Raw genomic sequence first — 144,179 nt, forward strand, 5'->3', positions numbered from 1 at the left:
AAATGCAAGCATTCTTTCGTGCTTGGGGCATTGAGCATTCAACAGGCATTCCACATGTCCCCATGGGCCAAGCAATTATTGAAAGAGCTCACGGACTTCTTAAACGTCAGGTTCAAAAACAAAAAGGGAGAATGCAACAGGAGTCACCTCAAGTGAGATTAGATAAAGCTGTTTATGTGTTAAGCTTTTTGCGTCCCCTACCTGACTCACAGTTATCTCCAATCTTTTACCATTTTTCTTCTTTGAATTCTAAGCAACCAGATTTCCGTAGAAATGTTAAGGTATGGGTCAAGGATTTAATTGCTGGTATGTGGTCTGGCCCAGTGGAACTAATAACCTGGGGGAGGGGTTATGATTGTGTTTTGACAGATAATGGTCCTCAATGGATTCCTGCTCGCTGTGTTAAACCTTACCTAGAACGTGCAGGAAAGGACAGGATGGATGGTTCTGCAGCTGAAGCAGAACGTGCGGATGACACTGGCTAAGGCCATATATCAGTACTTAAAGATGGATGAAGGACAGGAACGATTGTATTAAGAATGGGAATTTTGTTGATGGTTGTGATTGTGGTTTTGTGTGTCCCCTCTCTGCTGGGATTTTTGCAAAGGCCCCTGCAAAAATCCATAGCAGCTGTATTTACAGTTCAAAAACAAAAAGGGGGAATTGTGGGAGGGGCTAACAGTGGGCCTGTTAGCTAAAGGAGCGAGAAGAAGCTGAGAAGTAAGAAGAAGCTGATAAGGAGCTCTCTCCAAGGCTGTAACCAAGGAGACCGAGAGAAGAAAGATAAGAGAACTTTGCAGCTGGACAAAGCATTTTTAGAAAGTTAGTTGAAGTCACTATAACTTCTCACCAATAGTATTATGTTGACTTATTGTGGCCAATAGTAAAGGTAGAAGACGCATAAACAATTGGAAAGTGTATAAAAGTCAACCATGTTCAATAATAAAGTGTTGCCAACTGAGACTGCTTGTGGTCTCTGCTTTGTGTCGTGACCACCTCGACAGCAACAATATGGGACATTCTTCTCTCTCAATTGTTGCCCTTATGGGGTCAATATCCAATCCTCCCCTATTTCCTTCTCAAGACCAAACTTCTTTGTTAATCCTTCCCTCATCATTTTCACAGAGTTTTAGCACTTTAGCTGTCATTTTCCCTTCTTCAGGTATAACCCCTATTCCTAATTGTACCTGCATGTCTCTCCCCAGTAAGTTGCAACCTGCTCCAGGGACTAATAAGACATCTTCCTCCCCCCCCCCTTTTCTAGTTTCCCCTTCAATTAATAGGTTTTTGATTACAGGAACCTTAAAACCTTCTCCTTTAGCTCCCGTTACTTTTATAATGTCATTACTTACATTACACCCCTTTGGAATAGTAGCTACACAAGTTCTCTCTACCCTGGTATCAACTATAAATTCTAATACCTCCCTCTGGGGGGCTACTTTTAAAGTTATCAAAGGTTCTAGATCCTATTTATCCCCCAGGAAATAGAGCCCCTGACATCCCTAGTCTGCTGATTCTTCTGAGTATCTCTTGGAATCCTTTCAGGTTCTTCTTTAGGCAAGGGAAATCTCTCTTATAGTGTCCCTCTTCTCCACAATAGAAACAGACATTTCTGGTTTGCTCCTGAGATTTTAATCCTGCCAGGGTTCTGTTTCCTCCCTTTTCCTTATCACTAAAGCCTGAATATCTGGAAATGGTACCTGGGGGTTTCAGATCCCTTGGGGAGTTAGTCTCTTGCATGGTGGCTATAATAATTATAGCTTTTACCTCAGTTTTTTCTTCATCCCTCCGTACATAAACTTTTTGGGCTTCTTTCAGTAATTCATTTAACAGCTTATCTTGCCATTCCTCAATGTTTTCCAACTTTTTCCTAATATACGGCCAGGCATGGGTGACAAAGCTAACCCTTAACAGGGCTTGTCCAGCTATACTATCGCAGTCTATCCTGGAGTACTGCCGTGTGTTTTTCCAGAGCCTCTCTAGCCATTCAGTTGGAGTTTCTTCCTTTCCTTGCTGCCCATCAAAAGCTTTGCTTACATTTTGCCCTCATGGTGCTGCCTCTTTTATCCCTTTGATTACCAGATTATGATAATCATTCATATTTCCTCATCCTGCTGCATTGTTGTGATTCCAATTAGGAAATGCTATTGGCATTTTCTGGTCCCCTGGTGGGCCCTGTTGATTTTCTCTTTCTCAAATTCTCATTCTGGCAGCCCTAATCACCTGCCTCTCCTCTTGGGAAAATATAATGACTATTATTGACTGCATTTCTTCCCAAGTAAAAATGTTGGGGCCTAAAAATTGGTCTAATTGTTAAGCTAAACCTATCGGATCTTCTAATAATCCTTTAATTTCCCTTTTAAAATTTCTGACTTCTGAAGAGGTCAAAGGAGCATTCACAAATCCTATTCCCCCTTGAGCCCCTTCCATAGGCACTTCCCTTAAAGGAAATAAGCCAACTTCTTGATCTCTTTCCAAATCAAAACAGCCTTTCTGTTCCTCAGTCATCATAATCTTAGGAAGGACCTTTCTCCCTTGCTGTGGAGTGGTGGCAGGTGTCAGGAAAATTAATTCACAAACACCAGAGGTTTATGTCCAAAAAAGAGACAGAGGAGTCCTGTAACTTTATTCGAATAAAGGGAGAGGTCATGGGGGCATTTCCCATGGGGTCTCTCAAATTTTTAGAGGATCCAGCCTCCTTTTTATCCTAATTTCCTGGCCACATTTCCCTCTCTCTTCCCCCATTGACTGAGGTACTTGAGAGGTACAGGCTTCCCGTAACACCTAATATCCTCTTCTAATGTATACCCCCCGCCCCCCATTTTTCTTTTTCTTTGTGCCTCTGTTCTTTTTTCTCTAAATCCAGAGATGTAGCACAGTCTTGAGTGAGTAACAGTCTGTGTCAATTAGTGGAATTCCTATGGAATTTATGGTTCCCCCATTGCTTCTTTCACCTCTCCATATCTGGCCTTATCTACCATCAGGCCCACAGTTTGTTTGTAAAGATACCTCCTTCTCATTCCTTTCACAGAGAAGGAATTATTGAGCAGCCCTCAAGTTTTTGCTGAACTTCCCCTAGTGTTTTGATATGGTCCCCCACTGGTGGGAAGGTGAGCTGGTAGAGCAGACGGAGCCACCAGAGGGGTGGGGGCCGCCAGAGGGGCAGGAGACACTAGAGGGAAAGGGTACAGGAGGGAGGCAATGCCTCCAGTGGTTCCCACTTCTTTTCCTTCTTTTCCTCTGCTGTGTCTGTCTCTGAGATTTCTGATACCTTAAAAATGTTTACCCCCAGGGGCCAAATTTCTCCTGTCCAGCAGGAGGCATATTTGTTTTCTTCAGGATCAAAAGATTCTGTTGCGTTTACAAATATGTTTAAAGCTTGACAAATCCTACCCTCAAAAGATCCATACCTAGGCCAATAAAGATGATCTGGTCTTATTTCTTTTTTCGTCCACTCTGCCATACAATACTGAATAATTTTGACTTTATTGTTAGGAAGGATGAAAGTTTGACAAGAAAGTCTCACAGATATTTATGCTTAGCAGAAAGATTTTTAAATGTAGAGTCTGATGAAGGAATAGAGATGGAAGCAAGTTTTGATATAGAAGAAAAGAATTGCTGAGCCAGTCTTACTGGCTAACCAAGGAGGCAAAGGGTATGTTAGTTAGAAGGGGTTTTTATGGCTTAGAGCAACCCACCTCAAACAAGAAGATGTTTTTACCAAGCAGAAAGATAGCACAGGCAAACAAGTCTGCCAATGTTGCAAGTAGAAAAAAGGTCTCAGAATTTTCCACTGCAAGAAAACTGAAAAACAACTTCTAGCTTAAACTGGAACATACTAACTTTTAGTGATTGGAGAATAGTAACGTGAATATGGTAATTATAGTAGTTATGATAGGCTATAGATAATAGTTAAGGTATAGATTGGTTCTACTGTATTAAGATGCTAAGCAAAGAAAAGTATATAATGCATTGTAACCAAAACCAAAGGGTCTCCAGGCCTGCCTGCAGCTGGAGCTGACAGCTGTAGGCACAGGCTCTGTCGCCCACAACCCGGGACTGCTGTAACCTCTTTGATGGAATAAACTGCATTTTGGAGAGCCACCTGGAGTCCCGCATCTCTCATTTAGGCTCTTACACTTTATCTTTTCCTTTTGTACATGGATTAATAGCTGTCCTAGGGTGACTTTATGATGCTTGTGTCCCTTATTGTCTGTTCTGTTTCTGCTGGATATTAAGTTCTGCACCTTTAAGACTGGTTCCAAGAGTGAAGGGGGAGAAAAGAAGCGCACAGTTTGTTTTCAGAAACTGCACTTGCTCCCCCACATTCCTTCTTATGGAGTGTGTTGTCTGCAGCATGGACAGCACAGACAGCAGGACAGCTCTCCTTTGCTTTTTAGTTAGTTTGTCTTAGCTAGCTGAGGCAGAGAAGTACCCCAGACTGTGGCTTTTCTTTTTCTTTTTTGGAAATGATTGGCCCTGCTCTGGACTGAAAACCCCAAAGAACACCGGGGCCCAGGACGTGGCATTTTCCAGCACAGGAGGGACTGATAAGAGACTGAGCAAGCTGAGCTACACCCCACAAAAAAGACTTTCTGAATTTGACATTTCTTCAGAACAGCCCACAAACCGCGCTCACAGCCCCGCCCCCGCAAACCACACCTGCCTGCCACACTGCAACACAGGGGTGGAACCCGAGATGACATTGCTACAAATGCCTGGATGTTGCCTCTATGTCACACCTGGAAGCACACTGGAACCATGAAGCTCCAACATCACGATACAGAGCCCTGTTCCCGGCACCAGCCCTGGACATGCATCTGTCACTGCCGCAGCACCATGGCATCTACAGTCAAGGTCCCAACAAGACAAGGAAGCCCCTACAACCCTGCTGACACCAGCTCCAGCCCCTTTGATGTTCTGAGCAGGAAATACCCCCACCCAAGACCCGGTAATCTTCTGGACAGTGGTAAAACAAAAGGCTATAGATTGTGGAGATATAGAAGGGGCTGAACTAATTCCTGTACCCATGGGCTCACCATCATCAGAAAACTGGCAACAGGGTGAGACAACAATTACAGCATTCCCAGTGGTGCGAGGTAATGGGACAACACCTGACAAATACATACCCTTTAATCGGCAAATCCGCTCAGAGCTACGCCAGCTAGCTGCTAAACATGGGCTAGGGTCACCTGCTGTTGTAAATATGCTTCGATTAATAACTGCTAGTGAATTAACCCCATATGATATGAAGCAAATTGCAAAACTGCTCAGTACTCCAGTGCAATATATAATGCTTGAATCCAGCCGGAGAGCTTATGCAGATCAGGGACTAAAAAACTCAAGAGCTTCGCAGCAGGACCCATGTTTTAGGGCAGGGATCTCTCAACTTATGGGACTGTCCCCCATGGAAGACACACAAACCCAAGCACATTTGAACCTGTTTATTCTAGCCCAAACAGAGGATTTAGCAATGAAGAAGCAAACAAAAAATCCTAACAGCTCCAGCCCAGACAGGAAGCTTCTACCCATCAAACCCCAATAAAACTTCATAGACACCCTGCCTTCTGATACTTCGACAATAGGAAAGGTTCCATATTCCAAAAACTCTAACAAACTGATAACATATGGTAAAGGTAAAAATATTGAAAAGGTACCACAAAAGAATTACAAAATTGTAAAACTGTTTGTTAAATATGCCTTAGAGTTCATAGTACAATATCTGTCATTGCTGTTTACATTTATTAAAATCAAAATCGTTAAGCCTATGGTAGCTGATTTTACTAAAGTTATTAAGAAAGTTTTACATTCCTCTCTCAGGCATGAGTTCCTGTGTATCAAAGAGATCATAGGATATATATTAATAATTTGTCTCTCAGCATTCTTAATAGCCCTGCTTGCATTATTTCTAGATCAAACCTGAAGTTTCAAAGAATATAATCATCTTAACATTCTAGGTACATTGACGCATACACAGAATATTAATTTACTAACTTCATAGGCAGATTTCAACTACAAAGTCTTTAACCAAGAATTTACCACCTATCATCATTTTAAAACCTAAAGTCACCTGTTAAAGTCAATAACAAAATTTCTAACTCCTAACAAAAGGAAAAAAGTAGATTGCTTGCACTGTTATTCATGTTAACAAAATTTTCTTGCACTAGAATACTGTTCAAAACCAATGCTTTGTTCCTATTCTTATTTACTATACAAAGAAAAAAGGGGAAAAAAGGTTGGAGTGAATGCATATCCACTTTTGACTCTTAAGTAATATCATGTTCTCATGTATTACAATGAATCATGTAACAGTACAATGATCCTATGATAATTCAGTTGCCTAAAACCAAGATAAATGCATTACAATGAACACTGGAAACCACAGACACCAGCCCGACGTCCCTTCATCAGACATCATGAAGCCATGTAACCAAAACTACTGATAACTGCCTCATAGAAATCTGTGACTTTTGAAATAACAGTTCATGTAAGGACTCTGTTCATTTACGAATTGCCTTATCTGTTAAGCTTGTTTTTTATTACAGTACTAAAGTTAAAAGTGTTTCGAGGTTTTCTAATTTCAGTTCAGAGTTAAGATATAACTTACAGCTTTGTTAACAAACTATTTTTCATCTTTACAGACTGTTTTCTGTTTACAAATTTTTTTGTCTAGTAGTTAGACTTTCTTCAACAGTTTTAGGAGTTAAGTAGCTTGTTCCTGTTAAAATAAGCTGTTTTTTAACCTAAACATTAAGAAATTCTCACCTACAGAGACTAAACCAATATACTGCACCTTTACTAATATATGTCATACAAATTAAAACCATGCTGTTTCTGTCACCCTGTTTGCTAAGGACTCCTACAAATAGATGACAGAGAACAGATCACAATTTTTAGTAAAGGCAAACGGTGAGATGTTGCATTAGAATTAATCTCGTTATAACAAGCAGCCTGTGGAGCTTTCCTGTTCTGAGGAGGCTGTAATCTGGTATTGACTCCTCCCATGGGACACCTGATAAAACCTCCCGCCGCGGGTCTGCTTTGCTCTCTTTTCTCTCTGCTCTCGGCTCTCCGGGGCTCTGCTTGGGCTCCCGGGCCTCCACCTCCTGCCCCCCCCCCCCCCCCCTCCCGACACGGGGTGGGGGGGGGGAATAAAATGGACTCCCATGCTAAACAACAAAGAAACTTGTCTCATCTGTTTCTCCTGCTGTCGGCTGTGGCCTCCCTGGACACGATCTCATCATTGTAGCCACACACTGCTACAAATGGTGGAGAATCGGGGCAACCAGTGAGGACAAGCCGACCGGCACCCCTGTGAATCACCACAGATTGAGCTACAAGCACCTAGTCTGCCTACAAAAAGGAGCATGCTCGGGACTCTTACCAGCTCTACTGACTCGTCTGCTGCACTTTATGGACGGTAAAGTGCGAGTGGCTATTTATGGACGGTTATGGACGATTTGCATGCAGAGTGTCGGTGCGCTAAATCAGTGGTCCTCCCTTCTGTGAACTCCCACGTTTTTCACTTTCTGTGAAACTGCCTGTATCTTTCCTTACCCTTTATTCCTAAGAGTGCGGCAAGGAGGGAAAACTGCCAGGATGGCTCGAAATTGCTACCGTCTTCTCCATCACTTTCTGCTTGCCTGCTACCCCATCCCCCTGTCCTAGGTTGACTATATGATGCTTTTATCCCCAATCGTCTTGTTCTGTTTATGCTGAATAATAAGTTTCACATCTTTAAGACTTGTTCCAGAGAGTGGAGGGGGGAGACAAGAAGCACGCAATTTGTTTTCATACACTGCACTCACTTCTCCACATTCCTGCTCCTGGACTCTGTTGTCTGCAGATGGACCTGCAGCGGGACAGAGCTCTCCTTTGCTTTTAGTTAGTTTAGCTAGCTGAGGCAAAGAAGTTCCCTGGACTGTGTTTTTTTTTTTTCCTTTTTCCCTTTTCTTTGGACCTCTTCAATCCTGCGCTAGACTGAACACCCAGAAGAGCACTGGCAGCTCGCACCTGTGGCCCACCTGGCCGGGCCTGGCCCGCGACATTTCCAGCACCGGAGGCACTGATAAGAGACTGAGTGAGCTGAACTGCAACCCGGGGAGGGGACTTTCTGAGTTTGTCATCTCTTTTGGACCAACAAGGGGTTTTATTGATTAATATTGTTTAGGTTTTATTGTTTAATAAACAGTTTTTTCCACTTTTCTCCAAGGAGGTATTTTCTCCCGGACCAGTTGGGGGGAGGGGCTGATTGAATCTGCTTTCCTAGAGGAGCCCTTTGGGGGTCCTCTCCCAAATTTGCCCTGAACCAGGACAAATACATCTATTGCCACCCAACGCATGGCTCGAGAAAGTGGAAAAAAGCTTTATTGATTGCATGTTGGTTGTGCTCACTCTGTAGTGAGTTAAAGCAGTCAGTAGCCATGTTGCTTGCATTCGTAATGTCTCTTGGGGTGGAAGCCTTCATGTGGTTCTGGTCTCTAGACCTTTTTGAGGTTTCAGTACCTTTCTGGTCACTAGGATTATTGCCCCTAACACATAATTTTTACAGTAGAGGGACATGGATTGGAATAGCTATTGTGCTGGCCTTGGTGATAATGATTTATAGGGCCTTTACAAAGATACTGGAGTCTGTTTATGATATTTATGGTTTCTTTGTCCTACCCTGTATCCCAGTTCCAGTAGTATGTTTTGGGAATTTATTAGAAATTGCACCCAGTTTGTTAGAGGAGGAGCAGGGAATGAGGCTTTCCAGCCTTTCCTTTCCTTCTTCTCCTTTGAATCTGTTATGTCACTTTTTGAGAATGTTCAGTTTCCCCTGAATGCTAAAGAGACCATCTTTCTGGTATTTAATCTGGTAAGCTTCCTATATATGGTCTGCAGCTTCTCTAGAATGAGGGCTGAGATGTCCAGAGGAGCTGATGGGCCCCCCTGACCCAGAAGTAGACGCAGGCGTGGAAAATCCTGAGTGGTGTGGAGAATGGGAAAATATAGGCCAAACCCTGAAGGAGTTTTCTGATCCTGTAGACTGGGATTTTCCACATGAACAAATCCAGAACCCAGCTGAGGTGGGGAAATACCTGAAAGAGAAGTGCCATGATGACTCTAAAGAGAAAACGCTCATTGCAATAGGCTGGGCCCTGGCCTATGCTTATCGCATTCTGTTAGATACTGTAGAGCAGCAGACAGAGGCAAGGGTGCATGGTGATAAAGCAGCAGCTACCCCAGTCACTCAGGCTGCAGCCAACACCCCAGGCTCAAAGCCAGCAGCTAAACCAGATGGTGAGCCTAAGCCACTGGCAGTTGCTGCAGGAAAGAAGCACACAAGCAAAACCAATCAGCCAGTGATCGACGATGATGATACAGGGGAAGGACCCTCAACACCAATTACTGATACAAAAGCCAAAGTTAAAGCAACTGACACAGCATCAGAAGCCACTATTGAGTCCTATTCCCCGAAGGACCTTCATGGCCTAAGAAAGGATTACACTCGAAGACCTGATGAATCCATAATTAGTTGGTTAGTCCATCTCTGGGATGCTGCAGGTGAGGCTACAGTTTTGGACGGTAGTGAAGCGAGGCATTTTGGATCCCTGTCACATGATCCTGTCATTGACCAAGGAATGGTGAGGGGGGAAAGCCCTCACAGCCTCTGGGTACGGGTCCTGGGAAGTGTAGCACAAAGTTACCTGTGCACAGATGATCTCTATATACAGCAAACCCAGTGGAAGACCATAGAACAAGGGATTCAATGCTTGAGGGAAATGGCAGTGGCAGAGATTGTCTTCTCAGATGACGAAAACACTGTAAATTCAGACTTGGTACCATGCACCTCTGTGATGTGGAGAAAAATTGTACGACTTGGGCCACAAGAATATGCTTCTGCTTTAGCAATAATGAAGTGTGATTACGGTGAGGAGACTGTGCTTGATATGGCAAAGAAGCTGCAAGCATATGCAGATGCTGTACATGGCCCAACATGTCGCAGACATCTTTTCATTAAAATCCTTCTTTGGGATTTTTCCTTCTAAGAAGCTGAGAGGCCTCAGAAACAAAATGTAAACAATGGTTATCTGCTGCTGTGGAATGCAACAGGTGGATCCGTGATTGGTCTCGTGTGGATGTTTGGAATTAATGACCAGTCACGGTAAAGCTGGGTCTCTCTGTCCGAGGCACGGACCTTTGTTTTCATTCTTTCTTTTCTATTCTTACCTTAGCTAGCCTTCTGAGATGAAACTTTTTCTTCTATTCTTTTTAGTATAGTTTTATTGTAATATATATAATAAAATAATAAATCAAGCCTTCTGAACATGGAGTCAACATTCTCGTCTCTTCCCTCACCTGAAAACCCCTGTGAACACCATCACACCAACACATGCCAGAATTGCAGTGGTGGAAACATGCCTGCAGAAATTAGAAGACAAGATAGAGGAGAATCACAAGAAACTGAGGGAGGAGATTAAAGGGGGCTTTCTCCAAATCTCGGCAGTACAGATCAGAGGTTCTGGTACCCAACGCAGACATTCCCCAGATGGGGAGAGAAGGTACACCCCACGAGCTGAGCTGTGGTTCTTCCTGCATGATTGTGGAGAAAACATGAGGAGATGGGATGGAAAATCTACTGCTGGTCTGGCACAACTGGTGTGTGAACTGAAGATTCAGAGTGGAAGTTCCAAAAGGGAAGCAGCTCCAGTGGCCAGTAACTGAACTGTCATATATGATGATAATGACAATATTTTCGATCCCCTTGAAGGAACCTCCCAGACATATGCCCAGGGAAAGAAGGATAACCAGGCTTAGAGGGGCCCTGCCTCTTAGCCAGGTAGAGGCTAGGGAAAAACGTGTTTTCTGGACTGTGTGGATTCATTGGCCTGGCACATCTGAACCACAAGAATACAAAGCTTTGGTCAACACCGGTGCGCAGTGCACATTAATCCCATCAAGACATGTGGGGACAGAATCTGTTTCTATTGCTGGTGTGACAGGGGGATCACAGGATTTTACTTTGGTGGAAGCTGAGGTGAGCCTGACTGAAAATGAGTGGAAGAAACACCCTATTGTGACTGGCACAGAGGCCCCATGCATTTTGGGCATAGACTTCCTCCAAAGTGGGTATTTCAAAGATCCAAAGGGACTCAGGTGGGCATTTGGAATAGCTGCTGTAGAGACAGAGGGCGTCAAGCAATTGAACACCTTGCCTGGACTGTTAGAAAACCCATCTGCAGTAGGACTCCTGAAGGTGGAAGAGCAACGAGTGCCGATTGCCACCTCGACAGTGCACTGCTGACGGTACCGAATAAATCGAGATGCTGTGATCCCCATCCACAAAATGATCCGTGAGCTGGAGAGCCAAGGGGTGGTCAGCAAGACCCACTCACCCTTCAACAGCCCCATTTGGCCTGGGTGTAAATCTGAAGGAGAATGGAGATTGACTGTGGACTACTGTGCATTGAATGAAGTGACTCCACCGCTGAGCGCCGCCGTGCTGGACATGCTGGAACTGCAGTATGAGCTTGAGTCCAAGGCAGCGAAATGGTACACCACAATTGACATTGCCAATGCATTTTTCTCTATTCCTCTGGCAGCAGAATGCAGGCCTCAGTTTGCCTTCACCTGGAGAGGCATCCAGTACAGCTGGAACCAACTGCCCCAGGGGTGGAAGCACAGTCCTACCATATGCCATGGACTGATCCAGAGTGCACTAGAAAAGGGTGAGGCTCCAGAACACCTGCAGTATATTGATGACATCATTTTGTGGGGGAAGACAGACACAGAAGTGTTTGAGAAAGGAGGCAAAATCATCCAGATTCTCCTGAAAGCCGGCTTCGCCATCAAGAAGAGTAAAGTCAAGGGACCTGCCCAGGAGATCCAGTTTCTGGGAGTGAAGTGGCCAGATGGATGGTGTCAGATTCCCACCAATGTCATCAACAAGATCACAGCAATGTCTCCACCATCCAGCAAGAAGGAAACACAAGCTTTCCTAGGCGCCATAGGTTTTTGGAGGATGCATATTCCCGAATACAGTCATATTGTAAGCCCTCTCTACCTGGTCACCCGTAAGAAGAACACTTTCCACTGGGGCCCTGAGCAGCAGCAAGCCTTCACCCAGATCAAGCAGGAGATCGCTCATGCAGTAGCCCTTGGCCCAGTCAGGACGGGACCAGAGGTGAAGAACATGCTCTACTCTGCAGCCGGGAACCATGGTTTGTCCTGGAGACTTTGGCAGAAGGTGCCTGGGGAGACTCGGGGTCGATCACTAGGATTTTGGAGTCCAAGCTACAGAGGGTCTGAAGCCAACTATACTCCAACAGAGAAGGAAATTTTAGCAGCCTATGAAGGAGTACAAGCCACCTCAGTGGTAATAGGCACTGAAGCACAACTCCTCCTGGCACCCCGACTACAAGTACTGGGGTAGATGTTCAAAGCAAAGGTTCCCTCTATGCACCATGCCACCAGTGCTACATGGAGCAAATGGATTGCTCTCATCACACAGCATGCCTGTATTGGAAAACTGAATCGCCCTGGGATTCTGGAAATAATTACAAACTGGCCAGAAGGTGAAAACTTTGGTCTTGCTGATGAAGAGGAACAAGAAGTGACATGTGCTGAAGAATCTCCACCATACAACCAACTACCAGCGGAAGATAGACGATACTCTCTTTTTGCTGATGGTTCTTGCCGCACTGTGGGAATGAAACGAAAGTGGAAAGCAGCCGTATGGAGCCCCACACGACAGGTCGCAGAGGCCACTGAAGGAGAAGGTGGATCAAGTCAACTTGCTGAACTCAAAGCTGTTCAACTGGCCCTGGACATTGCTGAGAGAGAGAAGGGGCCAAAGCTCTACCTCTACACTGATTCATGGATGGTAGCCAACTCTCTGTGGGGATGGCTGGAGAGGTGGAAAGAGGCTAACTGGCAGCGTAGGGGAAAACCAATTTGGGCTTCTGATGAGTGCAAAGACATTGCTACCAGGGTAGGGAGGCTACCTGTGAAAGTTCGCCGTGTAGATAGATGCCCATGTCCCCAAGAGTAGAGCCAATGAGGAGCACCAAAACAATGAGCAGGTAGACCAGGCTGTAAAGATAGAGGTGTCCAAGATAGACTTAGATTGGCAACATAAAGGAGAGTTATTCCTAGCTTGATGGGCCCATGATGCCTCAGGCCATCAGGGTAGAGATGCCACCTATAAATGGGCATGAGACTGAGGGGTGGATTTAACCATGGACAGTATTTCTCAGGTTATCCATGACTGTGAGATGTGTGCTGCCATCAAGCCGGCCAAACGGTTGAAGCCCCTGTGGTATGGTGGGTGGTGGTCCAAGTACAAGTATGGGGAGGCCTGGCAGATTGACTACATCACACTACCCCAGACATGCCAAGGCAAGCACTATGTGCTGACTATGGTAGAAGCCACCACAGGATGGTTGGAAACCTACCCTCTGCCTCATGCTACGGCCCGGAACACCATCCTGGGCCTTGAAAAGCAAGTCCTGTGGAGACATGGTACCCCTGAGAGGATTGAGTCAGACAACAGGACTCATTTCAAGAACAGCCTTATCAATACCTGGGCTAGGGAACATGGCATTGAGTGGGTGTACCATATCCCCTACCATGCACCAGCTGCAAGCAAAGTGGAGAGGTACAACGGACTGTTAAAAACCACCTTGAAAGGATTAGGTGGGGGATCTTTCAAAAACTGGGAGCAGCATCTGGCAAAAACCACCTGGTTAGTTAGCACCTGAGGCTCTACTAACCGAGTGGGCCCTGTGCAATCTGAGCCTTTGCATAGAGTAGATGGAGACAAAGTCCCAGTGGTACATGTCAGAGGTTTGATAGGGAAGACAGTTTGGATCAATTCTGCCTCGAATACAGACAAACCCATTTGTGGGGTTGTTTTTGCTCGGGGACCAGGTTGCACATGGTGGATAATGCAAAAAGATGGAAGAACATGATGTGTACCTCAGGGAGATTTGATTGTTGGGTGAGACCTATGTGTAAATATCTCTGCTGAATGTTACTACCAATGTCTGTGTATAGCTGTATATTGGATGTATAATGTATGTGTTTGTAGAGTTAGAATATATATTAGTTTTAGTAGTAAGCTGACAATATGGGGATAAGGGGTGGAATGTCCTGGGTTGACTATATGATGTTTGTATCCCAAATTGTCTTGTTCTGTTTATGCTGAATAATAAGTTTCACATCTTTAAGACTTGTTCCAGAGAGTGAAGGGGGGAGAGAAGAAGCACGCAATTTGTTTTCATACACTGCACTCACTCCTCCACATTCCTGCTCCTGGACTCTGTTGTCTGCAGATGGACCTGCAGCGGGACAGAGCTCTCCTTTGCTTTTAGTTAGTTTAGCTAGCTGAGGCAAAGAAGTTCCCCGGACTGTGGGTTTTTTTTTTTCCTTTTTCCCTTTTCTTTGGACCTCTTCAATCCTGCGCTAGACTGAACACCCAGAAGAGCACCAGCAGCTCGCACCTGTGGCCCACCTGGCTGGGCCTGTGCGGTGGCATTTCCAGCACCGGAGGGACTGATAAGAGCCTGAGTGAGCTGAACTGCAACCCGGGGAGGGGACTTTCTGAGTTTGTCATCTCTTTTGGACCAGCAAGGAGTTTTACTGATTAATATTTGTCGCAGACATCTTTTCACTAAAAATCCTTTCTTTAGGATTTTTCCTTCTGAGAAGCTGAGGCCTCAGAGACAGAATGTAAACAATGGTTATCTGCTGCTGTGGAATGCAACAGGTCCACCTGTGATTGGCCCATCTTGGATGTTTATAATTACTGGCCAATCAAGACGGAGCTATCTCAGAGTCCAAGAGAGCTGCCTTTTATTATCATTCTTTTCTTTTCTATTCTTAGCGTAGCAAGTTTCTGAGAAAACCTGTCCTTCTTTTTCTTTTTAGTATAGTTATAATGTAATATATATATATAATAAAATAATAAATCAAACCTTCTGAACATGGAGTCAACATTCTCGTCTCTTCCCTCATCCAAGAACCCCTGTGAACACGATCACAAATATTGTTTAGGTTTTATTGTTTAATAAACAGGATTTTTCCACTTTTCTCCAAGGAGGTATTTTCTCCTGGACCAGTTGGGGGGAGGGGCCGATTGAATCTGCTTTCCTAGAGGAGCCCTTTGGGGGTCCTCTCCCAAATTTGCCCTGAACCAGGACACCCCCATTTTTCCCTGAAGCAGGACAAGGTCAGAAACTGTCCAGAGCTGACGCTGGAGTGCTACCATCCTCTCGCCACCCTGTGTCCTCTTTCACCCCCATCTCTTTCCATATCCCCCGTTCCCTGCTTAGAAAGGCATTGGCCATGCCGTTCCGGGTGTTCCTTCTCAAAATGGTGCAACCACGTGGTTTTGAGATCCCTGTTTCTCGCCATGTCCGTCTTTTCCAGTCCTGTGCCTGCCCTTTCCCCTCCATACCTTCCCCCTTCCTGCTGCGCGACCGCAGCTGGCTCTGCCCTGGCCCACGGGGATGTGTGAGGCGAGGCTGAGCTGCTGAGCCCTGAGAGGGCTGGGCCCCGCTGCACCTGCAGGAGATGCGAGGCAGAGGTGGCATGGCAAAGCAGGGCAGCCTTGAAAAGGGCAGACCCCTGCCATGTGCTGCAAGCTGCCCTACTGCTGCTCTCACCCTTCCTTGCTTCACAGTCTGCATCATCAGAATCCAACAGAGAAACACCTACAACACCAGTACTAAAGAACACTAAGGACTGTGCCCCTCGTGAAAGAAAAGACCAAGAACAGCACCCCTTCTGGTGAGAAGATCAAAAGCCAAAGGAGAATAGACTATTAACCCACTAAGCAAAATGTATTCATTTAATTCAGTATCATAATTTCTGTTACTTTATCCTCTGTATTTAAGTCTCAAATGCTTTTCTGTTACTGTTAATTCAGCTTAATAATGTTCATTTTAGTTTTGTAAGCCATTAAGTCATATTCCCAAGAATCCCCTTGTTTTAACCAATTTATAAATGAAGGAATTGTGGAGCTTTCCTGTTCTGAGGAGGCTGTAATCTGATATTAAGACTCCTCCCATGGGACACCTGATTAAACCCCTGCTGCCGGTCATCAGCTTTGCTCTCTTTTCTCTCTGCTCTCGGCTCTCTGGGGCTCTGCACCTCCTGCCCCCCCCCCCCCCCCCACCCAACCCGACACGGGGTGGGGGGGGGGAAATAAAATGGACTCCCGTGCTAAACAACAAAGAAACTTGTCTCGTCTGTTTCTTCTGCCATCAGCTGTGGCCTCCCTGGACACGATCTCGTCATTGTAGCCACATGCTGCTACACAGCCCAGCTCAGCTCCATGAACCAGCCTCTGGGCTGACTGACAGAAGTTCACAGCCAATGGGAGCTCTCCTAGGGTGCAGGCCTCTTATTGGTTCAGGGTCTGGGGGCACATGGATGCACCAATGACCTGTCTCGACCTGGGAGTTTTGAATGGGCTATATAAGAAAGCCATGGACAATAAATCGTGCTGTTTGCTGATGACCAATGGGAGTTTGTCGTGTGTTGTGCCTCAGCCATACAAACATCAGGGGTTACTAATGTAATATTAAAGGGTATAAAGAAAACTTTATTAACAGAATTAAAGGAAAAAATTATAAGAATCAAAATAAACCTTTAAAACACTTTTCCTCCCCCCCAACTCCTCTTTCCTTTCCCACTGACAATGTAGAGACAAAACCTGGGATTTTCAGTCAGTTTACCATCTCTAAAATAATCTTTCTTCAGTTCACTTAGGGAGAGGAGTCTCTCTTGTCATGTGTGGTGGTTTGACAGGAAATGTGTTTTTTGGGATGCTATGGTTGGGCCAATGGATATTCAGATTTTAATATTGGCATCTAACCTGGCCATTAGGACATGGATCCGCCTCTGAGAACACGGGGTTAAAAGCAGAGCTCTCCCCTGGGAGGCTCTCTTGGGCCATGTGGCCGGGAGAGGTAGGCCTGAGCCCAGGGGTGGAAGGGTGGAAGAGAGAGAGAGAGAGACACTGGGAGCCATGGGGCAGTCCCCCTGAGAGACACAGAGAGAGAGAGAGAGAAAGCCGGTGCCTGAGACTGTAACCTTGAAACTTGATAAACATGAGCCTGTGCCGGCAGCACGGCTGGGAAGGAGAAGAAGGGGAGGGGGTGCAGCTGGCTGCTTGTAGGAGCTTTTAACCCCTTTTCGGAGAATGAGAACTTTACAGAACATTGACCTTTCCTAGAAGAGAGATAGAGTGGAAGATGAGGAAGGAAATGTGCAAGTGTGAGAGAGGTCTGGGCGAGTGAGAGATAGTGGAAGAATAGAGAAGAATCCTAGTGGGAAGAGATGATGGAGTGGCTTTTGCTGGACTCTTTTTGTACAGCCATGGACAGAACCATGTTCCTTGTGATACAGAGACTGCGTCTAGGGGGAGGCAATGCCTCAGAACCAAGAGGGTTCAGTGTTGGTGCCCCTCGGCCCCAGGGGGTGAAAAAATATGTGGGGGACAGGTGTCCCAAAGGAGAGACTGTGGGGACAGGTGTCCCAAAGGTGAGACTGTGCCCTTTTTGGATCGGGACAAAGCATCCTTAAAAAGACAACCCTAGAAGCAGCTCTGGTCCGTGTTCAGTGGTGAGAGCACTGGACATGAAAGGAAGAGGTCACGACGGCAGATGTACTCCGGGCGGTGCCACGAGTGACACGGAAACACACGAGGCTTCAGCTGTGTTTCCAGGGGAAGCCCATGGTACAAGAAGGACTCCTCTCCTCTTGATGAACTGAGGATTGATTGTCTGAAGGGTGGTGCTGGACCAAGAGTTGGTGATTTGGGGAATAGATGTATTGTATTGGAAATTTGGTGGGGGGAGGAGGAAATGTATTTGTAAGGTTTTCATTTTTCCTGTGTGTGTCCCTTTTTATATATAGTTGTAGTGTAGTTAATAAAGTTTTGTTTTCTTTATTTTTAAGTGGAAGCCTGCTTTGCTTATTCCTGGTCACATGTCACAGCAGAAACCAGGGAGAGGGTATCCTCATGGGGGCACTGGCATTGTGCCAGTGTCAAACCATGACATCATGCCACGGAGACTTCTCCACAAGAAACAGTTCTCTCATGGCTTCAACATCACAGCGAATCAGCCGCCTGGGAAAAATGGAAATCTGATCACTGTATGAAAGTTCCTCCCCTCGACTTACAGCTTTCCCCACAACTGTTTTCAAGGGCTCAGTCTTCAGCTAATGGGGTACACTTTTAAAGATGAGCTGTTCAAAAGCAAAGGGTCTCTTAATCTATCTCTGAGATCATCTTCATCTCTGGGAACAGAGGTTTTCTTCTTCCCTGGGAGCTAAGAGTCTTCGTCACTTTTGTCTCTCTGTTCAAAATTCTCATTCGGATCACAACTACTTCATCATCTGTTTGCTTCAGCATGGATGCCTTTGCTCATGTCTACAGTTTGAATGCTCCATCCCCCCATGCTTTTTCATGAATTACCGGGATATTTTAGTGTATCATAGTCCATCACCATGGCCTCACAAAAGAATTTCAGCCCAAGACTAAGGCGTCTCCTCATTCTCCTCCCATCTGAGATTCAACTCCTTCTTTATTGACCTTGGTGTCTTCATTTTGTCTTCTATGTGTCTTCACTCTCCTTTTCTTTCACTTGAGAGATGATTGATGTTTGCAAGTTTCATCTGTGCAGTGAAAGAGTTAATAGCTTGCCCAGGCGTGTGGATGGTCATGTGAACTCTGCTGGGCTGCAGCTGGAGCTCTCATGGTGTTGTATTTCAGGCCATGCTGGGGGCTGTGCCAGAATCTCAGGGGCCCAGGCCAGAATGGCAGCAGCCACTCTGGCCACATGGGTGATCTCTGGCCCCTGCTGCGTTCAATTCCAGTTGCGGCAGCCACTCTCTGCATGGGCTGCAGAGCTGCCCCTGGTCTCAGCTGCATGGTCTCCTCTGGTGCCGAGAGAGCCCCTTAGTAGCTTGCAGCCAAAGCTGTTTACGATGGAGGTTTCTTCGGCGACAGCGCTGGGAGGGAGGGGAGGGAGGGGAAGGTGAGCGGCTAGGATCTCAACAGCCAGGCTAGGGCTTAGCTGCAGCATGCTGGGGGCAGATGGGCTCCCCTCCCCCTGCCCAGCAGCCTCTGGGGCCCAGTCTTGGGGCTTTAGCTGGTCAGAGTGACCCTGAGATGCATTAGAAAGTCTCTTTTCCCAGCCCGGTGGTCGAAGAAGGAGTCAGGACTCTTCAGTTCTCATTTTCAAGGTTGTTTATTGTTTCTTATCTATAACATTCTTTCTCTGGCCTGCCGAGGTCCGTTCAGCAGGTCAGACAGAGGCACTCTGGCCGCCCCCGGGGTGGTGTTATCTTTTTATACTAAAAACTACATGTACGTTATTTACCATAACTTTCCAATACCTGTCACCTGTGTTAGACAGTGAGCTTCTACTCTAAACCAGTCTAAAAGTGCCAACATCACAGCAGAAGATGGAGGCCAAGAAGAAGGAGAAAAGCTAGACACGCCCAGATTCCTCCATCTTGCCCCCTGAACCCCCATTCTAAAAACCCTAAAAATCTATTTTTCACCCCGTGACAAACGAATTATTATTCTACTTAGATTTCTGTGGCTTGCAGATCCTCATATTAGGTTGGTAATTTTTTCCATGGGTCATAATCAAAGTCACAGGCATCTTGGGCTCTGTGCCAGGGTCTCTGAGCCCCCTGGCAGGGGTTCTGGCAATCCAGGACAGCCAGAGGGATGTCCTGAATTCTGACAGCCCAGCTCGGCCCTGTCAGGTCACGTGGACCATGGCGGAGCGGGGCCTGGTGGGGCCTGCATCTAGTTACCTGTCCAAGGCCGGAAGCAAGAGAGCCTTTCCCGGGCTTGCCTGTCTTTAAAATGTGTTTCACGGAGGCGGATTTAACTTTTTTAAAGTGGTTTAACTGGGTGTCAATCCTGAAAACTAGTCACTGATTGGTTTTGTCAGGCATAGAGGAAGCTCTTAGCAGCTCCTCTCAGAAAATCACTTCCATAGGTGGCTTCTTCCCTCCTCACCAAAAATCAATTTCTGCAAAACCAGCACAGTACTAAGGGAGCTGACTAGGAAAGATGCCCTCCTTGATTAGTTGCTTGTTAACAGAGGGGTCTCCTGAATGAGGTTATGATTGGTGGCTGCCTTAGCCACTGCAACCATGAAGCAGTCAAGTTTAGACTCTCTGTTGACAGAAGGAAAACTGCCAGCAAAACTTCAACCCTGGACATGAGGAGAGCAGACTTCAGGCTGCTCAGGGAACTAGTTAGTAAGGTCCCCTGGGAAAATGCTTCTGAAGGTGCTGATGCTTTAAAGACCTAGAAATGAAACAACACACTTTCGAGACAATATTAATATAGGAGGTAATATAAAGGCTGGTCTTTATTGGAGGCCTCCAGGGGCAGATATGGAAAAATGCCCACCCCCGCATGGGGTGAATACAGTTTTATAAGTTTAGCAAATTAGCAAAATTGACAAGAATCCCCAATTAGAAGCACAAGTGATGAAGTAATTCTCCCCCCTTTGGTTCCACCTCATTGGTAGCCCCCCTTTAGATAGGAACTAAATTTTGTTTATGAAAACATGTCTGAGGAAAGTATTTCATCCTTGGCTCCCAGTAAGAACCAAGATAGGATAGGAGCCTGGGATCCCCAGGGTTTGGAGCCTCTGGAATGTGTTTTGACTTTCTGAATATCAGGGTAGGGAAAAGTATTGGAGCTAGCTAGGAGCTATACAACTATACCACAGTAGTCATGTCCTGGGGTGACTCTATGGTCCAGTATCTCCACTGTCTGTTTTTCCACTCAGAAATGAGTCCTGTAGCTTTAAGCTAGGCCCAGAGAAAGGTGGGGGGGGGGGGAAGGGAAGCAGTGGAAATTCTCCCCACTTGTATTCAAAACACAGAGAGATAAGGAGTGCAGTGCTCCCCAAGTTCTTGGCTTTTGCAGAGAGAGACAGGGAGTTTTTCTTTGCTTTTTTTTCCACTGGTTTTCCTCATTAGCTATGGCAAGAAAGGTTTTCCCAGGACTGTGTCTTTCTTCTTGGAATGTTTGGCTTCTCTCTGGTCCAGAACACCAGGATCATCGCCCGGGGGCACCCCCAAGCTGCTCTGCAGCCTGAACTCCGGGTTCCTTCTCCAGAGGGATTGAGAGAGACTGAGCAAGGCCGAGACACACCCACGGAGGACTCGCTGAACTACAGAAGGACTTTCTGAATTTGCCATCTCTTCAAAACAGCAAGAGGTTTCATCGTTTATTACTATTCATTTTTTTCATGCTTGTGAGTACTTTGCTTGTTAAATAAACAGTTTTTTCCACTTTTCTCCAAGGAGATTATCTCCCAAACTGGTTGGGGGAGGGGCTGCTGAATTCTGCCCTTTAGAAGAAAGAACCTTTGGGAAGTGTCCAAATCTGTCCCAAACCAGGACAAGTCTACAGAGCTATGAATATATATGAAGGAAATATAAAAGCAAAAATCATTCTGGCCTCAGTGCAGTGCTGGGGTCCATCAGTTTTGGTCACTTTTTAAGCACCACCTCCTAAGAGCAGAGGAGCAGTGTCCTGGGGTGATGTTATGATACTGTATCTCCTATCATCTGCTTTCTTCTTGTTTGTTAGCTGAGGCAAGAAGTTTTCCTGGGACTGTGGCTGCTTCCTCTGGAACTGTTCAGCTTTGCCCCAGTCTGAACACCAGAAAATTGCTGGGAGCCCCATGCCATGGCCCAGAGGGGAGGCCCTGGGACTCTGCATCCCAGCTCCAGACCTCGGGAGGAGCTCAGGCACACCTACAGAAAGAACTCTGAATCCACCAGCTTTTTTTCAATATCTAACATTATGTATTCTTTTTCCTGTGCCTGTGTGCACTCTGCTTGTTAAAGAAACAAGTTTTTTCTCTTTCCTCCAAGAAATTCCTTTCAAACTGGTGGGGGAAGGGAGTACCGAAACCTGCCTTTTTAGAGGAGACTCCTTTCAGGATGTTTCCTTATAATTTGTCTCAAATCGAGACAAGCAGGCAATTCCAAAATGTCAGAAGTTAAGCAGGTGAGGCAGAAGGCCAGCTTGGCTGATCAGGAATCTTCTTTTGATGCTAAGGTAAAATGTGGAAGCAAGGTCAGGTGACATGAGATGAATACAGGGATATGGCTTGCCACTCTAGGGAGAAAATTTGTGTGGCCAAAGCTTGATTGAAGTTGGTCAGTACTGTAGAGGACAATATAAAAATGCTTTATTAAATATGTTAATAGCAAAAGGCAGTGCAGAAATAATACCAACCTATTAGATAATGAGGATGGTCACCTCAAAAACAGGGACATAGATATCATAGCAGCGGGCCCTGCTGGGTAATAATGAGCATTGACTCCATGATTGCAGAAGGCTAATCAATCGCTTTATTATACTATATTATACTACTCTACTATTAAGAAGAAAACATTGGCCTTGCAGACAGTCCAATACAGACAGATCCAATTGGTCAATTGAAATCCAAACACCATCACCAGTGTCCAATTAAGAAATCACCCTTTGGTAAACAAATCTCCATAACACATTCCACATGTGCACAACAACAGGTGCAGCAAGTGGAGATAAGAATTGTTTCTCATTCTTTTCTCTGAGCTTTCTCAAAGCTTCTCACAGCTTCCCAGGAAAATCATGGGAGAGAGCTATGTCTCTCTCCGTTCAGAGGATATATGATTACCGCACATAGACAAGGCAGAGATCTTTAATATTTTCTTTCCTGCTGTCTTCAACACTGATGATGGGTTCTGGAGCTCCCAGTACCTAAGCTGAATGACCATGTCTATGAGAATAATAAAATCCAAATTGAGTCTGAACTTGTGCAGGATCTGCTGCTCCAGCTGGATCCCTATAAGTCTATGAGGACTGATGGGATTGATCTGAGAATACTCAAAGAGTTGGCTGATGTCATCGCGAGAACCCTTTCAATGATTTTTGAATGTCTTGGGAATCTGGAGAGGTCCCAGTTAATTAGAAGCTCACTTCAGTGCCTGGTAAAAATATGGAAAAGATTATTCTGGGAGTGTTGTGGGTTTACCTGGGCCAGATGCCAGGCACTCACAAAAGCTGCTCACTCATTTCCATCTGCAGCTGAACAGAGGAGAGAAAATATAACAAAGGTTCATGGGTTGAGATAAGGACCGGGAGAAATCACTCATCAAATACCATCATGGGCAAAACAGGCTCAAATTAGAGATATGAATTTATTACTAACAAAATCAGAGCAGGATAATGAGAAGCAAAATAAGCCTTTAAAAACATCTTCCCCCTGCCCACCCTCCTTCTATCTCTACCTCCTACCCCAATGGCCCAAGGAGACAGGGAATGGGGGGTATGGTCAGTGCATCATCTGTAGCCTCTCCCACTGCTCAGGGAGAGGAGTAGTTTCCCTGCTGCACTGTGGGGTCCCTCTCACAGGAGACAGTTTTCAATGAACTTCTCCAACATGAGTCCATTCCATGGGCAATAGTCCCCCTCAAACTGCTGTGACATGGGTCACTCTTCCACAGGGTGCAGTTCTTCAAAGACAGGGTGTTTCAGCATGGGAGCAGGGCCCCTCTCTCCATGGGTCTCCCACAGGATCATAGCATCCTCCCAGGCATCCATCCACTCCAGCATGGGGCTCCTCCACGGGCTGCAGGTGGATCTCTGCTTCCCCATGGACCTCCATGGGCTGCAAGGGGACAGCCTCCTTCACCATGGTCTTCACCACAGGCTGCAGAGGAATCTCAGCTCTGGTGCCTGGAACACCTCCTCTCCCATGTTCTTCACCAACCTTGGTGTTTCCATAGTTGTTTGTTTCACACGTTCTCACTCTTCTCTGGATGGAATTAAAACTGTGCAACAACTTTTTGTTTTGGTTTCTTCTTAAATATGTTATCACAGAGGCATTACTGCCATTTCTAATTGGCCCAGGCATGGCCAGCAGCATATCCATCTTTGGATCCACCTGGGATTGGCTCTGCTGGACATGGTGGAAGCTTCTAGCAACTTCTCACAGAAGCCACCTCTGTCGCCCACCCTGCTACCAAAACTCAGGCCATGCAAACCCAATACTGAAAAACACCTGAAAAACAATGCAGTCTCTGGTCACAGCCAGCATAGTTTCATGCAGGAGAAAGTCCTGCTTGCCAAATCTGATTTCCTTTTATGACACGGTAGTCCACCTAGTTGATCGAGGTAAGCCAGTTGATAGAATCTTTTTGGATTTCAGTAAAACTTTTCATACTGTCTCTCACAGTATCCTTCTGGATAAAATGTCCAGCATGCAGCTGGATAAACATGTCATGCAGTGGGTGAGCAACTAGCTCATGGGTTGGGCACAAAGTGTTTTAAGTGAATGGGGTTACATAAGGCTGGCTGGTCACTAGTGGGGTTCCACAGGGCTCCAGTGCTCTTCAACATCTTCATAGATGACTTGGATGCAGGACTCGAAGGGATACTAAGTTTGCAGATGATAATAAGTTAGGAGGAGTTCTTGACTACCTTGAAGGCAGAGAGGCTGTCATGGTTTGACACTGGCCTAATGGCAGGCACCCATGAGAGTTGCTCGCTCACCCTCCCCTGCTACAGCTGAGCAGAGGACAGGGAAAAAAAATTAATGAAGGGTTCATGAGTGAGATAAGGACCAGGAGAAAACAATTCAGGGCAAAACAGTCTCCACTTAAGTTGCAAAGTAAATTTATTACTAACGGAATCAGAGGAGGATAATGAGAACTAAAATAACCCCTTAAAACCCCTTCTCCCCCCCAGCCCCTCCCTCCTTCCCATTGACTGTGCAGGGAGACAGGGTATGGGGGTTTTTTGGGTCAGTTCATCACCTAGATTTTCTTCTGCTGCTGTGGGGGAGGAGTCCTTCCCCTGTGAGACTGTGGGGTCCCTCCCATGTGAGACAGTTCTCCGTGAACTTCTCCGATGTGGGTGCACTCTCACGAACAGCAGCCAGACCGCACCTGCTGCAACACGAGTCTCTCCCATGGGCAGACAGTCCTCCCAAAACTGCTGCGATGTGGGTCTCTCATTTCATGGGGTGCAGTTCTCCGAGGACAGGCTGCTCCAGCCTGGAAGCAGGGGCCTTCTCTCCACCAGGTCTCCCACTGGACCACAGACTCCTCAAGGCATCCACCTGCTCCAGCATGGGCACCTGCCCCACAGGCTGCGGGTGGATGTCTGCAACCCCCATGGACCCATGGGCTGCAGGGGGACAGCCTGCTTCACCATGGTCTTCACCACAGCCTGCAGAGGAATCTCAGCTCCAGTGCCTGGAGCATCTCCTTATCCCTCTTTTTCTACTGACCTTGGTGTCACCATGTTGTTTTCTCTCACATGTTCTCACGTCCTCCTCTTCTCTGACTAGAAGCAAAAACTCACGACTTTGTTTTGATTTCCTTCTTAAATATGTCATTGTAGAGGCATTACCAATCTCTCTCATTAGCCCAGTTTTGGCCAGCAGCATGTCCATCTTCAAAGCCATCAAAGATTGGCTCTGCTGGACATGGTGGAAGCTTCCAGCAGCTTTTCACGGGAGGCATCTTTGTGGTCCCCTGCTGCCAAAAACCAGGCCATGCAAAACCAATACAGAGCCCCTGCAGAGAGACCTAGACAAATTAGAGGATTGGGCAATTACCAACCGTATGAAGTTCAACAAAGAAAAGTGCCAGATTCTGTACCAGTGACAGAGCAACTCTGGATATATGCACAGACTGAGGAATGAGAGGCTGGAGAGCAGCACCACAAAAGGGGACCTGGGGATCCAAGTCGATGACAAGTTTAAGTCAGCAGTTTGCCCTGGCATCCAGGAGGACTAACTGTGTCCTAAAGTACATCAGGCACAGCATCGCCAGCCAGTTGGGGCAGGTGATGTGCCTAGAGGGGAAGCCATACAAGAAGTGTCTGAGGTCACTTGGCTTGTTCAACCTGGAGAAGAAGAGACTGAGGGGAGACCTTATTGCAGCCTACAGCTTCCTCACAAGGGGAAATGGAGAGGCAGGCACTGATCTCATCTCTGGTTACCAGTGATAGGACATGAGGCAATGGCATGAAGCTGTGGCAGGATGGAGTTGAGAATTGGAGGCACAAAAGGTGAAGATCATGGGCTGAGCTAAGAAAAATTTACTGGAAACAGCAACGAGAAAAGAAAATTAACAGTAACAGCAACAATATCTGCTCGTTTTAGTGGGGTACCTTCTCAGGATGGCCAGAGGCTTTCCCATGTCGTAACAGTCAAGCTAGAGAGGTTGCTAAAAATCTGCTAAAGGAAATAATTTCTTGGTTTGGGATCCCCGAAGGTCTATCCTGAGATAATGGTCTGCATTTTATTTCAGAGGTAGTTCAGCACGTATAAAATTTTCACTGAATGAAATGGGATTTGCACACTCCCTGGAGACTGCAATCAAGTGGAAAAATAGAATGAATCAGACTCTTTTGAGCTAAGGGGATAGAAATTTTGCAGAAAATAAACCCCGTTGTGTTCCATCTAGTCCTCATAGGTCAGAGGGGCTGGGTGCAGCTGTGTTTTTAATTTCTGATTAGAACCAATTCAGCACCATAAGTCTGGTCACATTCAATAAGATCCCAAACACACAAATAGTGTGGTTTACACTGTAAGTCTGGTCTTATTCTTGATCACAGATTCACCAGTAGTGCAGTATACCAGTTTAACACTACAAATTTGGTTGTGTTCAGTAAGAACAACTACAATCACAGATTCACAAGTAGTGTGGTTTATTGAAGCAACAGATTATAGATTCTTCTTAGACTGATGGTGATACATTCACTAGAGCTACAAAATATAAGTGTATAGCACTATATTAAAGTGCTCCCAGGTATACTCCGACAGAGTCAGATGCACAAATCTTACCCAAGAGGTGCCCCTGCTTTGAGGAGGAGAGAGGAGAAAGCCCATCAACTTGTCTGCAAGGTGGTCATATTCTCATTCTTGGGAGAAGTGGAGATGAGACTGCAGTCAAATGGGGGAGGGAAGCCACTTTATATGTAAATTAGGGATATTAAGAGTAACAAAGAGAGACATTACAAAGGCTCTGGATCTTGTGGAAGGGTGGAACAGAACTGTGATGCCTTAGTATCACTTCCTCTTTCACCTGGTCAATTGCAGGGATAAGGGTCATCCAGCATCTGCCCGACAAACTATCAGCCCCATCAGTAGGCTATCATGCTCACATTGATCCCTTCAACACATATTTTATGGCATATCTTATGGCTGTAGGCCTTATTCTTACAGACTTTCAAGAGGCAAATCACAAAATTATGTCAGGAAACACATCCTAAACGGGTGGAGGTTTTATCTGTTTTATTGTTGAGAATCAAGATAACTCTATGGGTTAGAGAGGGAGAAAGTCCCTTCAAAGTATTATATGGAAAACCATATCCTGCCAGGAAATCAAACTGACCAAATGCACTTAGATGGGGAGGGGATTGTGAGAAATTATTTGCTGTCTCTTTCTCAGGCATTACCCTCCCTGTATGGGTATCTCAACCAGTGGGCTCCACTTCTGGACTCTCCAGTGCATTATTTCTCCCTCTCCCCCCTGTATAAGCTAACCCCCACAACAAACAAACAAACAAACAAAAAGACCCCAAACCCCACCTCAACTCTGTTCCATCAGGAAACTTTTGTCCATCAAAACTGATTTATCATACCAATAAAATTTACTTTAAATAAAGCTATACATACTGTACACTTCTGTCAGAAACTCTCTTCAACTATCAGATACTGAGACAAAATAACCAAGGTTCCCTTAATGCATGATTGCCAAAAAACATAAAAATTAAAAGATATTTGCACCTTGACACCTTGCACTTGTGGTCAGCATTACAAATTTGCAAAACAGGACCAGATACCATTTACAAATATTTAGCTTAACATACACAGAGACCCTTTCAGTGATTCCAAACCAATTCCAGATGAGAAATTGCTGCAATTTAAAAAAACCAAAAACCCTCTGCATTTGTTATATTGTACAATATTTACCAACTTCAAAATAAAAGGGGAACAAAAATGAGTACACTGATTTATTTAGTACATCAGATTAATTTCTTACAAGGCTTAAAAAGACCCCACATAACACAAACCCCCACTTTAGTAGGATTAGAAACTGGTCTCATGTTGACATCTCAATCTCAGGAGTTTAAACCCAAAGCATTAAGAGAAATCTTCCACTTTGAGATACAGTAATACAACCTTGCATTATGGGGACAGTGTGTGACACTTGAGGATAAAGAACCGGTTGTAACATGTACCTACGTATTAGGCAGACTACACCATTTCCCAGTTCAGAACACAGTTACGGCAGCTCCAGGGCTTAAGCAGCTTTACGTTTGTTCAAATTCTGTGCTGTACATATTCATAACTGGAACCAGTTGGCCTGGATTAGACTATTCTTATAGGTGTAGCTAGCATTTTTCAGTTAGACAATGACAACAACTCGCATTCATTTTCAGGGTCAAGACTTTACTGTTCATAGTAATGCCTTGTTTCCAGTCTCTAATCAGGAGAGCAATCTTTGAAAGAAAGTAGGTAATGAAGTTGACTTTGAAGAGAATGCTCATTGTTGAAAGCAAATATTTTATGACATAGTTTATTGTGCAATGTTTACATCTATTAGTGTTAGATGAAAATGGAACTGTGGATAATTACATCCAGTTTACAAGAGAGTACATAGTTTTGTGCAAGTATTAGCTGAGATTTTAACATTTAAGGTTCAATTTTGTTCTGAAAACATTGCAAAAACCATAACTGTGGTAGGATTTATGACATTGGTAACAGAAGTCTACTGTTAAAAACTTTTTGAATCCCAAGCACAAGTAAAGGCTAGGCGTAAAATCAATCAAGAATTAGCCCTGGGAGGACTGAGGATGGTTGTGGATGAGAAGCTTGATGAAGAATCACAGAATGGCTGGGGTCAGAAGGGACCTTAAAGATCATCTACTTCCAACCCACTTGCCATGGGCAGGGACACCTTCCACTAGACCAGATTGCTCCACGCCCCATCCAACCTGGCCTTGAACACTTCCAGGGATGGGGAATCCACAACCTGTGGGCAACCTGTGCCAGTGCCTCACCACCCTTATAATAAAGAATTTCTTCCTAAGATCTAATCTAAACCTTCTCTCCTTCAGCTCAAGTCCACTCCTCCTTGTTGAAACCTCCCTCATGGGTCCCCCTGATGGGGAGACCCCTAAAAAGTTCTGTGTCAGGAATGAGAAACAGACAGGACTCTTGGTTTTTTGGGTCTTCAGGTTGTTGGTTATTTTTTCTTATCAAAAGTTCTGCATGCCATCTACATCTCAGACTTAGCATACAAAGAAAAGGCACCAAAAGCTACAAGACACACAGATTCAAGGTCTTTTAAAGCTATTTTGTCCAATTAACTCTTAAAATAAACTTTATTTCTATCTTTCTACCAATAACTAATTATTTTTCTGTCCATGCAACATCTGCATTGCAGTTCTTTCTAACCAATCACCCTGTGCTCCCAACACTGCAGAAAATGGAGTAAATGAAGAACAAGGAGATCGGACAACGCCCAAAATCCTCCATCTTGTCTCCGATCTACCTCCATACTAAAACGCCAAAACTTTAAGTTTTTCACCCTGTGATAAACTATACTACTATCTATTTCACACACTCATAGATTCCAATTAATCCCAAAGTCTTGGAAGCTTTCTCCATGGACGAAGGTTAAAAGCAGTGTTCTCCTGGGGATCAGGACTTCTCAGGACAGGCAGAGAAATATTCCCTGTGCCCTGGGTTCCAACACTCCTTATCCTATCACTGCATACCCAGCTGATTCAGGGAGGTGATTCTGCCCCTATACTCCCTTCTTGTGAGATCCCACCTGGAGTCCTGCATCCAGCTCTGGGGCCCCCAACACAAGAAAAGACATTGACCTTTTAGAACAAGTCCAGAGGAGGCCACAAAGAGGATCGGAGGGCCGGAACACCTCCCTATGAAGACAGGCTGAGAGACTTAGGGCTGTTCAGCCTGGAGAAGAGAATACTCTGGGGTGACCTTATTGCAGCCTTACAGTACATAAAGGGGGCCTACAAGGTACATGGAGAGGGACTTTTCACAAGGGCATTGTCTTGGTTTGGAAAGACAGGTGCCTGCTAAGGAAGGCAGGAGCCTCCCCTGAAATGGAAAAATGTAAACCCCCTCCCTTTGAATTGTTATAAATTTGAAATTAAGGGGGGCTCTCAGGCAAAAATATGGTAGCAGGAATAACAATTCTTTATTAGGGAAGAAAATAAAAAGATAAAATAAACAATGCAGTAAACTAAAACAACACTGACAGAGTCAGAACACAACCTGACACCCTGTTGGTCAGGGTGTTGGTAGCAGTCCAATTGGAATTGTGGCTGCAGTCCTCCTGGAGTGTCAGATGTGGTTCTGTTGGAACAGTGATCTTGTAGAAAGGTGTAGTCTTCCTCTGAGGATCCAGTGGAAGAGGCAACTGTTCCTCTGGGAAATCCAGTGGAGAAGCCCTGCTGGTGTTCCAGAATCTTAAGATTATATCTGGGTAGGAATGCTTGGCTCTTCCCTCTGGGCGGAGCATCTCACAATGGGATGCTATAGTTCTTATCAGTCATGCAGTGACACTCAATAGCCTGTTATCAGCAGATGTCTCCCCAGAGGGAGGATTGGTTGTGGAAGAGATAAGGAAAACTGCCCACTTAACAGAAGACAGCTGCCATACAGATGGCAAATAGAATACAATTTGCTTGGAAATCCAGGACAGGCATGCAGTGACAGGAGAAGGGGGAATTGCCTTAAGCTTAAGGAGAGGAAGTTTAGGTTAGATATTAGGAAGAGATTCTTTACTGTGCGTGTGGTGAGGCCCCAGCACAGGTTGCCCAGAGAGGTTGTGGACACTCCATCCCTGGAAGTGTTCAAGGCCAGGTTGGATAGGGTTACAAGTAACCTGGTCTAGTGGAAGGTGTCCCTGCCCATGGCAGGGAGTTAGAAGCAGGTAATCTTTAAGGTCCCTTCCAACCCAAACCATTCTATGATTATATGATAAGCTGTCGTGATCAGTTTTAAATGTTCAAATGAAAAGTTGGACTATTAACGCCACAATTTAAATGGCAGAGTTCACTATAAAAGCTGCTTTGAAAAACCTAAACCTATATATGTATTTTCAACTGCAATGTGAATTCTATAAAATATATGGCAAGGTAGCATATGATATAAAACAGCTGTATCAAAGCATGAACATATTTTTAAAAGTGAAAATTTTAGATTCTGGAATAGCATGCAAGAGGCCATTAAGCTGTGCTTTTAACTACATGCATGTGTTTATAAGTAACAGGATTCTCAGCCTGCAGTAGCAATGGGGAACTGCTGTGCTGCTACCACACTAAGATATGAGTTACTAAATCTGCACAGATCAGGAACCTTCTGACAGTTCTCCTTCACAGAACCACATTTTGTTTCAGCCCACAGGGTGCCAAGTCTTCTCAGCATTAAACCTCTCACCACTGCTGTGACCTGAATTGTTCTACTTACAGCCCACAGAATTTCACCCTTAGTGCATTACAAACCCCCTACATATATTTTCACCTGGCTGGATTTGCATGAATTTAATCGTATTTATCTGTTATTAAAAGTAGAATATTATAATGCATTAAACTATTCTTTATCATTTAATGTCAAATAAGAGGGAAGAAACAGCAGTTTTAATATATTACTGTTAGATGTTGACAATTCTGATCAACTAAGGCACAACTATAGATGCTGATCAAGCCATACTTAAGTCATTGAACTACATTTACTTACAGTGCATTAGATGTATGTATTATCAGTGAAAAAAGCGAGAAGGCCAGCATAACTTAAATATTTGAATTCTAATGTGCAATCAGTGTAAAGTGTTATGAACACTGCCCCAAGGGCACAACTTCCTATACCTGTATTATGCTATTGGACAGTGGACAATCAGAATTCACTCCAGCTTCAAAATAATATACATAATGGACTATAATCATTCCAATCCCCCTGAAAATTGCATTCTGTGGCTAGTTTTTTCAGCACCTTAGTTAATTTAACTTGATTATAACTGGAAGCATCTGACTATGATTTAGGCATGCTTATTGCTGTAAAAAAAATAAGCCCACTTTTGAACTTATTGTGCAAGTATTTTAATAAGATTTGCACACATCTCAAAGAATTCTATTGTATGACTCCCTGGTCTTGGAATTAATTCAGCCTTAGAAGAATCAATCAAAGAGGTTGCTGATGGTGTAAGGGACATATCTTCAGATTTTCCCTGTGCATCGCCATCTGAATCTTTTTGACAGGATCTACAGTTGCTCGCAGAACCTGATCTCTGTGGAGTTGCAGTCCCAGATTTTGCTTCAGCAATTTCATCTGGGGGACAATTGGAGAGAAGAGGAAAATTAATCATAAGAACAGCAAACTTCCCTTTTTCACACTTCCAGTCTTGATTTTCTTAAATGTTGATTAATACATAAACAGCTTTTGCAACTGTATGTAGTCAATACAAAATTAAAGCTTACACATCTATCAACAGAATTAAATGTCCTTATGCAAATTATTCTTGTGCTTTGAACTGTGCTCCAGGACTATCTCATCTAGTTTAGACCAGCACTCACCACATTTTTCATGAAGTAGTTTCAGCAGCTAATAGTCAAATAGATTTAGCTTAAACTTAAAACAGAAACGTGACAGCATCAAAAGGTTAAATTAAATAACAATTTGAACATTATGTAGATGCTTTTTGATAGTATTTTATTTGCTTTCTTTCTATTTGGTTATTCATACTTTGTATTTCCTTATAATTCATTGATACATTAAATGCTAGCATCTACATCCTTCATTTTTGGAAGTTTTTCTCTTTAATATGCATTTGGGCTGCAACAGTTTACTTCTAAGATGGAAGCATTTCTACCTCATACTGAAGGTAATTTTCTGCTGAAGTATCTCTATTCTTACTTTAAATACTCAACATTAGTTTTGACCTGCACCTGTCACCAGAAAAAGTTATTTCTAAGAGAAGTTAGTGAACACAGAAGACATTGAGTGTTCACATCAAAGCTATGTTAAACTACAGTTTGCAAGAGGGATAGAGAATGGCTAGCTGTGGTGGAGGCCAAGTCAGATCAGCTTTACTGTTGGAAGAGAGATGCCAAATCCATGCCCTCGGCTTGTATTTCCTCAAGAGTTGAGGCCAGGACTGCAGCTGCCCCAGCTGCATGGCTCTAAGCAGTCATCTCCCCTTCAGCAGAAATGGCATTTGTCTTATGCTACAGTAGAGGTCAGTGCAGGAAAGGGATTAATGCCCTGTATCAAATACTACTAGATCTGAGCAAGCACTTGTATGGTTAGAAGGGACAAGGCAAGAATTGCATTGCCAAGTCAGATCAGGTTAAACTGCCATGAGACTCAGCCGTAGCCATCCTGTACTGTAATCCAGCCATGTTCCAGTAAATCCTTTTTCCATTACAGGTTTTCCTAGGCATATCATGTACACTATTGGCTATAAATTGCTTTAGTCTACTATGCTCTTAAACAAGCATTACGGCCAGTCTATACTTGCTCCTCCATTTTCAGGAAGGTATGACTTGCAGTTTGGGCTGGTTTTCACTGGAATGGGTAATTTTTTTCCTAGTAACTAGCACAGGACTATGGTTTGGATTTGTGCTGAAACAGTGTGTGAAAATACAGGGATGTTTTTGTTATTGCTAAGCAGAGCTTACACAGCATCAAGGACTTTTCTGCTTCTCATACCGCCCTGCCAGTAAGTAGGCTGGGGATGCACGAGAAGTTGGGAGGGAACACAGCTGGGACATCTGACTCCAACTGATGAAAGGGATATTCCAGACCATATGACATCATGCTCAGCATATAAAGCTGAGGGAAGAAGGAAGTGGGGGATGTTTGGAGTGATGGCATTTGTCTTCCCAAGTAACTGTTATGCATGATGGAAATGGCTGAACACCTGCCTGCCCATGGGAAGGAGCGACCAAATTTCTTGTTTTGATTTGCTTGCACATGTGGCTTTTGCTTTCTGTATTAAACTGTCTCTATCTAAACCCATGAGTTTTCTCAGTTTTACCCTTTTGATTGTCTCCCCCATTCTACCAGGGGAAAGTGAAGGAGCAGCTGTGTAAGGCTTAGTTCCCAGCTGGGCTTAAACCACAACAGAGTTGTATGCTGTGATATTGTCACTCTATAAAAGTTTTTTCTACAGATCTGTCCAACTGCTTTCAAGACTTCACTTACTGAAAGTGTATGCCCATCTTAAATTTTGTCTACTCCTAGCATTGTTGGGTTGGACTTTGTTGACAGCTAAATCCCCAGCCAGCCCTTCATTCACTCTACCCTACCCTTAGTGCAATGGAGGAGGAGAATTGGAAAGACAAAAGTAAGAAAACTCATAGATAAAGAGCTTACTAAGATGAAGGAAGAAACAAAAAAAAGTCATGCAAAGGCAACCACATGCCACCTCCTATAAGCATCCTAACACCCAGCCAGTCTCCGAACAATAGCTACCTTCCCCAAACTCCCATCTACTCAGATTTTTTGCTAAGCATGACATCATATAGCATGACATCACTTTGATCAAGCCAGGTCAGCAGTTTAGGTTATGTCCCCATAAAACTTCTTATTCACCCCCAGCCTACTCATTGGGTGCACCACAGTGAGAAAACAGAAAGACTAGATACTATGCAAGTACTGTTCAGCAATAGCCAGAACACTGTTTTAGTCAGATCAAAACCACAGCACCATACCAGCTACAATGAAGAAAGTTAAATCCATCTCAGCCAGATGCAGTACAGCAATGCACAGCTAAAGTTAAATTTGCATGCCTAAATGCCAAACTTTATCTTCACTAGGAAAATATGTTCCCATACTTACTTCAGATCTAAATTAAAGTTTAAATTTGGGGGTGAGGCCACAAAACCAGTTTAGGTTGATTCAAAACTCACCTTCAACAATCCTTCCCCTTTTGCACCAGCAATATTAGTGCTGGTGCAGACACAAAATGGAGCAGTTTGAGAGTTGATATAGCTAAAAAGTGATTATTTAAGGAATGAAACAGCTAACCATCTGATCATAGGAACACTAGACAAGGAAGGAATAAAGAAACATTAATGCAGATCTAGCTTGGCTTAAACTAATAAAGGACAACACATCACTTATAAACAAGTAAGTTAAGACATGTTTGCATTTAATACTATTCCCGTTACAAGTCCATTGACTTATATAAGTCTTTACATACCATCAATGCTACGGAAGTCCAGTAAGTACGTCCTGCTATCCACCTGATACAACTGTAGACTCATTTTGGAATATGCACTTGTCACTGGATTCTTGCTTCGAACACGCAGATAATATGGATTTACAACCTAGTACACAAGAGATTTGACTTAGTAACTAGAACTGTTTTAGAAGCACTGCACATAGTTTTTCTTATTTCAAGTCACTGATGTTATTAAGTGATTTCAGGTTTACCTGATGGAGTTTTTATTACCAACAAAAACACACCAAAAAACCCTCAAACAAAACACCCTACTCAACGTATTTCCAGAGCCCCAGTAGAAAGATTAAACACGTTAGCAAGATTATTCCTGCCAGCATAAATAGCCTTCCTCCCCAAACCGTTCCTGCACAGCAAACACAAGTAGTCAGTACAGGCATAGAAGACTATTTTCCACAGCACAGGAGAAGACAGTTTCATACTTCAAGGCCATGTTATTACACAGCTCAAAAAAAATGTACTGTTGTCTGCTGTAAAGACCCTTTATTCTTTACCTTCCATTCATAATCCAGTTGTTTGATTGCTCGACAAACTTCAGACATGATATCATTTGGTCTACTCTGACTCCGTATTCCCAAGTGCCACTTGGCTCTTCTTACACCTTGGTGTTTTGACTTCTGTGGATTCAGCTCATCAAGAGTATGGCGGGGACGTGGTGCTTCAGCTTCTAAGAATGGCACTCTTTCAGGATGAGGTCGAGACAGATTGTGATCATCAAGAAAAAAATCCGGTGGGCTCGTAGCCAAGTAGAAGTCTTTGGCCTCATTCATTATTCTCCTATTATCTATAATGAGGTGATAAGCAACCACTAAAGGATCCTGATGATTTTGGCTGTACAGAAAACTTAGCACTTCTTCTTCAGCGCATTCAAACTTCTCACACACTTCTTTTAAGGCTTCATCATCAATCATGGTAGAACTATATGACGGGTCTTCAGGAAACAGGTACTTGGGAAGGTCCTGCTTAAACCATTCATGTTGTCTAGATTTAAAAATAAAATCTGAGTATATATATGCAAAGTAAGCATTTTTATTATTAAATTATTTTTAAAATAAAATTATTCTTAGTCTATACAAAAAAGATCAACAGTTGTCAATACAAGTCCCCTTCTGTGCAACACAACAGTACATAGTGAAAAGTAATCATCTCCTTCACAAGATTTTGCTAGACATTTTGCAGGAGACTGAAAAATGCCTCTTTCTTCTAAGGGTTTCAACTACCTGATTTTGAATAATATCTTTGTATAAGTCAACCAGCTTTTTATATAAATAGATGTGGTTTTGGCCTTGGGTTTGTAGTTAGAGGTAGTAAAAAGAAAAATAATTTTAGTTTTGAGATATTTTCAACTGAAATATATATGCCACCCAATCAAAGTTGTCCCTCCCCAAGTACATACATAAGAATACTTAACAAATTAAAGAAATCTTGATACTGAATATTTTTTTTTAGTAGATGTTTGAACACTGAAGTCACATGCTCCCCACCCCCAACAAGCTGCCTATGAGTTTTCCATTCAGAAAACCCCTGCTGTCTCTTCAAGCCTTAAAGAGTTGAGGGAAGGCTACAGAAGAGTTGATCTGTACCTCTTTACTAGTGTATCCATAGGCTAAGAGTGAAAAGGAAATATATAGAAGGAACCAAATACTTAGGTTGCCCAATCATACAAAAATAAATAATTTTGTGTGCCTAGAGTAAGCTGTTTAACTAGTCATAGGATACGATATGATGCTAATTTTATAAGTATTCTATTCTAGAGCATAAAGAATTGCTACAGATTTAAGAGCAGTTATATTGATCAAGCTCTAGTCAGTATGAGCCTGAGAACATGCCTCAGCACAACTGAATTGAGCAAAATGTACTTGCATCATATGAAAGCAATTAACTTAGAAGTAGAAAAAGTTTTTCCTATATGATTATAAAGCACAGCTCTAGCTGAATAACTGAATATTTTGTCACTATTTGTTACAGTGGGCCTCTTTCTTTGCATGCACATACCACTAGAAAAATTAAGGGAGTCAATTAAAGTCAAAATTTTATCTTTTAAACTGAGATGATGTTTCATAGCTAACAAGACAAAATTGTTTAGGATTCAAAAATCCATCCATGCTCTGTAGTCAACAATTTTCAACATCTTTTTTCATATCACTTCTCTTTTGGACTTATTTAACATGACTTAGATGAAGGGATAGGAACTTAGCTTAAGTTTTACAATGTTCAGTTCTCAGTGCTTTGATTTCTGCAAGGCTTCTCAATGACTTCTATGCCTCAGTCTTCAACAGCAAGTGCTCCAGCCACACCCCCCCAAGTTAAGCAAGGGAGTGGGAGAATGAAGACCCTAAGCCTACTGTAGAAAAATATCAGGTTCAAGACTATGTAAAGAACCTGAATGTGCACAAGTCCATGGGACCCAATGAGATTCATTCATGGGTCCTGAGGGAGCTGGCAGAGAAAGTTGCTAAGCCACTATCCATCATTTTTGAAAAATCGTGGCAGTCAGGTGAACTTCCCAAGGACTGGAAAAAAGGAAATGCAATTCCCATTTTTAAAAAGGGGAAAGCAGAAGACCCAGGGTACTACAGCCCAGTCAGTCTCACCTCTGTGCCAGGCAAGATCATGGAGCAGATTCTCCTGGAAATTATGCTAAGGCACATGGAAAACAGAGGTGATTGTTAACAGCCAAAATGGCTTTATAAAAGGGAAATCATGCCTGACAAATTTGGTGACCTTCTGTGACAGGGCTACAGCATTGGTAGATAGGGAAGAGCAACTGGCATCATCTGCCTGGACTTGTGCAAAGTGTTTGACACTGTCCCGCATGACATCCTTGTCTCCAAATTGGAGAGACATGGATTTGATGGATGGCCCACTCGGTGGATAAAGAGCTGGCTGGTTGCATGCAAAGAGTTGGGGTCAACAGCTCATTGTCCACATGGAGACCAGTGATGAGTGGTGTCCCTCAGGGGTGGGTACTGGGGCCAATACTGTTCAACATCTTTGTCGACAACATGGACAGTGGGATTGAGGGCACCCCCAGCAAATTTGCTGACACCATCGAGCTGTGTGGTGCAGTTGACACAATGGAGAGAAAGGATGCCATCTAGAGGGACTTTGACACGCTTGAGAAGTGGGCCTGTGTAAACCTCATCAAGTTCAACAAAACAAAGTGCCAAGTCCTACACCTGGGTCAAAGAAATACCAGGTACACCTACAGGTTGGGCAGAGAAGTGATTGAGAGCAGCTCTGCAGAGAAGGACTTGGGGGTGATAACTAATGAAAAATTCACCATGAGCTGGCAGTCAGCACTCACAGCCCAGAAAGCCAATGGAATCCTGGGCTTCATCCAAAGGAGCATGGCCAGCAGGGTGAGGGAGGTGATTCTCCCCCTCTGTTCTGCTCTTGTGAGACCCTACCTGGAGTACTGCATTCAGGTCTGGTGTCCCCAACATAAGGACATGGATTTGTTGGAGCAAGTCCAGAGAAGGGAGACTAACTTGATAAGAGGATTGGAGCACCTTCTCTATGAAGACAGGCTGAGAAAGTTTGGGCTGTTCAGCCTGGAGAACTCATAGCACCTTCCCCTATCTGAAGGAGCCTACAGGGAAGCCAGAGAGGGACTCTTTGTTCAGAACTGTAGTGATAGGACAAGGAGTAATGGGTACAAATTGAAAGAGGGGAAACTTAGGTTAGATATTAGGAAGAAATTCTTTATTGTGTGGGTGGTCAGGCACTGGGACAGGTTGCCCAGGAGGTTGTGGATGCCCCATCCCTGGAAGTGTTCAAGGCCAGGTTGGATAAGGCCTTGAGCTATAGAGAGTAAGACAGAGAGTACAGTGGAACTGATAAAGGAGCCTGATATCTTAGGCCTGATTGAGCAGAAACCATAGGAGAGACAGACACAGATCTCTGGTGTAGAAGTGACCAAGAGACATGTTGTGAAACTTTGTGATAAGATAATGATTACCAGGTAACGGATGTCATGTGTAACCAACAGGAAATTGTTACCAAAAATAGAACCCTATATAAGTGTCATACAAGTCAACCCTATATAAATACTTTGTATTCTCAATAAAAATCGGCTTCTGATTCAAGTTCAGATGTCCCTGTCTCTCCATCGCCAATAATTGGTAGCCCCGTGTGAGGAGCAAGAACCAGCCTATCTGGCTGCAGTCAGCGAGCCCCTCAGAACTGGAAGTGCTAGTGCAAGAACCAGGAGCGGGCCCAAAATAATCTCTCCACGAAGAAGGAGGTGAGCCAGGGGGAACATGGGACAAAGCATGTCTAAAGAAAGAGGCGTTTTTAAACTAATGCTTGCTTTGCTTGTAAAACATGTCAAGTCCTTGCCAAAGCTGACTTGAAACTCATTCTAAAATGGGTGGCTGTTAAACGTTCTGACATCGCTGACTCCACTATTTTTACAAGTGCTGTTTGGGATGATGTGGGAGTTAAGCTCTATGATTTAGCCACTACAGGACACAAGCTGGCAATGTGTATGCTCCCATCCTGGAGAATGATTTTTGAGACATTGAAAAAGCAAGAGCAGTCTCAGGCTGTATCCTCTGCAGATACCGCTGGCCTCCTACCCCACTCTGACTCTCCCTACCCACTTGAAACTGGTGCCCCTCATACTGAAGAGTGGCTGCAGCCATCAACCTCCCCTCTGCCCAGATAAAGGAGGGGAAGGCATCCTGTCTCACGGTTGTTAACAGCCTAGATTGCTACTTGCGGCTCTAGCAGTGAGGAGGACAGGGACCCCATCGATCTGGGACCTTCAGATTATGAGACTGATCTATTCCCTCTTGACCCTCATGATAACTGGATGCGGTTAAAGAAAAAGGCTCTTAAGGAGGGAGATTTTGATATCGCAGCAAAAATAGTCACGCCGGTCAGGCTTTGCGGCACCAGGGGAAACAACCCACAGTGGGAACCCCTCGCTATTCGGAAATTAAGGGACTACGCCACACGGCTACAGAACACGGGCTAGGGTCTCTCTATTTTGTTAATCTTTAACAGTCTACATTGTCAACTCATCCTATGACCCCCTCATGATTTAAAGGGACTGGCGAAAGTATTATTAACCCCAACTCAGTATGCTATTTTTGATGCTTAGTGGAAGAAGGGGTTAGAAGTTTTGCTTGTAAGGTATGTAGGGCATACAAACCAGAATATCACAGCCCTCATGATTGACCACCTGGCTGGGGAAGGGGCTCACTCAGACCCTGTGGGGCAAGCCCGCATTCCTAGAGAAGCCCTTGAGGGCATTACTGAAGCTGCGTGTATCACATTTTTAAAGGTTCCCAATGCTGCGACCCCCCAAAAAGTATTTACTACTGTAAAGCAAGGACCAGATGAATCTTATATGCAATTTATTGACGGCTTAAAACAAGCTTGTGAAAGACAAATTGAGAATGACATTGTCAGAGAGGTGTTGCTTTTAAAATTAGCTGTTGAAAATGCTAATGAGGACTGTAAAAAACTGCTTAAGTCCTTGCCTAAGGAGGAACCCACCCTGCTGGAAATGATTGAGGCATGTAATTGCCTCGGCACACTTCAGCATACAGCAACAGTTACTTATGAGGCTGTGGGGGCTGGTATAGCTAATGCCTTTGCAGCTTTGAAGATTATGCCAGGGGACCCACAAACATGCTTCGGGTGCAAAAAATCTGGGCATTTGAAAAAGGACTGTTTCCAAAAGGGGGAGGCCAGATCCAAAGCTCACAGTATTTGCCCTCAGTGCCATAAAGGAAGGCATTATGCTAATCAATGTCATTCCAAGTATGATTTTGAAGGGCATCCGATATCAGGAAACTGGAGCTGAAGAACGGGGTGGCACCGCGCACAGACACAAATGCCCCAGTGGATGCCTCAGAGCAGAACACAGCAAGCCTCAGCCCAGCCACTGCCACAAGCAGCCTTTGCCGGACCGTTGCCGATTTACAACCCGCCACACCAGGAAGCACTGGACTGGACCTGGCAACCTCCATCACAGTAACGTTACTTGATTCATCTGTTCATTTGCTTCCCACAGGAGTTTTTGGACCACCAGGGCAGCGTATGCATGCATTGCTTTTAGGTTAGTCATCCACCTCTTTGATGGGGCTGTTTGTTCTCTCTGGGGTTATAGACTCTGACTCTGACTATGAAATTATGATTATGGCCTGGACACCTCAACCACCTTGCACCATTCCCCAAGGAACTCGAATAGTTCAATTGATTTTACTTCCCCAAACCATGAGCATACCATTCACAGACATAATGCTATAAGGGGAATTTGAGTCTACTGGGACACCCAAGTATGCTGGGTACAACCTATATTAGAACAATGCCCCACATGCCGATGTACCCTGACATTAAATGGACAAGAGATAACACTTGTCAGTCTCATAGACACAGGGGCTGATGTTACAGTTATCTCTCAAGCTAAATGGCCCTCACAATGGTCCCTTGCTGAAGTGCCTCAGGCACTTTCAGGCATTGGAGGGAGCAGCTACAGGTATCAAAGCTGGCACTTGATATAGATCAAAGGCCCTGAGGGACACCTCACCTCAGTCAAATCATTTGTGTTACCAGTGCCGATGGTGCTATGGGGGAGGGATGTTCTCTACCAATGGAACTTTAGAATTCAATCAGATTTTTAATGGGGGCCATTGAAGCACAAAACACTTTAAAACCAACCTGAAAAACAGAAAATCCAGTTTGGGTGGATCAATGGTCCCTACCATTGCAAAAACTGTGTGCATTAATGGAGTTGGTCCAACAACAACTCCAGAAAGGACATATTGTCCCTTCTACCAGTCCTTGGAATTCTTCTGTGTTTGTTATCAAAAAACAAACTGGCAAGTGGCGTTTACTCCATGATCTTCAAAAAATTAACGCAGCTATGGAGGACATGGGGGCATTACAGCCTGGTCTCCCACCTCCTACCACGATCCCCCAAAACTGGCACTTGACTGTTATTGATTTAAAAGATTGATTTTTTTATATTCCTTTACATCCTGATGATGCTCCTAAATTTGCCTTTTCAGTTTTAACCACAAACATGCAGGTTCCCTTACAGTGATAGCACTGGGTTGTTTTACTTAAAGGCATGAAAAACTCCTGTACTATTTGCCAGTGATATGTTGCTAAGGTCCTCAAACATGTTCGTCAACAAATGCCTAATATTCTTTTTTATCATCATATGTTCTTGTAGCAGCTGAAGAACAGGAAGTCATGGAGAAAACCTTAGCCCTTGTCACATAAGCTGTAAATCAGGCAGGGCTTTGCATAGCTCCCGAAAAGGTACAAAAACACCTCCCATGGAGGTATTTGCGGTGGCACATTGGAGTCCATTCAATTTCCCCCCAAGCTCTGCAAATTCAGATAAACATTCGCACCTTACATGATGTGCAAAAACTTTTGGGAGCAATCAACTGGGTGCGCTCCTTGTTAGGAATTTCAAATGCAGAGCTGTCCTTTGAATTGCTAAAATAAGACTCAGACCTTTTATCACCTAGGTAACTTTACAAAACTTTACAAGCTCAGCAGGTGCTGCAATGCATATCTGATGCCTTAGTACGCCAACAAGCTGAACACTGGGCATCTGAACTGCCTTTCTTTTTAATAATTTTGCGTCCAGCAAAAAGGCCCCACACTTTGATTTATCAATGAGACTCCAAGGCACCAGACCCTTTGCTTATCATTGAATGGATTTTTTTTACCAGACCAAATGACCAAAACCATCAGTACTCAACATGAAATGATGGCCCAATTAGTTGTTAAGGTCTGACAAAGACTCACTTCTCTTGAGGGAGTGGAATTTTCCACTATTTTCCTACCTCTTACCACCTTTAATTAGAATTGGATATTTCAGGAATCAGAGGATGTTCGGATGGCCTTTGCCGAATTCAGTGGACAAATCTCAATACATCCTCCAAAACATAAGCTTTTAATACCTCTGTTTCAATTGATAGAAAAACCAAAGAAGAGTGAGGTTCCACTTCAAGCTTTAACAGTATTCATAGATGGTTCTGGTCGCTCTCATAAATCAGTGGTAATATGGAGAGATCCCTCTTCTAGTGACTGGAGAGCAGATGTATCCACAATTGAGGGGTCCCCCCAAATTGTTGAACTTGCTGCTGTTGTCAGAGCTTTTCAAAAATTTTCTGTTCCTTTTAATGTGGTTACAGATTCAGCTTATGGTGCAGGAATCGTGATGAGAGCAGAGGCATCAGAGAGGTTGAAAATTCACAACTTTTTAATTGGTTGCAGCTCCTTGTTTTTTTCTTATAAAATAGAACGTCTCCTTACTTTGTTATGCATATTCGATTGCATATAGACCTTCCTGGATTTTTGGCTGAAGGGAACAGGCAAGCTGACCTTTGAACAATGCCTGTACTACAAACTGTTCTACCTAATAAGATAGAACAGGCTAAATTGAGCCATTCTTTTTTTCACCAAAATGCTGCTGCTTTGCTTTGACACATTGTCATTACCAAAGCCCAAGCTTCAGCAATTATTGCTGTTTGTCCCAATCGCCAAAGGTGTTCTTTTCCCTCTGTTGCAGGAGGTCCTAATCCCAGAGGGCTTCAGAGCCTTCAAATCTGGCAGTCCGACTTTACCCATTTTTCTGAATTTGGTCGCTTAAAATACATTCATTCTTCTATTGATATCTTTTTTGGTGCTCTTTTTGCATCAGCCCATTCAAGGGCAACAGCTAAAGATGTCTGTAGACACTTCACTGCTGTTTTTGCATCTCTTGGTATACCATCTGAAGTAAGGACAGACAATGGACCAGCTTATACTTCCCATCAAGTTACTACCATTTCTGCCTTGTGGGGAATTATGCACAAAACAAGTATTCCTCATTCCCCAACAGGCCAATCTATCATTGAACAGGCTTATGGCTCCCTCAAGCATCTCTTAAGTCAACAGAAGGGGGAACCGGAGATGGCATCCCTGCCGAGAGACTACAGAAAGCCCTTTATGTTTTCAACTCTTTGCATTGTTCTTTGATGGACCCCAACCCACCGATTTTTCGACATTTTAATTGTAATTTACAATTGCAACAAAAGGAAAAACCCCCTGTTTTAGTGAAGGATCCAGAATCCAGTAAAATATTGGGGCCTTATCCTTTGGTCACCTGGGGTAGAGGTTTTGCTTGTGTCTCCACAGAGAATGGTCCCAAGTGGATTCCAGCAAAGAATGTGAAGCTGTTTACAGAACCTTTGACTGCATCACCAGAAGATTCACCTTTAACACCAACATCAGAGGAGAATCCTTGTGAACAGGACCTCGCCACATCAGCACCTGTTTGACCTATGCAAATGTGTTGAATATGGGATACTGTGGTACTGCACATCTCATAAAAGGCAAGGTGCTTGCTGTCAATGTGATCCAACGAGAAGCAGCAGAAATAACACACAAATTCAATGATTAGTGTGTGGGTATAAGTTTGATCTACCTGAACAATTGGAAATTACTCCAAACCAGTGGCTTATTCCTACTGAGAATAAGGATAAATTATGACTTCCTGAATACTATGGTATTTACTGGGAATTGTTTCTAGTGCTCAGACATGGCCTGTTAACCAACCTAAAACAGATGTTTGGGTAACCTTGGTGAATGTTACAGGACAAGATATGTTGTGTTTGGCCACTGCATCCCCTGATAATCCTTTTTCAACGTGCCTTGCTGCTCTGCCCTTAGACAATTGGCCTTGCCTGAGTCAGGCAAATACAATGTTGCAAAACAGCAATCATGCCTGGGATCAATGGACCCCTTATTTTCCCTGGTGTCCCTTGAGCCTCAAGAGTTAGAACTTCTGGGCTCAGTGAAAATGGATCTTTGTAAAAGGTTTAATTATTCTGGGAAAAATCAGTCTAAGGCTTGGGCTGTTTCCCCTCATGAACCTGTGTATAAAAATGCGAGCGCATGGTGTAATTATACATCCAGGATTATTTCTTGCTCAACCAATGCTCCATTACTTTTACCTCCTGGAGTATTTTTAATTTGTGGGGATTTGGCTTGGCCTGCCATCCCATTGCATAATAAAAGGAAGACCATGTAGCCTTGGGCAATTATCCCTTTTAACCCCAAACACGTCTGTGATTTTTTTGTCACGGTACGGTACGATAGGTTGGATTCAAACCTATATAGAGGACCCTCAGCCAACCCTGTTCAAGCTTAGATGCAGGCACACCACTGGCCAGAGATCTAAGCGGGGAGAGATCTCAACCCATCAGCTGTTTTAACACGGGACTTTCAAACCCCCGTATAAAGAGTCTTCCATAATAAACCACTGCTGTTTGTCTCATGATCTTCCGAGAGTTCATGTCATTTGTCTGTCTCTGACCATGACCTCACGTAACACGTGGTGCTCCTGTGTGAGGACACAGCCATCTCTGTGTACTGTGCAGGGGAGACAAAAGCAGCATAGGAGCCAGAGAAGCTGGAAGAGCTGAAAAAAAAACCCCAAATGGCATAGGAGCCAGAGAAGCTGAAAAAGCTGAAAAATAGAAGAAAAACCCCACCGAAGAAATCGTGGCTTTGTCTCTGTGCAGGATCATCCAGTTATGAAGGTATGGAAACTTCTTGAGGAATGGGACATCGATTATGATGAAGAGGCATCATTAGCTTTAATAACGTGGGCTAAGAACCACGGATTGGACACAACTAAAGAGGCTGCCCTTGATTTGAATACTTGGGCGCAAACTGGCCAATTTATAATTCAAGCAGCTTCCAGAGGTGATGAAAGCCCAATAAAACTTATAAAGCCCCGGAAACTTATTTTAGATTTGATGAGCATTGCAGTAAAGTGGAAAAATTATAAGAAAAAGGCCTCATAATATCAGGCCTGCTCTGTTAGCCTGTCATTTCTTCTAAGGGAAGCTAGCACTTTGCAAGTTCCCATGTGAAAGCAATCCTGGTGTGAGCAGTTCGTTAGCATAACAATCTATTCCTTCGTGAAAAAACAACTAGCCACCTCTATGAATTGTTTTTACACCGTTAGAAAAATGAAAACTATCTCTCACAAACAACTTTTCCTGCATGTACACACTGGGGGTTTGAGTGACCAGTCAATACAGGATAACAACTTGTTACTAACCAATAAAAGTAATTGGCAAGAAAGCTACCAACCAATTGGAGTCACACATGAGGTCTGTAAAACTGTATAAAACCGAGTTACGTGAATTTAGAAGGGGCTTTTTTCCACCATGAAGAAAATGGAATTGGCATGATTAATTCCCATAGATGAGACTGTTAAATACCGGGGCACATGGTGAGGAGTGGGCACCAGAGGCGTTAGTGGGGGAGTTGGGCACCCTTCCAAGCCCACAGATGATGTGGCTGGATGAAATGGTCACCCTGTGGGGCTCTGCCATCCTGTGCGGCTGCGTCACCCTGAATGTGCCCCCTGCACCAGCACCGTACCCTGGCAAGCCACTTTCCACAACCCCCACATGTGGCAGTGCTCCGGTGCACGGACAAACTGCGTCAGGCAACAACGAGCCAGATTGTGCGATCGCTCCACGTGGCAGGGCCTCAGCGTGTTTCCACTGTGCAACAGAGGGGGGCGGCAGAGCTCAGAGTGGCAGCAATTCTGCGGTGGCCAGTGGGGCCCCAGCAGCAGGCGGAACCACAGCAAGCAGCGAAGGTGCGCCCGTGCAAGATGCTGGGCAGTGCTGGAACACCCTGTGCCCGCGCCACGGGGATGCAGTGTGGTGCCAGAACGCCCTGTGCCCACGCTGTGGGGGTGCTGTGCAGCACTAGAGCACCCAGTGTCCACGCCATGGGGCTGATGTGCTGGGTCAGACCACACCGCCATCTTGGCTGAGCATCCTGTGACCATGACGCAGCTCCATGCGGCTCCCGGGATCACTCCCTCACCACCGGAGCTGCCCACGCCCATCATCACCATGGAAATGCCTGGACCGTCCCTGCCTGGAGCTGATTGGCTCAGCCCACAAACTGCGCTCACAGTCCCAGCTCTGCTGGTCATGCCTGCTGCTGCAACACAGGGATGGGGCCCGAGATGATGTCACTAGAAATGCCTGGATGTTGGCACTACATCACACCCGGAAATGCACCGAAACCAGGAAGTCCCAGCACTACGATGCTCCTAGCCCAGCACGTGTCGCTGCCATTGCACCATCACACCTACAGCCAAAGTTCTAACAACCCGAAGAAGCCCTTGCAACCCTGCCGACAACAGCTCCAGCCTCTCTGATGTTCCGAGCAGAAACCATCCCCACTCGTGACCTGGTAATCTTCTGGATGGAGGTAAAACAAAAAGCGATAGAATGTGGGGATATAGAGGGGGCTGAACTAATTTTTGTACCCATGTATTCACCATCATCAGAGGACTAGCAGTGAGAGGGGGAGCAATTGCAGCATTCCCAGTTGTATTAGGTAATGGGACAACACCCGACAAATACGTGCCCTTTAATTGGCAAATCCTTTCAGAGCTATGCCAACTGGCTGTTAAACACAGGTTAGGGTCACCTGCTGTTGCAAATAGGCTTTGATTTATAACTGCTAGTGAATTAACCCCCTATGATACGAAGCAAATTGCAAAATTACTCTGTACTGCAGTGCAATATATGATGTTTGAATCAGCCTGGATGTCTTATGCAGAAGACCAGGGACTGCAAAATTCAAGAGCTTCGCAGCAGGACCCATGTTTTGGGTCAGGGATTTCTCAACTTATGGGACTGCCCCCCATGGAAGACCCACAAACCCAAGCACGCCTGGACCCCTTAATCCTAGCCCAAGCAAAGGACTTAGCAATGCGAGCTCTAACAAAAAGTACAAATATGTCTGTGTCTACCCAAAGTTATTCAAGTATAAGATAAAACCCCAACAAACTATATATGCGGTTCATAGAACAATTGCAAGATGCTATGAAAAAACAGATAGCAAACAGAAAAGCAAGGAGCCAATTAATACTACAGTTAGCACAAGATAATGCAAATGAAGACTGTAGAAAGATAATAGATGCATTACCTAAAGAGAATCCATCCCTAGAGGATATGATAAATGCATGTCCTAAGGTTGTGACTGGATCTCACAACATGGATATGTTAGCTAATACTATTACAGCTGCTGTTAAACAAACTCCCCATTGCTACAGATGTGGACAACAAGGCCGTGTGAAGGTAAACTGGTCGCACCAGTCCATACCACAGGGGACATTTCAAAGACAGCCCCAAATGTACTGGACTCAGGTAGTAAGTGATCAAAGACCTAATATGGTCTGTCCTGCCCTACGTCCTGCCTGAGCCCACAAGCAGCATCCTCCCGACGGCCTGTGTAAGAGATGGTCCGAAGTTTCCCTCTTTTGCCCCACGACTGTCACAAGGACAGAGACTAAGACCCTGAAGACCGTGACTGGAGTTCTGGCCTGGTTGAGGTAGATGCTCACCAAGCGATTGTTTGCAGGTGTGCTTGCTGTGTCACCACAGTCTTACACCTGCTTCACGCTACCCGCTCATCACAATAGCCCATGAATTTCCCCACCTCTTGGCCAGATGCCACCCGCTTTGGAGAAAGTCTGACTTTCTAGGGTAACTTTGGTGATCCCCCACAGAAAATCCCTCATCTGCCTGACGACCACCATGATGGATGGAGGATTGAAGGCCCCTCCCAAGGACTGAGACTGAGACCCTTATAATTCCAACACAGGGGCACTGGCCTGACTGAAGTGGGATGTTTGCAAAGTGTTGCCTGCAGATGTGTTCTCTGGACCAAGAACAATGGGTCCCGCTCACTGCTGAAATTGACTTGCCCTGCTTCGGAACATGGACTGTCTGTACCCGTTTTTCAATAGACTTATTTCTCCATTGTCTTTTACCTATTCCCCCCCTTGTCAGAGGACTATAATAGACCCCTGAGTTAACCAAGACTTTGAGATTCTCCCCAACGCAACAAGACGGATCTGTTGGCTGGACCACGAGGATTTCGTCTCTCTGTTGGTAGCTATTCCTCCCCTCTTTCTCTCTCTCTCTCTATCCTTTATCTCCTTTCTAATCCTTCTATTGCATTTGCTGTGGGTACTCAATAAAAGGTGCATTTGTTTTGATTAATACTGAAATCCCCTCTGTGTTGTTTTTGCACTCTGAGATCAGTTAACGAACCATCACGACCCCTGCTTGTACTAGTGGATCGTGACAGCCTGTCAACAAACATTGTGGAGCCATGTGTGGAACAGTGATGGAAACAACTTGTTTATCTACCTCATGGAAATCTGGGACTATTGAAGTGACAGTTCATTTAAGGACTTTCTTTGTTTACAGATTGTTTTTCTGTTTACAAACTGTTTTTCTGATAATTGGGTTTTTCTAATGGTTCTATGGGTTAAATGGTTTCTTAGTGTTAGAGTTAAGTTGTAACTTGTACCTATAAGTAGTTAACCTTTGGCATGTTAGCCTGAAGGATTGTGATCTCGCCTAACAGCTCCTGGAAGTGAGTGCTACAACTCCAGTGGTACGTGGGACAGATCGCTGGCTGAGGGGAGCTAGGTTTGTCAAATCCGGTGGAAAACCTCATTCAAATTAGACCCATGCTGTCTTCTGTCACCCTGTCTGCAAAGGGCCCTTGCAGGTAGGATAACAGACAACATTTTACATTTTTTATTAAAAAGGAAAGGAGTAATTGTCACAGTACAATAGGTTGGATTCAAACCTATACAAGGGACCCTCAGCCAACCCTGTTCAAGCTTAGATGCAGGCACACCACTGGCCAGAGATCTGGGCAGAGAGAGATCTCAGTCAATCAGCTGTTTTAACACGGGACTTTCAAACCCCCCATATAAAGTCTTCCATAATAAACCGCTGCTGTTTGTCTCATGATCTTGGGGGAGTTCGTGTTGTTTGTCTGTCTCCAACCACAACCTCACATACCAATTTTTCAGCATAAATATCCCTCTAAAGTTAAGCGAACCTTACATGCTTTTGACAAAGATTGTGATGACCGGTTTGATTTTTGGTATAAAGGACAGCAATGGGCAGCATCGTTTTTCCCCCTGGTGTAGCAGCAAGAAAAGTTTTAGGATTACTTAACAAATTAGGTTATTGGCTAGCTAGACAAACTAATGCTATGTCCTTAGCATTAACAGGACTTTTAGCTGATGTCGATTCTATTAGACATGCTACATTGCAAATTAGGGCAGCGATAATTTTTTTGCTTTTAGCACAAGGACATGGATGTGAGGAATTCAATGGAATATGTTGCATGAAGCTGTCCGACCACTCTCAATCAATCCATGCAAGCATTCAAGCCCTGAAAGAGGGTGTAAACAAACTGCAAGTAGATGATGGATTTGATTGGCTAGGTAGACTTCTGGGGGATTGGGGACTTGGTGGATGGATAAGAAATTTAGTTAAAATAGGCTTATATGTATTAGGCATTATATTATGTATTGTTATGGTTATTCCTTGTATTTTACAGTGTGTGAAAAAACTAATAGACAAGTCACTTGAGTGTATTTTTAGTTGAAAGGAAAGGGGGAGGTATAGACAGTAAGAGAGAGTACAATGGAACTGATAAAGGAGCCTGATATCTTAGGCCTGATCAAGCAGAAACCATAGGAGAGACAGACACAGATCTCTGGTGTAAAAGTGACCAAGAGATATGTTGTGAAACTTTGCGATAAGATAATGATTACCAGGTAACAGATGTCATGAAGAATGTGTAACCAATAGGAAATTGTTACCAAAAATAGAACCCTATATAAGTGTCATACAAGTCAACCCTATATAAACACTTTTTATTCTCAATAAAAATCGGCTTCTGATCCAAGTTCAGATGTCCCTGTCTCTCCATTGCCAATATTAAGCAACCTGGTCTAGTGGAAGGTATCCCTGCCCATGACAGGGGGGTTGAAATTAGATGATCTTTAAGTCCCTTCCAACCGTTTAACATTCTATGAAACTACTTTCCATTTTAATGAAGTAGTAAGGGATATATGTAACACATTTTTTGTTTTACTGAAAGAACAAAAACATTGCTAACTTAAAAACTTCCATTCCTAAATGAGGAAGCATCTTCACTAAGGTAGTATTTCAGAGCTCTCTCCTTAGAGCTTCTTACAAATAAAACAGGAATACCTAACTCTGCTATTGCATGAAGCTACCTTTTTTTTAATTCTACCCACTGTTCACTTGTCAAAAAGTGGTCACCCTCTCCATAATTCTATCTTGAAATCTGGAGTCCATGATGTCTATCTCTATCTGCAGTCTTAAACTTATCAGTATTCTATGTAGCAATTGTCACTCATATACAGGTTCGTGGCAGGGTTTTCAAGCTAGAATAGTGAGTGCCATCTTATACATGGAATATTCAACCTCAATAGATTATTTTGCTGAGTCTGCAGAAATATTAATAAAAGCAATAGTTATCAGGTTAAAGAGTCATAACTTCCCCTCAGACATTTGCCATACAAAACAGCAGTTCAAATCAGCAAATATTTTTCTTGCCCAGAGAAGTCAATACCGTACAGTTTTTGCAAACCATTCTTCAGGTAAACAGGCTTGATTTAGCACTCTTAAATGTAGAATTTCACAGAATTTTTATATGCAACATATATATTTGTTCTACTCTGACCACCAGTAGATACTTCATTGGCCACAGGAGATCAGAGCCAGAGCTAAAGCCAAAAAAACAGAAGTTGAATTTTTCATCTCAGACTATAAACCAGGGACAAGCTATATAAATTATTTCTTTGTTCTGCATATTTTCATTAAAATTAACATTCCAGCCTCCTCTGATCAGATATCAGTTAACATTTTACCTAATGTTTCTGATTGTTGCTCTCTTCATTGGATCTACTTGCAGCATGTGTTTCAGAAGACTAGATACAGATGGATTCAGGTATTGAGGGGTATAAAAGATACCATCACATATCTTCTTAAAAAGGGTTGGCACATGATCATCATCAAATGGAAGTGTTCCACATAACAAAGCATAGAGAATAACTCCACTGCTCCAAATATCTACTTCTGGACCTGCATATAATCTGGGAAAAAAAGTTAAATATTAGCAATTTGTGCTTAATACATTTAAATAGATTTTTTTTCTACATTCTTAAATTGTATCATGTTAATCAAGAGTATATGAACTTTGGACAACTAATCTGCACTCACTATACCATTCAGTACTATGCCTTGAACTCGTGTCTTTCCTCTTCACATATGTAACAGAAACTAGAAAAGTACTTTGTTTTCCTCTCTATTGCATAAAAATAATCCACAGATACAATTTAAGATAATGGCAAACTGAAAGAAACTTGCAGCTACTACCAAGAAAGCCCATGTTATACATCGCTGTCACTATTTGAGTGCAATCTATGTAGTCATCTAGCCTCCAAGCCTTGGAGGCTAAGAAGTTTAAGACAAGTCCACATAGCAGAACTTGCCACATCTTCTATGCTACTGCATGAATAAAACATACATTTGGCCTCCAGTCAGCAAAAGATATTAGGGTAGTGAGCTGAAAGCAGCATATTTGACAATCACTGAGTAAATTCAGACTGAATATAGATTCTACGGCAGATATTTCACTGCTACTCAACTTCACAGTATACTTTGCCTGTATTTCTATCTGTACCTCTACTTGCAAGATCTGAGCTGTAAATGAGATTTTTTAAACCAATTCAGGGACACTGTACACACTGTATTTGGGACATCAGACATCACCTCCACCTTACAAAAACTGTTCAAAGCTCGGTCAAAGTCTTAAATATTTATAAAAAATTATCAAGGCAATTAAGAGTTCAGCTCACAATTTCTTAGTGTAAAGCTTGTGCATTACACTATTTTGTAGCCTTTAGAATTAAGCAGCAAAATGACTGAAGTACATGCACATATGCACCCAATAGAAAAGAAGCTCATACATGTATCCAGTAGAAAAGAAACTACCTTCCTGAAATTACTTCTGGTGCAGCATAGTTAGGGGAACCACAGCTTGTTCTTAAAAATTCTCCATCTGACATCATATTTGATAGACCTGAAAGTATATAAGAATAACTACTAAAGATTCACAGAGCAAAGTGATTTTACACTAGAAAAGATCACTGGTAATTCAAATTAGAAAGTTAACTAATTTATCTCAGTAAGGAGGCAAAATTGTTTGGAGTGATTGAAATTTTTATATGAGAACAACACACGATCCTGCATTTAGTTTACCAGAAACTTGAGTAACATCAATCCATTATTGCACACAACCTAGGAATGTTCAAAAACATATTAATTCCAAGACAAAAACGAATCCATTCTGGATTACACAAGCATGATAGAGAACAAAGCTGCTCTAAAGGAGAGAGCAACATAGTAATATAGGATTCTGGTCATTAACACAAAAGTGTCTTAAAAACCATATTCTCTTCTAAATGCCAAAGAGGAAGATGCTACCAAAGAATTGCCTAAAATTTTTTAAGAGGTTATATAGAATAAGGGAACTCAGGAGTGCACACAGCCTTGCCACAATTTAGACACCAAGAACTTGCTACCAGTCCTCACAGCAGCTGCGTTAAATAGCTAGTATAAACAATTAAGCTTCTGATTACTTAGGCAGCTGTTATAAATTACGATATAGTATTGGCTTTCGCATTTGTGTGTTAGCTTCTGCATGTTATTATTAATCACAAAGATTTTGATGTGGTACAATTCATAATTTCTTTTAACTGCTTTTTGGTATAGTATAATCTGTCAGTTTATGTATGCACCATATAGCTTATATAAATAGTAGCATGATAAATATATCTCAGGCCTTAGCATAATATTAAAATAAAGACTATGTAATGTTAAAATGCTTTTATTAATGTAACTAACTCAGAGAATGGTGTAAAATAATTATGTTGTTTCTCACATTTGTGGACTATCTTATCTGAATGATAAGATAACAGTGACAAAAACAGGAGCACCAAGAGAAGAATTTACTGAGTCTTCGTTATCAGAGAGTGTAAAAACAACAAGATGGAACCATGAGAAAAAATAAAATATACTGATTTAATCTACAGGATGGCATGCAGACAAGTCAAAGGTTAAAACCAAGCAAAAGAATTCCTGAAACATCTAAACTCACAAGACTGTTTAAATAATGTATAAATGCTCATGAATATACATATAATGCATGTAATGTAACAGTATATAAGAACATTGTTTTAAGCCAGGTATGTTTTTGGCATATTGCCAAACACCCCAGCGCTGGATATTGTCCCTTTTATCCCTTATTAAACTTTTAAAAATTTCAAAGAGTAAGCTCTGTTTCTCACAGCAGTTATATAGCTAAAAGCACAGGAATTTGCAAAAATGTTCTTATTTTACCTTTTATGCTTTAATTACATTTTTCAGTCACATCTGTAGAGCTTTTAAAGTGAAATTAGAGCAGTTTCTTAGAAGTAGTGTATTTTACTAGAGCAATGTAGTTCTTAAATATGATGAACTTTCCCTGCACTGTACTTAAAAGAGAGCTAAGCATCTGCATTTTATAGATAAAGAAACAATCAGAGAGTCAGTTTTGAAGTGGCAAGGTGGGGAACTAAGTCTACTTAGCATTATCAGAGAAAATATTAAGCTGTGTCTTTAAGAACCAGCAGTGCAGCCAGGAACAGAATGGGGGCGGGGGTGTTTTGAGGGAGCTTTTAGAGTCTGTTGGAACAAGCAGTTTGCCCCCTTTTGCCGCATGGTTTTTGCTTTGCTGGCTGTTTGGACTTTGCTTAAGTGGAGGGTTTTTTTGGTTCTCTTTTCATTTGTTTTTCCTTGTCTCAGAGACACTGCAGTTAGCGGTTTTGAGCTGCCTTAGGGTGAATTCCGCAGCCAGGGCATTGCACCAACCTCCCCACTCCAGTCCAAGTCGATGGTGACTTGTCAGCAGCACCCGGCCAAGGAGAAAAAACTATGGAAGTGGAGACTTTAGCAAAAGCTGTGATGAAAGAAAGAGAGGCAAGAGCTCTGCTTCGAAGGTGGTTGTTTTGGGTTTGCAACTGTAGCCACTCGTAAAGACTACATTTAGCAATTAGAAACTGTTTTGACCTGAACTTTGCAAACTGCCAGCAGTGAGAAAAGTGAGAGAGGTCCTGCGGTCGGGCCAGGATCTAAATTAACAGGACCTAAATAACACCAGAAATGTGATCAGATATAAAATAGCAATGCTTACCAAAATCAGCTATCTTGGCATTCATGTGTGCATCAAGCAGCACATTTTCAGGCTTCAGATCTCTATGTACTACCATATGCCTGTGACAGTAATCCACACCAGAAAGGATTTGCTGGAACAGACGTCTACTTTCCTTTTCATCAAGCTAAAACAAACAAAGGTTTTAAACAATTTTGAGACAGTGGAAGGATAACTTGATTTTCCCCTATATGAATTGAAGGAAACTTTCCAATGACCAAAAGCTATCATTTATAGTTTTGATATTTTATACAGCACGTTATATACTCAGTAATTAGAAATATTAGCACCCAAACATTAATTTTGTCTAATTAAAATATCAATTAACTTAGATATTTAAGCATGGTATAAGATTAAAGTTGACAAAAGCTGATGACACTCAGTATATAAGTGATAAACTTCGGATACGGTTTATGCTCCTATTAGCAGCTAGCCCTAAACAGCAGACTTAACTGGATATTTCCTATAAACACACCCTAATCTGTGTCAAAGTTTGCTCAGTCTAACAACTAACTAAACATATCCTGGCTATCTAGATGGTTTGTCAAAAGTGACTTTAGGACTTTCACAGAAACCAGTCTAATAGTAGAAGAGGGTAATAAGGGCACAACAGTAGCTTTTCAACAATAGTTTATACTGAAGAAAGTTTACAGCTACTCCAATTGGGTAGCATATCCATCCAGTTTCTACACAGTAATTGTAAATTAACATATCAGTATCATTTATTCTTCAGTAGAGTGGAAAAATGCTACAAAGTCACATACAAAGATTTGAAACATGTTGATATATAACCATTTTTATTTTCAAAACAAGATATAGTCATAAGGTATATTTTAATTGCTAACCGCAAAATTAATGCTGAATACATAAGAAACAAACCTTCATTTAACAGGAAGATTGCAAAAGCAATAACAGAATGCAAGTCATTGATTTGTGGAGTTAGACTACTTCTTACCCTTCCATTTTTACAGATATAATCAAACAGTTCTCCTCCTGAAACATATTCCATCACCATGAAAATGTCAGTTGGTGTACTGATGACCTGGTACCTGATAAGAATAAGTATCTGTTAGTCTATTCACTCAGTAAAAGCAGCTAGTTACATTTAGTTAAAACCAAAGTTGTGCAAAGAGTCAGATTAAAGGTATACTTGAAAAAAATTACCAGCCCATTTACAGCTACTGGAATGTTAATATTTTTCAGAAGCTATTTCCTCTCCTTTCACTATGTGATACCATCATCGCCAAGATTACCAGGGAATTTGTATTTCCCACGAGGAAGATCAGTCTGTACTTTCAGAGGACTACTCTGAGTCCAAATGTTTTCTATGAAGCCATATACAGTGCTGTCTCACAGACATTTTAGTGTAATCAGGAAGGGATTCGAAAGGACTTTGCTAGTGTCTTAAAAAGCACACACCCTTCAACTTTAACAGGCAAAACCCCCTTGCCTTGTCATAAAGTATACTTCAAGACTTGAAAAAATATTCATGATGATTGAAAGCAATTATCTTTTACAAAGAGACCTAAATTTCTCATTAGTACTTAAGAGTATTAACACCTTGGTTATATTTTTATCACTATACTTTAAAGTTAGCTTTGAGGTTTTGAAAAAACTAGTTTATGGTCAAATTCTCCACTTAGGAGATTGATATGTTTTCTACATATCCTTACCTAAATGTTGTTTAGTTTTTTTTCTTCTTCCAGCAGTCAGAAGTGACCAATTTTTAACATAGCAAGAAAATGCACACCAATAAACCTTCAGTCAAAAAATTCAGATACTATATTAAGAAGACAGGAGATAGCAATTGGATGCAAATGAATGCTTCAAGGTACTACACTTAAGCATACAAATATCCCAATTGTAAAAAAAATAATTGAATTCACCCATACACTATAGAACTGAAATGTTCTTTCAAATGCTGATTCTAAGACAAGGGGGAAAAACAGACATGCTCCAGCTAACAGAGAAGTTTTTCTTGACAGCAGTGAGTTCAGACTATCCAGGTGAATGTATGTGTGCATGTATATATGTGTGCATGTATCTATTTTACCAGCTTAGCATTGTAGTGTAACATTCCGATAATCTGAATACTATTCTGAAGGAGTCATCTTCAAAGTTAACTTACCTAACATCTTATAGTCCAAGATGTTTTACCTTTACTAATTTTCTCTCAAATACCTTGGTTGAAAGTGTCATGTACTTGAACATTCTGAAGTCATAACTAAGACACTCTACAGAAATAACACTGTAATCCTTTTAATCCAAAAGCTACAGTGCAACCTCATTTCTAACACCCCTACTGTTAATGACATTTTCCATAGTTGTGAAATTACTAAGCTCTATGCTTCAGGAAAACATGAGCAAGCTTTTATTTTAGATCTTCACGGTCATTTTCCATCATCTAGATAGTGAGATAGTGAGCAGTGCTGGAAGATAAACCTCTTAGCATCACTGAAAAGAATGAGCCATTCTGCACCTCATATTTTCAGCCTCTTGGAAGATTCAGTCATGTTTCTCTATAGTCAGTTCATTTTTGTAGTTATGGAAAAAGATGTGAAATAGTTACATGTGGGAACTCAGCACATCGTTCCCGATGTCCAGAGATGCTAGGAGAACCCTTGGGGGTCTCGGAAATCCTGGAATGTTGCCAGGAGTGTTTGGTAGCTTGATTTTGATCCATCCACAGAAGTGACAAGAGTTTGAGGACATGAGAATCACTTTAGAGTGAAGGGTGCAAAAGGGACACATTTAAAGGGTGAAATATAAACCTCAAGGTTTTTGGTACAGGGGGGTTATGGAGACAAGATGGAGGGATCAGGGCGTGTCTCGTCCTTCTTCTTTCTTCTTCTTGTCCTCCATCTCCTGTGGTGATGTTGGCACTTGGGGATTGGTTTATGGTGAAGGTGCACTTGCTAACATGGGTGAAAAGTATTGGGAAACAAAGGTAAATATTATGTACGTAGATTTTAGTATAAAAAGATATGACCGCCCCGTGGGTGGTCAGAGTGCCTGTGGCTGCCTTGCAGATCAGACCTCTGTTAGGCAGACAGAAAATTTTGTAGATAAGAAACAATAAACAATCTGAAGACCGAAAAGCTGAAGAGTCCAGACTCATCCTTTGAAACACGTGCCACCCAAGAACCACTCTACCCGTGTCGGGGCAGAGACAGACAGCCAGACCCGACATTTGGCGTCCCTGGGTGGGCACCCGGTGGGCGATCCGGGGGGCTACCCGGCAGCAACCGCCGATCCAGCAGCATCCGGCAGCACTTGCTGAGCCACGGTGAGCTCTGGTGTGCACCTCTTGCACAGGGTCAGCCTTGAAGCACTGAGTGGGCAGCTCCCGAGCTGGACTCATTCCCAGGAGAGCACTGATAACTCCTTGGGAAAACAGCCAGAAAGCAGCCAGGAGAGTCTGAAGACGCAGCAGCCACAGAGAACATCGCACTCCACTTCGGCCGAAGAAAGTTCGTAGCAGGACAGCCCGAATCGGAATCGGAAAGGCGCCTCCGAATCCATCTCCTGTGACCTGCAGGCAGAGACCAGGAGCCTTCGGACTGCTCTGACGACAGATTTTCGGTGAGAAGGTCAAGAATTAAGAACATGGGGGGTACACTTTCCCAGGAACAAATAGAGATTCTGTCCGACCTACAGGGCGTGGCAGACACACACACTAAGGGGATCCCAAAGAAAAAGCTTAAAGAATTATTGTTGTGGGTGCGGTGTAATTACCCGTACTCAGAGACACGGTTGTTATTTGAAGTAGGCTTTTGGCAAGAAGTTAATAGACACCTATATTTTCTAGCCATCAATGAGGATAAGACAGCCTTGAAATTGCTGTCTTCAGCAAGAATTATGTTAGAGGCGACCTCGACTCAATTTAGAGGGTCAGCCAGGCAACAACTTGTTGCGAGTCCCACCGGGGCAGAGGGAGCAGAGCAAGGCTCAAAGCAGAGATTGGCTCTGATCCCGATTGGCCCAGGGGAAAAAGTGCCCGAGAAAAGGGGACAAGGAGAAATGTCATTGCCTTCAGTCCCACCATCCCGAAGACCCAAGGGAACCCTAAAGCACCCTGAGACCCCAGAGAGTGCAGGGGTTTCAGACTCCGACTCAGACACAGATGATACTATTCCACTCCCTGATGAAATGAGGTTTTCTCCCAGCGATATCGAGGAGGCAGGTCACTCTTTACGAGCGTACCGTCCCGATTCGCAGGAGTCAGAGGGAGAGGAGGTGGAAAAAGTGGCAGAGTCGGGGAGGGGGGTTCAAAGGGAACAAGAGGGGAGGGGGGATGCGCTCTCTCGCGGCAGGCGCGGCGGCGGCGGCGGCTGGCGGGGGGGCCGTGGAGGCGATGGGGAACACGGGTTCTGGTGCGGCTTTTGCGAGCGCAATGCCGAAAGCGGCGGCAGCCTCAGCTGGCGTGGTGCCAAAAGTGCGCGTGATGAGCAAGGCTCGCGAGACGGCCGGGGAGGGCTCTCAAACCGACGCGGCAGCATCAGACACGGGCAGCAAGGGCGGAGCAGCTGCAGGGCTCCGGCGGGCTACCGTGGGGGGACGCAGGAGATGCGCGGTGGTGACGTCAGACCCGGAAATCTGGACCCGGAGATCGGCTCGAATTGTGGCGCGAAAGGGGACACCCGCGGGGGGAGGGCTGCGCGCTTCGGCGCGGGGTGTGGATACAGCATCAGAGGAGGAGGAGAGAGGGACAGGAACAGACAATAGGGAGGAGACTTCGGAGGTGGAGCGGGACGGAGACAGTGACGTCAGTACAGGGGAGGCAGGGGGCGTCCCCGAAGGCACGCATGCGCGGGGAGTGCCTATGGAGCGAGGACGGGGGCAGGTCCGATCCTCTGTGATGTCTCGGGCGAAGAGGAGGGGCCACGTTCAGGGTTCAACATCCCGGGGCTCCACCCCCTCTCCGGTCTCGATGCCTTTAGTCTCAATCCCTATGGTTCAAACCCCTTTCACTCAAAAGAAACATTCAAGTATTCAACCCTCAATGCCAGCTCAGTCAACAGCCATGCAAACTCGGTCTCAAACACAGTTGCTAGCGTTTCAGTCTGCTGAGCAGGAACCGATCGAGTTCGTGTCGTCATCAAGGTTGTCCAGGCAGGCGACAGCGCCACCTCGTGGAGGGACGACCACATTGCAGGACATGTCAGACCTGCTCGACAGCGCCACCACATCACCTGCTGGCCAAACTGCAACAATGCAACAATTTTTTCCAACAATTTATAAAAAGAAAGCCACATTAAAGAAAATAAAAACAACAACAACAACACAACAAAAGGATAATATTCCATCAACTTCAGGATTATATGAAGTTGAAGACAGCTCAGATGAAACACAGCCTCAAGGAGAAGAAATGATACACATTACAGCAAGAGAGGGAATTCCAGCATGGATGCTTTCAGCAGCAGAAGCAGCAAGAAATCTTCTGCAGTCTTTTGATGCAGCAAAAAGAACGCGTTCAAGAGAGCCTCAAGTTTCTTTTTCAGATTTAGGAGCAAGACTGAGGACCTCAAGTCAAAGAACATGGAGTGAAGGATCACCAAGAGCCTCCATGATTCCATTGTGCAGGCAATGGCCAATGGAGTTTCCAGAGGAGGAAGAAGAACAACCGATAGAACCAATAGACTGGAAGGAAATTAGAAATGAATTATCAAAAGAAAAGGGTTTGATCAGAAGATCAGGAGACATAATAATGCCAGTGACATATGATGCACAAGGTCAAAATCCAAGGTGGGAAAGGTTGGGTCATGAAGTGATCAAAGACTTATCAAAGGCCATTCAGAACAATGGTCTGAATTCACAGTTCTTCAAACAGCTCCTGAAGGGGACATTCAATACGTATGATTTCACGCCATTTGACATTCGATGTCTTGTGTCAATGAGTCTCACTGACACACAAAGTCTTATCTGGGACAGAAGATGGAGAAGATATCTCACAGAGTTGAGAGCCAGCTATCAAGGTGGGCCAAACGCAAACCTCACAGAAGCACAGTTGGCAGGAGATCCTCCAGATGACAATCCAGTGGAGCAAGCAGCACGGCTTCCACGACGGGTGCTGAATGATATCAAAGAAGCAGCACGCAAAGCGATCTTGCAGATTGCTCCGGCGGGAGTTCCGGACGTCCCATTCTCATGTGTCAGGCAAGGTCCCACAGAACCATTCTCATCTTTCATAGATCGACTCTCGCAAGCTGTGGATCGACAGGTGACGATTGACGAGGCGAAGCAACCTCTCATGGAAAGTCTAGCTTTCGGCAATGCCAACCCGGACTGTCAACGGGTCATCAGCGCAATGCCAGGACGGCCATCCTTGGCAGAGATGGTGGAGGCATGCAGCAGAGTGGGAACACCTCAGCACGTCGCGTAGATCGTGAGGGATGAGCTGAGAGGAGAATGGGGAGAACAGATAAGAAGAAACTCGGAGAGGCAGTCAGAAGATCAGGACAAGGTTGAAAAGATGCTGGAAAAGGTACTCCAACAACAGAATGAAAACATAAATAAAGTTCTTGCAACCATCCAGAAGAAGAACAATCCATCAGGAGGACAATGCTACAAATGTGGGGCGTTTGGACACTTGAAAAAGAATTGTCCACATGCACACGCACAAGTGCAGACACAAAAACCTGCAAAGCCACTCTGTGCGCGGTGCGGAAGAGGAAGACACTCTGTGAAAGAATGTTTTTCCCAGACAGACGTGGAAGGGAATCCTTTACCACTTCCGGGAAACGGGAGAAGGAGCGCGCCCACAAACCGTCAGCGCGCGTTGACACAAGTGATGGCGGTGACGCAACAACCAACAGGACAATCATTGGGGATCGTCAAGCAGACGCCCTCAGCAAACTCCTCAGTCGATTCTCAAGCAACCCAGAACTCCTTCCACCAGGAGCGCAGTGCACACTGGCAACTTCCAAATTAATTTGCTTTCTGGATGAAAGTCATGCGGAGGTTCCAACAGGGATCCGTGGAGATTCATACAAAAAACAAGATTTCTTAATAATAGGACAGGACAGGAGCAGAATCCTTGGATTTATTGTTTATCCATCAGTTGTTTCCACAGACAAAAATACGGAACTGACAGTTTTAGCAAAAGCGCTTCATCCACCATTGACCGTGGCGGAAAACACTCAGATCGCGAGAGCTTTTGCTCTGCCACCACACACCATTGAAGTCATGTCAATCTTCGATGAAGAAGGGCTTCCTTTGAGGGAACATGTCGAAATACATACCACATGGATAAAGCACATAGGTCATGGGTAAAGCACATAGGTCGAGATCGACCCACGCTCACATGCCAATTAACTTGTGGAGACAGAACAATAGAGGTCAGAGGCATGCTCGACACAGGGGCAGATGTCACAGTAATATCCTATATCTTTTGGCCTCGCAACTGGAGCTTGATTGCGCCCTTGGGATCTCTCTCAGGCATAGGGGGAGTTTCTCTGTGTCTGCAGAGTGAGAATGCCATCGTTGTCACGGGACCAGGAAACAAGACGGCGATCATTCGTCCTTTCGTTGTGCAGAAGCCAATCACAGTTTGGGGACGAGATCTCTTGGCACAGTGGGGCACGAAGATCGAGGTGGTTTTTTAGTCGGGGTCACTGCGGCACTTGCCACATTGAAGTTGACTTGGAAAACAGATGATCCAGTCTGGGTGGATCAGTGGCTCCTGGAGCGAAAAAAGTTGAGTGCTTTGAAAACCCTGGTCCAAGAACAGTTGCAGAAGGGACACATCAAGCCAACAAACAGCCCTTGGAATTCTCCAGTGTTCGTCATCAAAAAGAAGCTGTCAGGCAAATGGAGGCTGTTGCACGATCTCAGGAAGATCAATGAAGTCCTCGAAGACATGGGACCGCTTCAGCTGGGTCTTCCATCTGTTTCGATGATTCCCAGAGATTGGCCGCTTGTGGTCATTGACCTCAAGGACTGTTTCTTCAGCATTCCACTTCATCCGGATGATGCTCCGAGGCTTGCCTTTTCAGTTCCAAGTATCAACAAGGAAACGCCTCTGCAGCGGTACCATTGGGTCGTCCTTCCTCAGGGCCTGAAAAACTCGCCGACAATCTGCCAATGGTACGTGGCACGAGCTTTGTCGCCAGCGTGGAAGAAATTCCCGAAGGTGAGAATCATTCATTATATGGATGATTTGCTCATTGCGGCATCGACACAACAAGAGCTGCAAAAGGCTTGTGACTGTGTGATTGCAGAAGTGCAAAAGGCAGGTCTGGAAATCAGTGTTTCAAAAATTCAGGAGGTCGCGCCTTGGAAATATCTAGGGTGGAAAAATCTCGGAGAAAACAATAAGGCCTCAAAAGATGGAAATCAGCACAAGAGTCAACAATCTGCATGATTTACAACAACTTCTAGGAGAAATCAATTGGATGAGGTAAATTTTGGGAATCACAAACAGCGACATTCCAGCGTTGCTTGATCTCTTGAGAGGAGATGCAGACATTCGATCTCCCAGGACACTCACAAAGGAAGCGAAGAAGGAGTTGGAAAAAGTTACAGATGCCATTCAGAAGAGACAGGCACATCGATTCGTTGAATCGTTGCCTTTCCAATTAGCAGTGTTGGGAAAGAAAGCACAATTCCATGGTTTAATCTTCCAATGGGATGCGTCTCAGAGAGATCCTTTGATAATCATAGAGTGGATTTTCTTACCGTATAGGCCTTCAAAGACAATTCTGACAGATTTGGAGATGGCAGCACAGATCATCATAAAGGGGAGAACAAGATTGCTGACAATGGCGGGACAAGAATTTTCAAAGATTTATCTGCCTTTGAAGAAAGATTATTTCGATTGGGCGATGCAGAAATCAAAAGATTTGTTAATTGCGTTGTTAGCTTTTCCAGGAGCTTGCACCATCAACTTTCCTCAACATAGAATGTTGCAGTCGCAAATATGCTACAGAGCAAAGCCAAAAATAAGTGAAGAACCTCTGGACGGGATCACAGTGTTCACTGATGGCTCAGGAAAGACACACAAGTCAGTGATCATGTGGATGAACTCAACGACAGGGGAATGGGAATCAAACATGAAGACGGTTCAAGGCTCTCCACAGATTGTGGAATTGGCAGCTGTTGTCCGAGCATTTCAGTTGTTCCAACAACCGCTCAATTTGGTCACGGACTCTGCATATGTTGCAGGTGTGGTCAGGCGATTGGAAGGTTCGCTCTTGAAAGAAGTCAGCAACGAAGTTTTATATTCCTATCTAGTAAGCATGAAAACAGTGCTAGAAAGCAGGAAAGAAGAATATTTCATCACTCACATCAGAGCGCACACAACACTTCCAGGATTTCTAGCGGAAGGGAATGCTCAGGCAGACAGATTGACAATGCCCATTTCACAAACACTTCCGGACATTTTTGAGCAAGCACGACTGAGTCATGCATTTTTTCATCAGAATGCGCAGGCGCTGATGGAATCCTTTCGTCTCACAAAAACTCAGGCGAGGGAAATCATTAGTGCTTGTCCAGATTGTCAACTCGTGCAACCACCTGCTTCGACAGGAGCAGTCAATCCACGAGGACTGCAAAGTCTTCAGCTGTGGCAAACAGATGTCACAAAATATCCATCATTTGGGAGACTCAAAAATGTTCATGTATCAGTAGATACATTCTCAGGGGCAGTCTTTGCTTCAGCACATGCAGGGGAAACAGCAGAACATGCTTGTCGACATTTTTTACAAGCGTTTGCATCATTAGGTGTGCCTCAAGAAATAAAAACAGATAATGGTCCAACATATACAGGCAGGGTGCTTGACAGATTCCTGAAAAGATGGGGTGTCAGACACATTTGGCATTCCACATTCACCCACAGGTCAGGCAATCATTGAAAGAACACATCACACCCTGAAATCCCTTTTGGACAGGCAGAAAAGGGGGGAGCCAGAGGCGACACCACACATGAAGTTAAACAAAGCATTGTATGTGTTGAATTTTCTTAACAGTTCGTCTTCTGAACCCAATCCACCAATCGTGAGGCATTTTTCAAACAGCTCTCAGGCAAAACTAAGGGAGAATCCTTTGGCTTTGATCAGAAACCCAGAGACAGGACAAATAGAGGGTCCTTTCAAACTAATCACTTGGGGCAAGGGTTTCGCTTGTGTTTCCACAGGGCGAGGGCTGAAGTGGGTGTCAGCGCAGCACGTGAAGCCATTTCGGACAAGAGAGCAAGAGAGCACAGATCCCAGAGGCAGAGAAACGAGCACGCAGACAGAAGAAGAAACTCAAGTTGTGAACAACGACTCAGAAGAGGGACAAAAAGAATAAAAACTTTGGGGGGTTTTTCCTTTGTGGCTTTGAGTGGAAGCATGACAATGATTTTTCATAAGGGTGAAGTCATGAGCTTCATGATGCTCATGCTTTCATCTGTTGCTTTAAGCAATGGAGCAAATCTACCCATCAGTCAACCAAAACAAAATGTTTGGGAAACGTTAGCCCAGGCAGCAAATTTAGAAAGTATCTGCCTGACATTCGAAACCAGGGAAACCATTCACAGCATGCATGGTTGGGTTGCCAGTGGACAAATGGCCAATTCCAGGGCATTCTCCAATGGAGATTTCGCAGGTCATCAAAGATCCTGTGAATGAATGGTGTGCTTGGACACATCTTTTACCTGTGGCTTCTACTGAACCGCAGGAATTGGAAATTTTCGGGTCCACAACAATGGAACTATGCATGAAATTCGAAATTTCGAATGTGTCAAGGACAAACAACAGCATTGATGTCACACCAAATCACGAATATTATAGAAACGCATCAGCTTGGTGCAATCACACCGTGACGACAGCCAAAGGATCAATCCAGGTCCCAGTGCAATTGCCACGTGGGTTGTTTTTAATTTGTGAGGACAGAATTTGGCACGGCATTCCTGCAAATGCCAAGGGAGGTCCATGCAGCATTGGGAGGATTTCAATGTTATCACCAGATTTGAAAGTATTGAGAGAGCAAAAACATAAAGAGAAAAGGTCCTTGCAACATTTCAGTGCAGACTGTGATGATGAAGTGTACACCTGGGACAAGGCAAGGAGAATTGCGGCAGCAATTTTCTCACCTCAGACAGCGTCGGGGGTGGCCTTGACTCAACTGGACCACATGGGTTGTTGGTTGAGCAAGCATGCTCAATCAGTCTCTCTCACTTTGAGTGATATGTTAAAAGACATAAGTAGTGTGAGAGAGGCAACTCTTCAAAATAGGGCAGCAATCGATTATATATTGCTTGCTCATGGACATGGATGTGAAGAGTTTGAGGGAATGTGCTGCATGAATCTCTCGGATCATTCGAGATCAATTCATGAAAGTATTCAAAATATAAAAGACAGTATAAAGAAACTAGGCGAAATCACTGGGTCATGGATTGATGATGTGGCGGGATTTTTTGATCTTTCTCCCTTATGGAGAGGGTTTTTAAAAATGGGATTTTATATTTTAATAATACTCTTAGTCCTCATGCTCATGGTCCCATGCATCTTTTTATGTGTGAGACGTGTCATGAGTCAAGTTGCCAAAGAAGTCTTCTTGGTGCAAACAGAAGGGGGAGATGTGGGAACTCAGCACATCGTTCCCGATGTCCAGAGATGCCAGGAGAACCCTTGGGGGTCTCGGAAATCCTGGAATGTTGCCAGGAGTGTTTGGTAGCTTGATTTTGATCCATCCACAGAAGTGACAAGAGTTTGAGGACATGAGAATCACTTTAGAGTGAAGGGTGCAAAAGGGACACATTTAGAGGGTGAAATATAAACCTCAAGGTTTTTGGTACAGGGGGGTTATGGAGACAAGATGGAGGGATCAGGGCGTGTCTCGTCCTTCTTCTTTCTTCTTCTTGTCCTCCATCTCCTGTGGTGATGTTGGCACTTGGGGATTGGTTTATGGTGAAGGTGCACTTGCTAACATGGGTGAAAAGTATTGGGAAACAAAGGTAAATATTATGTACGTAGATTTTAGTATAAAAAGATATGACCGCCCCATGGGTGGTCAGAGTGCCTGTGGCTGCCTTGCAGATCAGACCTCTGTTGGGCAGACAGAAAATTTTGTAGATAAGAAACAATAAACAATCTGAAGACCGAAAAGCTGAAGAGTCCAGACTCATCCTTTGAAACACGTGCCACCCAAGAACCACCCTGTCGTGAACGGCGGGAGAAATGCGACACACAATATGCGTGAATAGCAAATCCCGAAGTTTATTGAAAGCTCACCCATATTTATATTGGTGTTAATGAAGCTTATACATATTGCAAAAGCTGAGCTCATTATTGGTTAAAGCACACTTAGATCAACCACACCTACTTCTATCTTCTAACAATTATTTTGCTTCTATGTTTACATTCCTCTAACTTCTCTACCTAAGATAACTACATTTTCTGGCAAGCGATTTTCTCCCCCGTCTTCCCGTTTCAGGGAAGGTCACTGTGACCTTTGTCAGTGATTGGACACTGGTTGCTCAGTTCCCAGCTTGTTTCCCCTATCCTTATCCATTGGTATCACATCGAAATGTCCTTTCTCAGCTAACCAATTATCCAAGAAGCTCTCTACACCACCCTACCTGTGTCGGGGCAGTGACAGACAGCCGGACCCGACAGTTACATACCTATAAGTAAGGTTATCAAACCACACAGCATAGATGACCAGAATGCACAAAGAGGCAATTTACATAGGAAAACAAGATGCATTCTATTGCTAGAGGTCAAAAACCACAACAGGAGATGCTCCAAAGGTTTTTATTTAAAGCATGGTATAAAAAGAAAATCGTTGTGAGGCAGCTTTGCAACTGCATATATTGATAAAGCATTGTATGAAAAATTTTAATAAAGCATGCTGTTCCAAATTAGACATTGTCTAATTTGTAATATTCAGCTGAAATAATCTCATTACCTTTATGCCAAGTATCTTGAGCTGCTACCTAGTGTTGCAGATAGGTAAAACCTTTAAAAATGAAGGCCTTATAAAATCATGGATCACTCCTGTTACTTTGGCTAAGTAGAAAAGGACTATGGGAGTGACTCAGCTGAATTAGAGGTAGAAAAACAAGTTATATAACCATTGTGTGTTCACATTGTGGTGTATGGTGGTTGGTTGGATTATGTTTGTTGTATTTTAAAAGTATGTAACTGAGAAAAGCTCATCTGCTTAAAAAGGCCTAGTTTGTGCAGTAAAGGAGCTCTCTTTTGCACCTGCCTGGGGAGTGTGCGTCGCTCTGCTTCGTAAAAACCTAGCAGTTCCCTAATACAGCTAATAGCACAAGCATCATGATCCAAAGTCACCAGCAAGTCTATCTACACAACATTATCAATTATAGCTCAAATGCTATTTGCATTCAGGCTAATAACCCTTCTGTTTTGAAAATGCAAGATGACCAACTGAAAAGCTTGGGACCCATCAATTTTTCCATCATCTCCTTTGTCTTGACCTTTCTCTCAGCATGCAGAAGAGAAAATTCTCCCCATAATTCCCCAAGAAAGAAATTGAAACCTGAAACTTGTTAAGATGACTTAGAAGTTTGGCAGCACCAGAAGTACACATTCTTGTTCCAGCCCAAATATCTCAATTGGCACACTTACACTTCCTATTTTGTTTTAGCTAAAGTTATATACTTTGGACTCATTAATGAATTCTACCTGGCAGCACTAGCAGCTCTGCAGCCAAACTTATCAGCTCAATAGTCTTCTGAAAACTGACCCACTGAAGAAGTCAGTGTGATCTGACACAATCAAATTTAGCTCCAGTATAAGTGCTGTTGCCAAATGAGTGTATAGGGATGGCATATATCAGTGAAAGCATGATCAAAAAAAAAGACTGCCAATAAAGAAAACCTTAACTCCAACACCACAATTAACAGTGAAAGTCACCCATATTCTAAATTTGCCCTGCTAGATGTACAGGTTGACTTTATAGGAAAAGTACAAAAGTCAATAGTATTTATAATTTATTTCCTCAGACCAGATACAAGGTGTCTACTCTGGGACATAACTGCATTCTGAACTCTGTTGATGAGCTACTGATCAAACAAATGTAAACAGGCACACTGTAAATATCGCATTTATTTAGTTAAGCAGTAACAGCTAGATTGAAGAGCTCTGAAATATGAGATCACATTTAACAGACTGCACATATTTCAGGAAAATCTTGTAGAGCACCATATACACAGGAAAAAACAGGGCACTGACCAACACAACCCTAAAAAATATTTTGAGTAAAGAAAACACAACAAATTTACTATCGAAGTACCCTTTACAATCTTGTACTGAACTCAGTTTCCAAGCAGAAACAAAGCTCAAACATTACCAGAAAAAAGAAAACAGAAGCAGCAGCTAAAACAACTGAGATGGATGTTACTGTAAGCATCCATCATGCCACTACCTTCTCTATACCTGCCCAAAGAATTTCGAAGTAAAGAACTAATGGAAGCCCTCTGCCCTGCAGAATAATCAGTTTTGTGAAAATGCATTACAGAGTACACCAAAAATGGTTACATAGTTGAAAACTGGTTACTTTCCTTAAAGTATACCACTAATAGTATTGCCCTTTGAACATGTTTCAGACTAGTGAGAGCAAGGGACTACTGTTTAAATAGATATGATTATAGCAAGCAAAACTTACAGTTTAATTATATGAGGATGTCGGAAGAGTTTGAGGTTCTGGATCTCCCTGCGGATTTTTCCTACAACATCAAGGCTGCGAATCTTCTGTCGATTTAGGATCTTCACTGCGACTTTATGCCCAGTTAATTCATGTTTACCAACTGCAAGAAACAAGGCCAAGAAATATCACAATTAAGATATAAGCATTCCACATTAGCCCCATTATCCTTGAGGAGGCTGAAAACCAGATGGCACATTGTTTCTTCTGCCCTACTCCAATTTCTCCCAGAATTCTATCATTAGAAGATGAACTGGATATGTAGGAACAAACCTTAAACCTAATGCTCAGAAGTCTTGCAGCATGACTGTGTTTTTGCACTATGGTAAACAAAGCATTTTGTATCCCAAAACACTGCCATCCTTTCTAATTAAGGAGACCATTTTCTTTCCCTGTACAAGTAACTTCAAGCTTTTGGCTCACTTGGCAACCTGCTCAGACACACTCTTCTACTTTATCTGCAAGGATACTCTTACTAAGGACATCACCACTATCCTTTCCTCAAGAAGCCCATTTCAGCAATTACTCTGAATTACTGCTAAAAGTATCTAGTTGGTTTACTTAATAATTACTTATCTGTCTTTGGAGCAGTCTAACCCTAAATAAGCTCCACATTCTGTGCAGCAATCACCAGGGCTTTATTATATAAAATAAGTGACAAAAGTTATATGAAATGCACAAAATAAAATCCAATAGTAACTGTGAGAAGCAATGCAAACATGCAACTTCTTACACTCCTCAGTTTCTTTCCTACTTCTGAGAGAGTTTCATTTTTCTTTCAACAGGGGAACTTGAAAATGTAAAACATTTCCTAGACAGGTAATCCTCTTAAATTCCTTAATTTTGCAGGTGCTATTGAAAGTAGGTATAATAGAGTTGCTAAGAATATTTTTCTTAAACTCAACATTGTATTACAGATAAACCACAAAAGGTATCTCTTCCACTAGAAGGCTTCACTATCTGCATTAATTTCTGCATGCAGTGATATAACACTAATACTATAATAACTACATCACTTTCATCCACCACCCTGAATCCTACCATCTGAAGACAAGCCAGATTCCAGACACACACCTACATGGTTCATCCTTGTCCACTTGAATGGACATTAGTAACAGACCTGTGCTGAACTCAAAATTAATTACAAAGATTACAAAAATAATCTTCACTTTGCTACATAATGTAATAGCAAATACAAGTTTTTCCACGTGCATTTAATCAAGACAAAAATATTTGCATTTTTTCTACTGTAAGGCAGCTTTGCAGCTTTATTATTGTGTGTATGCTATCACATTAGAACTAAACTGTTAATCCCCCGGGCAGAGCATCTCACAGTGGGATGATGTAATTTTATCAGTCATGCAGTGAGACTCAGTGGCTCATTAACAGAAGATATCTCCCCAGGGAGGATTAGTTGTGGAAGGGATAAAGAAAACTGCCCACCTGGTTTTAAGAGTGGGCCAATTAACAGAGGATAACTGTCCCACCTCTAACAGATGGCAATAGAACACTCATCCCCCACCACATCTTGCCTTTGAAAGCCAAGACATTATCCACCCCTTATTCTATTACCATGTGCATCATGCCCAAATCAATAAACTCTACACAATGTAACCTTACACACAGTTCTCACTTAAGATTAGGTTTCCCTGTGGTACACAACGGCTTTCTCCATCTTTCTGCATTATCCACCAAGTGTAACCAGGTCCTTGAGCAAAACGGATGGGTTTGCCTTTGCCTGAGGTGGGACTAATTCAAACAGTCTTTTCTAAAATACCTTTCAGATGTACCACAGAGACTTCATCTCCATCCACTGTGTGCAAGGGCTCAGACTGGGCAGGACCAGCTCGATTGATGGACCCTCGGGTGTTGACCATTCAGGTGGCTTTTGCTAAGTTCATTTCCCAATTTATGAAGATTCCCCTGCCAAGTGCCTTCAGGGTAGTCTTAAGTAGTCCATTTCACTGTTTAACTTTCCTGGCAGCTGGTGCATGATAAGGGATATGATATATCCATTCAATACCATGTTCTCTGGCACAGGTGTTTATAAGGCCATTCTTGAAATGGGTCCCGTTGACCAACTCGATTCTCTTAGGGGTGTTATATCTCCACAGGACTTGGTTTTCCAGGCCCAAGATGGTGTTCTGGGCAGTGGCATGAGGCACAGGGTAGGTCTCCAACCATCCTGTGGTGGCTTCCACCAGAGTCAGCACATAGCGCTTCCCTTGGCAGGTTTGGGGAAGGGTGATGTAGTCAATCTGCCAGGCTTCCGCATACTTATATTCCGACCATCGCCCACCATACCATAGGGGCTTCACCCACTTGGCTTGCTTGATCACAGCACATGTCTCACAGTCATGGATGACCTGAGAAATACTGTCCATGGTTAGATCTACCCCTTGGTCTCATGCCCACTTATAGGTAGCATCTCTGCCCTGATAACCTGCGGCATAATGGGCCCATTGAGCTAGGAACAACTCCCCCTTACGTTGCCAATCTAAATCTATCTTTGACACCTCTATCTTTGCAGCCTGGTCTACCTGCTTATTGTTTTGGTGCTCCTCATTTGCCTAGCTCAGTGACATGAAGATTCACATAACAGACTTTCACAGATAGCTTTCTACCTGAGTGGCAATGTCTTTGCACTCATCAGCAGCCCAAATTGGTTTTCCTCTATGCTGCCAGTTGGCCTTTTTCCATCTTTCCAGCCAGCCCCACAGAGCATTGGCTACCATCCATGAATCAGTATAAAGGTAGAGCTTTGGCCACTTCTCTCTTTCAGCAATGTCCGGGGCCAGCTGAACAGCCTTGAGTTCAGCAAGTTGACTCAATCCACCTTCTCCTTCAGTAGCTTGTGCAGCCTGTTGTGTGGGGCTTCATATGGCTGCTTTTCACTTTCTTTTCATACCTATGATGAGATGTGACAGGAACTGTCAGTGAAAAGAGTGTATTGTGTTTCTTCTGCTGGTAGTTGGTTGTACAGTGGAGCTTTTTCAGCCCGTCTTACTTGTTCCTGCTCCTCTTCATCAGTGAGACCAAAGTTTTCACCTTCCGGCCAGTTTGTAATTATTTCCTCCAAAATCCCAGGGCAATTCAGGTTTCCAATATGGGCACACTGTGTGATGAGGGCAATTCATTTACTCCATGTGGCATCAGTGGAGTGGTGGGTAGAGGGAACAACCACCCCAGCACCGGTAGTTGGGGTGCCAGGAGTTGTGCTTCCGTGCCAGTCACCTCGGAGGCAGCTTGAACTCCTTCATAGGCGGCCAAGATTTCCTTCTCTGTGGCAGTGTCATTGGCTTTGGATGTTCTGTAACTTCGGCTCCAGAATCCCAGTGGTCGGTCTCGAGTCTCCCCAGGCACCTTCTGACATAGGCTCCAGGACAAGCCACTGTTTCCACCTGCAGAGTAAAGCACATTCCTCACCTCTGGTCCCGGCCTGACTGGGCCAAGGGCTATGGCATGAGTGATCTCCTGCTTGATCTGGGCAAAGGCTTGCTGCTGTTAAGGGCCCCAGTGGAAATCGTTCTTCTTGCAGGGAACCAAGTAGAGAGGGCTCAGGATCTGGCTGTACTCAGGAATGTGCAAACTCCAAAAACTTATGTCACCTAGGAAAGCTTGTGTTTCCTTCTTGCTGGTCAGTAGAGATATTGCAGTGATCTTATTGATGACCTCAGTGGGAATCTCATGCCATCCGTCTTGCCACTTTACGCCCAGGAACTGGATCTCTCGGGCAGGTCCCTTGACTTTACTCTTCTTCACAGCAAAGCTGGCTTCCAGCAGAATCTGGATGATTCTCTCTCCTTTTTCAAATACTTCCATTGCCATGTTCCTGTAATGTCCTGAGTTAACTGTATGATGCTTTTATCCCCAGTCGTCTGTTCTGTTTATGCTGAATAATAAGTTTTGCACCTTTAAGACTTGTTCCAGAGAATGAAGAGGGGACAGAAGAAACGCGCAGTTTGTTTTCAGACACTGCACTCACTCCTCCACATTCCTGCTCCTGGACTGTTGTTGTCTGCGGATGGACAAACAGCAGGACAAAGCTCTCCTTTGTTGTAGATAGTTTTAGCTAGCTGAGGGAAAGAAGTTCCCGAGACTGTAGTTTGGTTTTTTCCCTTTTCTTTAGACCTGTTTAAACCTGCTCTAGACTGAACACCCAGAAGAGCACCGGCAGCTCACACCTGTGGCCCACTGGGCTGGGCCTGGGCCGCGACATTTCCAGCGCCGGAGGGACTGATAAGAGACTGAGTGAGCCAAGCTGCAACCCAGGGAAGGGACTTTTCTGAGTTTGTCATCTTTTTTGGAGCAGCAAGAGGTTTTATTGTTTAATATTGTTCAATATTGTTTAGGTTTTATTGTTTAATAAACAGTTTTTTCCACATTTCTCCAAGGAGGTATTTTTTCCCAAACTGGTTGGGGGAGGGGCCAATTGAATCTGCTTTTCTAGAGGAACCCCTTTGGGGGTTCTCTCCCAAATTTGCCCTGACAAATACATCTAGTGGCATTTAATGTAGAAGCCTTCATGTAGTTCTAGTCTCTAGGCTTTTTTGAGGTTTAATACCTTTCTAGTCACTAAGATTATTGTCTCTAACACGTAACTTTTACAGTAGAGGGGCACGGATTAAAACAGTTATTGTGCTGGGCTTGGTGATAATGATTTACAGAGCGTTTACAAAGATACTGAAGTATGCTTATCGCACACTGCTAAATACTGTAAAGCAGCAGAGGAAAAGGGGCAGGGAGATAAATCAGCAGCTACCCCAGTCACTCAGGCTGCAGCCAACACCCTAGCTACTCAAGTTGTAGCTAAACCAGACAGTAACCCTAAGCCACTGGCATTCCCTACAAGAAAGAAGCACACAAGCAAAACCAATCAGCCAGTGACCAACAATGATGATCCAAATTACTGATACAAAAGCCAGAGTTAAAGCAATTAACATAAGATCAAAAGCCACTATTGAGTCCTATTCCCTGAAAGACCTTTGTAGCCTAAAAAAGGATTGCACTCAAAGACCTGATGAATCTATAATTAGTTAGTCCGTATTTAAGATGCTGCAGGCAAAGCTACAATTTTAAACAGTAATGAGACAAAGCATTTAGGATCCCTGTCACAGAATCCCATCATTGACCAAAGAATGATAAGGAGGGCTAACCCTCACAGCCTCTGGGCATGGGTCCTGGAAAGTGTAGCACAAAGATATCTGTGTGCAGACGATCTCTATATGCAACAAGCTCAGTAGAAGACCATAGAACAAAGAATTCAATGCTTGAAAGAAATAGCAGTAGCAGAAAATGTCTTCTCAGATGACATAAACCCTGTAAATCCAGACTTAGTACCATGTACATCTGTGATGTAGCAGAAACTTGTATGACTTAGGCCACAAGAATACGCTTCTACTTTAGCAATAATGAAGCAAGATAACAGTAAAGAAACTGTGCTTGATATGGCAAAAACCCTCCGAGCATATGCAGATACTATACATAGCCCAACACATGCCAAAATCACAACAGTAGAAACACGTCTGCAGAAATTAGAAGATCAGATAAAAGAAAATCACAAGAAACTCAGAGAAGAGATTAAAGAGAACTTTCTCCAAATCTCAGCAGTACAGTTCAGAAGCTCTAGTATCCAATGCAGAAGTTCCCCAGATAGAGAGAAAAAGTACACCCCACAAGCTGAGCTGTAGTTCTTCCTACATGATTGCAGAGAAAACATAAAGCGATAGGATGAAAAATCTTCTCTTACTCTAGCACAACAGGAGCGTGAATTGAAAGAAAGGAAAACTCAGAGAAGTTCCACCAAAAAAGAAACAACTCCAGTAGCCCATAACCAAACAACCATATAAAATGATGACAACGATATTTTTGATCCCCTTAAAAAAACCTCCAAAACGTATACCCAAAGAAAGAAAGATAACCAGGCTTAGAGGGGCCCTGCCTCTAACTAAATAAAGACTAGGGAAACCTGTGGTTTTTAGACTGTGTAGATTCATTAGCCTAACACATCTAAACCACAAAAATACAAAGCTTTAGTCAGCACTAGAGCGCAGTACACATTAATCCCATCAAGACATGTAAGGGCAAAATCTGTTTCTATTACTAGTGTAACAGGAAGATCACAAAATTTTCCTTTAGTAGAAACTGAAGCGAGCCTGACTAGAAATAAGTAGAAGAAACACGCTATTGTGACTAGCCCAGAAGCCCCATACATTTTAGGCATAGATTTCCTCCAAAGTATTTCAAAGACCCAAAGAAACTCAAATAAGCATTTAAAATAGCAACTGTAGTAACAAAAGGCATCCAACAATTGAACACCTTACCTAGACTACCAGAAAACCCATCTGCAGTAAGACTCCTAAAAGTAGAAGAATGAGTGCTAATTGCCACCTCAACAATGCACCGCCAACAATACTGAACAAATCAAAATACTGTGATCCCCATCCACAAAATGATCCATGAGCTAAAGAACCAAAGAGTAGTAAGCAGAACCCACTCACCCTTCAACAGCCCCATTTAGCCTGTACATAAATCTGAAAAAAAAATTAACTGAAAAAAAATTAACTGAAGTAACTCCACTGCTAAGCCCTGCTGTGCCAAACATGCTAAAACTCCAGTATAAGTTAAAGTCCAAAGCAGCAAAGTAGTATACCACTATCGATATTACCAATGCATTTTTCTCCATTCCTCTAGTAGCAAAATACAAACCTCAGTTTACCTTCACCTAAAGAAGAATGCAGTACACCAAAAACCGACTATCCCAAAAGTAGAAACACAACCCCACCATCTGCCATAGACTAATTCAAACTGCACTAAAAAAGAGTGAGACTCCAAAACATCTACAATATATTGATGACATCATTGTGTAGGAAAATGTAGCTTTGACTCTAAAATTTTAGTGGTTGGTTTTGAGTCTTACTAGGCACTTTTTGCTAAAGGCTTTAGGACAAACTATGGCTCCCGGCTGCAGAGTAGAGCACATTTTTTACATTTGGTTTTGTCTTGACTGGGCTAAGGGTTACTGTGTGAGTGATTTCTTGCTTGATCCAGGCAAAGGCTTGCTTCTGTTAAGGGCCCCAGTGGAAATCGTTCTTCTCGCGGGTAACCAAGTAGAGAGGGCTTACAATCTGTCTGTACTCAGGAATGTGCATTCTCTAAAAACTTATGGCACTTAGGAAAGCTTGTGTTTCTTTCTTGTTGGGTGGTGGAGACGTGATCTTGTTGATGATATCAGTGGGAATCTGACGCTGTCTATCTTGCTACTTTCAGAAACTGGATCTCTTGAGTAGGTCTCTTGATTTTGCTCTACTTGATGGCAAAGCCAGCTTTTAGGAGAATTTGGATGATTTTCTCTCTTTTCTCAAACACTTCTGTTGCTGTCTTCCCACACACAATGATGTCATTAATATATTGCAGATGTTCTGGAGCCTCACTCTTTTATAGCGCACTCTGGATTAATCTATGGTAGATGGCGGGGCTGTGTTTCCACCCCTGGGGAAGTCAGTTTTAAGTGTACTGCATGCTTTTTTAGGTGAAGGTAAACTGAGGCCTGCATTCTGTTGCTAGAGGAATGGAGAAAAATGCATTGGTAATATCGATAGTGGTATACCACTTTGTTGCTTTGGACTTCAGCTCGTACTGGAGTTCTAGCACGTCTGGCACAGCAGCGCTCAGCGGTGGTCACTTCATTTAATGCACAGTAGTCTACAGTCAATCTCCATTCTCCTTTAGATTTACACACAGGCCAAATGAGGCTGTTGAAGGGTGAGTGGGTCTTGCTGACTACCTCTTGGTTCTTTAGCTTATGGATTATTTTGTGGATGGGGATTACGGTATCTCGATTCATTCGGTATTGTCGGCGGTGCACTGTCGAGGTGGCAATCGGTACTTGTTGCTCTTCTACTTTCAGGAGTCTTACTGTAGATGGGTGTGGTATTCACATGCCCTCTGAACAGAGAGAAGCTGTGAGAGAAGCAGAGAAAAGAGTGATCAAAACAATTCTTATCTCATTTGCTACTCCTGTGTTTGTGCCCATGTGGAATGTGTTCTGGAGATTGTTTACCCAAGGTGATTGCTTGATTGGATTCTGGTGATGGTTGTTTGGATTCATTGACCAATTGGATCCACATGTGTGTCGGGGCGCTCGGGCAGAGAGTCATGGGTTTGCTAGTTAGTTAGTTAGTAGTAAGTATGATATAGTATAGTATAGTATTTCTCTTTAATATAGTTGTAATGTAATATAGTATAGTTTTAATAAAGCATTCCGAAGCCTTGGAGACAGATGCCAATCATTCCCGTGATGGGGGTGCCCAGCAATTACTATAGATGGGTTTTCTGATAGTCTAGGTAAGGTGTTCAATTGCTTGACACCATCTGTCTTTACAGCAGCTATTTTAAATGCCCATTTGAGTCCTTTTGGGACTTTGAAATACTTACTTTGGAGGAAGTCTATGCTTAAAATGTATGGGGTTTCTGGGCCAGACACAATAGTGTGTTTCTTCTACTCATTTCTAGTCAGGTTCACTTCAGTTTCTACTAAAGTAAAATTCTGTGATCCCCTTGTCATATCACTAATAGAAACAGATTTTGCCCTCACATCTCTTGATGGAAATAATGTGCGCTGCGCACTAGTGTTGACTAAAGCTTTATATTGTTGTGGTTCATATGTGCCAGGCTAATGAATCTACACAGTTCAAAAAACACGTTTTTTTCTAGCTTCTACCTGGCCAGAGGCAGGGCCCCTCTAAGCCTGGTTATCCTTCTTTCCTTGGACATATGTCTTGGAGGTTCCCTTAAGGGGATCGAAAATATCGTCATCATCATTATATATGGCAGTTTGGTTATGGCCACTGGAGCTGCTTCTCTTTTGGTAGAATTTTCTTTCTGAGTTTTGCTTTCTTTCAATTCACACACCTGTTGTGCTACAGCAGCAGTAGATTTTCTATTCTATTTCCTCATGTTTTTTCTGCAAACATGTAGGAAGAACTACAGCTCAGTTCGTGGGGTGTACCTTCTCTGCCCATCTGGGGAACTTCTGTGTTGGATACCAGAACCTCTGGTCTGTACTGCCGAGATTTGGAGAAAGTCTTCTTTAATCTCTTCCCAGAGTTTTTTGTGATTCTCTTCTATCTTCTAATTTCTGCAGAAGTGTTTCCACCGCTGTGATTCTGGCATGTGTTGGGCCATGTACAGCATCTGCATATGCTCGGAGCTTTTTCGCTATATTAAGCACAGTCTCTTCACTGTCATCTTGCTTCATTTTTGCTAAAGCAGAAGCATATTCTTGTGGCCTAAGTCATATAAGTTTTCACCACATTACGGATGTACATGGTAATAAGTCTGGATTTACAGTGTTTATGTCATTTGAGAAGACAATATCTGCCACTGCTATTTCCTTTAAGCATTGAATTCTTTGTTCTATGGTCTTCTACTGAGCTTGTTGCATATAGAGATCGTCTGCACACAGATATCTTTGTGTTACACTTCCCAGGACCCGTGCCCAGAGGCTGTGAGGTTTGGCGTCCTTCATCATTCTTTGGTCAATGATGGGATTATGTGACAGGGATCTCAAATTCTTTGCTTCACTACTGTTTAAAATTATAACTTTGCCTGCAGCATCTTAAAGACAGACTAACTAACTAACTAATTATAGATTCATCGGGTTTTTGAGTGTAAGCATTTTTAGGCTATGAAGGTCTTTCAGAGAATAAGACTTAATAGTGGCTTTTGATCTTGTGTCAGTTGCTCTAATTTTGGCTTTTGTATCAGTAATTGGTGTTGAGGGTCCTTCCCCCGGATCATCATCATCGGTTAGTGGCCAATTGGTTTTGCTTGTGTGCTTCTTTCCTGCAGCAACTGCCAGTGGCTTAGGCTCACTGTCTGGTTTAGCTACAACCTGAGTAGCTGGGGTGTTGGCTGCAGACTGAGTGACTGGGGTAGCTGTTGATTTATCTCCCTGTCCCCCTGCTTCTCTCTGCTGCCCTACAGTATTTAACAGAGTGCGATAAGCATAGGCCAGGGCCCAGCTTATTGTAATGAGCTTTTTCTCTTTAGAGTCATCATGGCACTTCTCTTTTAGGTATTTCCCCACTTCATTTGAGCTCTGAATTTGTTCACATGGAGAATCCTAGGCACAGGGTCAGAAAATTCTTTCAGAGCTTGGCTCATATCTTCTTATTCTCTACACCACTCAGGATTTCCCATGCCTGGGTCTACTTCTGGGTCAGGGGTCTCATCAGCTCCTCTGGACATCTCAGCCCTCATTCTAGAGAAGTTGTAGACCATATAAAGGAAGTTTACCAGATTAAATACTACAAAGATGGTCTCTTTAACATTCAGGGGAAACTGAACATTTTCAAAAAGTGACATAGCAGATTCAAAGGAGAAGAAGGAAAGGAAAGGCTGGAAAGCCTCATTCCCTGCTCTTTCTCTGACAAACCGGTTGCAATTAGTAATAAATCCCCAGACATACTACCGGAACTGGGACACAGGGTAGGACAAAGAAACCATAAACCATACATATCATAAACAGACTTCAGTATCTTTGTAAACGCCCTATAAATCATTATCAATAAGCCCAGCACAATAACTGTTTTAATCCGTGCCCCTCTACTGTAAAAACTACATATTAGGGACAATAATCTTAGTGACTAGAAAGGTATTAAAACCTCAAAAAAGCTTAGAGACTAGAACTACCTGAAGGCTTCTACCTACCCCAAGAGACATTATGAATTCAGGCAACATGGCAACTGCCTGCTTTAACCCACTACAGAGCAAGCATAACCAACATGCAATCAATAAAGGTTTTTTCCACTTTCTTGGGCCATGCGTTGGGAGCCACTAGATGTATTTTTCTTTGGGAGAGAACCCCCAAAGGGGTTCCTCTAGAAAAGCAGATTCAATTGGCCCCTCCCCCAACCAGTTTGGGAAAAAATACCTCCTTGGAGAAATGTGGAAAAAACTGTTTATTAAACAATAAAACCTAAACAATATTGAACAATATTAAACAATAAAACCTCTTGCTGCTCCAAAAAAGATGACAAACTCAGAAAAGTCCCTTCCCTGGGTTGCAGCTTGGCTCACTCAGTCTCTTATCAGTCCCTCCGGCGCTGGAAATGTCGCGGCCCAGGCCCAGCCCAGTGGGCCACAGGTGTGAGCTGCCGGTGCTCTTCTGGGTGTTCAGTCTAGAGCAGGTTTAAACAGGTCTAAAGAAAAGGGAAAAAACCAAACTACAGTCTCGGGAACTTCTTTCCCTCAGCTAGCTAAAACTATCTACAACAAAGGAGAGCTTTGTCCTGCTGTTTGTCCATCCGCAGACAACAACAGTCCAGGAGCAGGAATGTGGAGGAGTGAGTGCAGTGTCTGAAAACAAACTGCGCGTTTCTTCTGTCCCCTCTTCATTCTCTGGAACAAGTCTTAAAGGTGCAAAACTTATTATTCAGCATAAACAGAACAGACGACTGGGGATAAAAGCATCATATAGTCAACCCAGGACAGCATGAAAAGATGGTCCTGAGATTATTAGATTAACTAGCAACACATCTGACATAGACTTGGAAAGACTGCTAAAAACAGTTGACCAGTGGTTATCAAAGGGGTTTTTTTCAGCTTAGATGTAAACAACTTTTCCTAGTAGGGACGCAGATGCTATGCAGTAGGCTCAAAGCCTTGTAGAAATAAAATAGAAATTAAACTTTCCCGCGATGCCATTCACTACAGGTGAAAGAATTGCATTGTTTTAAGCTGTTCCTGTTGTGTTGTTTGTGAGAATTGTTGAAATATTGAGGTATGCAAATTGAAAACATTGTTTTGCAAATGAGTTAAACTAGATTCAGGTTGTATTCTTAAAATAAGCTGGTGGGGTTTTTTACAGTTAACCTAATGGATTTCTCATGTACCTAGTATAAACAGTAAAAATCCTGTTGTATTTAATGTGTTAGTTGTCTTTTAACATGATAGCTTTTTTTCAGTGTAGATGTTTCTATTTTATGTTCTTTGCACAATCTCTTTCAACTATTGGCATGTTTTGAAAAAATTACTGATGTTTCAAGTGTTACCATGTTTCATTTCAAATTTGCCTTCTTTTAGTTTAAATTTTTCATCTCAGAAGCAGCATTAGATATGGGGCGTCTCTTTGTATGATTGAAAAAAGTGGAAAAGTGGGTGAAGAACATAGATTATCCTCTCTAGAAATTGAAAGTGATGTCATGGACAGTGTTCTGCATAATAGCAGAACCAAATTCTACCTGGAAGTTGCTTGTTAACTTCTGGAATGCTATAGAAAATAGGGATATATTTGACTCTAAGAATATCTAGGAAAGCAGTGGAAGAACATCTTGATACTAAAGCCTGTTGACTCCTGTTTTTTTTCAAGGCTGGCTTATAAAGTGACACCACCACCCCCAGCCACTGGGAAGCAGTGTGTGAGCCAGCACAGACAGGATACAGGAACAATCACAAAATCACAGCTCAAATGCAGGGAGTATATTTATTTTCATTACCTCACCAACTGGGAGATACCCAAAGCAGCACCTGGGCAGAGGCACACAAGCAGGGGCAAGGGCACCACAGAGGAGGTCCAGGCTGGAGGATCAATGAACCTGTTATTTTCACCTGTTTATCAAGTGTAGTGTACCACTGTGCTTTGGTCTTTTGCCACAGCAGGGCAGGAATCTCAAGCATGTTTGCAAGGGTGCCTCTGAATCTATCACAGGCCTATTTTATCTAAACACAGATGTTCTACTTGTCAAACACACAAGGCTAAACAATTATTAACGTGACATATGTATTTTTCTACTCTCCAGATGCAGGTCATTCAAGCATGTTTGCAATCCTCATCTCCAATCTTCTGTTATTTTCCCACATTCCACTCTCTCAGTCAAGGGACCATTTCCAATGGGGCTGGCAAAGTTGGAGATGTCCATTTGGGCTTGCGGGGTGTAGGCCAGGGTAATTTACAGAGGCACATAATAAACACATATAGAAAAAGGAATAAACATATTCCTACCATCGTAGAATCATAGAATGGCCTAGGTTGGAATGGACATTAAAGATCATCTAGTTCCACCCCCCTTGCTGTGAACAGAGAGACCTTTCACTAGACCAGGTTGCTCCAAGCACCATCCAACTTGGCTTTGAACACTTCCAGGGATGGGGCATCCACAGCTTTGCTGGGCACCCCATACCAGTGTCTCACCAGCCTCACAGTAAAGATTTTTTTTCCTAATATCCTAATACTTCCTAATCTAAACCTACTCTCTTAGTTTGAAGCCATTCCCCCTTGTCCTGTCACTACATGCCATGGTAAAATGTCTCTGTCTTTCTTGCAGGTTCCCTTCAGGTAGTAGAAGGCTGCAATTAGGTCACCCAGAAGCCTTCTCTTTACCAGGCTGAACAATCCCAATTCTCTCAGCCTTTCCTCATAGAAGAGGTGTTCCATCCATCTAATCATCTTGGTGGCCTCCTCTGGATTTGCTCCAAGAGGTCCATGTCCTTCCTGTGCTGGGGACCCCAGAGCTGGATGCAGCTCTGCAGGTGGGATCTCACCAGAGCAGAGGGGCAGAATTCCCTCCCCTGACTTACTGCCCCTGCTGCTTTGGATGCAGCCCAGGACATGATTGGCTTTCTTGGTTTGCAAGTGTACACCTTGCACTTGGTCTTATTAAACCTCATGAAGTTCCCATGGGCCACTTCTCAAGCTTGTCCAGGTCTCTCTGGATGGCTCCATCCTTCAGGTATGTCACCTGCACCACTCAGCTTGGTGTCATCTGAATATTTGCTGAGGGTGCACTTGATCCCTTTGTCTATGTCATTGATGAAGATATTAAATAACACTGGTTCCAATATGGACCCCTGAGGGATACCACTTGTCACTGATGTCCATCGAGATTCTGAGCCATTGACCGCTACCCTCTGGATGTGACCATCCAACCACTTTCTTATCCATATAGCAGTCCATTCATCGAATCCATCTCTCTCCAATTTAGAGAGAAGGATGTTGTTGGGGACCATGTCAAAGGCTTTACAGAAGTCCAGATAAATGATATCTGCAATCTTTCCCTTGTCCACTGGTGTAGTCATGCCATCAGAGAAGGCCACTAGGTTGGTCACAATAATGCTTTGAATCAGGTGTCCCACTCATCCTGCCAGGGAATTAAACCACTCAGCTAGTCAGGCACCACCAGTAGATTCTTTCATTTGATGCATTACGTCCTGGAGACATTGAATGTTGTCCCCTATGCTGGCTGATTCATCAATTACATTGAAGTGACATATGCCTTCAAAATTGGAGCAGTGTTTATGGTGTCGAAGAAGATGGTCCACAACCAACTGATTTTGTAATGTTCCTTGGCATACAGCTGTTACCTACCCAGAAAGAATAACAATGAAGAACATGGATATCAAAAGCATTTGCATAGTATAATTCTGTAATATAGCTACTGGGATTGGCATGCCAATGGAACATTTTCAAGAGATCTGCTATTGTATTCGTGGGGTGCCCCAATGAAGGAAGGAATGATGAATCTGACTTCATGTTCTCAGAAGGCTAATTTATTATTTTATGATACTATATTATATTAAAGAATAATATACTATACTATACTAAAGAATACAGAAAGGATACTTACAGAAAGGTAAAAAGATAATAAAGAAAACTCGTGACTCTTTCCAGAGTCCCAACACAGCTTGGCACTGATTGGCCAATAAGTCAAAATAATTCACACCAGAAACCAATGAAACAATCACCTGTGGATAAACAGTCTCCAAACACATTCCACATAAGCAAAACACAGGAGAAGCAAATGAGATAATTATTGTTTTCCTTTTTCTCTGAGGCTTCTCAGCTTCCCAGGAGAAAAATCTTGGGCAAAGGGATTTTTCCAGAGAATGTGAATGTGACCATCTGCAGCTGTTAATCCTCCCTCAATACAAAAGGCAGACAAGTTAGTTACAGTAGAGGCCAACCAAATCCAAGTATTTACATGTTAATCTCATGGAAATATATCCAGGACATGTGCTTATAGTACAAGACTGCAAAGCATGATGAGCCAACCTGTGATAAGGGAGTAAAATAGGAATGTAAATTCCTTCTAGTAATACATATGCCATTACTCCAGCTCCTTCAGTTACTATTGCTCTGAGTTTGATAACCTGATATGGGGTAATTGCCCACATGTATTGAAGAGCTTCAATTTGATGTTGGGTTTGTGACACCAATAACACCGCTCAAATACTGTCTCCTCTAAATAAGGTACTGTTATTCATCAAAGATACCCAAAATACAAGAACTTGAGAATCTGATATCAACAGAGGATGTAAAATAAGAGAAGTTGGGGTACAGAACCATATGGCATTCTGAGGGGGTTATTCTATGAATCTTCATGTCTAGGCTAATAGGTTGCAGTTCCACCATGCAATCTACTGGTGTAAACAATTTCCTTTGCCTTCTAGGTAATAATTTGGGAGAGATACCATCTGGAAGAAATTCAGTCCTTGCCATGTTTGTATGATCATTGGATGTTTGATTATGAATACTCCAGCTGTTTAACAAGAAAGCCTGCTTTATTAAGATGTGAACACCACTGTTGTAAAATTTTAGTACTGGTTAGCTTTTTAAAATTATTTCCTCAATATTCCATTTGTTCTTTCAGTCAATCTTTGCATTTGGTGAGAAGGTCCATAATGAAGAACAAGTTGTTCTAATGCTTTAATTCTGTTATGTTGATTAGCATATTTAGTCGGTTTAGCAAAAAAATTGTCCCGATGCTGTATCCACAGCAGAGAATACATATCACCACCTTCTTGACAAGGACAGGGGGCCAATGTAATTGACCTGCCATGTATTCAAGGCCCACCGACCCTATTTTATCTTTGCCCATGGCCTATATAATGTCCTTAAATATAGCTGAGTACAAACAGTATAATTACATACACATGGCTATAAATGCATAATGGCAATGGAACAGAAAGCATTAGCAAGATCTATTACCACCTTCCAGGGTTGTAAATTTTTTCTTTTTTTTTTTCCTTCTTTTTTTTTTTTTCTATGAGGGTAACCATGTCTGGCAGTGTAACTGCAAGGGGGCATGACTTTATTCAATTCTCTATAATCTACAATCATTCTCCAAGTGCCATTTGTTTTTTTAACAGGCTGACAAATAGGATTGTTAAAAGCAGTCATGGTTTCCTTAACAATTCCCACTTGTTGAAGTGCCTGAATGGTTGGAGTAATTTTCTCTTTTCCCCAGGAATATATTGTTTTGCAGTTACAACCTTGTCAGGCACAGGCAGCACAACAGGATCCCACTTTGCCAATTCACCCAAGACTCATAAATTCCAGTTGCGAAGTCCTGAAGCAGAACCAACTGTTTAAAGTTTCAACTGTTTTTCCTGCCAACATATCAATACCCACAATAGATTTTTTTTTAAATGGGGCAGTTAACACAGTTGTGGTAAATCGAGTGGCTTTTCCTATTAAGGTAACCTTAGCTCAGAGGGCTGGGGTTAAATTCCCCTAAATCCACAGGTCTGTGATGTGGCTTCTTTATTAGTGATATCATTATGTAATACAGTAACCTCAGCTACAGTATTCACCAGAGCTAACACATGTAAAATCTCCCCAGACCATCACTTTATAGTTAAAGGAGCATAGGGACATTGGTTACCCTCACACTAAGAGACTACAGTGGTAGCAATTTTGGGGGACCTGCCAAACCTTAATTTCTGACATTTGGGCATTTTCCAGGTAGTGCTTTGCCTTGAGATGGCAGTTGGGAGTGGGGCTAGAGTGGTTGACTTTTTTGCATAGGTGCTAACTTTTGCTGTTGGTGGAACATTTCTGATGTCATAATCTCATTTATTTCTCAGCTTAGTGGGGATACCTTTTTACAGACAGGTTTCTCTTACTTTAAGACAGGTTTGTTGCTTTCTATGCAAATTAGTTCTCACATGCAGTCTTTCTGAAAATGGGTCGGAGGTTTTAGGGGTCTTGGGTGATCTTGGTCCCCCCCTACAGTCCATGCCCACTACTCAGCCTCATTTCTGTGCTTGTGATGTGCTGTGTTGTGCTTATCTCCAGGAGCTACAAGAATGTTTGTCCCAGAGAAGTGCTGTCCTACTTCTGCATGGCCCCTTCTCCAGCCACATCCTGTTCTTTCCCACAGATTACCAACAATCCTTGGTTGGCTCCACTGCTATCTGTCTATTGGTGCTTGAGACATACATATTAGCCCCTTATCTTCTGGGATTCTACACCCTGTCTGGATTGCATGCTGTACTCACTGCACAAGACAACTGTTATCAGAATTCTCCCAGGCACAGCAGAGTAAGGTGATGAGTAGCACAGCACTACAGCAGCAATTAAAGCAAAAAGTGGTCACTAACAAGCACTAGATTCTAAGAGGCAAGTGAACCCCACGGCAAGCACAGGAGCCTGCCCATTTATACACTGAACTGCAATAACAGCCACAAATTCGATCTAGCACATCCCCAACAAACCTGTTATCTGTAACCCCTCATGGCCTATATTGGATGTCAAAAAAGGACTGTTGTGGTGGAGCTACTGTTATAATTTTAACATGTTCTTGAATGTCACTCCTGTTAATATTTCATCAAATAAAATTAACTTGAAGGGCTAATAATCTGCCTTATTGACACACTTTCTTTAAAAAAACCCCCAAACTTGCCAGTTTTATTATTGCTCTATTTCCATAATACCCCTCAGTGTACCTTATTTGGTTTAAGTTGGGTTTTCTTTTAGGCTGCTTTGTAGTTACTGATCATGTGAAGAGTACACACATACATGTATGAACGTCACTTTTTAAGAGTAGAGGTGATAGTAAAAGATTTTAAAATCATAGAAAATTTGGGGAGCTAGAAAGAAAGTTAGGCTTAGTAGGCCCTGGGAAAATGTTAAAGGTAGGCCCTGGGAAATGTTAGGCCTTGTATTTGCTAGATCATGTGAAACTGCACCTGTGTAGTCAGTATATGATAAATTATATAATTGTTAGATGTGATTAGATATAATTATTGTTTAAAGAATAATGAAAAACTATTTTTGCGGTTTGAGGGGGATCATGAGAAATCCATGCTTGGATGCAATCAATGTATACAATAGAACAATGTAAGTTTAATAATTAATATGTAAGTTATATAATGATAGAATATAAAACATGTACGGCTCGAACCCATGTCGGGTCAGATTTGGGTCTGTGAACCCCTGACACCCAGAGCTCTTTAATAAAAGCACCTGCATATAATCATTCCGTGATTACGTGTTCCTGAATGCTAACAGAGGGAGAAATCACTTTGTGGTAAAATGCAGCATCGTTCTGCATACTGACTTGCCTGCCATAAGTGGTCTGGGAATTTATTTAGGACCTGAAAGCAAGTGTTAGTGTTCATGGACTAATGCTCTGTTTCCGTAAAAAAAATGTGTCATCTTGTCCCTAAATAATGTGCTATGTTGTTTTCTTCTTGCTCTAGCTGTACTTCGTAAAAAGGGCATATTTTATCTGTGATGCACTAGTTTTCTTCTTGAGCACGCATTCATTTAATACTATATCTGTGATTGTTTTCTGGTAATCTTTAGCATCTTCCCTTTCTGGTGACTGATATGGATTGATATGGTTTCATCAATTGACAATAAAAGGATAAACTAACAATTATTTATTTTTTTTTTAGGATTTTTCTTGAGAGCTCATGTAATGTAGCATATGGCTTCTTGAAAGTGGGTCTTTAGTTTTAACAGTGGTGTCAGCCCCAAAAGATGAGTGGGAAAACCAGTGCTTAATAATTCTTAAAGGGCTCCTGCTGTCAAGATAGCTGTTAGTTGAATTCACTCTGCTATTTACCCTTTTACCCTCCCACATAACTGGGAAAACATCACATCAGTACCAGTTTAGCTTTTCATCTGGCTGTGCTAGCCTGAGTCGAATAGTGACAGGCTTAGCTCATTTGACTGTCCCTCAGATGGGCAGTCATGGAGAAGAAAGCTGTTTCTAGCCAATATCCAGTCAAAGCTAAAACACCACAGAGCTAAAAAGCTGTGGCGTAAAAGAGTACTGGACCAAAATCAGTTATGTGTTAAAAAACCTGATGATTTCTGCTGCAGGAAAATGTCCAAATTTTTTAATAGTTAGACTTTCAGTGATTTGTACTGAGAAAATAAGGGTAGAAAATTACTTTTGTAAATATTCAGAATTTGTTCGAGGATGTAGGTTCAAACCCCTGGTCTGTATTGCCTGCAAAACTGATGTAAATTGGTCTTCCTGATTAAGGCAGTGATAAGAGATCTGAGAATGGACAATGAAGATCAGTTTGCTATCTAATGTTGCTGTGCAGCAATATGCCTTTGCACAGCATCACAGCATTAACTCTTTTTTTTTTTGTAAATATTAATGAAAACATTTAGCTCCTATTTCTAATTACTACCTTCCTCTAAGCCTTGGGTTGGCCATTTGGCATATGATGGAAATGCCTCATTAAACACAACATATGCTTGTTCAGCTTTTTTTCTACAGCCTTCATGACTAGTACCTGCATTTCATAAGAATGTCATATTTACTCTGAATGTCCTCGTGATCTGTTTTTTTTTCCAGTTGAAAGCTAGGTGAACTACGTTTAGACACTGTTGCTCTGCATTTGAACAGTTCAAACGAGTCATTGCTGCTTTAAGACTGTCTTAGAAATGTTCATGTTATGCATAGCCATGGTGAAGCATGAAGGCAATTGGCATTATCAAAGAATAACGAAATAGAAGGAAATGTTATATCTGTAAAGGGAGCTTTTTGCAGTGATTCTTTTGAAGGACTGATAGCTCATTGAGGTTTAGGGTGACTAATATAAATATATTTTGATTGCTTCTTATTTGTGAGGCTTAGGTGATTTCTGTCAAGAGGTAATACAAAGTAGCTTTCATAAATATAACACTGGCTTCTTTTCTACATGATATTATCTGAGGTCTTGCTTTCAGTTGTCTTTATGCGAAATTCAAAAGTAGTCACCAGTCTGTTACCAGTTAGTGTCTGCTGTTTTGCTGATACCAGATATTTTGAACCGCTTCATCTCTCTTAGGTTGCAAATGCAAGATGTGGTGGGGGCTGTGTATTCTATTTACCATCTGTTAGAGGTGGGACAGTTATCTTCTGTTAATTGGGCTACCTGTTAAAACCAGGTGGGACAGTTTTCTTTATCTCTTCCACAACCAATCCTCCCTCTGGGGAGATATCTTCTGTTAATGGGCCATTGAGTCTCACTGCATGACTGATAAAATTACATCATCCCATTGTGAGATGCTCTGCCCAGGGGGAGGAGCCAAGCACTCCTACCTGGATATAATCTGAGATTTGGAACACCAGACACAGCCTTTTCCCATCGGATTCCCAGAAGAGCAGCTTTCTTTTCCACTGGATTCCCAGAGGAAGACCAGGCCCATCTACTCCACCACTAGACCTTCAGAGGAAAACTACACCCTTCTACAGGATCACTGCAGCCACCACTTATTCAGACTGCCACCAACACCCTGACCAACAGGGTGTCAGTTCATATTTTGACTCTGTCAGTGTTGTTTTGTATTACTGCATTTTTATTTTTCCTAATAAATAACTGTTATTCCAATTCCCATATCTTTGCCTGAGAGCTCCTTAATTTCAAAATTATAATAATTCAGAGGGAGGGGGTTTAGCATTTTCCATTTCAAGAGAGGCTCCTGCCTTCCTTAGCAAACACCTGTCTTTTCAAACCAAGACAGATTTTGGCACCCAATGTGAGGCATGAGGGCATCTACAGAAAAAGGGTGAAAAAGGAGTAACAATTCTTGAGTAACCTAATTTTTGTGTGCTGGATATAGAAATCTCATTAGGTATCGCTATGTGGTCTAGCTTACCCTGGTTTGGGTGGCATGTGGTCGTGGCTATATTTCTCCCATTTGCAGCCCCTTATCTAAACATGGGTCCTATAACTTCAGGCTACTGTGGCTGTTATCCAGTTTGATTTATGGGTTAATGAGGTGAGGAATTAATAGATTTTTAAGTTCCTCTGGAAGGTGGGCACATCGATTCAGAGCTATCATACACTAACTATATGTTTTTGGGGTTACTTTAATAATGGTACTTACTGTGAGGAAATTACACTGGGGGAAATTTTCTCCCAACCCTTCAACCAGCTCTTTGGGTCTACCCCACCAGTTTTTAAAGGGTTCAAATCTTCTCTAAATGCTAATGATTTCATACAGTGGTTGGTGTTACTGATATGTCTGTTAAGCCTGTTCATTTTAGCATTCAGAGATAAGGGAAGATTGATTTGGATAACCACCCTGATACCCACCCCAGAGAATAGGGATGTTGCCCCACCGCCTGACCCTGCCCTGCAGCCCACCTCAGAAATGAACCACCCAGACTGGGGCTCTGGTGAAGGAGATATGCCAGGATGGGCCAGATGCTGAAGAACTATATTTCCCCAGCTGGTGAGAAACCCTCTCCCTGCCTCGAAGAGGAAGAGTCTGATGGTGCAGCAGTGGAACCCACAGACATTACAACTACCCAGGTTCCAGCTGAACCGCAGGGGCAGTCACAGCCAGCAGCAGTCACCCCCTGTGGAAACGAGGAAGTCTAAGATGAAATCAGAGCACCCAGATAATAAGGATAAGAAAGGAGGGCCCTCACAACCCGCAGGGGAGCCAACAGTTGAGATCATCACCGAGTCCCCGAGATATGAAATTCTCTGTAATCTGCACAAAGACATTGTACAATGGGGGCGTGAGGCTTATACAACCTGGTACAGGTGTGCAACTGGATGGTGGTGAGGCAAGGAATTTGGCACCCTTGACCCAGGACTCAGGTGTGAATCAGGTATTTGTAAGGGAGCCAGAGCCCCTTTCCCTCTGGGAGCAGCTTTTAATGAGTGCAAGTGAGAAGTTTGTCCACAGAGAGAGAATGCAGGAGTACCATCATAGAATGCGCTAGAAGACCCTTGAGTGTTAGGAAGGATGAAAGTTTGACAAGAAAGTCTCACAGATATGTATGCTTAGCAGAAAGATTTTTAAATGTAGAGTCTGATGAAGGAATAGACATGGAAGCAAGTTTTGATATAGAAGAAAAGAATTGCTGAGCCAGTCTTACTGGCTAACCAAGGAGGCAAAGGGTATGTTAGTTAGAAGGGGTTTTTATGGCTTAGAGCAAAGGATAAACCCACCTCAAACAAGAAGATGTTTTTACCAAGCAGAAAGATAGCACAGGCAAACAAGTCTGCCAATGTTGCAAGTAGAAAAAAGGTCTCAGAATTTTCCACTGCAAGAAAACTGAAAAACAACTTCTAGCTTAAACTGTAATGTACTAAATTTAGTGATTGGAGAATAGTAACATGAATATGGTAATTATAGTAGTTATGATAGGCTATAGATAATAGTTAAGGTATAGATTGGTTCTACTGTATTAAGATGCTAAGCAAAGAAAAGTATATAATGCATTGTAACCAAAACCAAAGGGTCTCCAGGCCTGCCTGCAGCTGGAGCTGACAGCTGTAGGCACAGGCTCTGTCGCCCACAACCCGGGACTGCTGTAACCTCTTGGATGGAATAAACTGCATTTTGGAGAGCCGCCTGGAGTCCCGCATCTCTCATTTAGGCTCTTACACTTGAGGAAGGGATCCAACAGCTGAGAGAAGTGGTGGTACTGGAAGTACTCTTTGAGAGGGATTGATGGCATGATAATGACCCCAACAAGGTCAGGTGCACAGGGCAAATGTTGTGGAATCTGGCAAATCTAGGGCCATCTCAATACACCACCTTGATTGCAATGATTAATGCTGATAACAACTGATACAGTGGGTTCTGTCACCAACAAGCTTAGAAATTACAAGAGTATGATCAATGGCGTGATGCAGGCGCATGTCTCTTCTGTGATTAAGGACCTCAAAGAAGGGATGAGGGAGGTGGCGAAGGAGGAGGTGAGGAGGAACAGTTCCCATTTAGCACCAGTACGAGTCACAGGCCCCAAAGTCACAGCCCAATGTCTCCCAGCTAGAGAGAGAGGGTGCACCTCACGAGCTGACCTGTGGTTCTTGCTGCGCGACCATGGGGAAAACATGGGAAGGTGAAAATGGGAAACCCACTTCTGTCCTGGCAGCATGGGTGCTTCAACTCAAGGAGAGAAACACTAACCAAGGGAGTTCCACTAAAGTGAAGGTAGCCTCAGCCTCCCATGACTGAGCTGCCGGGTATGATCTGTCAGATCCCCTTGAAGGAACCTCTAGTATGTATGCCCAGGACTAAAATTATACCCAGGGCTAGAGGGGCCCTGTGTCTAGCCAGGAAGAGGCACAGGAAAACCGGGTCTTTTAGATGGTGTGGATCTGATGGCCTAGCACATCAGAGCCATAAAAATATGAAGCATTCGTTGATACTGGTTCACAGTGTACCCTAATGTCATCGGGACATGTGGGGGCAGAACCTGTTTCCATTGCCGGAGTAATGGAGAGATTGCAGCTATTGACCCTGTTGGAAGCCAAGCTGAGCCTGACTGGGAAGGAGTGGCAGAAACATCCTATTGTGATCGGCCCCAAGGCCCCATGTATTCTGGGCATAGACTTCCTCCGGAACGGCTATTACAAAGACCCAAAGGGTCTCAGGTGGGCTTTTGGAATAGCTGCTGTAGAGGCAGAAGACATTAAGCAATTGAACACATTGCCTGGACTATCAGAAAACCCATCTGCAGTAGGACTCCTGAAGGTGGAAGAGCAACGAGTACCAATTGCCACCTTGACAGTGCACTGCTGGCAGTATTGGATGAATCGAGATGCCTTGATCCCCATCCACAAAATGATCCATGAGCTGGAGAGCCAAGGGGTGGTCAATAAGGCCCACTCACCCTTCAACAGTCCCATTTGGCCTGTACACAAGTCTGACAGAGAATGGAGATTGACTGTGGACTATTGTGACTCGAATGAAGTGACTCCACCACTGAGCGCTGCTGTGCTGGACATGCTGGAACTCCAGTACGAGCTGGAGTCCAAGGCAGCAAAGTGGTACGCCACTATTAACATTGCTAACGCATTTTTCTCCATTCCTCAGGCAGCAGAATGCAGGCCTCAGTTCGCTTTCACCTGGAGGGGCGTGCAGTACGCCTGGAACCGACTGCCCCAGGGGTGGAAACACAGCCCCACTATCTGCCATGGACTGATCCAGGCTGCACTGGAAAAGGGTGAAGCTCCAGAACACCTGCAGTATATTGATGACATAATTGTGTAGGTTTCTTGGTTTAGGGCAAATTTGGGAGAGAACTCTTAAAGGGGTTTTTTTAGAAAAGCAGATTTAATTGAAAGTCTGCCCATGTCCCCAAAAGTAAAGCCAATAAAGAGCACCAAAACAATCAGCAAGTAGACCAAGCTGCAAAAATAGAAGTATGAAAAATAGATTAGCAACACAAAAAAAAGTTATTCCTAATTCAATAAGCCCATAATACCTCAAGTCATCAAAGTAGAGATACCACCTATAAGTAAGCACGAAACCAAAAAGTGAATTTAACCATAGACAGTATTTCTCAAGTTATCCATGACTATAAGACGTGTGCTACCATCAAACAAGCCAAGCGAATAAAGCCCCTGTAATATAGTGGACAGTAGTCCAAATACAAGTATGGAGAAGCCTGACAGATTAACGACATCACACTGCCCCAGACATGCCAAAGCAAGCCTTACATACTCACAATAATAGAAGCCACCACAAGATAGTTAAAAACTTACCCTGTGCCTCATGCTACAGCCCATAACACCATCCTAAACCTTAAAAAGCAAGCCCTTTAAAAGCATAGTTGTGGCAGTCATATTTTCTGGAAAAATCCCTTCACCCAGGATTTTTCTCCTGGGAAGCCTCAGAGAAAAAGGAAAACAATATTATCTCATTGTTTCTCCTGTGTTTTGCTGCATTGGGATGTGTTTGGAGATTGTTTATCCAACAGGTGATTGTTTCATTGGTTTCATGTGAATTGTTTTGACTTAATGACCAATTACAGTCAAGCTGTTTTGGGGCTCTGGAAAGAGTCACAAGTTTTCATTATTATCTTTTTAGCCTTCTGTAAGTATCCTTTCTCTATTCTTTAGTATAGTTTACTATAGTATTCTTTAATATCATATAGTATCATAAAATAATAAATTAGCCTTCTAAGAACATGGAGTCAGATTTATCATTCCTTCCTTTGTCTGGGAACCCCACAAATACGATACATAGTACCCCTGAGAGGATTGAGTCAGACAACAAGACTCATTTCAAGAACAGCCTTATCAACACCTAAGCTAGGAAACATGACATTAAATGAGTATACCATATCCCCTACCATACACCAGCTACAAGAAAAGTAAAGAGGTACAATAGACTATTAAAAACCACCTTAAAAGCATTAGGTAAGAAATCTTTCAAAAATTAAAAGCAACATCTGGCAAAAGCCACCTAGTTAATTAACAACCGAAGCTCTACTAACCGAGTAGGCCCTGCCCAATCTGAACCTTTACATAGAGTAAACAAAGTCCCAGTAGTACATGTCAGAAGTTTGTTAGAGAAGACAGTTTAGAGCAATTCTGCCTCAAGTACAGACAAAGCCATTCGTAGAGTTGACTTTACTCAAGGACCAAGTTACACATAGTAAATAATACAGAAAGATAAAAGAACGCGATGTATACCTCAAAGAAATCTGATTGTTGAGTAAAAACTATATATAAATATCACTGTTTGCTGAATGTTACTGCCATTGTCTGTGTATAACTGTATATTAGATGTATAATATATATGCCTATAAAGTTAAAATATATATTAAATTTAGTAGCAAGCTAACAATATGGGGATAAGGGGTGGAATGTCCTGAGTTAACTATATAATATTTTATCCCAAATCATCTGTTCTTTTTATGCTAAATAATAAGTTTTACACCTTTAAGACTTATTCCAGAGAGTAAAGGAGAAAGAGAAGAAGCACACAGTTTGTTTTCAGACATTGCACTCACTCCTCCACATTCCTACTCCTAGACTATTGTTGTCTACAGATAAACAAACAACAAGACAAAACTCTCCTTTGTTTTAGTTAATTTTAGCTAACTGAAGCAAAAAAAGTTTTCTAAACTGTAGGTTTTTTTCCCTTTTCTTTAAACTTGTTTAAACCTACTCTAGACTAAACACCCAAAAAAGCACCAGCAGCTCACACCTGTAGCCCACCGGGCCGGGCCTGGGCCGTGACATTTCCAGTGCCAGAGAAACTGATAAGAGACTGAGTGAGCCAAGCTACAAGCCAGGGAGGGGACTTTTCTGAGTTTGTCATCTCTTTTAAAGCAACAAGAACTTTTATTGTTTGATATTGTTTAGGTTTTATTGTTTAATAAACAGGTTTTTTCCACTCTTCTCCAAAAAAGTATTTTTTCCCAAACCAGTTAAAGGAAGAGCCAATTAAATCTGCTTTTCTAGAAGAACTCCTTTAGGGATTCTCTCCCAAATTTGCCCTAAACCAAGACACATGCTTATTTCTCCCCTTGTAGAGTGAAGCATCTTGTCTCCCTTATAAGGGCATCAAGTATTAATATTTGTGTGGCAAAACATACAGACGGCTCAAGAATTAAGAATATCTACTTTCATTACATATCTGATGATGATTTATATAAATGCAGCATAAGTAGCTTCCAACAATTATTTCTGTAAATACAGAAGAGAAAAATTTTGCTTTTCCTATGATTACTTCCCATTAGAAGTCCCTACCCCAGAGAAGTTAGCTAATACAACTCCCCTTTCCTGAAAGACGTTCACAGCATATCAGACAATATTTCCACACCACCACACCCAGTCGACATCATTCAGAATGTAGCCCCGGCCACCACCCTGTAGCCACTACATCTAGGGGTGAGAGTCCAGTTAACAGCCCATGAAATGCCTTCTCGCGGTCACCCCGAAAACACGTCAGCCCTACATCGCTCTCCCTAACCCCTTTCCCACCACCGCCGTCGGCCCCCGGTGCTAGGGCGGTCACATCCCAGTGACCCACCGGGCTCGACAGATACAGCCGGGCACTACCCCCAATGAAACTCAGACCCCATCCCCAACACTCTGAGCAGGAAACAGATTAGGACCAATCCCAAACTAAGGTGGCAGTCCAGCCCCAAAACTCCCCACCACTCCAATCAGGCCTCAACGGTCACCTGACTCCAGCCCCAGAGGACTGGCTGCTGTCAGGCGACCGTAGGCAGCCATGTCCCTCAGCCGGAAATGGAGACTCCATTGCTCAGCCCAACACACCTGCCCAGCACGCTACCCCCTGCAGCCCGACTGGACCGTGCACTCCATGGAGCAGACGAGAGTCCCACTCCCTGCCGCTCACCTTTGACTTTGCCGAAGGTACCGACGCCGAGCGTGTCGCCCAGGATATAGTGCCCAATCTTCACCCGGCCATGCTCATGCTTCTGTTTATCTGCCACTGCCACCGCCATCTTGAGCCTAGGGCCGAGCCTGCTCATAGACCGCGCCCGCGCCTGTGCCGCAGTACTAGCAGGGGAGGAGCAAACAAATAACGTTCATCAACCAAATTGGGAAGTGATCTCAGCACTTATCACTTTCCTGCCCTCCCCTGGGGCAAATCCTTGCTGTTGGGTGGGGGAAGGCTGGGTCGGCTCAGTGGCACCCTAAGGGGTGAGGCTTCTGCAGGTGGGCCCTGCTGGCAGGGCATAACGGCAGGATGGAAAGAACAGCCCCCGGAAACTGTGGGGCAGAGTGAGGGGGCTGGGATGTTTTTATGCCACCTTCCCTGGGAAATATTGGAAATATGCACAGATTTCAGGACCGGGAGGGAAGGCAGTCATAAAGCGCTTCTCAGCAGCGGTGGCAGTTTCCCTCAGCTCTGGCGTGGTGCAAGGAGCTGACCTGGGCCCACTGGCGTCAGAAGTGGCACCGCCTGGAAGCTTAAGCTCCCTCTTATTCCTGGCTAGCACCGCAATTGCCCGCGAGGTCTGTGCCTGCAGGCAGTGGGAAGTTAGGGCTAAGTGCTCCCCACAATACGGCTTGTCCTTCCTGATGCTAAAGTGAGGAGATGTGTCGAACATAGGCATACTTTCAATTGAGAAATTGTGATAGTACAATGAGATTGCTAGGCTGTCTTCATTGTCACAGCCACGGGGTGCCATGCAATGTGCTGCTGCACACTGCAAGGCCTGCCTGTGGAGAGCATACAGCAGCTCTCACTGGGGTGGTGGCTTGTATTGATTTGCACAGCCTGGTTTTTGGTAATAGGGGACCACAAAGATGCCTCCTGTGAAAAGCTGCTGGAAGCTTCCCACCATGTCCAGCAGAGCCAATGGCTGATGGCTCTGAAGATGGACATGCTGCTGGCCAAAACTGGGCCAACAAGAGAGGCTGGTAATGCCTCTGTGATTAAATATTTAAGAAGAAAATTAAAACAAAAGTCACAGGATTTTGCTTTTAGTTAGAGATGAGGAGGAGGTGAGAACATGTGAGGGAAAACAACATGGTGACACCAAGGTCAGTGCAGAAGGAGGGGGAGAAGGTGCTCCAGGCTCCAGAGCCGAGATTCCTCTGCAGGCTATTGTGAAACAGGTCGTCCCTCTGCAGCTCATGGGTCCACGGGGGATGCAGACATCCACCCTCAGCCTTTGGGGTAGGTGCCCATACCAGAGAGGGTGACTGGCTGGAGGAGGCTGTGATCCAGTGGAAGATCTGGTGGAGAGAGGGGGCCCCTGCTTACAGGATGGAGCAGCCTGTCCTTGGAGGACTGAACCCTGTGGAAGGAGAGACCCGCATCGCAGCAGTTCTGGGAGGACTGTCTGCCCATGGGGGGAGTTCACATTGCAGCAGGTGCGGTATGGCTGCTGCTCGTGAGAGTTGACCCACATCGGAGAAGTTCATGGAGAACTGTCTCCCATGAGAGGGACCCCACAGTCTCACAGGGGAATGAGACAGAGTGGAAATTATCCAGAGTAGAAATCCATTCCTATTTAGGTAAAAAGTACATCTTTGAATTAAGTCTGTAGCTTCTGAACATAGCTGTTTGGTCTGACTGCGCGTTCTCGCAAAAAACCTATGTTTGAAGAAACTGCTTCAGCCGAAGGACAGAGAGAACGGGAGACAGAGAGGCTGCGGGAGGCTGGACAGGGTGTCCCAGGAGTTCTTTTTGTGCTTTCTGATAAAAAAACACTAGCAGCAAGTGTAACGCGAAATCAGTAAAATGAATATTTATGAACCTGTTGTGAAATTCTATGCATATGGATTCGCAACGTAATATATGGTAGAAATAATTCATGCTATTAAAGAATGTATGTTATAAAGATTGTAAAATCCAAAACATGTCTCTGACCACATACAGGCGGCCGAGAAGCAGATGTCTATTCAGATTCCAAAGAATTCCCAGACACAGATAAGATAACGATCAATGCTTTAGCGTAAGAATAGACGCTTCCAGGATGATGATCACCATCACCATCACCGGTATCTCCAGTCATCAGAAACCGCCTAAGAGGATCATCGCCCTGCCGATTACATCAATCAAGATAGCCAGCGAGCCAGAACTATACATCATCTGAATACATGGCTTCCCCGGAGCCCATCAACGCTGACTATCCACCTGGAGACAATCTTTGTCCAGCTCTGCACACTGAAAGAAACAGCGATGAATGTGAAGAGTTACAAAAGAAATTTGGGCTCTTTCGCCTCGGGCACAATAAACTGTAGAAAACTTCACCGCAAGAAGTGGTTCTCGTGAATGGGGGGGATTCCGATGCGATAGAGGTCGGATCCAGGGTCACCCAGCGCTGATCCCAGGCTCGACGCTGTCTCTTTGGCTGTGGTGGTTTTGAAGACCATAATTCGGTCGTGCAGAAAGATTAAGAAATCTTTTTGCAATTTTTGATAATTTGGCTCACGATTGATCATTTATAAGAGTAAGGAAGATAAAAAGAGATCTGGAGTTCCCAGAGGTATGCATGTCCTTTTAAGGGGAAAGATCCCCACATGCGTCCAGTGCTGTAATACACATACCAGCTTTACAACTTTCACAAAAGTTGTGGAGTTTGTTTTCTTTTCCGCAATTCAGGGAGGACTCCTTTCCCAGAGAAAACCTCAGGTGACCAAAACTCCCACACTCTGTATCCCTGTGCTGTCGATGGGAAGGAGGGAGGGGCTGGGGGGAGAGGTGTTTTTAAGGGCTTATTTTACCTCACATTATCCTCTTCTGTTTCTGTTAGTAATAAATTTCTGTTTCTGTTAGTAATAAATTTCACTTTGCAACCTTAAGTTGAGCCTGTTTTCCCCTTGAAGTGTTTTCTCGCGATCCTTGACTCAGGAATCCGTCGTTTACTTTTTTTTTTCTTTTCCCTCCTCCGCCCAGTGGTAGCAGGGGAGGGTGCCGGGGATTAAGTTTCTTTCCTTTTGTTCGTTTTTAGTTGTAGAATTTTTTTCCCATTAAGTTGCTAGGAGACACTGACAACTGGGTACTTAAGACAACAAAGAAGTGGCCAAAGACTCAGGGGAGGAAGGCATCTGGTTGCATCTCTCTTTTTGGGAGTTTCTTTTCGAGGGGCAGATACCGTGAGATTTGGGCAGGTAAAGGAGCGGGGGCAGCTACTAGGCACACTCTCGTTCTCTGTTTCGGAGCAGGACGGTCGAAGCTGCTGCTTAGGAAAAAGAATTCGCTGCCACCGCCATAACCCAGCCCGAAGCCTCTGCTCATGAGAGGAACAACTGAACTGGGACCTTATTATCACCTACCTCACTAAAAGAGGGACGCATCACCATCTGCTCGGGTGCCCGGGAATCCTGAGCTCGCCTCTCCCTGCCCTGCTGGGAGCCGGGCCGCTGCTGCCCCGCCCCCACCGGTTCTTCAGCACTGCTCTGGGTTTCTCCACGCTGTAGCTCTGCACCCCCTCCCCTGCCGTGACGTCCCGCATTTCCAGCTACCGCTGCGGAGCTTCTGATACATCTCGTCCACCACCCCGGGATTTTTGCTCATTCCTGCCGTTCCAGCTTGGTGCTCCTCAGAGTCCTGCTGGGGCATCGGGAGTCACCAGCGCCCCTGCCGTCTGTGACCGTAACTGCACCAAAGGGGAAAATGCCTGTGGCCGAGAAGGCTGTTACTGGGTTTGTGGTTCTGGTTGTTGTTAATGCCATAGTTGTTGTAGTTGATTTGCTTTGTTATACATACTAGTAAAGAACTGTTATTCCCATTCCCATATCTTTGCCTGAGAGCCCCTTAATTTCAAAATTATAATAATTCGGAGGGAGGGGGTTTACATTTTCCATTCCAAGTGCAGCTCCTGCCGTCCCTAGCAGACACCTGTCTTTCAAACCTAGACAGAGAGTGAGCGAGTGACTCTTGTGGATGCCTGGCATTGGACCAGTGTCAAAACACAACATGGCTGAACACCCACATGCAGACAGGGTTTCAGGCACTAATAATGCAGTGTATTGCATATGGTTAAAAAAGCATTTTTTCTAGTAATAGTCTTAAATATGATTCAGAGAACATTCAGTATTACTTGTTACAGTCATGAATTTAACAGAAAGTTGGAAAACAAATTTGGATCCCTGAAAAGTCTTTATGTGTTAAAGCATCCCCCTAACCTAATGGGACAAAATATTAAAACCCATCTGTTCATTACTATGGAATAAAAAATATGAAAGCTTTAATAAGAAATATGGTATGAAAAAACATTTCATAAAACATTATAGACTGTGTATGGTAATAGTTATGTACAGAATCACAGAATTTTAAGGGGTTGGAATGGACCTTAAAGATCATCTACTTCCATCCCCCTGCTATGGGCAGGGACACCTTCCACTAGGCCAAGTTGCTCCAAGCCCCATTGAACCTGGCCTTGAACACTTCCAGGGATGAGGCATCCACAACTTCTTTGGGCAACCTGTTCCAGTGCCTCACCAGCCACACATTAAAGAATTTTTTCCAAATATCTAACTCAAATTTCCCCTCTTTCATTATGTACCCATTACTCCTTGTCCTATCACTGCAGTTCCTGATGAAGAGTCCCTCTCCAGTTCCCTGTAGCCCCTTCAGGTACTGGAAGTTGCTGTGAGGTCTCCACAGAACCTTTTCTTCTCCAGAATGAAGAGCCCCAACTTTCATAGCCTGTCTTTGTAAGGGAGGTGCTCCAGTCCTCTTAGCAACATTGTTAGTCCATCTCTGGATTTGCTCCAACAGTTCCATGTCCTTCTTATGTTAGAGGCACCAGAACTGTACTCAGTACTCCAGATGGGGTCTCACAGGAGCAGAATAGAGGGGTAGAATCACCTCCTTCATTCTGCTGGCCATGCTCCTTTGGATCCAGCCCAGGATTCTGTTGGTTTCTGGGCTGTGAGCACTTACTGCTGGCTCATGGTTTTTCATCACCCATCATCCCCAAGTCCTTCTCTGCAGGGGTGCTCTCAATCACTTTTCCCCCCAACCTGTAGGTGTGCCTGGGATTGCCGTGACTCAGGTGTAGGATCTTGGACATAAAGGGGGCTGATCTAAAGTACCAGTGAACACTATGCAGAGGCTCAATTCTAACTCATAATCCTCAAGTTAAGATTATTATAACAAGATCTCAAAAGATCGTTTATATACTGAAAAATCATTGAGGCAGTCAACCTTTCAACATTTAACAAAACACTACAAAGAACTGAAGCACTTCAGAATCTATATCTAGTAAAGCTTTTAGTCCAAAAATGACTGACATGTAATAGTGAGCTACCTAATCTCTTTTGAATAGGTTTAACATAACCCACATTAACTGATCTCCTGCCCCTCACCAAGAATTTTAAAGGAGATTAAAATGCAGCAGCTGTCAAACTGTTCATAAAATTCATTCTTGGTATAGGTAAAATTCCCCCTGAAAGGAAGTGCGTAAGTTTTTAAAGTGACTGCAAGCCATTGCAAGTTTCAATCGGTATTACCTTGATATGTTGTATATTATATAAATGCTCATTTTTCAGCAGTGTGATACAGCATAATATAATTTAGGCTGAAGAGCTAACAGATAGCAGCAGCAAATAGCTAATCACTTGCCTTTGCAATATTATGTTTGTGGGTCAGCATAACAGGCTGTGGGATGATGACCAAGAATCCAGGCAAGGGCTAAGACTTACTATCTATCTGCAGCCCACACTGCATTCCCTCTATGTTATCTTTGTGGATGGATATCTGTGTAGCTGACATCAAGAAAGGATGAGTTGGCTAAAGAAGGTCCTGTGGAGATAGGATGTTCTTGTTTTGGCTCAAACTAACAGCACAGGACAGAACAAAGTCATATGACTAGAACTTGACACCATGGCCAAAAAAGTAACTTTTGCCTGATTAAGGGTCATTAAAATGCACATCCTTGCATATGCTAATAAGCTTAATGAAGTACATGGTACCACATATATAACAATACTCAACTCTCAACTTAGATCATGCTATACGTTGCATAGGAGGAGGAAGATAATATAGGGCTATATATAAGGAGGGTAGAAATTTCACTTAGTGAGGAAGACGCAAAAAGACTTTGGACACAGTCGATGGGCTACTCTCCTCTCCCCTCCCTCCTCCCAAGCAGGGACACCTTCTTGATAAGATTTTGTGTACGATTATTATTACTCAGGTTAACACAATATTATTATTCCAAATCTGTATTTCTGTTGCTTCAATTTACCCCATTATTCGTGAATCTGTGATCGATCACAAGATTCTTATTGAATGCAACCAGAGCTATAGGATCAGACTGGTAAACTGCACTATTTATAAATCTGTGCTCATGGAAGTTCCTATTGAACAGGACCAGACCTATAGAACTGAATTGGTTCTAATCAGAAATTAAGCCCAGCCGCACCCAGCCCCTCTGATCTCTCTGACCAGCTAGAATGCAAGTGGAGTTATTTTCTGCCAAATTTCTTACTCTTAATGCAACACAGGCTGCTCAAAACAAAAATCCCATGTTACACAAAGAACATCAAATAAGACTTTGCAAAGCAAAGGTTTTCATTCCCACCCATAGTCAGAACACCTGCCATCCAACAGTACTGTTGTTCAAAAAGCCTTTAGTGCCTTGCTGACCTGTTTTAAGATGCTCTGAGGGGTTATTCTCACTCTGAGAGTAACAAAAAGACATTTATGATTACTTCCTCTTACATTTGTTTCCCACTATATAATCAAACAACACATTTTAGATGAATTCTTGAGCCCTGTGAATACATAGATGTGCAATATGTACAAAATGTATTTTTAAGTTAACAGCTTTGACACCACTTACTTTCAATCTCTCAGGACCAATTAAAAGCAGAGTACAATATATTTGTTACATGCTAAGAGAACAGCAGGACAAGATTTCTCTTTTTGTTTACAAACAGCTTAAGTAGATACATTCAATTATCCTAAAGTATTAACTATACTTCATTTAAAATATAAGAAAGTGCAGTCAAGGGCACTCTAATTTCAAACCCAGCTGAAAATTTCTTCAGTGATCTGCACAAGCTGATACATTTGTGGACTGCTAATCCTTCAGTACTGACAAAGCAGTATGCTACTTCTATAAATTCATTATGAAACCAAAGGAATACTAGAACAGCCTCAGAAGCTTAAAATATTAGAAGTTTTTGATGGTTTGTTGGTTGTTTGGGGTTTGTTTTTTTTGGGGGGGGAGGAAGAGAGGTGTGTGTTAAGCATTTTCTCTCTAAAGCATCTGAAATCCTCTAAAGCCTTGCAGGGATTACCATCTTCTAAATTTCCAAAAGTTTTACCTTACAATCACTTTTTTTAAAGCTGAGTTTGAAAGCTAGCTGAGTGACCCAGTAACACACCATGTAGAGTGCAAGTTTATCAGGTACCAATCCATAATTCAAATGTATCTCCAAGTCATGGACTTCTGTATCATACTACCTACCATTTAATGTTTTCACCCACCATAAAATCCTAGAATCATTTAGGTTGGAAAAGACCTTTAAGACTGAGTCACACTTAACCCAGCACTACCAAGTCCACCACAAAACCATGTCCCCAAGTGCCACATTCACATGTTTTTTGAACACTTCCAGCGATGGTGACTCCACCACTGCCCTGGGCAGCTTGTTTCAATGCCTGACCACCCTTTCAGTGAAGAAATTTTTCCTAATATCCAACCTAAACCTACCCTGATGGATCTTGAGGCCATTTTCTCTCATCCTGTCACTTGCTACCTGGGAGAAGAGCCCAACCCCCCACTCAGCTATAACTTCCTTTCAGGTAGTTGTAGAGAGCTATAAGGTCCCGCAGAGCCTCCTTCAGGCTAAACAATCCCAGTTCCCTCAACTGCTCCTCATAAGACTTGTGCTCTAGTCCTTTTCTAGTCCTTTCACTAATTAACTCTGATCTATTTGTGTGTCAACAATAACAAATCTCCAGTCCCTTAATGTCTGGCAGTACGTGTGCTCCAGACTTGGCAGTTTCTTTTAACCCAAGCAATGACCCACTAAATAGGCAATACTTTTGCAGGCTTTTCAGAGCCACAAAACGGTGAACAATGTCTCAGACTGGGAATCCCTCTTAAACTATTCCCTCCCAGAACAGCACTTAGAGCCATTATTCAATTACCATCTTTGCGAGTAATTCTGACTCTACATGCTAGGACACAATGAAACTCAGTCCATAGTGCCAATATTTCATTTCTCTTGCAGGAAAGGTGAGTAAAATACAACCCTCTTTTTAAATTCAGCACAGAGATGATGGCCCTTTTCGAGGTGGAGGTGCTATTAAATGAAAAGTCAATTAAGGGACTATTTATAATTAATTGCTTCAGTGCATACCATCAAGAATTTGTACATGTAAATACATGCATTTTCAGGAATCCCATGTGTAGTGGGTTTGCATGGCTAGGTTTTGGTAGCAGGGGGACTACAGGGGTGGTGTCTGTGAGAAGCTGCTGGAAGCTTCCTCCATGTCCAGCAGAGCCAATGCCAGCTGGCTCCAGGATGAATGGGCAGCTGGCCAAGGCTGGGCCAATTAGAAATGGTGGTAACACCTCTGTGATAACATATTTAAGAAGAAAAAGAAAAAAAGTTCTTGTGCAGATGTAACTGTGGCCAGAGAAGAGTGGAGTGAAAATGTGAGAGTAACAGCCCTGCAGACACCAAGGTAAATGGAGAAGGAGGGACAGGAGGTGCTCCAGGTGTTGGAGCTGAGATTTCCTTGCAGCCCATGGTGAAGACCATGGACAAAAATTCCCCCCACAAAAACCAAAATAACATAATCATAACACAGAACAAAAATGGACAACTTACACAAAATCCACCCCTTGTCCCTTTGCCACAATTACAGCAATTCCCCATGATCATTCTACTCTCTAATATTGTTCAGTACTTGTTTTGCCCATTACCTCTCTCAATTACTATCCTTATCTCAAAATCCTCATGATCTGAGTGATGGCACCAAAAAGACTGTAGTGGGTTGACCCTGGCTAGATGCCAGACACCCATCAAAACCTCTCAATCACTCCTGTTCACAGCTGGACATGGGAGAGAAAATATAACAAAGGATTCATGGGTTGAGACAAGGACAGAGAGATCACCCACCAAATACCATCATGGGCAAAACAGACTCAAATTAGAGAAATTAATTTAATTTAATTTATTATTAACAAAATCAGAGCAGGATAATGAGAAGTAAAATAAGACTTTAAAAGCACCTGGATATGGGTAATGGTGGTTATGACTAGTTCATCACACATGGTTCCTGCTGCTGCTCAGGGAGAGGAGTCCTTCCCCTGCTCTAATGTGGGGTGTGGGGGATGGGTCCCGCCCACGGGAGACAGTTCTCCACGAACTTCTCCAGCGTCCTTTCCACAGGCAACAACCCTCCTCAAATTGCTCCCACGTGGGTCCCTCTCCACGGGGTGCAGTCCTTCAGGCACAGCCTGCTCCAGTGTGGGTCCCCCATGGGGTCACAAGTCCTATCAGGAAACCTGCTCTGGCATGAGCTACTCTCTCCATGGATCTGCAGGTCCCTGCTCCAGCACGGGCCTCCCAGGGGTTCACAGCCTCCTCTCAGGCATTCACCTGCTCCAATGTGGGGCTCCTCCACCAGCTGCAGGTGTATCTCTGCATCCCCGTGGACCTCCGTGGGCTGCAGGGGCACAGCTGCTTCACCACGGGCTGCAGGAGAATCTCAGCTCCAGCGGCTGGAGCACATCCTGCCCCTTGTCCTGGTTTTAAAAACTCACCGGGGAAAATAAGGCCACTCGAGCCGCCCCCTTTTCTATAACGTTGAAGTAAATACTAAGGAAGATTGAAGTCAGAGTCACAATTTACTAAAGAGGCTTGCAATAAACACAGCAGTAATAATAAATGATTGTACAAAAAGAAAATGGTATAACCAACAAAGGCAATATGAAGCCTGAAGCAATATGATCAAGGGTTCTGCAGTTTAACACCCTCCCTCCCCCGCTGCCAGAAAAAAAACAAAACAAAACCAAAATAAAAAAACCAACCAAACACCCCCCCCCCCAGCCAAAGAAAACAAAAAACCAAACCAAACAAACAAAAAACCCCAACAAACGAACCGAAAATACAATGACTAAACAGACCCCCCAGAAGCTCGGTCGTCCAAGCCGAGTCGACTCTCCCTCCGCTGAGTTCAGTTCGGCACCAGGATCCTGCACCGCCTCTACCACCAGTCCACTGTGCTGGGGGTGTGTGTGGGTCGGTTCTGCTGCTTTGCTGCCTCTTCCCAATACCCCGCTGGACTCCTTTTTCGGCTCGGCTAGACTCAGCTGATATCGGCGCCGCCGTCTCTCCTCAGCCCTTCGTCCTGCAAAAACGTCCTGGAAGGACAGGAAAAGAGGGGAGAAACGGCAGAGCGCAGGGTGCCGGGGTCTGCAGGCCCCTTAGCTGAAGCGAGCCAGTCAAAAATTGCCACATTTGTTTCCGGCCGTGGCATTTTCCCCCTACCGGAACTACTCCCCCCAGCAGTGACGTGACTGGTATTAAATACACAGCGCTGAAAGCGTCACCCCTCCTTCTCCACTGATCCTCCTCTTCTTCCTCCCTTTCTAATTGATGATATGGACCTGTAGCTCGCCTTGTTAATTTTTTTTTTTCACTACTGGGGCAATAACTGTAATTGTTCTTTGTGTCCCTATCTCAGCCATTATTATCCTCAAATGCAGTTTGGGTTCCTGCCTCAACTACAGTCCTCTGAGAGTACTGAACTGTGGCTCAATAGGCACAGGCCAGGCCCCAGTACAGGGTGAGGAGCTGCTGGTTTTCGGTGGGGTAGGCAAGACACACTTCTATCAGTTGACAGGTCAGTTTGTCAGGGTTGATTACCTGTTCAGGTATAAAGTGCCAGGTAATGGGAGAACTGCCCTAGGAACCTGCCCAAATCCTTCCACCCACCCTCCCAGTCAGGAACTGGATGCCTCGGGGCAGATTTCAATATCTGCTCACCTTAAGTTTGTTTTCTCTTACATCAGGATGACACCAGATTCCATGAACTCCATAGTGTACCAATGGTATTAGCTAATATCGTTAACAGTATTAAGCAGTTTACATAAGGATGAGCAATGACCACGGGAGGCTGCATTATAAAAGCCTTCACAGCAATCTCAGGCAGGCAGAGGGAGGTGTATTCCCTCATTGTCCACAAAAGGCAGTTCCCCCAGCATAACAAGGCCATCAGTTTAAGGGCAAAGCATAGAGCCATTGTTTGTGTTAACATGTTTCCAAACTCAGCAAAATAGAGATAAGGAGTGCAGCTGACAAACTCCATGCCTCCCATAGGAGCTTGCTACTTGATAACTACTATTTACTATAGCATGATTTATATATTTATATAAATTTAACTGCACTTGTCTCACCCCACAGGTTGTGTGCCAAAAAAGGACTGTAGTGGGTTGACCTTGGTTGGTTACCAGGTGCCCACAAAGCTGCTCTATTGATCCCTTTCCCAGCTGGACAGGGGAGGGAAAATAAGATGGAAAACAACTTGTAGGTTGAGATAAGGCAGTTTACTAAAGCAAAAGCAAAAGTTTGTGCACACATGAGCAAAGAGAAAAAATAGGTTTATTCTCTACTTTCCATTGGTGAGTGATGTTCAGACACTTCCTGGGAAGCAGGGCTTCAGCACGCAGAGTGGTTGCTCTGGAAGGCAAACACTGTAAAGTAATGAATACCCCCATTCTTCCTTCCTCCCTTAGCTTTTATATCTGAGCTGATGTCATATCCCTTTGGGGAATTTAGGTCAGCTGGTCTCGTTGTGTCCCCATCCAGGATCTTGTCCACTTCCAGCCCCTTGATGGGGGAATGTTGGAGAGACAGCACTGATGGTGTGCCAGTGCTGCTCAGCAGAAGCCACGACACTGGTGTGTTATCAGAACCTTTCCAGCTCCCAATGCAAAGCACAGCACTGGGAGGGCTGCTGTGGGGAAATGAACTCCAGCTCAGCCAGACACAATATATCATGTTTCACTGAAGTAAAACATACAAAAGATGACATTTTCTGGATAAGACAATTTATTTTAACAAATACAAGTATCTTTATGATGAACTGGAGGCTGCAACAGCTGCTCTCTTGGGCTTTGGCGTGGCTCCCTCACGGAATCCATTCCTACAAGTAGAAATATGGTCATCATTTTTTGAAAGGCTGCCTTTTGCTCCAAGTTATTTTCCAAGAAGCAATGTTTCAGATCAGGTTCACCAGCTTTTTTCAGCTTCTCTCAGTAATGCACTGAAATCACTATGGAGTTCATATGTTCAATGGTTTTTCTTAAGAAACATAATTCAAAAACTGTTTGGAATAAGCAATATGGTTTTCTCTCTCTTCTGCTGAAGTAAGTGACTTCTTCAAACAGGAAGATTTCATTAACTGAGTAAACATTGCAAGACTGAATTCGATACAGCACATCCACTGAAGGCATGCCTTACTTTATGTTCCTACTAAGCAGCTTGGCAAAAGATTTTGCATTTGTTAGCACTGAAGTGCAAGTCAATTTCTTACAGAAATTGACCCCAAGCTTACTTTTGGAGATGACATTTCTACTTCAGCAACACTTGGTAGAAATCAGGCTGCAGTTGCACATTGTAAGGTGTTTCCTGGATGCTTCTGGGAAAGACTATGCTTACCAAAAAACCAGAGATGAATGGATCCCTCAAATACACCTAGGTCCGGGACTTAAAAGACTTACTTTTCACTATTAAATCCAATCTACATTTTTAGGAAAAGACTTTTGAATTGCTTGGGTTTTTTCATCCATCTTTCTGGTGTATCAGGCCAAAAGTTACAGAGCTGTGCTTTAGAACATGGAGGTCATACAAAAAGAAATTCTTAGCAAGTTTAACAGTACAGTACCTTTTAAGTACAACTCAAAGCTTTATAACAGATTTTAGAAACCTGTAACTCAGAATCAGATGTTACTTATTAATTGTACTCCAAATTAAAGAGCAACCACTGAAGTATTTAAATCCTTTTCTTGTGGGCAAGAAGGGATTAGAATGCGTTTCAAGAATTGTTTCTTAGAAAAATCCAACTTCAGTGCAACCATCAATTTCAGACTCCCAAAAAGAGGTAATGCTACACAAAGTATGCCTTTTCAAATGTGAGTGCTTTATTACAATACCCTCTGTGTTCTGTACTATCTACAATTAACAGAAACATCAGAGTTTGCTATACAGCCTATATTTTAACAGTGAATGAGCTTTTTATAATTGGCAGTATATTCTTTTGCAGATATGACATCATTTATTTTCACAATATATTTTAAAAGAAACACCATACCTCATCAAGCATACTAAATAAGTGTTAACTTTGAATGATGAATTTCATAATTCAGTGAAATCCATTGAAGATGTCAGATTACACTAGTTTGTAATAAAATGTCGTACCTGAATCGACGGTAGACCCTTTTCAGGTGCCTCATGCGACCAGTACCAGTGGTGTTTCGTCTTTTAGCCTTTGCACTCCAGTTATCTAGAACACAGAAATAACTGTTATTCATCTACACCAAATAATTAGTTGCATGGTACATTTGAATAGCACAACTATTCAATTTCATGTAAGAAAAAAATTATAAATTAAGTAAATTATTATTCAGTAATACTGCATGTTAGCTGAAAAACAGTTAAATCAGTATTAATTTCAAAAAATTTCCTAACACTGTAAGATGATACAGTATTCTTTCTTGGTTGGAAAAAAGCCAGATTATTGAAAACAACAAAAAACCACAGGTTTTTAAACTCAACTCTTACTTACAATTTCTCTTACGCTTAGCAGGGTAACCACATTTCCCACAGGTAGATTTCTGCAGATGGTATGCCTTGGACCCACATCGACGACACAAGGTGTGTGTCTTATTTCGTCGCTTACCAAATGATGATGTACCCTTTGTCTGAGAAATATTTCAAGACATTGCACATTGTAAATATCACTATCACTCAAAAGTCATGTAACTCAAAACACAGGCTTCTCTAAAAAACACTCTCAAATTACCAAGTTCAGTAAACATGGCAGAGGCACACTGATCTCTGAAACACTGACTCAGTCACTTTTATAGGTATCCTCCATTTTAAGAAACCAGTTTCTTACACTTCTCTTTGCCATTCCTATCCCCCTGCCCAGTGCTGAAATAAAATGAAGCCACCGAGTGGTTATCTCCAACTCCTTTCTTATCTCCCTCAAATTTATCGGTGATAAACAGTTAACTGCTTTTTCCTGAAGAAATGTATTTATTTTCATAGATTAACCATACACTCACAAGAGGCTTTGGCAATCAAACTCCCTCTTACTACGTTATCTGAAAAGCTTCCTCATCACTGGGAAGAGCGCTGTCCCGGCCAGGCCCGCAGCAAGCACGGAGGGGACCCCGAAGGAGATCCCGTGGTAGCACAGCCCCATACCCCATCTCTGCCTCTTCACCCAGGACGCGATGTCCCACGCTCCCACACAGGCCAGGAACGGGGCCTTCAGGCTCAGGTCCCAGCCTCGTCTCCCCGCAGCGCAGCCCCACCGCCGAGACCGGCCACAGCACGGCGCAGGGCCACCCCACGCCCCAGACGGGGCCCACGGCCTCACAGAGCCCGGCACGGCGGCGGATGATGACAGATATCGCCGCACTCAGGTCCCTGCACTCACCATCTTCTCCGGGGGTTAGCACCAAAGAGACTATGCCCCGCCCCGCTTCCGCTATAGTCCGGCAAGCGCTTCCGGAGACGTGCTTGGGACTGTTCGGTTGGGCATGGCGGAGGCATCCGGTTCGGTGGCCCGGCTGGATAGGCCCGGACCGGCAGAAAGTAAGTGCTCTCCTTGTCTTAGCCGCACCTCAAATTGTACTCAGGAGTCCCCCCCATGTGATGTCCCCTTCCCGCCGGGCCCGGACTACTGAGATAGGCAGGGTCCCTGAAAGCTGTGGTGTCGTGGGCGAGACCCTCGGGGGCCAGACCCCAAAGGTTCCTCGGTGACATCACACAAAACCTGGTGCTTATTAGGGCGACACAATGTGTCCTAGGCCATGGTGCAACTGGTCCTGGAAATGATTAAGGGGTATTTATGTGTAAATTTAACACACCTAAGTTGCCTTATTAGGACATAATTTTTAACTCTTATGCATCCTCCCTGCAATAGTACCCATGCTGCTATTCACAGGTGCCTACAGCTCCACTTCAGGCTGCAGAATCAAGTCCTGGCCTTATTTCTACGTCAAGTGAAACCTATTTTCATGACTGAAATGAAAATTTCCCCTTCAGGGACAGGATATTTGTGGCTGTAATACATACTTTCAAAGTGAACTGCCTTAAAAAATAGGCACACTGTGCTTGTCAGTGTACCTCCCAAGCCCCACACATGCAAGGTGACAGTCTGCCTAAAGCATTGCAATGGACATCATTAATGTAAAATTGTTTTTTATTCAGATGCACCACTTAGATTCTTACATGCCAGCTGTTGTGGTTTAACCCCAGCCAGCAACCAAGCCTCACACAGCTGCTTGCTCACTCCCTCATCGGTGGGATGGGAGTGAAAATCGGAAGGTTAAAAGCTAGAAAACTCATGGGTTGAGATAAAGACAGTTTATTAGGGAAAGCTTGAAAAACACATTCACTCTCCTGTGAAAATTAGTTTAATAAAGGACAATAGGAGACAAAGACAGTAAAGCTAAGATTGGCACTCAGCCAAGAGCACACCTTCACCTTCAGGGATACCCCTTAAATACCTTTTCTATTACATCAGCCTGTTGCATATTCATAGACCTTTATGCATATCCATAAGCTAGTTTACATATTCCAGGAACTATTTTACATGGCCCCTCCTCGGGTCTGCTTTTTTAGAGCATGTGTGTTTTTTGGCTGTGATTTTGGCTCCTTCTCCTTATCACTTCCAGTTTGGGCCTTGGTCCATACTTTCTTTGGACAGCAGATGCTGATAGTTGGCATATCAATAGCAGGGTCTTCATTACATGTTCAGTGGATTTTATCCCGACCAAACAGACAGTTCACTCATAACTATATCAGCTACCCCTACTACTATGTCTAAGTTTTTGTTAATAGCAGAAATAAAATCAAAGTTATTTTAACATTATACATATAACATTCATCCTAATATTTGCGAAAAGCCAACAACATAATATGTATTTATAACAGAAAGCCACACACGCAAGCAAAGCAAAGCAAGGAATTAATTCACTGCTTCCCATAGACAGGCATGTGTTCAGCCATCTCCAGGAGAGCAGGACCCCTTCATGGGTAACGGTTACTTGGGAAGCAAAATGTCATCACTCCAAATGTCCCCTCCTTCCTCCTTCTTCCCCCCACTTTATATACTGAGCATAATGTCAAATGGTCTGGTATATCCCTTTGGTCACTTGGGGTCACCTGTCCCAGCTGTGTCTCCTCCCAACTTCCCACACACCCACACCCACCCTCCCCTCCTGCATCGTGGCCATACAAGGAGCAGCAAAGGCCTTGGCTCTGTGTAAGCCCTGCTCAGCAATAACAGAAACATCTCTGTATTATCAACTCTGTGTTCAGCACAAATCCAAAACAGCCCCATACCAGCCCTTGGGAAGAAAAATAACTCTACCCCAACTGAAACCAGTACACCAGCCTACCATGCAACTTCAGTAGACTCACAGTCTATAGACAATTTTATCTAAGAAGAGTTAATTTATCTTCACTTGTTTCCCGAGCATGGCATCCCACTGACTTCCTTCGGCACTGATTGATATGCTGGGAGGCTTTTGATTTCTGTTAAGGTTGAGGAATGGAGCAAAAAGTTTTTTTTATTTTAGCTGCATTGTTTCCAGATACCCAAAGGTGTGCCCCAGGCTGTTCACTCAGCTCATTCATTTTGGTTGGCAATTTCTGTCCCTGAAATAACACCTAACAGAGGTTTTTGCTCATATTCATTTTACCTCACCTGAAAATCCAGACATTTAGTCCATCCACGGTCCCACTGTAGTTAAAGGAGAGAGATAAATACTGCCAAAGGGTAAACCATCCTATCTTAAATTATGTATCTAAACTAGGCTGGATAAATCATTCTTGGGAGGAGCCCTTCTCCTTCCATTAATTCTAACAGGAGCCTAGACAGCCCCCTTAGGCCAGGCTTAGATGGCTGAAGTTCGGTAAAATTAATTTTGCCCTGACTTAATGAAAATATTTTTATAGCAATTCTGTCTTTCTTACCAAAAATCAAATGAGAAAACTCAGTGTTCTGTGGATGAAATGCCACACAGAAAAAACCTCCAATTAATTCAACGTATAAATACAGGCTGGACTGGGTCATATTTATCCCAGCAACCTTGCTGCGTGTCTTTTAACTGGTGCCTCCTTTCCTCTTTCTTTCTCATTAGATCTCAAAAATCTGGAAGATGCTGTGAAGACATTGGATAGATGCCATGGCAACAGCCTCCAAAGGAAGTACGTTGGTTTGTCTACCTGCAAGGACACACAGATTGTTCTCCTTTGTGGGATAAAAATAGTCTTGCTCATTTACATGTCTTCAAAACTGTTAGGAAAGATTTTTTTTTAATATCATCATGCCATTGTCTTTAGTATTCAGGAGCATTGGATACTTCTTAGGTAGGTAATGGGCAGGGATAGGGCTGATCCAGTACAATCCCAGAGGCTCTTAGCTGTAGTGCAGGTCATGGGTCACTGCCAATAGTGTTCTCCAGCTTACTCAAACCCCACACTTGTACTAGCAACTGCTGAATAGCACCAGCTTAAATTCAGCACTGGCTAATTCACCCTTCTGCTTCAATGTATAGGAAGTAGTCCAAATGATTTAGAAAGTGACACATTTGGGTTTCCGGACTGTCTTTTCAATGTAGGAAACAGCAGTCTGTTACTGCAGCTTGTGGTACCCACCAAAGCTACTCTATCACTCCCCTCCTCAGCTGGAAAGGGGAGAAAGAATATAACAAAAGGCTCATGAGTTAAGGACAGGGAGAGATCACTCACCAAATTCCATCATGGGCAAAACAGACTTGACTTGGAAATATTAATTGAATTTATTACCGATCAAAATCAGAGTAGTGTAGGGGGACACAGTATGGGTAAATGAAGGTAATGTAGAATGTAATCTTAACCCCCCAATGAGTTGCAGCTGGACCCTATTACTAAAGATTAGGAGCATGCCGGATGATAACAGGCCACACCTGTAGCAAATAAGAACTAGTGGTACAAAAGAGTGGATTGGCAGGAACTGAAGTTAGAGGAGTCAGATGGCTGCTGCAAAGATCAGGAAAAGTTAGTGCTTAGAAGAGCTGCCTGCAAGAAACATCGAGGAGATACAAAACTCTGAGGATATGGAACCCTTGCACTATCATGATAACAGAACTCTTGATATATAAGACAACAGAGTAGGATAAGAAGAAGTAAAACAAATATTAAAAAGACCTTCTCCCCACCCCTCCCTCCTTTCTAGGCTTAACTTTACTCCTGATTCTCTACCTCCTTCCTCCCAGCAGTACAGGGAGACAGGGAATGGGGGTTTTGATCAGTTCATCACATGTTGTTTCTGCTGCTGCTTCCTCCTCAGGGAGAGGAGTCCTTCCCCTACTCCAGTGTGGGGTCCCTCCTACAGGAGACAGTCCTCCATGAACTTCTCCAATACAAGCCCTTCCCAAGGGCTTTGTTTTTTCACATACAAATCAAATTCAGTCCCATTGCAGCTTCCACCCAGCACTTTTGGTCCAGCCAGGTCCAGCAAGGGAGAAACTCTGTTGTGCCAGCAAATACTGTGATCCTGTTAAGCATTTAGATCAGGGTTTATTGAATAGTGTGGAAGTGGGTGCCTTTTTGTATCCCCTAGCACTGTGTTCTGCCTCCTGTCCTATCTAGTTGGGGTTAAAAGATGGAAGCAAAATTGTACACTGGACATGCCCATAAATTTTTCTTACGTGACTCTGGGGTAGTAGTCCCTCTCCCTCAAGTTGACCCTCTCCAAGGCCCATGGACCTTCCTGACCTCCTTGCTCTACCATGACACTTTGATGGGTGTAATGGTTTTAAACTCAGCTGGAGATGAAACACCTCGCAGTCACTCACTCAACACAACCCCCCCCCGCCACTTACCCTCCACCACAGTGAAATGGGGAGGAGAATTGAAACAAAACTTGTAAGTTGGGATAAGAACTGTTTAATAATGGAAAATAAAGTAAAATACAATAATAATGGTAAATAATAATAATGTTGATAAAGAGGAAACAAACTTGTGATGCACAATGCAATTGCTCACCACCCACTGACTGATGCCAGGCCCCCAGATCAGCCACCCTTCCAGGTAACTCCCCCCAGTTTATATACTGGGCATGACGTTATATGGTGTGGAACATCCCTTTGGTCAGTTTGGGTCCACCTGTCCTGGCTGTGCTCCCTCCCAGTTTCTTTTGCAAACCTCACTAGCAGAGCATGTGACAAAGAAGAAAGTCCTTGACTTAGGATAAACACAACTTAGCAAAAAACCAAAGCATTGGTGTGTTATGAACACCATTCTCATTCTGAATCCAAAACACAGCACTATAACAGCTACTGAGAAGAAATTAACTTTGTCCCAGCTGAAACCAGGACAATATCTACCCCTTCTTCCATACCATTGATGTCTGCCAAGTTTCACAGCCCCCAATATGCCATCACCTTTCCTATTTATCTGTTTTGATAGATATACATACAGACATCATTCCCTTAGTCTATGGAAGACCTTTGTCAAAGGTTCATAAAATGTCCACACAAAAATAAAATTGTTGAATTCATTTAATCCATGACTGGCCTTCATTCTTGGTAACAGTTTTTCAAGCAGGAAAGATGGTGTGAGGTGTGGGATTGTTGCATGTTGCACATTTGAGTCATCTCTGATTCCAGTACTGCTGCACTTGTTCACTTTTATCAAAGTTCATTCTTCATTGATTGGTGTGAGTGTGACAGTCAGAGGGAAGTCAGGCTCCCATCACTTGTGTTTAAGATTGATGCCATGAGGTGCTCAGTGAGGTAATGCACACATAGCCACCATACAAATGGTAAGACACAGTGTTGGATAGTTAATAACATCATACAATTTAATTCATTGGCTATTTTAACCCAGAATCAAATAGCTTTGAGGCACACACCAGACTTTTCCATCCTCCCTCATTACCCACCAAGTGCACCCAGGTTCTTGAGGAAAAGCAATCCCATGGATGGGTTTGCCTTTGCCTGAGGCAGTAATAACCCAGACTTTTCCCCAGCATGATTTTAATGTGCACTACAGGAACTTTATCCCCTTCCACAGTACACAAAAGTTTTGATTGGGCAGGGCCAGTCCAATTGGCAGATCCTCTGTTGTTGACTAACCAAGTGGCCTTTGCTAAATGTGTGTCACAATCTTTGAAGGTCCCACCAGCCATTGCTCTCAGTGTAGTCTTTAACAGTCCATTACATTGTTCAATTGTTCCAGAGGTTGGTGCATGATAGGGAATGTGATACACCCACTCAATGCCATGTTCTTTAGCCCAGGTGTCTATGAGGTTGTTTCAGAAATGAGTTCCATTGATTCAATTCTTTCTGGAGTACTGTGTCACCATAACACTTGCTTTTTAAGGCCCAGGACAGTATTCTGGGTGGTGCCATGGGGCACAGGGTATGTTCTTAGCCATCCTGTGGTTGCTTCCACCATTGTAAGCACACAGCACTTGCTGATATGGGTTTTGGGGAGTGTGATATAGTCAATCTGCCAGACCTCCCCATACTTGTATTTCAGCCATTGTCCTCCATACCTCAGAGGCTTTACCTGCTTGCCTCTGCTTGATTGCAGCATGTTTCACATTCATGTATTGTTGCAGCCCGTGTTTATTTTATTAGTTTATTATTAAAAGTTAATGTTAGTAGTTTGTTCCAATGTACCCCTGTATTTTCCCCAAGTTGGTTTGTCCCTGAGGTGTATCCACCCCTGAAGCTGCCCTTTATGGTATTCCCCGCCCTTTGTTCCAGCTTGCCCCTTGTTCCTGAATGAATCTTCTTTGTCACTCCCACCTTGGGCCAATCCCTGATTGTGCCTCCCCTCTGGAATTCCCCTAAGCCTCGATGCCCCATTGGCCCATGTGACCTATCCTCTCCTCCCACCTGCCCTAATTGGCCCCAAGCAAGTGACCGAATCCCCTCACTCCTCCCCCAAGGATTCCCCATTGGCTGTCTGTTTGTACCTTCCCACCGGGTATCTAAACCCGAGCATGGCAGTTCTTGGGGCTCTTTGTTCTTGACGTCTTCAATTGCAATAAACTTCTCCCTGTTGGACCCTCAAGACCAGAGAGCCTCCTCCTTCTCCTTTGCCCAATTCCTGCTGTGGCTGTGACATTCTTCGCTGTAGAGCAAGCTGCTCTTCAGGTTCAGCTGCAGGTAAATCAAAACCTCAGCTGACCCCCACTCCTGGCATGCTGCCAGAGTCTCTCCAGAGCTAGCCTGGGCTCCGGTGGCCACGTCAATGTATAACCTGTGCAATAGTGTCCATGGTTAAGTCCACCCCTCAATCACAAGCCCATTGTCTTGGGGTGATTTTATGATGATACTTTGTTCCCTAACCATCTGCTTTATGCCCAGAAAATGGCTGCTGTAGATTTAAGATGGACCTGGGCAGTGGAGCGGTGAGCCTTGAGCTCCTGGGCAGTTTGGTTTAAATGTTCTCTCTCTCCAGTGTGTTTCAGGCAGTGACACGAATTGTTACTTCATTGCCTTTGTTGGATTAGTTTTTTTGCTTGCTTACGCAAGAAGCTTCTTTTTTTCTTTCCCCACCTTTTTTCCCTGGACTCCAGCAGAGATCCTTCAGTTGTTTCTTCTTTAGTTGTTTGGGGTTTTTTTTGTTTTTCCCCTTGAACTGTTTCCGGCTTGTTTTTTTTTTTTCTGGTCCAGGGCGCCTGCGGGGGTGGGGGGGGGGGGGGGGGCAGCCCCGGCCAGTCCAAAGCCTGGGAAAGACCAAGCCAGCAAAAGAAAGGACACTAAAGCCCACCAGTTTTGACTGCTGCAAGGAAGACACTAACGCCAGACAAGTTCCCATCTATTCTGCCGGAGTGTGAAACACGGGACTCCTTTAATATATGAAACACAGGACTCAACACAAGCGCCTCAGTATAAAGTATAGATTAATAAAAGTTGGGTGTTGGCTGCTGTGCTCGACCACAACCGCTTTTGCAAAACAAGAAGCCTAACCCCAGCAGGGGCTATGATGATAAACAAATAGTAGATGCTATGCCTAATACTAACTGCCCTTGGAGAGAAACAAAACCAAGTGGACTAAGATGATAAGGGAAAGGAATGTGAGCTAATGAGTTTGGATAACTGCTTTTTCTGCAGGACAAGAGCTTAACCTTTGTGGGCTAAGCGATAAGAAGGAAGATGCATGCTAACAGCCATTTTTATGACAAATAGAAGAACTGTCATGTGATAAGTGTCGGCTTTCACAATTGTTAGAGTGAATACTATATGTTTTATAATGTTGACTTTTGTAAAGGAAGTTTTGCTAAAGTTTAGAGTTCTTTTAATGCAAATATTTTGTTGTCATCTCAATCTTGGTGAAGATTTGTAATGTTAACATTTAACCAATGAAGGACTCAAAACCTGTTGAATGTATCAAAAAGTAACAAATTACTATGACTAGGACAGCTGCACATGCTCTAAAAAGGTGGGACAGAGGAGGAACTGTGTTAAAATGTTTAAATATGTATAACCATTTGTAAACATGTATTAAGCTGATGCAATACCCAGGGTATATAAAGGGTGTTACTGTGTTGACTGATGTGCCTCTGGCTGCATCTAAGAACCCAGCACTGTTCCTTTTGCTTTATTGACATTGTCCCCTATTGTCCCTTATTAAATTTTCTTTAAATTTTAACTGAGGAGTGGGCTTTTTTTCTCACAATTGGGGTCTCATCCAGGATGGACGCCTCATCTCTGTGGCCCTAGGAGATTTCGAGCAAGAGGCGTGCCCCGCCAATTTCGCCAGCTTGATTGGCTTCTTCTGGCATCATCAGCGACTGCAGGCTGACACCTCATGGACAAGAAGGGACTCATAAAGCAAAAGAAAGGGGGAAGGATAAAGGCTCCCTAAAATACCATGGTAACTAGGGGCCGTGTGGTTTTGCTTTCTGGAGGGGCCCCCTTTAGAGGTTTTCTCCCAAATTTGCCCTAAATGGGGACAGTTATGTCAATTGTTGATTTGGAGTTCAGCCTTATTGTCTGAAGGGAGGCGGATTGAGTTGCTGGAGAGGAGAGGGAGCAAAAGGGTGCCAGCAGCCATACCCCAGGACAGTCCCCTAGGAATTAAGTTAGCTAACTGGGATAGTAATCCATGTACTAAAGGAAAAGATAAAGTCAAAGTGATTCGGTATTGCATGATAGATGGGACAAAAAAGGAAATAAGATCTGATCATGTCTATTGGCCTAGGTATGGGTCTTTTGAGCGTTGCATTAGTCAAACTCTAAACATATTTGTAAATGTAAAAGAACCTCTCGATCCTGAGGAAAATGAATATGCCTCCTGCTGGACAGAAATTTGGCCCCAGGGGTAAAAGTTTTTAAGGTATCAGAAGCCTTAGAACGAGCTGAAGAAGGAAAAGAGGTGGGAACTGCTAGAGGCATTACCCCCTCTGTACCCTCCCACTGCTCCAGCGACCCCTGCTGGTTGAGTGGCCCCTGCTGCTTCACCAGCTCCCCCTCCCACCAGTGGGGGACCATACCAAAACACTAGGGGAAGTTCAGTAAAAACTCGAGGGCTGCTCAATAAGTCTTCCCCTGCCACCACCCCACAGCAAGGGAAACAGGTCTTTCCTAAGGTCATGATAGTTGAGGAACAGAAAGGCTGTTTTGGAAAGAGATCAAGAAGTCGGCTCATTTCCTTTAAGGGAAGTGCCTATGGAAGGGGCTCAAGGGGGAATAGGATTTGTGAATGCTCCTTTGACCTCTTCAGAAGTCAGAAATTTTAAAAGGGAAATTAAAGGATTATTAGAAGATCCCATAGGTTTAGCTTAACAATTAGACCAATTTTTAGGCCCCAACATTTTTACTTGGGAAGAAATGCAGTCAATAATGGGCATTATATTTTCCCAAGAGGAGAGGCAGATGATTAGGGCTGATGAGAATTTTGGAAAGAAAAAATCAACAGGGCCCATCAGGGGACCAGAAAATGCCAATAGCATCTCCTAATTGGAATCACAACAATGCAGCAGGATGAGGAAATATGAATGATTATCATAATCCGATAATCAAAGGGATAAAAGAGGCAACACCCTTGTAGTAAACCCCATAAGTTTGGGAAAAGCACCATGGAGGATATGAACAATAGGAATGCTGAAACAGCAAAAGAAAATTCCGGTTTCCCTGTCCTCCGCCCTTAACCTATCTCTGTAACCCTATAAGGCAATGTCGTGTTAACCCCTTACCATTGGTCAAGCTTGGATCCTTTCCAACCCTATAAAAGAAGCATACTGTACCCCATTAGGGGAGAAAGAAGAAGAGGAAAGACCCTTCACGGACCTCCCCAAATAAAGCCATCTCCGTGGAACAGCCTGCGCCTTCTCCTTCTCCTCTCTCTCCGTCTGCTGCAGCCTCAAGCTCGGGGCACCACTACCTAGCAAGCAAAGCTGAAATCCTGAGAACTTGCTAATCACTATAGAGCTGACAATCACCATGCTTGCTAGATGGTAGCCCTGCGGCATTGGCATGAGCGAGCTAGCTTCGGGCACCCGGTCCCTACTCAGGAACTGAGCTCCTGAGCCCTATTGCTCTGCTTTATGATAAGGCCGATCAGAGGCTTTATTAAAGTGGCGGCCCAACGACTATGGACCCCCCCCAGAGGCGATATCCGTCGGTTGAGCAACGAAGCCCCCCCGGGGTTTTCTGTGATTGCCTGTTTGGGAAGCCGCTCCTTCTGTGAAGGGACTTTTTGTTTTAGAAAATCCTTTCCCCAGGAGGGTCAGTTCGACACTCAAAACTAAGTAAAACCGAGAGAGAGAGATATTTAACTATTTTAGAAATCTTATCTGCTAACAACTTCTCCTTTTCTAAAGGCAAGCTCTCAAAAACTAACCTGAAAAAATTTGTAACTTGGATTATTTCGCAATACCCTGATACTGATAAGAAAGCAGTCATTGAAAATTCGTTTTGGGATATGATCGGGAACACAATATATATCTCCCAAACAAACCAGGATTTCTCTGTAACTAATTATTTGCCTTTATTCCATATAATAACTAAAACCGTTGAAAGATTTAACAGAGAAAAAATCTTGCAGGTAACAGACACTTCCTCTTTAAATACTAACAAGATTGATAAGGACTCAGAGGAATGTCACTTGCATGCCTCACATCACCCCTTAGGTCCTAAAGTCCCTCTCTCCTCCGTTACTCCTAAAGCAGAGGTTACGCTGCCCACCACGGTTCCCCCTCCCACATCCTCCACCCCTGCAGGACCTGCGCTGCCTAACTCCGCGGATCCTGTCTTATCTGTAACTCCACACATCCCTCCTACCCCCGGCTCGGCTTCCTCCTTGCTTCTGGTCCCGGGGGTCCCTTTTCCTGCCTCTGCTGCCCCCTCCACCCCTGTGTCGGCTCTGTCCCCCTCCGCTGCGTACCCCCCCACCCCCGCACTGGTGTCCCCCACCATCCCTCCTGTCGCCACGCCCGCCGCCCCCGCTCCCCTCGCCCCAGCTCTGACTGGCCCGGCCCCTCCTGACGGCTCCCCGAGCCACACCCCCGCCGCTCCCGAGCCCGTGTCCATCCCTGCCCCCTCCCCCTGCTCCCTGCCTGCCACAGCAGGGGGACCTCACACAAGCGTAGTCCCATCACACCACCCCGTAACTGCGGCACCCCAGACCGGTACCACTGCCTGCTCACCCCCATTCCCCCCCATGCCCGCACCCCCACCTCGCCAAGCCCCCCTGCCCCCACCACGCGTCCCCCCAACCCCCCGCCCACCCTCAATGCCACCCGAACGGAATCCCAGAGACCTCACAAAGTGCTACCCCCCCCCCCCCCCCACCAGGTCCTGTGCGTGCTGTGCTGCGATCCCAGCTCCATTGGCACCTCCCCCTAGCCAGGTCATGCCATGTCTCCCCCCCCCCCAGCCATTGAAAACTTTGAAAAACGCTTCTAAACGAAAAAGTGTAAGTCACGGATAGCAACCCCCCCCCCCAGTCCTCCTCAGAGGACCAGAGCTCTTGCAGTGAATCTGATTCTGATATGATCCACACGGATCCATGGGCTCCTATTAAGATAGAGGCGACCAAGGCTGGGGATTGGGAGATTGGGAGCTGGCACAGAAAATTAATGCTTTCCCAGTAGAATATAAGCAAGGACGGAATGGTGGTGAGTCCACTATGAAGACATGGAAGGCTAACTCGAATAAGGAACTAGTGCAATTAAGAAATATAGCTAAAGAACATGGGCAAAGCTCACATATTTTTAGAAATTTCTTAGAAGCCATGTTCTCAGCACGTCTTACTTCCCCACGATATAAAAAATATTTCACACTGCCTCCTGTCCCCAGCAGAATATATGTTATGGGACAGGCATTGGAAAAAACAATTAAAAACATTATCAGATTCATATTCTGCAGATGCTAATAAGACGAATTTTACGGTAGACCAACTAGCTGGTGAAGGTGACTTACAGAAACCAGCAGACCAATTGGAAACCTTGAATAAAGAGGCACTGCAGGACATCGCTCTCTCAGCAAAAACCTCTTCTCATGCATGATGAGTCAATGCCAACAATGCATTTTTCTACTATTAAACAAGGGATAGATGAAAGTTTTATCAAATTTGTGGACAGACTTAGAGATGCTCTGGAGAAACAGATAGAGAGCACAGAGGCAAGGAAGGAACTCTTATGTAAACTTGCCTTGAGTAACTCAAATGAAAAATGCAAAGCCATTTTGAGGTCTCTACCCGTGGATACAGACCCCACCATAGAGCAAATGCTAGAATGCTGTACACGTCACATGTACACTGAAAATACAGTGGCCCAAGCAGTTGCCAAAGGTATTGCTGAAGGAGTTTCTGGGGCATATGCAGTAATAGCTTCTAAAGATGAAGCTAAATGCTATCACTGTGGGGATCTTGGACATTACATAAAGGATTGCCCAGAGAGGTCACCCCCCCGATACCACCGTAACAATTACCAAAGACCCCAGAATCAGCAGCGTTACCAGCAGCATTCGGGAAACTCCTTGCGCCGCCCGGTCGAGCCCCAGGCACTGACAACAAATCAAAGGCCACCCAGACCCAACCCCGCACCAACCCAGGACGTTCCGGACCACAAGAAGAGGATCCAACCCACGGGGCAACCCAGATGGGAACCCGCCGGCAATTGGTAACTGCTTTGTCCATTGACTTTAATAATGAGAATGTTCACCATGTTCCCACAGGCAAATATGGGCCAAAAGGAGGTCCTTCGCACATTTTAATTATAAGTGACTCTCTTAATAGCCCAAAGGAGATCTTCGTTGTTCCAGAAGTGCTCACAGTGCAGCCAGGACAAGAGATTCTCGTCCAGGTATACTGCATAGACTTACCATTTTTTCTTTCAAAGGGAACTCCAATAGCACAAGCCTTTTTACTCCCAAAGGATCACAGGGAACAGATTCCTCTCAACCCTACAGCTATGTGGGCACAAGTTGTGGGACCGTCCAAGCCTACCATCGAGTGCGGCCTCACCTGCAAAGGCAAGAAGACCCACCTACCAGGGATGCTGGACACCGGTGCTGACGTGACCATCATCGCTCGCTCAGAATGGCCAGCACACTGGGATCTACAACCTGTTGCAGGCATGATTTCAGGGATTGGTGGAGCTACAGTGTCCATGAGAAGCAAGAGCAACATCCTCGTGGAAGGGCCTGAAGGCAAGCTGGCAACCATTCGTCCATTTGTGGTAAGGGCCCCCATCACCCTTTGGGGCAGAGACGTTCTATCCCAGTGGGGAGCTTCCCTCCGTATTCCCACTCAGGATTTCTAATCGGGGCCACTGAGCTAAGCGCACTGCCAGAAACACCTCGTTTCACCTGGAAAAGTCACAAGCCAATCTGGATTGAACAGTGGCCCCTCAATAAAGCCAAGCTGCGCACCCTAAACACCCTCGTGGAAGAACAGCTCGCAAAAGGCCACATAGTGGAGTCCTCCAGCCCTTGGAACTCTCCAGTCTTTGTTCTACCAAAGCCTGGGACAAACAGGTGGAGGCTCCTCCACGACCTTCGCAGAATCAACGAGGTCATCGAGGACATGGGCCCTCTCCAGCCTGGCCTGCCCTCCCCATCGATGCTGCCTAGAGACTGGACACTTGCTATCATAGACATTAAGGACTGTTTCTTCAGCATTCCTCTGCACCCTGAGGATGCTCCACGGTTTGCTTTCTCCATTCCCTCTCTTAACAAAGAGGCTCCACTCAAAAGATATCATTGGTGTTATCTTCCTCAAGGAATGAAAAACTCACCCACTATTTGCCAGTGGTACGTGGCTCACATCCTGTCTCCCATTCGGAAATCATTCCCCGATGCTATCATCCACCATTATATGGATGACATCCTGGTGTGTGCTTCAGATAAAGCTTACTTGGACAATACAGTTAAAAAGACTATTGAAACCATAGAAAAGGCAGGAATGGAGATTTGTGAGGACAAAATCCAGTACACTAAGCCATGGACTTACCTTGGAGTCCAGATCTGGGAAAGGACCATCGTACCTCAGCAGATCACCATAAATGACAACCCAAAAACCCTCAGGGACTTACACAGCCTTTGCGGATCCATCAACTGGGTACATCCACTGCTCGGAATTACAACAGAGGACCTTGCTCCCCTGTTCAACCTTCTTCGTGGACCTAAGGACCTGGATTCTCCCTGCACTCTCACAGAAGAAGCCAGAGATGCCATCACCAAAGTCCAGGAAGCCCTGTCTTCACGCAAAGCCCATCGCTTCGAGCCCAGCCTGCCTTTCCAGTTCATCATCCTGGAAAAAGCACCTCGATTCCATGGACTGATTTTCCAATGGGACTCCCAGCTTCGAGACCCTTTGTTGATACTGGAATGGGTCTTTACAAGTAGCCAACCTACAAAGACACTTACCACCTATCAGGAGGTCATAGCACATTTAATAAAAAAGGCAAGGACTCACCTTCGCTCTCTTTCAGGTTGTGAGTTCGAATGCATATACTTACCAATAACTCTTACAGACTTTGAGGATTTGATCCAGACCAATGAAAGCCTCCAGTTTGCCCTGGATAGCTACCCGGGCCAAACTTCAGTTAAGATCCCAAAACACAAACTTTTTAACCCTGATGTAACCTTCCATTTGATTCCAAAACGAATCCAAAGTAGAAAACCTCTCAAGGCTCTAACCCTCTTTACAGATGGCTCAGGGTCTTCCCACAAGTCGGTGGTTACATGGAGAGACCCCCAAACACAAGATTGGCACTCTGACATACAAATAGTGGAGGGATCTCCACAGATCGCAGAATTAGAAGCTGTTGTCAGAGCCTTTTAAAAATTTAAAAACGAGCCTTTCAATCTGGTTACAGATTCAGCTTATGTCGCTGGGATAGCGATGAGAGCAGAACATGCTCTTCTCAAAGAGGTTTCCAATCCAAAGTTGTACCAACTGCTCTCTAAATTAATATACCTAATCTCCCACAGAAAGCAAGCTTACCATATAATGCATGTGAGGTCACACACAGACCTCCCAGGTTTTGTTGCAGAAGGCAACAGGAAAGCGGATGCATTAGCAATGGCAGCAGAAACTGCTAATGTTCATAACATCTTTGCCCAGGCAAAGTTGTCACACGCGTTTTTTCATCAAAATATACCTGCCCTTATGAGAATGTTTAAGCTCTCAAAGGATCAGGCAAAGGCTATCATGGCTACATGTCCAAACTGTCAGAACTATCAGATACCATCTATGGGGACGGGAGTCAATCCCTGAGGTCTGAATAGCTGCCAGCTGTGGCAGACAGATGTAACTCACTTCGCACCTTTTGGAAGGTCAAAATACGTGCATGTATCAGTCGACACGTTTTCAGGAGCAGTATTTGCATCATCACATGCAGGAGAAAATACCATGCACACAATAAAACACTTTTTCCTTGCTTTTGCCGCCCTGGGTGTACCAAAAGAGGTTAAAACAGATAATGGACCAGCCTACACTTCCTGCAAGTTAAAGGAGTTCTTCAATGAATGGGGAATAGCACACAAGACCGGCATACCTGTAAACCCCACAGGACAATCCATCGTGGAAAGGACACATCAAAACCTCAAAAGAGTCCTCGATCAACTGAACAGAGACACGAGAATCACGTCTCCAGTGGAAAGACTTTGCAAGGCTCTCTACTTCATCAACTTCCTGAACTGTACAGCATCAGAGCCTGACCCACCAATACTTCGCCACTTTGGAAATACCACCCTAGCAAAGCTCACTGAGAAACCACCTGTGCTCATGAAGGACCCTGAAACACACCAAATTTCTGGGCCTCACCAGTTGATTACCTGGGGTAGAGGATACGCGTGCGTGCTACTACCATATGGTCCGAGGTGGTACCCAGGAAAAAACATAAAGCCATACCTAGGCACTGCAAACACTACTCCTGGAAACGGGGACAAGAACTCTCCTGAGGCAAACACAAGACCACCTCAAAACCAAACCAGCTCTGCCTGGAGACGAAGACGTTGCCAGATACGCACAAACACAAGAACAGAACGCCCCATTACAAGACAGCAGACAAAACTGAAAGCTAAACAACAGTCTGCTGCATCAGGCCATAGATAGCCTTAACACAAAAATGTTCCCTGAATTATATGTTGTTGCACTGGTTTTTTTTGTATTAAAAAAAAACCAAAACCAAACAAACAAAAAAAAACCCCAAAAAAACCCCAAACGAACAAAGAAAAAAACCCTGTTATTCCCTCTCCCTAACCTTTTAAAACCCCTTAACCTTCTACCCACTCCTCCTCCCTTAGTGTAGCTTAGAAATTAAAAGAAAAAGGGGGGGGGAGGAGGGGAACAGAGAAAAGAACATGGCAGAAAACCCTCTCATCATAAAGACAACAAATTCTGCTTATATTCCCTATCAGAAGCCCTATTCCTGCCCAAAGATGAAAAATATCTCTGTTGCTGCTGTCCTCACTGCTGCCTGGATGTTCTTCACTGTACTGCGTGCCTTCGGCTGGATTAGCCCACAGCCTAGCCATAATGTTTGGGTAACCTTAGCAAAGACATTAAAACAAGACAACATGTGCTTGTCCATGGGAAGCATTGATAACCCACTTTCCACATGTCTAGTAGGAATTCCCTTTGTAGCAGATGACTGGCCTGTCTATAACTCAGAGATCCTCCGCACCACAGGTAAGAGACCCAATGTGGCTGATACTTGGGATGAGTGGACAAAAATTCTGCCAGATGCTCGAGAGGAACCCCAAGAATTAGATCTGTTGGGGTCCTCCAAGGCCACATACTGTGTCAAATTTTACTTTAGACGTCCAAAAAACAATTGGCCAGAAATTGACCAGAACAAAAACACATATCGAAAAGAGATATCACCAATTAACAAAGCCTATAACTCTCACAATTGGTGCAATTACACGGCTCGTGTGATTTCTGTGTCCTCTCTCCATCCCAAAGTATTACCCAAGGGAATGTTTCTCATCTGTGGTGACAGAGTATGGGCTGGGATCCCCTCCCGACTCCAGGGAGGTCCCTGTACCCTTGGAAAACTTTCTACCCTTACTCCAAACATCACCCTGTTACATAATTGGAAAAAAGAAAGCGAATCAAAACAACAAAAAAGGTCCTACACTGAATTTGATGAAAATTGTGATCCTAAATTATACGATTGGAACAAACCAAAAAAGATTGCTGTCTCCCTGTTCTTACCATGGGTAGCTGCAGCTAAAGCCCTCGGTGAAATCAATCACCTTGTGTGTTGGCTCAGTAAACAAGCTAACGCTACATCTGCAGCCTTGAGTGATCTCTTAAAGGAAGAAGAAACCACAAGACAGGCTTCGCTCCAAAATCGAGCAGCAATCAACTTCCTGCTGCTTGCCCATGGACACGGCTGTGAAGACTTTGAAGGGATGTGCTGCTTCAACCTCTCTTCACGCTCGGAATCCATCCATGCGGACATCCAGAAACTGAAAGATCTCGTGAAGGACTTGAAAGTAGAGAGAATCCCAGACTGGGTCAATGAACTTTTCGGGCAATGGGGATTAACAGGATGGGCTGCATACTTGGTTAAGGGAATGTTGTTGATTCTCCTTGTAGTTGTTATTGTGTTAGCTATGTTCTCGTGCCTTGTTCACTGATTCAAAAGAACTATAGTGAACTCCTTTTTTTGTTAAAACAGAAAGTGGAGTTGTAGTAAACCCCATAAGTTTGGGAAAAGCGCCATGGAGGATATGAACAATAGGAATGCTGAAACAGCAAAAGAAAATTCCGGTTTCCCTGTCCTCCGCCCTTAACCTATCTCTGTAACCCTACAAGGCAATGTCATGTTAACCCCTTACCATTGGTCAAGCTTGGATCCTTTCCAACCCTATTAAAGAAGCATACTGTACCCCATTAGGGGAGAAAGAAGAAGAGGAAAGACCCTTCACGGACCTCCCCAAATAAAGCCATCTCCGTGGAACAGTCTGCGCCTTCTCCTTCTCCTCTCTCTCCATCTGCTGCAGCCTCAAGCTCGGGGCACCACTACCTAGCAAGCAAAGCTGAAATCCTGAGAGCTTGCTAATCACTATAAAGCTGATAGATAATCACCATGCTTGCTAGATGGTAGCTCCGCGGCGTTGGCATGAGCGAGCTAGCTTCAGGCACTCGGTCCCTACCCAGGGACTGAGCTCCTGAGCCCTATTGCTCTGCTTTATGATAAGGCCGATCAGAGGCTTTATTACACCCTGAGGGCAAAATGTTAGCAAAGCTTTTGATGGGCAGCAAGGAAAGGAAGAAACTCCAACTGAATGGCTAGAGAGGCTCTGGAAAAACATGCCGCAGTACTCCAGGACAGACCACGATAGTATAGCAGGACAAGCCCTGTTAAGGGTTAACTTTGCCACCCATGCCTGGCCAAATATTAGGAAAAAGTTGGAAAACATTGAGGAATGGCAAGATAAGGGGTTAAACAAATTATTGAAAGAAGCCCAAAAAGTTTATGTACAGAGTGATGAAGAAAAAGCCAAGGCAAAAGCTAAAATTATGGTAGCCACCATGCAAGAAAGTAACCCCTCGAGGAATCTGCAGCCCCCAGGTACTATTCCCAGATATTCAGATTCCAGAGATAAGGAAAGGGGAGGAAACAGGACCCCTGTACGATCAAGGTCTCAGGAGCAAACTAGAAATGTCTGTTTTTATTGCAGAGAAGAGGGACACTGTAAGAGATATTGACTTTGCCAGAACAAGGACCTGAAAGTATTCCAAGAGGTACATTCAGGAGAATTAGCAGACTAGGGATGTCTGGGGCTTTATTTCCTGGGGGATAAATATCATCTAGAGCCCTTGATAACTTTAAAAGTAGGCCCCCAGGGGGAGGTATTAGAATATATAGTTGATACTGGGGCAGAGAGAACTTGTGTAGTTACTATTCCAAAGGGGTGTAAAATATGCAATGACATTATAAAAGTAATGGGAGCTGAAGGAGAAGGTTTGAAGGTTCCTCTAATAAAAAGTGTAGTAATTTGTTGCATATAGGAAAAACCTTACAAAAGGAAGGCCTTGTAAAATCATGTCTTAGACCTGTTACTTTGGCTAAGTAGAAAAGGACTATGGGAGTGACTCAGCTGAATTAGAAGTAGAAAAACAAGTTATATAACCATCATGTGTTTATATCGTGGTTTATGGTGGCTGGTTGAATTATGTTTGTTATTATTTAAAACTATGTAACTGATAAAGGCCTAACTGCTTAAAAAGGCCTTTTTTTGCAATAAAGCGGCTCTCCTTTGCATCTGCCGGGGGACTCTGCATCACTATGGACCCTCACCCACAGTAATTGAAGGGGGAAACTAGAATAGGGATGAGAGATGTCTTGCTAGTCCCTGGAGCAGGTTGCAATTTATTGGGGAGAGACTTGCAGGTACAATTAGGAATAGGGGTTGTAGCAGTGGGGTTTTGAAGATTATATGTTTAGTCTCTCCCTAAAGTTGTTTACCACCTGTCTTCCTGCCTTTTCTCCGTGGCAGTTATGATAATTCCAGATTCTTCCCTGTCTATCCTCCGAAATCCTGCCCCTGCAGCCTGTCATAATTTGCTACACCCATTTATCCAGAAGCTTCGCTGCCAGTTATGACATTTGCCTTCTCTCACTGGTATGCACCTTTCCTGTCCCCTTTTCTATTGGTATTATGTTTACATTTGTGCCCCCAGACCCCTCCTATCTAGCCCTTGACTTGTTAGACGGTCTCGTCCCGGGAAACCGCCCCCCCCTCATAAAAGCCTCTGTTTGCTGTTTTTCTTTGTTTCGAGCTCTTTTGCTGTTCCCGCACGGCGCTGGCTGCAGCCCCGGCGCCCCCCCCCCCCCCCCCCCCCGTCACGGGAAAGAATAAAGATGGCTTGGAGACGCAAGCAAAGAGTCCTTCCTTCTTCCTTTGCCTCAATCCTTAGACGTGGGTCCACATTTATCGGCGGCTCACAGCGGTCCGGGACCTCGGCCAGTGGACGAACCGCGATCCTGCCTGCCGGTGGCTGAGGCGGGGGGCAGCCACTCCTGTCACTCGTGCCTAAAATAAAAGGGGATTGGAGCGCGCGGGCGACTGGCGCCGTCCCTCCTCCCGCGATCGGGACACAACGTCAAGGGGTTACACCTGAAGAAGGGAAAATGGTGGCCAAAGTGCTAAAACTCCGCCAAGAAGATGAGGAAAGGATTAACAAGGAAGTTTGGGCCAGGGAAGGAAATAGGGGAGGATTGGATATTGACCCAATAAGGGTAATGATTGAGAGAGAAGAATGTCCCATACATGTGTCTCAGTACCCTATATCATTAGAAGGAAGAGAAGGCTTAAAGCCAGTAATAGAAGGATTGATAAAGGATGGGAAATTTCTTCTAAATAATCTGGCTGACTCTCTAGATCCAGGGGTTCATACCTATTCTGAAGTGACACCTGGCTTGGGAGTGAGTCGGGAGAAATTTTTATTATTACCTCCTCAAGTAGGTACCCACTTCCACTCCCCTTCACCTACCAGGTGTCCTTCTACTGTCTGACAGTGAGAGGCATGGGTGTCCTCTGACTCTTGGTGGACCTCCCTCAAGGATGGAAGGGCTGAACTCCACCAATCTATTTCCCTTTCACTTTCCCTGATGCTCCTTAGTCTTTCAACTACCTCTCTAAGCTCATCCACCAGTGAAAGGAGATTGTTCACCTGTTCACACCGCAGGCAGGTTTCCTCCACAACACACTCTGAAACCACTGATAAGCTCAAACCGTCCACACAGGAATGGGTCTGGAAAGACACATCCTTTTTGGAGGGTTCAATTTGATTACATGCACTCGTACTAACTGCAGTTTTGGATCGCGTATGAACCATTACTACCAGAAATGCTAAAAACCCTACCAACTAACAGAAACACCATGAACAACACATAGTAAACCTTGCTAGCAAGAAATGCTGCAACCTTGCCTGCTTGCCCTGCCTGTGAGAACTGCCTCACAAACTGCCGTGCCATGCCCTCAGAGACGTGCCACATCCTTGTTTGCCTGCTACTGTTCACTGCGCTCCAGGTCACCACGCTCCCTAGAGGTGACTGTTTAATCAGCCCGCTACTCAGTGACAGAGGAAGCCCTGCCCCAGACCTCATGACCCTCAAGCACAAGCAACACACCTGCTCAGCGTTCTCCCAAATAGCCACTCAGTGATGGAGGAAGCCCCACTCTGGTTCTGCGTGGCCCTCAAGCACACCATAATGTAGTAATGTAATTGTATAGAGTAAGCTAAGAGTTTAGAAGTTATAATAGAAGCATAGGGGTGTACGTGTGACAGCAGCCCATTGGATGAAAGTATCCGCAGTGCAGTAGAAGTAAGTAAAGGTGATAGGTTAGAAAAGCAAAATAAACTTTGTGGCATCTGTCTTTTGGGTTAGAAAGTTATATATTGCCTTGTAACGAAAAAACTTGTTACTACTCTTGAGCTCTGGCTGATGGCTTGCTCTCATAAATCTCACAGCCTCTGAAACTGATGTTTATCTGAGTAATAAATTGTTCTTAGCCCGACAGTGGTCCCATTCCTTCATTGAAAAGCAGTGACAATGATACCTGAGGTCATAGACTCAGACTTTACTGATGAAATTAAAATTATGGCTTGGACCCCTTTTCCACCCTGTACTGTCCCTCAAGGGACCCGCATTGTGGGGCTGATTCCTTTTTCACACAATTCACCATCTCCTGTAGAAAAAGACAAAACAGGGGTGGGAGGATTTGGCTCTATGGGGACCCCACAAATATTATGGGTGCAGGAAATTTCTGATAAATGCCTTACCTGTAAATGTACCCTATTGTTATGGGGGCAACAGATAACACTCATTGGCATTTTAGATACTGGATTTGATGTTACTGTTATCTTCCAAGCCAAATGGCCCCCCACTTGGACCCTCACGGAGGTGCCCCAAGCCCTCACTGGGATTGGGGGAAGCAGTCAAGTTATCAAAATCACCACTTAATTCAGGTGACGGGACCAGAACGTCACATAGCTTCTGTAAAGCCATTTGTCTTACCTGTACCCATGGTGTTATGGGGAAGAGATGTACTTTCTCAATGGGGTTTCAAAGCTGTCTGATTTTTGATAGGGGCCATTGTGTCACGCGAGACCCTGAAATTGACCTGGAAGACTGATACTCCTGTCTGGGTTGATCAATGGCCCCTATCACTACCGAAATTGCACGCGCTCACTGACCTTGTTCAAGAACAACTCCAGAAGGTGCATGTAGTCCCCTCTACCAGTCCCTGGAATTTGCCTGTGTTTATAATTAAAAACCACACTGGCAAGTGGCACCTGCTCCAATGATGCCTCAGGTTTTGGCTTTTATATTTTTCAGATTCTGCACTGCTTTAGTGTGTACTTCTGAGCTTCATATTAGAGGTTGGAAGCTCTCTTCACAAAGTAGGTAGACAAAACAATTCTTTCTCTAGTTGGGGACCAAGGACAAATGATTCAAATCTCAGGCCCAAGAGCATAAACAACGGTGGAATGAAGAGAGAAAAACAAGAAAGATGGAACTTCGTAAGATAAAGCTATAATTGGACAATTAACTCTGATATGCTAATGGACCAGAACTTATAAAAGTGAGACACCCCGTGACTGTTGTCCATTTTGTGACCATTTTGAGTTCATTTTGGGTGTAGTCCTGGCTGGGTTCTTGTGCTGCCCAAGGTGTATCCATTGAGGCCTTCTAATAAATACCTACTTTATTCTTTAGCTCTGTCTAGTCTCTGTTCTAGGTCAGCTTTCCCAAGGCATTACCAAGACCTCCGCAAAATTAACTCTGTAATAGAGGACATGGGACCCCTTCAGCCTAGACTCCCATCTCCCACAGTGATCCCTTGAGATTGGCACTTGACAATCATTGACCTAAAAGACTGCTTTTTTGACATTCCTTTGCATCCTGATGATGCTCCTAAATTTGCCTTTTCTGTCCCAACCATCTATGTGCAAGCACCCTTGCAATGATATCACTGGATTGTTCTTCCTCAAAAAATGAAAAATACCCCTACTATTTGCCAGTGGTTTGTTGTGAGGGTCCTCAGCCAAAAGATGCCTGCTGCTTTATTATACCATTACATGAATGACATTCTTATTGCAGCAGAAAAACAGGAGGTTATGGAGGATGCCTTAGCCCTTGTCATTGCTGCTGTAACTCAAGCAGGACTTTGTGTTGGTCCTGAAAAAATCCTGTGTCAACCCCCTTGGAAATACCTTGGTTGGCGCATCAGGACACAGAGTATTTCTCCTCAGCCTTTACAAATCCAGACAGACATTCGTACCTTGCATCATGCACAAAAGCTTTTGGGGACAATTAATTGGGTTCATTCCTTGTTAGGAATTTCAAATGTAGATCTGGGCCCTTTGTTTGATTTATTAAAAGGGGAATCAGATTGCCTGTTGCCTTGACAGCTCACACCAGAAGCCTGCCATGCACTGCAAAAAGTAGATGATGCCATTTTAAACAGACATGCGGCCCAATGGGCCCCTGAGTTGCCCTTTTCTTTAATAATTCTAAATTCAGCTAAGCAACCTCAGGCTTTAATTTATCAGTGGAACTCTAGGGTGCCAGACCCCTTGCTGATTGTTGACTGGATTTTTTTGCCACACCATATGTCTAAAACTATAAGCACTCAACATGAAATGTTTGCTTTGCTTATTGTAAAAGTTAGACAGAGACTTACCACACTGGCAGGTGTGGATTTTTGTTTGATCTGTTTACCTATTACTACTGTTTATTTGCAGTGGCTATTGCAACAGTCTGAAGTGCTTCAAATGGCCCTCACTGACTTTTCTGGAAAACTTTCTACACATTCCCCAAAGCACAAGCTCGTGGCAGCCATTTTTAATCTCCTAACGTGACCTAAGAGAAGCAAGGGTCTGTTACAAGCTTTAACTGTTTTTACAGATGGATCTGGCCACACCCACAAGTCGGTGATGCTTTGGTGGAATGCAGATTGTAACCAATGGGATCCAGACGTCACTATTGTTTCAAGTTCTCCTCAGACTGCTGAAATGTCAGCTGTTGTATGAGCCTTTCAGCAATTTGCTACCCTTCTTAACCTTATCGCTGATTCTGCTTATGTTGCAGGTATTGTGGAGAGGGCTGAAGCTGGTCTAGTGAAGGATGTGCCTAAGCAGATTTGTTTCACTGGTTACAGCAACTTGTTTTCCTTTTAGATGCCAGAGAACACCCCTACTTTGTTATGTATGTTAGGTCTCATACAACACTATCCGTTTTTTTTGCATAAGGAAACCGGCAGGCAGACCTACTTGCCCTACCGGTTTAACCTGCTCCAGTTTTGCCGGACCAGACTGCTTTGCCCAGGCAAAATTAAGTCACTCTTTTTTTCACCAGAATGCTGCCACACTGGCTTGTACTTTTGACCTGACTAATCACCAAGCCTCCAGCATTGTCGCTGAATGCCCAGACTGTCAAAGACACTCCTTCCCCTCTGTGTCCGGAGGTGTTAACCCTAGAGGACTTCAAAGCCTTCAAATTTGGCAAACAGATGTTAGTAATTTTCCTGAGTTTGGCAGACTTAAGTACATTCACTCCTCTATAGAAACCTTTTCAGGTGCTCTGTTTGCATCCTGTCATACTGTAGAATCAGCAAAAGACATTTGCTGTCACTTTATGAGTGCCTTTGCAGTCCTGGGAATCCCCTCACAAATCAAAACTGACAATGGCCCAGCATATATTTCCCATAGGGTTGCAAATTTCCTTGTCCTCTGGGGAGTGATACACAAAATGAGGATTCCCCATTCTTCAACAGGTCAAGCTATAATCAAAAGAGCCCATGCTTCACTTAAGCGTCTTTTGTTACAACAGAAAGGGGGAATGGGGAATACCACCCCAGCTGAGTGATTACAGAAGGCATTGTATGCCTTCAATTTTTAAAATTTTTCCTTGATGGACCCTAATCCTCCAATTGTGTGGCATTTTGGCAATAACCCTCAGAAGTTGAGCAAAAGGCCCCAGTGCTGATCAGAGACCCAGAAACAGGTAAGATTATGGAATCTTACCCCCTGGTCACATGGGGAAGAGGTTTTGCTTGTGTCTCCACAGAAAATGTCCTGAGGCGGATCCTGGCCAAGAATGTGAGACCTTTCAGAGAATCCTTGAATACCTCTCCTTAGGATCCCGATCACCCTGGCACTCCACCCCCGGTTTCACCCACTTCAACCCTGTCTTCGTCTTCTCCTACCGATGAGCCCACCTCCACCTAGATCCCATAGCCACCTGAACCAGCTGTTACCTGACCTGAGGGGATTCACTGACCTCTCACCACTCTGTGAACTGTATGGTCGATTTGCTCCAGAGATAGTAAAAGCTTTAATTGCAGAACAAGCCACCATTTGTGAATAGCAGCAGGAGCGAAGCGAGTAGACACTTGGACTTACCCTTGAAAACAACCCTATTCCTTGTTTTATTGGCAGAGACTATTCCCACCAGGTGTGAACTCTTGTGTTACAGGTGCCAGAGGAAGTGGTATTGCGCTGAAATTGCCCACAGTGTGACCCTTTGCGTTATTCTTCTAGTGATTGTGTCATTTTAAAATTAGTGTGTGGGCAAGAGTATGGCTGGCTTCCACAATCGTATTTTTAGGAGCCAGATCCACCTTCTCAGGCTGGTCCTCTTAGTAGGACTCCTTTTCAACAAAGGAGAGGTGGTCACGATGCCATCCCTTCCAAAACATAACGTGTGGCTTACGCTAGCTCAGGCTTTAAATGAATCTACGCTGTACCTATCCATGACCTCCCCTGGTAATCCTTTCCAAACTTGCTTAGTGGCCATGCCTTTAGAGAAAAGTGAGTGGGATAATTTGTACAATTTAACAATGCATAAAGAGTGTACTGCCCCAGGCCAAGTTGAGCCAGTGTGGTACGGCAAGATAGATTGGCTTAAAAAGCATAGTCTGCCAGCTGGATGGTATTTTGGTAATGACAACAATCAAGGAGTTAATAACATGGGAAACTTTCCCCCTATTTCCCTACAGCCTCAAGAGTTAGATATTTTTGGATCCACGCAGTATTTTGTGTGTTTCTTTTTAAACTATACCCGTGCGAGCTAGTATCAAGTTAACAGAGAAAACATAGGCCCTGCCTTTGATGTTTCAGGTACAGACATTTATACCAATGCTTTGGTGTGGTGTAATCACACGTTGCCATAGCAAATTGTTGTAAGACAAGTGGCCCTTGGATTACTAGACAACATATTTTTGATATGTGGAAATAGAGCTTGGAAAGGAATACCAGGAAGGGCTTTAGCAAGCCCTTGTACTTTTGGGTGACTGACCATGTTTCACTCTTTACAAGAAAATTTAACATTCTTTCATAGGCTAGTACGAACAAAGTGGCGCACCCACACGTATAGCCAAGATTGCATTAATAGCATCGAGTCTTGGAACAATGGACCACAAGTATTTGCCTCAATTATCCCATCTATTGGCATAGCACATGCCTTAAAAACCCTGAATAACCTTGGCTGTTGGCCTGTGAAACAAACTAATGCTAACAGCTCTGCTTTAACAGGCCTATTAACAGATGTTGATAGTGTGACATGCTATGCTGCAGAATAGAGCTGCAATAGATTTTTTGCTTTTAGCACATGGACACAGTTGTGAAGACTTTGAAGGCTTATGCTGCATGAATTTATCTGATGACTCTCATTCTATTCATGCCAGCATACAAGCCCTTAGAGACAGTGTCACTAAATTAGGGGTTGTAGATGATAGCGATTGGCTTGGACTCATGCTTGGGGAATGGGGGCTTACTGGCTGGCTTAAGAATTCAGTTATGACAGGGATTTATGTGTTAGCTATTTTGTTGCTTATAGCGATTTCCTTGCCATGTGTTTTGCAGTGTGTTCAGAGACTAATTGATAAGTCCATGAAGAAGATTTTACTGGTAGAAAACAGAGGGGGAGATGTGGGGTTTCAGCTAGAGAGCAGGGCTGAAACCAACATAGATGTGCTAACCTTGGTGGGATGGAAACCATGGCATCAATGAATAGGAGTGTGGGGGTGTCTTAGGTTGGAAATGGGGATGCGTATTCTATTTACCCTCTGTTAGAGGTGGGGCAGTTATCTTCTGTTAATTTGACAATTTTCTTTATCTCTTCCACAACCAATCCTCCCTTCAGGAAATATCTTCTATTAATAAGCCACTGAATCTTACTGCATGACTGATAATATTACATCATCCCATTGTGAGATGCTCCGCCCAGGGGGAGGAGCCAAGCATTCCTACCTAGATATAATGTGAGATTTAGAACACCAGAGCCAGCCTTTTCCCACTAGACTCTCAGAGGAGCAGCTTTTCTTCTCCACCAGATTGCCAGAGGAAAACCAGGCCCATCTACACCACTAGACCTTCAGAAGAAAACTACACCCTTCTACAAGATCACTACTTCAACAAAATCACACCTGTCACTCCAGAAGGACTGCAGCCACCATTTAATCAGACTGCTACCAACACCCTGAACAACAGGGCGTCAGGTCATATTCTGACTCTGTCAGTGGGTTATTTTTTTGTTTATTTGTACTATTGCATTTGTATTTTTAATTTTCCTAGTAAAGAACTGTTATTCCTATTCCCATATCTTTACCTGAGAACCTCTTAATTTCAAAATTATAATAATTCAGAGAGATGAAGTTTACATTTTCAATTTCAAGGGAGAGTCCTGCCTTCCTTAACAAACACCTGTCTTTTCAAACCAAGACAGAGGGGGGAAGTGAAAAGGAATGTTATACTTTGTTTTAGAGTAGCCAGGTAGAATTGCACCTGCGGAACTGTGGTTAAGCAACATAGTTAAGAGACATGAGTGATGTAGTCATTGTTTAGTAGTGGAAAATTTTAGCTGATGTTGTAAAACTATATAAACCCTGCTTCACAAAGAATAAACATCTGCTTCTTGCATATGACCCAAGAGATGCCCCATCTCTTTCATCAATCGCCGTCATCATTGCCTTAGGATCACTGTCTGGTTTAGCTGCTGGTTTAGGCTCACCATCTAGTTTAGCTACTGGCTTAGGCTCACTGTCTGGTTTAGTTGCTGGCTTAGGCTCACTGTCTAGTTTAGCTGCAGCCTGAGTGACTGGGGTAACTGCTGATTTTTCTCCCTGCCCCTCTGCTTTTATCTGCAGCATGTGATAATCATATGCCAAGGCCCAGCTTATTGCAATGAGCTTTTTCTCATTCAAATCATCTTTGCACTTCTTTTTCTGATATTTCCCCACTTTAGCTGGGTTCTGTATTTGTCTCTGTGGAAAGTCTCTGGCTAGAGAGTCAGAAAATTCCTTGAGGGTTTGGCCCATATCCTCTCATTCCCCAGACCAGTCAGGATTTTCCATGCTTTGGTCTACTCCTGGGTCAGGGGTCTCATCAGCTCTTCTGGACATACCAGCCCTCATTCTAGAAAAGCTGCAGACTATATAGAGGAAGCTTACCAGATAAAATACCAGGAAAGTGGTCTCTAACATTCAGGGGAAATTGAAAATTTTCAAAAAGTGACGTAACAGATTCAAAGGAGAAGAAGGAAAAGAAAGACTGAAAAGCCTCATCCCCTGCTCCTCCTCTAATAAACTGGGTGCAATTACTAATAAACCCCCAAAACATACTACTGGAACTAGGACGCAGGGTAGGACGAAGAAACCACAAACTACACATATTTTAAACAAACCTTAGTGTCTTTGTAAACTCCTTATAAATCCTTATCACCATGCCCAGGAAAATAGCTATTCTACTCCCTGCCCCTCTTTTGTAAAAGCTATGTGTTAGGGACAATACTGGAGCTATCTCCGGATAAAAAAAGAATCATAGGGACCAGAAAGGTATTAAAACCTCAAAAAAGCCTAGGGACCAGAGAAACATGAAGAACTCAAACCAGAGAAACAGTATAAATTTAAGTAGCATGGCTACTGACTGCTTTATTCCAAGACAGAATAAGTACAACCAAAATGCAATTAATACAGGTTTTTTCCACTTTCTTGAGCCACGTGCTGGATGCCAAAAAGTATTTGTCCTGGTTTGGGACAAATTTGGAAGGGAACTTCCTAAGGGATGTTCCCTAAAGGGCAAAATTCAGTGGCCTTTCCCCCCTCCCCCCCCCCCCCCCCCCCGTTCAGGAGAAAAATCTCCTTCCACAGAAGTGGAAAAAACCTGTTTATTTAACAAGCAAAGTACTCCCAAGCATGAAACAATGAATAATATTAAACAAAGAAACTTCTTGTTGTTCAGAAGAAATGGCAAATTCAGAAATAGTCTTTTTTGTGGGGTGTAGCTCAGCTTGCTCAGTCTCTTATCAGTCCTTCCTGTGCTGCAAAATGCCACGTCCTGGGCCCCAGTGTGCCACAGGCGTGAGCTGCTGGTGTTTTTCTGGGTTTTTAGTCCAGAGCAGGTTTGAACAGTTCCAGGAAAAGAAAAAGCCACAGTCCAGGGAACTTCTCTGCCTCAGCTAGCTAAAAAAACTAACTAAAAGCAAAGGGGAGTTCTCTCCCACTCTCTGTCTGTGCTGCAGACAACACATACCAAGAGAGACCTGAAGCTCGTATAGCTTTGTTTTTGAATACAACTGCAAAAAAATTCCACCACTTTTCCTTCTTCCCTGCTTTGCTCTCAGATCTAGTTTTAAAGGCACAAAACTTATTTCTGGGCTAAACAGATGAGTGGGGACACAATTCAGCATCATAAAGTCACCCTAGGACAGGTGCATTGGGATATTTGGATTAGCAAAGCGAGAGATGTATAACTTGCCAAAAGATAATAAAAAGGTTATGAGAAGAACAACACCAGGAGGTCATGAGTTAGCCCTGCGACCATTTCAAAGCATCCAAGTGGACTTTTCTGAACTTCCCCAAGTGCAGAGGTGGAAGTTTTTTATTTGTAATAATAGACCATTTAACTCATTGGGTAGAAGCTGTCCCAACTGTTACAGCTACAGCTAATGTGGTGTGTAAAACCCTTTTGGAACAAATTATTCCCAGATATGGAATAGTTAACAAGATAGACTCAGATAGAGGAACACATTTTACATCCAGAGTCTTACAACAAATAACTTAAGTCCTGGGAATAGAATGGGAATTACATATCCCATGGCACCCACAGATTTCAGGCCGGGTAGAGAGGATGAACCAAACTTTAAAAAGGACTCTAACTAAACTGATGATTGAAACTCAAATGTCATAGGTAAAGTGTTTGTCTCTGGCACTACTGAGGGTCCGGACAAAACCCAGATCAGATCTACGAGTGTCACCCTATGAAATTACTTTTGGATTGCCCTTTTTGACCACCCAACATGAAACCGAAACCACTACTTACGAAGAAGGGGAAGCAAGTGTTAGAAAAGATGTCACCACAATTGCATGAACTCTAGAAAATTTATGGTTGAAAGGGCTAATCCCTCAAACTACACCCTTTGATTTCAAGATCCATAATGTCTCGCTATTGAGTAAGAAAGCAGCATGGACTCCAAGAAGGCTGGTTTGCACAGCAGCAGCTTTAATGCTAAAAACTCTTCTCTTTTATAGACTGTTCCAATACATTCTACCTGATTGGCTAATTAACCAAAACACCTTTCTCACAAACAATCTTTGAGAAAAACAGAAAAACAAAGTAGGAAAACACCACCTGCAGGTTGTTTATAATAACAAGTTATCATAGTTTCTCTATAACTCCCTAAAAAGTCGCACAAGTCCACTGTGAGAAAACTTATTTTCTTGCTCTCTGACCAGGTTGTCACATCCACAGGTCCCCCTTTTTGTTTAAAGAAGGAGGCGGTGTTTGTAATCCTCCATGGGGCCCCTTGCAGGAAGGAGAACAGACACAGCTCCAGAGGTTCCTCAATCAGACACCGATTTAAAATGGTCAGAGATATTGGATCTTGTGATTCCCTCTTACAAAAAATGCACTATCAATCCTAAAATCACTTACTTATTCTAATACAATCTCAATACTAAGTCTAATAATACAATAAGAACTTATCATTAATTTGTTTAAAACTGACAGTCTTAGCCTGTTGACAGTCCTTTTTCAGAAACAAAGAAAGGATGGAATGTTCAGTCCCCACTCAGGGAGAGGCCATCTGATTGATGGACATCCTCTTGATCATCATTTGGAGGGTTGCCTGTTGGCCACATTCTGTCTTTGGTGTCTCAAGTCAGGGCAGACACATCTCGCAGGTACCCATCGCACTCCAGTATCTATAGAAACGCATGCATACCTGCGGCCCCAAGCGATATGGTTGTACAGACCCTCCCACTTATTAGTGGTTAGGTCTCGTATCCAGACCTTTGCTCGAGGCAGGTGTGTCTCACCTGAAGAATGCAATGAGAGAAAATGATTTAGGATGACAAGATTCTCTGAATCCTGTGGCACTGTGACGTGGTTGATTTGGTTTCTCCAGGCATCCCCTTTTTTTTTTCTTTTTTTTTTTTTTTTGCAATGCAGTGGCCTCAATTAAAACCCGTTCCAATTCGCACTCCCCAGGTGGCCAACACATCCTGCCCCCAGACATTGATGAGAGATGGAATGACATAGGGCTGAACAGCAGCCGTCTGCCCATTCGCGTTAGTGATCAGCACGAACCGTTGGCTCACCAAGGTACGTGCCACACCCCTTACCCCTATGACAGCTGACTCCACAGGAGCCAAAGGCCACATAGGAGGCCACGCAGAGAGGGAGACGATTGTCACATCCGCCCCTGTGTCAATCAAACCTTGAAGCTTGATCACTGGTGGGGGAGCACCCGGTAGGGTCAGGGTACACACCATTTGAGGTCGCTGAGCAGAAATGTCTGCAGACCAGAGGGCTTGTGGCAGTCCCGTGGATCTGAAGCCACCACTCCCAGGAGTCAGCTGGTCAGTCCTGGGGACACATGATTGAAAAGGCACAAGTTGAGCAATCCGAGTCCCTGCTGG

At 43.8% G+C, this 144,179-nt stretch overlaps 2 protein-coding genes and 1 non-coding gene across 3 annotated transcripts; all 3 read right to left on the bottom strand.

Moving 5' to 3' along the window:
- Positions 1-32,065: 32,065 nt before the first annotated feature.
- On the bottom strand, positions 32,066-97,598 carry LOC129133642 (5'-AMP-activated protein kinase catalytic subunit alpha-1-like). The gene is made up of 9 exons (XM_054653271.2): positions 97,463-97,598; positions 70,075-70,216; positions 56,417-56,510; positions 55,444-55,588; positions 53,205-53,292; positions 52,079-52,303; positions 35,808-36,294; positions 35,275-35,401; positions 32,066-32,399 (listed from the first exon to the last, which is right to left on the bottom strand). Exons 1-9 carry the CDS (start codon positions 97,596-97,598, stop codon positions 32,155-32,157), a joined length of 1,689 nt encoding a protein of 562 aa, XP_054509246.1. The 3' UTR covers positions 32,066-32,154.
- An 11,981-nt stretch (positions 97,599-109,579) lies between these two features.
- On the bottom strand, positions 109,580-112,257 carry LOC129133644 (large ribosomal subunit protein eL37-like). Its single transcript, XM_054653273.1, has 4 exons — positions 112,217-112,257; positions 111,338-111,473; positions 110,971-111,055; positions 109,580-109,696 (listed from the first exon to the last, which is right to left on the bottom strand). Exons 1-4 carry the CDS (start codon positions 112,217-112,219, stop codon positions 109,627-109,629), a joined length of 294 nt encoding a protein of 97 aa, XP_054509248.1. The 5' UTR covers positions 112,220-112,257; the 3' UTR covers positions 109,580-109,626.
- On the bottom strand, positions 109,798-109,878 carry LOC129133646 (small nucleolar RNA SNORD72). Its single transcript, XR_008536033.1, has one exon. It is a non-coding gene; the product is annotated as a small nucleolar RNA SNORD72 (small nucleolar RNA).
- Positions 112,258-144,179: the final 31,922 nt, after the last annotated feature.

This window comes from Agelaius phoeniceus, chromosome W (genome assembly GCF_051311805.1).
Source record: "Agelaius phoeniceus isolate bAgePho1 chromosome W, bAgePho1.hap1, whole genome shotgun sequence".
Taxonomy (NCBI): Eukaryota; Metazoa; Chordata; class Aves; order Passeriformes; family Icteridae; genus Agelaius; species Agelaius phoeniceus.

Excerpts from the sequence above, each read along its gene's own strand:
- LOC129133642 (XM_054653271.2), bottom strand. The coding sequence starts at position 97,598 with ATGAGCAGGCTCGGCCCTAGGCTCAAGATGGCGGTGGCAGTGGCAGAT. Across the intron at positions 55,589-56,416 it reads ATATCTGTAAAAATGGAAGG|CTTGATGAAAAGGAAAGTAG; the intron begins GTAAGAAGTAGT and ends TGTTTGTTTTAG. Across the intron at positions 53,293-55,443 it reads TGCCAAGATAGCTGATTTTG|GTCTATCAAATATGATGTCA; the intron begins GTAAGCATTGCT and ends ATATACTTTCAG.
- LOC129133644 (XM_054653273.1), bottom strand. Across the intron at positions 111,056-111,337 it reads TGCTAAGCGTAAGAGAAATT|ATAACTGGAGTGCAAAGGCT; the intron begins GTAAGTAAGAGT and ends TCTGTGTTCTAG. Across the intron at positions 109,697-110,970 it reads AGGGTCTACCGTCGATTCAG|GAATGGATTCCGTGAGGGAG; the intron begins GTACGACATTTT and ends TTCTACTTGTAG.